Below are 144,179 nucleotides of genomic sequence, written 5' to 3' on the forward strand. Positions count from 1 at the left end.
ATTATCTCTCTCTCAATCGCTTCCTATGGCTGATCCCTTCTCTCTACTCTGCTTCAGTTCAGGGGAACACAGCCACTTTCCCTTGATCTCCCCAAAACATCACTCACACAAGGCAGCTGTGTATAGAGGAATTATTAATATTTTCCTCTCTCCTGATGATTTTTTAAAAAATGTTTACACTCCCAGAAGACCAAACAAGACCTTGCTACTTCTCCCCAATTTCTTTAGCTGATTGCACATATTTTTGACAGGTTCATCATGTTTCCAGCAGTTATAAATATTTTCCCCTCTGGCTTCTCTCTCTGACACCACATTTCTGCTTTGTGACTCACTGAAGTTGTCCCACAGCTGGGGCTTGAATCCAGTCTTTTTTCTTCAGTTTAACATCTCCCTACCCGACCCTAGGTCACCACCAAATCCCAGCCTGAAAACAGGAGACTATAAAATACGATGCCCAGTGGAAAGGTCATAAGCAAATATGACAGCTGCCTGGGCCTCTCACCCACACTCAGCTGAGCAGGCATCCAGGTCTTGCCTCTGGGAGAAGAGATGCAGGGCCTAGACCAGCCACATTCCTCTCCCTAGGCTCTCCTATAACCAAGGCTTGTCCAGAGGCAGCTGACTGGCAATACCGTGGAGAGGAGGGGACAGGACAGAGCCTGCCCCTGCCCCAAGAGGCAAGTGGAGCCCTGAATTTAGCCGGGTACCAAGGCTATACCTCAAACCACCTTCAAAGACATCTGGTCCACAGACACCATGCGTTCCTCTTCTGGGATTTCATTTCCACAACCAGAAGTTTCTAGAATTTTCCTTTTGCATGCACACATATGCATGCAACTCACACCCTATTTTTTTTGTTTGTTTTATTTTAAATAAAGAACTCAAAATCCTTCCAAGTCCCGGGAAATAAATCACCATTTTTGGAGAAGAAAATAGAAGAAAAAAGCAAGCATTTGGTACACATTGGGATAGCTATGTTGACCTTTATTTTCTAAATAAAAATCAGGGTAAGGGGTTTAACAAAAATTTTAGTGCCTCTTCCAGGTGTGAGAGGCAGCCAAGGAAGTCAAATGCTATAATTTGGGATCAGCCCCAAGATGAACAGGACTAGGATTTTTAAGAACAAAGAGTTCAATGATCCTCTCCACTGGGAACTGTAGCTAATATTTCCCCATCATAAAGGCTCTGAAAAGTCCTGCAAAGTCCCATTTAAAAAAAAAATTTTTTTTTTTTTTTCCATGGGTCTGCTGGGTCTTTGGTGCTGTGCAGGCTTTTGCAGTGAGTAGGGGCTACTCTTTAGTTATGCATGGGCTTCTCGTTGTGATGGCTTCTCTTGCTGGGGGCACGGGTTCTAGGGTGTGCAGGCTTCAGTAGTTTTGGCATGTGGGCTCAGTAGTTGTAGCTCCCAGGCTCAGTAGTTGTGGCCCATGGGCTTAGTTGCTCTGTGGCATGTGGGATCTTCCTGGACCGGGGATCAAACACGGGGATCAACATCTCTGTTGGCAGGTGGATTCTTTACCACTGAGCCACCAGGGAGTCCTAAATTTATTTTTGTTGAATGAAATATTCTTTAAATTCTATAGCACATTACAATTCTCAGAAGTTTTACATACATGATTTCATATAATCCCATAAGAACCCTTTTTAAAAATAATTTAATTAAATTTTTATTTAAAAATAAATAAACTAAAATAAAAATTTAAATTTAAAAGGTTTTTAATTTAAAAATTTAATCCCCAACCCCTATATTGCCCTTCCATTTATTTCTTTGTTTTTTTTCTTTTTTGGCCCCTGCATTTAAATTTGAGAATTCAATGTCTCCCAAACTTGTTTGAGCACTCACTACATTAAAGAAAAAAATTTATCGCCATAAAATGTGTATAACATAATATTTATCATTTAAATCATTTGAAGTACCCTAAATAAGATATGATGTTTTGAAACCATAACCACTAACTATATTGCGGATTTTTTCATCATCCCTAAGAAAAACTCTGTACCCATTAAATAATAACTTCCCTCTTCCCCACCTCCTCCAATCCCCACCCCTCTTAACCTCTATCTTACTTTCTATCTCTATAAATTTGCCTATTCCAGTTACCTCATTTAAACAGAATACAATACTTGTCCTTTTCGGTTGGGCTTATTTCAATAAACATAATTTTTCAAAGTCTGTCCATATTGGGACTTCCCTAGTAGTCCAGTGGCTGAGACTCTGTGCGCCCAATGCAGGGGACCAGGGTTTGATCCCTGATTAAGGAATTAGGTCCTGCATGCCACAATGAAGATCAAAGATCCTACATGCTACAACTAAGATCTGGTGCCATCAAATAAATAAATATAAATATTAAAAAACAGATCTATCCATGTTAAGCATGTTCCTATTTATGGCTGTATAAAGTTCCACCGTACATGTATGCTACGTTTCGTTTCTCCATTCATCTGCTGATAGAGTGCATTTATTCTTTATTTCATGCCCCTCTCACAGGACAAGTTTTCCCCCGCTCTGCCCCCGGTGGCTCAGTGGTAAAGAATCTGCCTGCAATGCAGGAGACACAGGAGATGCAGGTTCGATCCCTGGATCAGGAAGATCCCCTGGAAAAGGAAATGGCAACCCACTCCAGTATTCTTGCCTGGGAAATCCCATGGACAGAGGAGCCTGGCAGGCTACTGTCCACAGGTTCACAAAACATTGGACATGACTGAGCACTCACGCATGCATCTCACTGGATACCACTGGCAAGGCAAGGTCCATGGAACACAATTTGGGGACTGCTGGTATCCAGGCCACTAGAACGTTCGGCTTTTGGATAAGCTAGGAGTTGCTTATGCATGTGGTTGCCCCAGGCACTGCCAGAGGGTCTCTGACCAGTTGAGTCTCCAAACTGAAGGCAGAGGCTACAGCTTTGAGAGGACTTAGGAGAGGGGGCTCAGCCGTCAGCACTCAGAGGGGCGCACACTGGAGAGCCTTGTTCTCCAGCCCTCACAGGACAGTGGAGGGGGTGCTGTGGGGACCTGCTGGGATGACTGACAGCTCGGTGCTGGTGACATCTGTCAGGGCGGCCTCCCTTGGCTTTGATGACAGGACTGGATCAGAGCCAAGCTTGAGGGGAGCAGTTGCCTGAGAGGCCCCAGCCCCCTTTTGGCAGCCTCATAGGTGCACCCTGTCCTGCTCCTCAGGGAGGTTGGACGGACTGTTCTGAACCACTGCCCCTCCCGTCAGCACTTCCCACAGCAGACCCACTGGGCTCAACCCCCCTTTCCAGTGGGCCTTCTCCTGCACTCTCCTCTCCCAAGCACAGGGATGTGGGAAAAGCAAGTGAGGAACCACCCAGAACCAAGTGCCCTGTGACTGAGGGAGAACATGGCCCTCTGGGAACCCAGAGACCTGGGGTCCAGCTTGGCCAGACCCTCAGCTCCCCGAGTGACCCATCTTGAGTACAAGTAGACAGTGGCTCTGTGACCTCCAAGGTTGCTCATAGCCCGTTTCCAACCTGGGCCCCAAACTGCCTGCATGCCTGAGTTCAAGGCTCAGATTACAGCCCACACGGGCTTTCTCACCACACGGAGCCTGAGGTCTTGCCTCCTTCTTGCTAGAACAGCTTTATTTCTCCTCTTGAGGGAATTCTTTTGAACCAGGGAATAACTGGAAGGAGCCGATAGCGTCCAGAGTCGTTAAACAAAACAAACACCAACAGAGCATCTTTAGAGATATTACAAATAAATGAGTGGCTGTCCTTCTGATCCGGGTAGAGCTCACCTCCCCTGACTCCTGACCTGCCCCTCCCTCAGTGAAAGGTCCTTTCACCTTTATCCAGATTCCACATGCCTTGCCTTGCGCCTGTTGGGACAGCTCCTGGTCCCCTAGTGGCTCTGTGGCTTGTCTCTCCAACCATCTTGCTGGCTCGACTGTGGGCTCCTGGAGGGCAGAGAATAGGTCTATCTGTCACCACATTGCCGGACAGTCCTAGGCCCTGAGGCCTCCTCAATGTACAGCCTGGGCTGGGAGGGCTCTTGGGGTCTCTTTGCCCTGGTGAGGAGCTACCGGGTGAGCCCCGAGGGCCCTGCCCATTCCACTCCAGCCCAGGATGTCTGGCAGAGCCCCACAGAGATGCAGGCCAGGGAGAAAGTCTTAACATGGTGAGAGTCCTTAGCAGGAAATGAATAATGAGTGGGAGCCGGATGGAACTCACAGGGAAGGGAACTCCGGAAGTAAACTGAGGTTCTGAGTTCAGTTCAGAGGGTTGAAGTGAAGTGGTCACACCCACAGGCGGGCTGCTTGCTCCTCCCAGGGCCTGTGTGCCTCTTCCTCCAGGTCCTGGGCCCACTGAGACCCACCCTCTCAGACCTCAAGACCCCTCTCCATGATCAGGAGCTCATGGAGTCCACTCTGCCGGGAGCCAGGCCTCTCTCTCCTCTGTCGGAGCCCACTGGCTTCCGCTGTCTCCTGCTTTCCCCTCCCCAGCCTGGCTTCCTCAGTCCATGGATTCAGGAGGCAGCACCGTTTCCCAGGCACCCCCTCAGCACGTAGAGGTGCCAGGGGTCCTGATCCTGGTTTTCAGCCCTGCTGCTTACTGGCTGCTCGACCCATGGCAAACACCTCCCACTCTCTGAGCCTCAGTTCCTCCATTTGTAAAATACATGGTTCATGGACATAATGACTATAGGCCTCTTCCAACTAGATAATTTCTCTGTCCAGAAAATGTCACTCAGCCCCAGGGTGAGCTGAAAATCTGTTTCATTTCTATTTGAAATTCACCATTTTTAGCCTGCCCTGTCCCTCCAGGCATCACCCAGAGCAGGAAGGAAGAGGCATTTCATAGCATCTGCTTTTCTCACTCAGGACAGACCTTTGCTGGCCTCTCCCCAGCAACCCCCCGTCACCCCCCCGGCTCCTCACAGGGCTGTGGCCTTCCTCTGGCCCGGCCCTCATCGGGGACTCATTTCCTCCTCCCAGCCTTAGCTTTCCGAGGAGCCAGCACCAGTCCCAGCGTCCTAGAAGCTTCCTCAGAGGCAGGACTGAGATCAGGCCCCACCCGGCAGCTTGGCAAGCACCGACTTGCTGTTGATGGGACTTAATTAACACAGGGATCCGCTTTCCTCCTGGCCGCCCGGCCCTGGGTGAGAGGCGGCCTCCTTGGAGCTCAAGGACACAGGGCCCTCCATTGTTCTCCAGAGACGGCCAGCTGCCCCATGCAACGGCTTGTCGGGCTCATCAGCTGCTGTCCTCCTGGTCCTCCTTGCTCTTGAGGTTCTTTCCACTTCCCTGCCCGAGGGGCTTGTACAAGTGCCCACCCTCCGTGACAGAAGTCCCCTGCCAGACTTGGGCCAGCCCATCTCCTTCAGGATGTTGGTCCTTAGTTCCCGTCAGACTTGATCTGTCAGCCAGCACACTGGACGCAGCCCATCCGTCCCCCCCGTGAAACACAACCCAATCTCTCTGGGTTGCCCCCTCCCTCCCTGGCTACACCTCCTTAGCCTCCTTTGCTGGTTGGGATGCCCTGGGGTCTGGTCCTCAGTTCCTGCTATCTCCCTCCCTCCAACCCTCAAAACTGCATGACCTTTGTAGGCTGTTGACTTCCTAATTCTTGTCTGCATCCCCGAGATGGCGAGATCCCACTCAGAGTGAGCCAGGTCCTTGCAGTGACCTCCAATGGGCCCACCTGCCCTATTACCTCCCTGACTTCACTCTGGTTCTCTGACACAATGGAATCTGTCTGCCCCTTGGCCTTGGCATCAGCTGTTTCCTTACCTGGAATGCTCCACTCCTAAATATCCCCATGACTTGTTTCCTCCCCTTCTTCAGTTCTTTGATCAAATGCCACCTTCTCAGTGAGGCCTTCCCTGATTGTTCTATTAAGTGAACCCCTTCCCCCCACCCCACACTCTGCTTCCCCTGGCACTTTCTCCATCTTTCTTCCCTGTTCTGTTTTTCTCCAAGCTGTGTCATTTAAGTGTACCTGGGGGTCTTTGGTTTCCTTTGTTTTTTATTGATTATCTCGCCCCTCTGAAAGGTAAACTCCATGGAATCAGGGATGTTTTTTATGTTTTTGTCACTGTATTCCTAGTGCCTGGCATATAGTAGTTAATCAACAAATATTCATTGAATAAATGAGTGGGTATTTCATTAGATGTCCTTGTACGTATGTCTTCATGTTCTGTATTTTGTTTTTTTCTTAACTTTTATAGAGGAGGTCCTGGAAGTAGGGTCGTTCTGACAAATGTACCCACAGAGTATTTTTAATTTTCATAAACAACTCTAGATTACTTTCCCAAGAGGCTATAGCAGTTTAAGCCCATTGCCTTGCTTGTGCTGGATGCTCTTACACTTGACTTCATGCCAGTATGCTGCGGGAGGGGAAAATCACCTCATTGTTTTAATGTTCATTTTCCTGACTGATTAGAGAAGAACATGCTTCTTAATTATTTGCTTGCGAATTTTCTTGTTTATAACCTTTGCTCTTGTTTTTTTGTTGTTGTTGGGAGGGGGAAAGATTTACCTTTTCTAATGAGTTTGCAGAGGGAACCCTCATTTCTTAAAAGAAAATCCCATACAATTCTGATACTTATGGAAGTGTTGGAGCAATTGTTCTAAGAGTGACCATCCTCCTGGTTTGCCCTCCCTGACACATAGCACAGTCCCCCTATGCATTTTGGAATTAAAGATGTTTTAAAGTGTTTTTGCTTGTTGATTTCTTGTCTCTTCTGCAATGTACTCATGTTAGTTTAAAAAAAGATATTAAAAAAGGATCATAGGAAAATCCTTGTGATGCCAAATGGAAAAAACATTTACAATTAGGGTGTACTTTTGATGACAGCTACATAAAAAGGATCTCTGTGTATAGAAACTCTAGCAGTGAATCAGCCGAAGTGAAAAGGGTGGGATTATGTATAATTTTTCCCTACTATGGGAGACAGGCAAGTGAGGGGAAAGGGGGTGGTAGTGAGTCCCTAGTGGAGAAGAATAAGCCATTGGAGTCATGGCACTTGGTTTACAGCTCTCTCCCTTGGGCCTTGGGAGACATCACTAATTATTGCTTCAGTGGTTCCTCCCAAGTCCAGACTCAGCCTTAGAACCTTTCTCAACGCAAGAGTACAGGGAAGGACTAGTCATAGCTCAGAGCTTGCAGGCAGATTAAACGCACTTGCCCAATCCCTGTCCAGTGCTGTCAGCATCGGCCCTGCGAAGGCCGCTCTTGCTGGGGCAGTAACATGCTCCCCCGTGTCCTCCTGGCTCCGTCACAGCTGCAGTCTGGTTGACTGTACCTCTTCAAAAGTGCCCTGAATGAGGTTGCTGGGCTCTTTACAACTTGCATTGGTTTTCAACCCATCACTGATCCCAAGCATCACTTTCTGAAATCTCTTTTCCTCCTGTTCCCTTGGACTCGTTGGAACTGTGAACACTGTCCTCAGCATGGACACTTAGATGCTTTGCCCACACCCTGGCACATCCCCTTGGACACCACACCTTGGCTGCTCCCACTTTTGGACTGACTCTCTGTTCTGACTTCTGTTCCAATGGCATGCCCCCCACCCCCTACTCAGCTGCGATTTCAAGCCCTGGTACTATGATTGCTTGCCCATCCTCACTGTCTGACCAGACCCCTGGCCCTGCCCTCTTGCTGCCCTGTGCTTGGCTTGTCTCTGATCTGAGAGATTACCTCACAAGTCTCATTGCAGGACACCCAGGAATTTCTCACCAACATTCTTTCTAGACCAGCTTAGGGAGGTGAGTTGATTAGAAAGGATAGGAAGAAATACTGTGTATGTTTCTTTTCTGTTTGGGGAAAAACAGTAAATGATACAGAAAAATGACAGAAATGGATGAAATGAATGTCAGTAATTCAATCACCTGGAGATACCCACAATGACTGGGCTGGCAAATATCCTTTCAATCACCTCTCAGCCTCCGCGCCCATTAAGATCTGCGTCTATCAACTGTCTTGAATGAATCCACACTGTTATTCGACCTGTGTTTTTCACTCATCCATCTGTCACGAGCATTTTCAAGGATGCCAATGATGAGAAACATGCTTTCCCTTTTCCAAGAATGTAAATTATATTCCACAGCGTTCTTTTATTTTCCCCCACCAGCACATCTGCGCATTTGCTTCTTCGGAGGCAGAAATTTACTTGTGTACCATTTCCCTCCCATAGTAACAGACCACCCATTTTTGGTTGGGTGTCCAGCCACTACAACAGAAATGATACCTCCCAGCTCCCATTGACTGTGTTTGGTCATGTGACTGAGTTCCAGCCAACAGGGGGTGAGCAGAAGAGGAATATGTGCAAATTTTTGGATGTGTCCTGTGGCGGTTTTATATGTGTTCACAAATTCTTTCACACTCATTTCATTAAGGTAAAGCCTAATTCCCATCCCTCCCTTAGATATATGCTATACTTAAGGACTTATGTCTTTTTTTTCCTGAAAAATTTTTAATTGAATGGAAGGTTGTTTAAATTCTATAGTGCTTTACAATTTTCAAAAGTTACACACACATGATTTCATATAATCCCATAATAACCCTCTTTCCCCCTACCCCTATTCTGCCCTTCCCCTCTTCTTTTCCCCCCTGGTAACCACTAATTTGTTCTCTCTCTACATCTATGAGTCTGCCTCTTTTTTGTTATATTCATTAGTTTGTCGTGTTTCTTAGTTTCTGCATATAAGCAATAGCATACAGTATTTATGTCTTTCTGTGTCTGACTTGTTCCACTAAGCAAAATGCCCTCCAAGTCCATCTGTGTTGCTTCAAATGGCAAAATTTCATTCTTTTTTTATGGTTGAGTGTGTGTCCAATGTGTGTGTGTAATATATATATATATATATATATATATATATATTACACACACACATATATACTGCACTTTAGATTTATTTTATTTTTTGTTATTGAAGTACAATAAAGAAATTTCTTTATTGATTTATAATGTCCCAGTCTCTGCAGTACTGCAAATTGACTCAATTATATACTTATAGATGTTCTTTTTTTAATATTCTTTTCCATGTGGTTTATCTCAAAAGACTTTGATATAGCTCCCTGTGACATACGGTAAGGACCTTGTTGTTTATCCATTCTAAATGTAATAGTAAACATCTACCAACCCCAAACTCCCAGTCCCTCCTTCTCCTTTCCCCTCTCCCCCTTGGCAACCACAAATCTGATCTCTGTGTTTGTGAGTTTGTTTCTGTTTTGTAGATAGGTTCACTTGTGCCATAGTTTAGATTCCACATATATGTGATATGATATAGTATTTGTCTTTCTCTTTCTGACTTAATTCACTGAATATGGTAATCTCTGGGTCCATCCACATTGCTGCAAATGGCATTACTTTGCTCTTTTTTTTAATGGCTGAATTCCCTGGTGGCTCAGACAGTAAAGAACCCACATGCAATGCAGGAAACCTGTGTCCAATCCCTGGGTTGGGAGAATTCCCTGGAGAATGGAATGGCAACCCACCCCAGTATTCTTGCCTGGAGAATCCCATGGACAGAGGAGCCTGGTGGGCTACAGAGCCTGGGTGACAAAGAGTCGGACACAACTGAGCAACTAATACTTTCAACAATCGATTGTATACATGTACCACGTCTTCTTTATCCATTCATCTGCTGATGAACACTTGGATTGCTTCTACACCTTGGCAATTGTATTGCTTCTATGAATAATGGGGGGCAGATATCTTTTTGGATTAGTCACTTGCTTCTAAAGGGTAGAATATGGCAGAAGTTGTGTGTGACATGTGAGGTGAGGAGGCAGAGGGTTTCCTCCTTTCTCTCTCTTGTAATAAGTGCAATGGGGAAGCCAACTTCCAAGTCATGAGGATTATCAAGAAGCCCCTTGGGACTCCCCTGGTGGTCCAGTAGTTAAGAATCTGCCTGCCAATGCAAGGGACATGAGTTTGATCCCTGGTCCCCACATGCCTCGGGGCAGCTAAGCCCGCACCCTAGAGTGCTTGCATTGCAACAACTTCTGAGCCTGTGCACCCTTCAGACCCTGCTCTGTAACAAGAGAAACCACCACAACGAGAACCCTGCACGCCACAACTAGAGAGAAGCCCCCGCTTGCTGCAACCAGAGAAAGCCCGTACGCAACGACGAAGACTCAGCATAGCCAAAAGTCAACTAAAAAAGAAAAAGAGAAAGAAAAAGAAAAAGCTTAGAGAGCATGGACAAATGGGGAAGAATGAACAGCTCTTCCCACTCCTCACCTTGTGGCAACTCCAACCTTCTTTTGTGCTACCATTAGGGTCAGTCTGGCGCCCTCAAGAGGCCAGGGTGGGAAAATGGGCTGCATAGCCTTCTGGGAATTGAAGCCTAAAGCCAAGGGGCTCAGAAAATGTGCATCAAATTCTATTATCTAGGTACTTCAGAGAAGAGCTAAAGTGAGGATGCGGGGAAGGCCTGTTCAGGGAAGGCCCCACTGGGTCCTGCTCAAGTACATATCCAGTAGCCAGATGTGCCTAACAAGCAACTTAAACGTGGCCATCCAAATGAAGGGGCTTCCTAGGTGGCGCTAGTGGTAAGGAACCCGCCCAGAAGATGCGGGTTCAATCCCTGGGTTGGCAAGATCCCCTGGAAGAAGGAATGGCCACCCACTCCAGTATTCTTGCCTGGAGAATCACCATAGACAGAGAAGATTTAAAAGTCTTAAACCGTGACTTGATTTTTGTATTTTTAGAGTAAAATATCATTAATGCATTTTTATATGTAAATATTCTTGTTGTCGCTCAGTGAAAACATGCCTAATTTTAATATAGTCAAATTAGAATCTTTTTCTTTATGACTTTGTTTTTGGCATGCTGTTTAAAAAATCCTACCCTATCTAAAAAACAGAGATATTTTCCTATAGCATCTTCTATGATTTAGTTTTGGCACTTATATAAAGGTTTTCTAAAAAAATTTTAATTGGAGGATCATTAACTCATTTTATATTGATTACATGTTGAAGTAATGATATTTTGGATATCTTGGGTTAAATAAAATTGAAAAAGAATAAAGCCATAGGTCTGGAATCCTTCTCCTTACCTGTGTAGCTTGCTTTCCTACAGGAAGTACCAGTAACTGCAACCTTTTTGAAGAATAAATGTTTCATGCTCATGGTTCAAACATGGTGTGATACAAAGAGAATGCAAGGAAAAATTTTTGCTCACTGCTGTCACCAGCACCCAGTTCCTTTCTTAGAGGCATCAGTATTTCCTACTTTTGTATATCTTTTCTGAAAAATGTTTTATATATACTTGCAAATACATATATTCACATATGTGTGCATGCATATATGTGTATATGTATGTATATCTTTGCTTCTTGTTTTATTTCACAAATAATAGCATATTATACATACTGCTCTGTGGCTTGCCCTTCTCCACACTCCCACAATATTTCAGAGTAATCATAATAAACATTTATTAGTGGTTACCATGAACTGGGTACTGTCCTAAGAACTTGATACCTTTTAATTGTCTTAATTTATTTAATCCTCACAATAATCCCATGAGTTAACGTTATTATTTTTTCAACCCTATGCATAATGGAAACCATGCAAACTAAAAAACACAGAGATAGTATTTTTCATTCATCATGCTATTAAAGATCAAAAAGCTTGCTAACATATCATGTGAGAAAGGGTGTGGGGAAATTGCCAGCCCATAGATTGTTGGCAGGCAATTTAGTAACATCATTCAAAATTATAAAGGCTCATGTCTTTGGCAGAGCAATTCCACTTCTAGGAATTTTCCCTGCAGATACACTTCACCAAGGCTGAATGACTTGGGCACAAATTGTTCATATAGCATTGTTTGTAACAGTGAAAGTTTGGAAACAGCTTAAATGCACATCAGTAGGGACTGGCTAAATAATTATGATATATTGCCATCCATTGAGTGAAATACTAAGCTGTGATTTTAAAAGTGAGCAAACTCAGCTCACCTGGTGGCTCAGTGGTAAAGAATCTGCCTGCCAATGCAGGAGACAGGGGTTCCATTCCTGATATAGGAAGATCCCACAAGCCGCAGAGCAGCTAAGCCTGTGCACAGCAACTACTGAACCTGTGTTCTGGAGCCTGGGAGCCTCAGCTACTGAGTCCATGTGCTGCACCTACTGAAGCCTGCACCCCTAAAGCCTGTGCTCTGCAACAAGAGAAGCCACTGCAATGAGAAACCCATGCACTGCAACTAGGGAAAAGCCCTTGGAGCAATGAAGATCCAGCACAGACCAAAAAAAAAAAAAAAAAAGTGTAAAAGGCATCAAAGTAGATTCTACTCATTAAAAAAAAATGAGCAAACTCTTTATGCATAGAGGTCGGTTGCTCCCCAAGAGGGAGAGTGTTTTAGTCTGTTGGGGTTGCTACAACAAGATACCAAGTAGATTGTAAACAACAGAAATTTATTTCTCACAGTTCCAGAGGCTGAAAAGTTCAAGATCAAGAAGCAGGCAGATTCACTATCTAGTGAGAGCCTGCTTACAGTTTGATAGGTACCTGTTTTTCCCCTGTGTTCTCACAAGGCAGAAGGGACTAGAGAGCTCTCTGGGCCCCTTTCATAAGGGCACTAATCCCATTCATGAGGGCTTCACCCTCATGACCTAATCACCTCCCAAAGGCTTCACCTCAAAATACCTTGGCACTGGGGATTGTGTCGACAAGTACATTCACAGAGAGGAGGGACACAAACATTCAGTCTGTAGCAGAGGGACACGGCAGTGCAACGCAATGGTTAAAAATCCAGCTATGAGCCAGGCTCCTAGGTTTTCATTCTGGCTTTGCTGCTTATCAACTGTGCAAACTTAGACTGTCACTTTACCTCTCTTCACCTCTGGTCTGAAAAGTGAAGATTGTAATAACAACATGTGATACCCCCAGCCAACTCAAAGACAAGTGATGAATGAATTGTTGTTCAGTTGCTCAGTTATGTCTGACTCTTTGTGACCCCATGGTCACGCCAGGTTTCCCTATCCTTCACTATTTCCCAGAGTTTGCTCAAACTCAAGTCCATTGAGTTGGTAATGCCATCCAACAATCTCATCCTCTGTCCTCCCCTTCTCTTCCTGCCTTCAATTTTCCCCAGTATCAGGGTCTTTTCAGCTCTTCCTTTCAGGTGGCCAAAGTATTGGAGCTTCAGCTTCAGTATCAGTCCTTCTAATGACTATTTAGGGTTGATTTCCTTTAGGATTGACTGGTTTGATTTCCTTGCTGTCCTAGGGACTCTCAAGAGTCTTCTCCAGCACCATGGTTCAAAGGCATCAATTCTCTTTTTTTTTTTGTCCAACTCTCACATCAGTACATGACTACTGGAAAAACCATAGCTTTGACAACTGACCTTTGTCAGCAGAGTAATGCCTCTGCTTTTTAATACACTGTATAGATTTGTCATAGATGAATAAGTACTTACAGTTATATGCCACTGAGATTTTGTGGGTGTTTGTTACACAGCATGATTGCGGTAACAGCTAACTGATACAAGCACATGGTAGGTGCTCATTAAATATGCTTAGTAGGAAACCAAGAAAGCCCTTTCCTTATAATGGGGTACTTCACAGTTTACCTGAAGAGTGGCTCCATATAAGACCCAAAGAGAAAGCTCACAGTTAATATCCAAAGTATCACCAAAGCACTGGAGTTTTATTTATTCAACAGGCTGTGTTTTGAGTACTAGCCATTCTGGAAGCTAAGGTACATACAAATAGAGTAAGGATTGGCCCTTGTTCTCAGAGCTCTCAATTTCTGGAAGGAAAGGTTTGCAAACAAGTAATTATAAGGGGAAAATCACCTGCTATAACAAAAGTGTGGACAAAGAATGCAAAAGAGAGGAAAAGCATATTAGACCAATGTGGATGGGGGAGGGGTGCGTGGTGGTGGCAAAGGTGGCTTAGGAAGGGCATGGGGGCTGGTAAAGAGGGAAAGGATTTAAAGCTGCAAAGGTAAACTGAATCCAGGGTGGGGAGGACCTTGAGGGCTCTGGAAGAGCATCTGAGTGCCATTCTTAGGGTCCGAGAGAAGGTGGTAGGCTCTGGGGCAGAGTAGTGTCATCTTCAGGTTTGTGTTTTGGGGGTGATAACTCTGGAGTAGATGTGAAGGGGCACCCCTAGAGGTGGGGTGCTTAAATCTTACTTCCTGTTGCAGTAGGAACTGATTGGGAACAACTTCTGGGGACTGGAATGATCTGGAGCCATGTAACCTCAGGTGAGAAAAGGGGAGGAATGCAGGGGTTGATAACCAGAAAAAGTCCTTTCTTCCAACTCCCCTGCTATGAACTGTATCAGTTAGGAAGGTATTTGGCTGCAAGGGGCAGGAAGCCTGGTATAGAGGTTTACACACACAGGGGGTCTTTTTCTCATAATGAGAAATCAGGAGAAAGAAATCAGAAATCAGCTATAACACTGCTGTTGTAGCTCAACAACTCTGAGGTTTCTTCTGGCCTTTTCTTATTTATTTAATTGAGATACAGTTGATTTACAATGCTTCAGGTATACTATGAAGTGATTCAGTTAAATATACGATTACATATTTTTCATATTCTTTTCCAATATAGGTTTTTTTTAATAAGATATTGAATACAGTTCCTTGTGCTATACAGTAGGTCCTTGCTGTTTATCTATTTTATATATAGTAGTGTGTAATTGTTAACTTCATATTCCCAACTACCCCTCCCTGCTCCCTTTTCCCTTTGGTAACCATAAATTTGTTTTCTAAGTCTATGAGTCTGTTTCCATTTTGTTTATAAGTTCATTTGTATCATTTTTTTGAGTCCATATTTAAATGACATCATATGATGTCTTTTTCTGTCTGACTGACTTAGTTCACTTAGTCACATGTCCATCCATGTTGCTGTAAATGTCATTATTTCATTTGTATCATTTGTTCATTTGTATCATTTTTTTGAGTCCATATTTAAATGACATCATATGATGTCTTTCTCTGTCTGACTGACTTAGTTCACTTAGTTCACATGTCCATCCATGTTGCTGTAAATGGCATTATTTCATTCTTTGTTATGGTTGAGTAATATTCTCTTGTATATGTATTCTCATATATACCACATCTTCTTTATCCATTCACCTGTCGATGAACACTTAATTTGCTTCCATATCTTGGCCATTGTAAATAATGCTGCTATGAACATCGGGGTGCATGTATCTTTCCAAGTTAGCCTTTTCATTTTTTCTGTATATGTGCCCAGGAATGGGATTACTGGATCATATGGTAACTCTGTTTTTAGTTTTTTTCAAGGAACCACAACATACTGTTCTCCATAATGGCTGCACCAACTTACTTTCCCACCAACAGTGTAGGAGAGTTTCTTCTGGCCTTTTCTTTGTGGTCTTAGATGACTGGTATAGCACCATTTCCTTCTCCAGGGAATCTTCCTTCTCCAGGGGTCAAACCGGGGTCTCCTCCATTGTAGGTGGATCCCGTTACCAGGGAAGCACCCTGGGTATCATGCCCACATTCAAAACAAAACAGAAACAGAAAGATGAAAAGAGAGAGGCCACACCAGCTGGATCTGTCCCCTTTTATTAGGAAAGCAGAAGCTCCTGGACTTGACACTGTGAAGTCCACTGTGTCTCCCCACTTCTACCCAGAAATTCGCTGCAGTGGGTCCCAGGTTGTCCCTATCTCCCCTTACAGAAGTCCTTAGAAGTAGATCCAGCTGCTGTGTGACTGGTGTTTACCAGCGCGGGGAGGGCTCCCTGGGTCACCTGACATGCATGCTGAATACCCTGTGGGCCTTTTCCAAGCTGAGCTGGTGCAGAGGGCCTGCGGACTGCTGCCACTCAGAGTCCAGTTTCCTAGTAGCAGAGAGTTCTAGTAGCAATATGCTCTAGGGGCTGTGTTGTCCATATAACTCTCTGGCTTACCTCCATTCCTGGCAAGTCCAGTGTGCCCTTATGCTGGAGTGATCGGCCCTCCAAAGTTCAACTTGGTGGCTGCATCAGTCAGGAGAGGATGAGTTAGGTTGTGGTAACAAATGCCCTTAAAAGTGTAATGGCTTAGGGACTGGCCTGGAGGTCTGGGGTGAAAACTGCACTGCCAATGCAGGAGGCATGGGTTCTATCCCTGGTCGGGAACTAAGATCTCACACGCTACAAGGCTCAGCCAAAAACAATTGGAAAAAAAAAAAAAAGATACATTAAAAAAAAAGTGTAATGGCTTATAATGGCTTAAACACAAAGATTTATCTTGTTCATTTTAAATGTCCATCATGAATCCACTCAGAGCTCTGTTCTATTTCTCCCCACTCTGGGATGGAAGGAAATCCAACCAGTCCATCCTAAAGGAGATCAGTCCTGAGTGTTCATTGGAAGGACTGATGTTGAAGCTGAAACTCCAATACTTTGGCCACCTGATGCAAAAACTGACTCATTTGAAAAGACCCTGATGCTGGGAAAAATTGAAGGCAGGAGGAGAAGGGGACAACAGAGGATGAGATGGTTGGATGGCATCACTGACTCAATGGACATGAGTTTGGGTAAACTCCGGGAGTTGGTGATGGACAGGGAGGCCTGGCGTGCTGCAGTCCATAGGGTCAAAAAGAGTTGGACACGACTGAGCAACTGAACTGAACTGAACTGGGATGCAGGCTAATGAATGGCCACCAATTTGAACTTGCTGGTTGCTGGAACAGAGGGAGAGGAAAGATCTGGAGGGTCCTGAATTGGCATTTAAATGCTTTGACTTTGGAGAGACTCATATAATTTTTACTCACAACTCACTGGTCGGGACCAGTCACATAAGTCAGTTCAGTCGCTCAGTCGTGTCCAACTCTTTGCGACCCCATGGACTGCAGCACGCCAGGCTTCCCTGTCCTTCACCAACTCCAGGAGCTTGCTCAAACTCATGTCCATGGAGTCAGTGATGCCATCCCAACCATCTCATCCTCTGTTGTCCCCTTCTCCTCCTGCCTTCAATCTTTCCCACCATCAGGGTCTTTTCCAGTGAGTCAGCCCTTCACATCAGATGGCCATAGTATTGGAGCTTCAGCATCAATCCTTTCAATGAATATTCAGGACTGACTTCCTTTAGGATGGACTGGCTGGATCTTCTCGCAGTCCAAGGGACCCTCAAGAGTCTTTTCCAACACCACAGTTCAAAAGCATCAGTTCTTTGGCATTCAGCTTTCTTTATGGTCCAACTCTCACAATCATACATGACTAATGGAAAAACCATAGCTTTGATTAGATGGACCTTTGTTGGCAAAATAATGTCTCTGCTTTTAATATGCTGTCTAGGTTGGTCATAGTTTTTCCTCCAAGGAGCGTCTTTTAATTTAGTGGTTGCAGTCACCATCTGCAGTGATGGCCCCACCCAACAACAGAGGGGCCCCTGAGGTGTGATCCTACCACATGCCTGGAAGAGAGAGTGGAAATGGCCAGTGAGCAACACTCATGATCAACATAGTGATTTGGGGAAAGTTGTCTAATTCCTCCAAGCTTTCTTTACTTTGCCTAAAAATGGAGCTCCTAAGGCAGAAACTGTGTGTGTGCCCAGCCGCTCAATCATGTCCACCTCTTTGCAACCCCGTGGACTGTAGCCTGCCAAGCTCCCCTGTCCATGTGATGTTCTAGGCAAGAATAGTGGAGTGGGTTGCCATTTCCTTGTCCAGGGCATCTTCCCCACGCAGGGACTGAACCCGTGTCTCCACAGACCAAGATTGTTAAGTGGCAGTTCAAGTCATCAAATGAGTTCTGTTCAGCTCAAATGCAACCCCGAACATCACACATGTGAGAGAGGGAACTGCCGAGCAGAGACTGTGGAGGACAGGCTGAAATCCTCCATGCACAGATACCCATGTGACCGGGGCTGTGTCCACCACAGATCGCTGTGCTCAGGGTGCGAGTGACCCCTGGAAAGCCCCTGACTATGAGGGGTCCTCAGGGATCTCTTTCTGGCCATGAGACACCGCAGCCATCCCCCAGTGTCACAGCCCCCGGGAGAGGGGATCAGACCTCTCTTCCTCAGAGGGGCATCCGGCCTGCAGCCCAGGTAGCTCACAGTCTCCTGGGACCCCAAGATGCCGGGGCTGGGGCTGGTAGGAGCCTGAGATGGAGCCACACCAGCGCCTTTTCACAGGTGAGGGAACCGAGACTCAGTGAGCGTGAGTGAGTTGTACAGACTCACACAGCCAGTTAGGGAAAGAGGCTGAATGATTTCGGACTAAGGTGGAGGTGCTGTGGGCAGGTTTAAAAGCAGGCGTTGGACAAGCCTCCCCCTCCCCCGCCCCCGCCCCGGGGTACAGCCTGGACCAGCCCCTCTGTCACCGGGAGCCCTCCCCACCCCCATGAAATGAGAGAGGTTTCCAGCTCGTAATTTCTTCCTCCAGGCGGCGTGGGAGGGGTGGGGGGGTGAAGCAGTGGGTCACGCAGGCAGTCTGGCCCTCGCCTCCCGCCCTCAGCGCCCCACACCAGGGCGGGGGAGGCGGGGGGGCTGGGGGGGGGGGCTCGGCGGCCGGGGCATGGGCGCCCTCTGCCCCCCAGGGACCCCCGCGGGCGCCCCAGCCCTGTGTGGGCTGCTTTGACTCTGCGCCGGGAGCCGAGCTTAGGCAAACCACGCCGCACTGGACGCCATTCAAGCTTTTACAGGCCCTCAAATTGGGGCTGGAGCCGGAGAGGAAATACTAAAATCCTGTGTACACAACTTCTGTCTGTGCGCGCCGGGCTCCGGGAGAATCAGGCGCGGGACACATTTGCACTGTTTTAAGGGTTCCACGCCTTTCCCCCTGTCCTGCTTTGAACAGGGAGCGGCTGATGTGTAGCCTAAAACCTAGACTGCTAGGCATGGACCTGGGGAGGGGTCTGCAGGGGGCGGAGAGGGGCGGAAGGGAGTGGGGAACTGAACTTTTTCTCCTAATCCCAGGATCTACGAGCCGCAGAGACCATGGCCCACGACCCTTCTCTGGCAGCGGAAAGAGATGGTGGCTTAGAAGGTCCCTAGAACCAGGCAGGTGGGGGAGGGAGGAGGAGAAATGGGCCGGGTGTTCAAGGCAGGGGTGTGGAGCCAGGCTCATTACTTTGCTGCTCTGTGACCATCTTTCCCCATCTGTAAAATGGGTGCAGTCATTGTAAGGTGATAGTACCTCTGAGGTTTCCTGTGAAGGTTAAAGTGATGATGTAGAAGACTGGGAAACAGCTCAGAGTCTGGAGCATCCTATGTGCTGGCCAAATAGCTGTTGCTATTGTTTATATGCTGTAATAGTCAGGCATTTGCTAAGTGCTGCACACAGTTGAATTTCTTTCATACTCACAGTAGCTGTCATACTTGAACAACATTTTAGGTGAGAAACTAGAACACCAAGGAACCCGATGACTCACCCAAGGTCACACAGCTAGTGATTGGCTGGGTTGGGACTTGAACCCAGGCAGTCTGGTTCAGAGTCTTAGGTGCTTTGCTACCCTCCTGAAGTGCTGGTCAGCTGTATGTGCCCGTGGCATCCTCAGCCTGACACGTAGCTCCCCACGCTTGCCCCCTGCCCGCCTTCCCTATTTCATCCCTGACAAACGCCTTCGAACATTCCCCACCACCACACATTCTCCTGATTCTGAACCCGGGCCCCTCCTGCCACCTCTCAGCCTGGGCTCAGCCCCTCTCCTAGCGCAAGGCTCTGTCTGCTGACCATCAGTCAGTGCGTCAGGTCCTCCCGGGCCCTCCCCACCAGACAGGGTACCCCAACACTGAAGGTCCTCACCTTCAGGTCTCCCATCCCCTTGGCCTTGGGCCACCTTGAGCTGTGGATGTGTTCATCTCCTCATTCTGGTCCCTCATCAAAACCCCTGCAGGTTTGACCCAGTCTCTCCTGCAGACATGGGTCCCCATTTGGGGGAATTGAATTTTCACTGATGGTAAATCTGGGCTACTGGGTGACGTCACATTGGTGACCTCCAAGAGGGAAACAGAAAAGGGCCTCAAGCCAGCTTGCTCGGAGGAGCTGGGGGACAAGGTGGGCGTCAAATGCCTGTTGCTGACGTCAGCCGCCAACCCAGGAAACAGGACAGTGAGAGTGTGGCCTGGGCTCCCCTGCCCACCCCTGCCTTTAATTTCCCTAATTGTCCTGTCATCAGGGCCTCCCAGGAGCCCTGCTCAGCCTCAGGGAAGGACAGACACCTCACAGGGTCTGAGCTCCTTCTGATGGGGCTGCCCCAAACAAGCCGCCTACAATGGGCATCTGATCTCCAGGCCTGTCTGTGCTCCACGTGATGCCAACCTCAGCTTGAGCTATGCCAGCCTGTACCTGCACAGTGCACCTTCTAGACCTCTGCTAGGCAACTAGAACCCCCGCCATCCTGCTTCCCCCAAACAGCCCAAACCCCCGGGCCCACGTTCAAGAGACTCAACTCTGTTGTGGAAATCATGCGGCCTTTGGAATCCAAAGAGGTCTGGGTTTCAGTGCAGTTCCATGAGGTCTTGGCAAGTCACTTTGCCTCTCCTGTGTCAGTTTCCCCACAGGGTGATGGTCTCTACCTCATTTCTTTGAGATTAAGTGACATGAGGGGTCTGAGCGGGCCTGGCATACTATGGAAGTGGAATTGATGGTGGAATTAAAGAGGAGTCACATGGTTGTGGTGACCTGGACCCTGCAGAGAGTCTGGAAGCTGGCCCGAGTGGAGACCCAATGACCCAGTCCCAGGGATGAGACAGCTCCTCTGTGTTTTTTTGTTTTTTTTAAATTATTTTATTTATTTTTTTAAATTTATTTTTTCATTTATTTATATTAGTTGGAGGCTAATTACTTTACAATATTGTAGTGGTTTTTGCCATACATTGACATGAATCAGCCATGAATCCACATGTGTTTCCCATCCTGAACCCCCCTCCCACCTCCCTCCCCATCCCATCCCTCTGGGTCATCCCAGTGCACCAGCCCTGAGCACCCAGACAGCTCCTCTGAAAGGGGAGGGGGGGTAGATGCTGGATAGCACATCTGCTCCACACAGCTGAGAGGGCTGGGGGCCTCCTTGAGATGAGCTGCGGGTCCTGCAGGCTGAGGCAGGAACAGGCTACACGGCCTGACAGTGCCCTCTGCTGGCCAGGCTGGGCTGGCATCGGCTGCTCCTCGGTACAGAGTGACTCTGTAACACTTGCCACCTGCAGGGCCTCCACGTCCCTGGACTGGGCAGGCGGGCCAGACCCTGGCTTGGAAGGGACCTGGTAGGTGTGAAACCCATTTCTGCTTTACAAATGAGAAAGCTGAGGGTCGGAGAAGTGAGGTAAATTGCTGTCGAATGGCTGGGCCAGACCTGCCCTGAAGTGGTCTTGTTCTATTGGTGGCTCAGTAATAGAATTCTCACCTCCCACTCTGCAATGCTCTTCCTCCTACTCCAGGAAGAATCATTTTATGTAAATATCATAGGACTCAAACGCTGGAAATAGTGCCCTTTCCTATTTCGTTAAAATGAAATTAGACCTGGGGTGGGGGAAGGATAAATTAGGAGGTTGCGATTAACATATACACATTACTATATGTAAAATAGAGAGTCAACAAGGAGCTACTATATAGCACAGGGAACGATACTCAATATTTTGTAATTACCTATAAACAAAAAGATGGACTCCCTAAGTGGCTCAGTGGTAAAGATCCAGCTGCAGCGCAGGAGGCTCAGGGTTGATCCCTTGGTTCGGAAGATCTCTTGGAGAAAGAAATAGCAACCCACCCCAGTATTCTTGCATGGTGAATGCCATGGACAGAGGAGCCTGGTGGGCTACAATCTATGGAGTCGCAGAGTCAGACACTACTTAGTGACTGAACACACACACACACATAAGCAAAAGGACTCAGGAAAAGAATATATACATAAGAATATATATATATATATATATATATATTGTGACCCCATGGACCATAGCCCCTCAGGCTCCTCTGTCCATGGGATTCTCCAAGTAAGAGTACTGGAGTCGGTGGCCATTTCCTCCTCCAGGGGATCTTCCCAAACCTAGGGATTGAACCCAGGTTTCCTCCACTGCAGGCAGATTCTTTACCATCAGAGACACCAGACTGTACATTAGCTATACTTCAATTAAAAAAAAAAAAATCAACTTAGACCTGGCTTCACCTTGCCAGGGCTGAAGAAGCATTCGCTGTTACTTGTTTTTGGAGGTGGGGTTCCTCCTTCCTAGGCCCGTGCAAGCACCCAGGAGCCTAACGGGATGCCAGAAAAAAGGGGAGGGGGAGGCAAGGGAAATATTCAGTGTGTGGGGGCCACTGTGAGAGCTTCATATTTAAGCCGTCAGGAGTTTCTGCTGCTTCCTCACCAAGATCAGCAGCCCCAGGGCCTGGAACCACACCCACATGCTCCCCGGACATCCCACACAGCTTACCCTTGCCACCTGAGGCTCTGTCCCTTCTGGTGGGCACTGCTACTCTGGACCACCACTCTCCCCAAACCACCTCTTTCTCCTCTCCCCAAACCCCCAGACCACTTCCCTTAAATTGTTCCAGATCCTGAAAATAAAAGCAGGAAAGGTAGGTTGAATACGGGGAGGAAAACAGATTAAGAACAAAGGGTAAATGATTATCTCGGGAAAAGCTCCTGCCCCTCCAAACTCTGCTGGGCAGCAACTTGTGCCTGTGGGAAAATGCTGTGTACTTGAAGTGACCTTTTTGCTGCAGCTGAAGCCAACAAGACGTGGGCCCATCAGTGAGCAGGTTGTGTTGTGTTGTTAGTCCCTCAGTTGTGTCTGACTCTTTGCAACCACATGGAGCCCGCCAGGCTCCTAGGTCCATGGAATTCTCCAGGCAAGAAAACTCGAGTGGGTTGCCATTTCCTTCTCCAGGGGATCTTCCTGACCCAGGACTGAATCCAGGTCTTCAGCACTGCAGGAGAACACTTTTGAGAGTCTCTTAGACTGCAAGGAGATCAAACCAGTCAATCCTAAAGGAAATCAGTCCTGAATATTCATTGGAAGGACTGATGCTGAAGCTGAAGCTCCAATACTTGGGCCACCGGATGCGAAGAACTGACTCATTGGAAAAGACTCTGATGCTGGGGAAGATTGAAGGCAGGAGGAGAAGGGGACAACAGAGGATGAGATGGTTGGATGGTATCACCAACACGATGGACACAAGTTTGAGCAAGCTCCAGGAGTTGGTAAGCTACAGGGAAGCCTGGCATGCTGCAGTCCATGGGGTCGCAAAGAGTCAGACATGATTGAGCGACTGAACTGAACTTCTGCATTGCAGAACTTCTGTGTTTGAGCCACCAAGGAAGTGGGTGAGCAGGTTGACTCAATCCAACTGAAGAAGCCTGGGGGAGGAAGGGACTTCCCTGGTGGACCAGTGGGTAAGACTCTGTGCTCCCAATGCAGGGGGCCTGGGTTCCATCCCTGGTCAGGGAACTAGATCTCATGTGCTGCAATTAAAGAGCCCACATGTGCTACAACTAAGACCTGGCAGAACCAAATAAATACTAAAAAATGAGGGTCATGAGGAATGGAACATGCTAATCCATGTTCCAATTAAGCTGATAAAAGTGAAAAAAGAGGTTATGGAAAACTGGGTAAAGGGTTAAATGCCTAGGCAAAGCCATTTCTATCTGAAAGGGATGAACTTGGGGGCCTCTCCTTGTCATCTCAGGGCTTCCCTTGTGGCTCAGGAGGTAAAGAAGCCACTTGCAATGTGGCTTCAATCCCTCGGTCAGGAAGATCCCCTGGAGAAGGAAATGGCAACCCACTGCAGTTTTCTTGCCTAGAGAATTCCATAGACAGAGGAGCCTGGCAGGCTACAGCTCATGGGGTTGCAAAAAGTTGGACACGACTGAGTGATGACCACTTGCATCTCAAAATATACAAAGGGCCTGGTGGATCCAAACTGCAGCCCTCTGGACTCTGGAGCTTCTAGATCCACAATTCTGTCTTGAAGTTCTGACCAAAAAACATCCACCACTTAGCCATACACTATCAGCCATGTTACCAGTTCCCTGAGGGTGGTGCCCTTGGCCTGCTGGAAACAGTGCATTCAATTCTTCAAGGGTCCTTTTCCAACCTGGGAAAGTTTAGGTTTAAACATGAAGATGAAAAGATAAATTAAGCCCTAAGGATCAAACTATTAAGTTTAGGAGTAACCCTTGTATTTATTGTAGCCCATGAGACTCCTCTGTCCATGGGATTTCCCAGGCAAGAATACTGGAGTAGGTTGCTCTTTCCTTCTCCAGGGGATCTTCCCAACATAGGGATGAAATCCGTGTCTCCTGCATTGCAGACAGATTCCTAACCGCTGAGCCACCAGGGAAGCGCACCTTGGATCGTGGTTTCTTTAAAGTATTATAATAGTTAAGAGATTCTAGCACATTGAAGACTGATAGATTAGCCTGATGCATTTTAAATATGTAATAGTATTTAGGCTTTTGAGTTTCAGTTGGAAAGGGAAAGAAAATTTGATTCCATTTTTGTGAATATTATGAGATTTTAAAGAAAGCTGGTGCTTCACTATATTAATACATCTTATTTCTTAGGTTTATAAGAATTTGTTGCTTGGAGATATTTTGCTTTGTTAGAGAATCAAAGCAGAACTGATTTCTCTAGGCAAGAATACTGGAGCAAGCAGTCATTCTCTTCTCCATGGGATCTTCCAGACCCAGGGATCGAACCCGGGTCTCCCGTACTTCAAGCAGATTCTTTGTCATCTGAATCACTATGGAAGCACCATGAGAATTTATCACTTGGAGATATTTTGCTTTATTAGGCCACCAAAGTGTTTACAAAGAAAATACAATATATTAAATTTATGAATGCAGTTCAAAGTGTTTAGGGGAATTTAATTAAGTTTGTAAATGAATTTTCAAAAGAGCTTAGTGTCCTCAAGTTAATAGATCATTAATCAAATAGAATTGAAAGGCACTAGACTCATGTTGCCATATTTATAAACAGAATAACAAGAGTTATAAACTCTTGTTTATAACATAACATAACAGCTTGAGGATAACTAGGTAATTTCTATGTTATGAAGGGAATATTAATTTAAAATCTAAGTAGTTCTTTGTGGTCTACTCTCAGACTTAAAAAAATTATTCACAGAGATGGCTATTAATGCAAATAGCTAATATTTATGGAGTACTTTACGCAGACGATCTCATTCCATCTTCTATTCCAGATGTTGTTGTTGTTCGTCATTCAGTCCTGTCCAACTCTCCATGATCCTGTGGACTGCAGCACTCCAGGCCTCCCTGTCCTTCCCATCTCCCAGAGTTTACTCAAACTTATGTCCACTGAGTCAGTGATTCTATCTGTCATCCCCTTCTCCTCCTGCCCTCAATCTTTCCTAGCATCAGGGTCTTTCCCATTGAGTTGGCTCTTCACATCAGGTGGCCAAAGTATTGGAGCTTCAGTTATAGCATCAGACCTTCCAATGAATATTTAGGGTTGATTTTCTTTAGGATTGACTGGTTTGATCTCCTTGCTGTTCAAGGGACTCTCGAGTCTTTTCCAGCATCACAGTTCAAAAGCATGAGACCGTGGGAGGTCAGGAACTGGCTCAAAGCCACACACCTAGGACGTTGTACAGGTTGGACTTGAGTTGTTTCTTCCAGAGGTTACACTGTTACCCACAGTGCTGGATGATCTCTGGGGCCTGGGTTTCCAGGGTCTGCACTGAGGTTCCTGGGGAATGGCTCACACTTCGCTAACTTTTATACCAGTGAATGAGAGCTTGTCTGCACCCCCACCTGCCCCACTTCCTTGGTGCTCAGCACAAATAGGGAAGGGGTTTCTTTTTTTTTTAAATATCTATTAATTTTTGTGTACATTTACTTCAAGTCCAATTTTCCCTTCAAATGTATGTCTTCAGGATTCTTTTTTAAAGATATTGAGATATAGTTGATGAATAGCATTCTTGCCTTGAGAACCCCAGTAACAGTAAGAAAAGGCAAAAGATATGACACCAAAAGATGAATCCCCCAGGTCAGCAGGTGTCCAATATGCTATTGGAGAAGAGCAGAGAAGTAGCTCCGGAAGGAATGAAGAGGCTGAGCCAAAGCCTAAATGATACCCAGTTGTAGATGTGTCTGGTGGTTAAAGTAAAGGCCAATGTTATAAAGAACAATATTGCATAGGGACCTGGAATATTAGGTCCATGAATCAAGGCAAATTGGAAATGGTCAAACAGGAGATGGCAAGAGTGAACATCAACATTTTCTGAATTAGTGAACTAAAATGGATGGGAATGGGTGATTTTAATCCAGGTGATCATTGTATCTACTACTGTGGGCAAGAATCCCTTAGAAAAAATGGAGTAGCCATCATAGTCAAGACTCCAAAGTGCAGTACTTGGGTGCAGCCTTAAATGTGACAGAATGATATCAGTTCATCCCCAAGGCAAAACATTCAACATCAGAGTAATCCAAGTCTATGCCCCAACCACTAGTGCTGAAGAAACTGAAGGTGAATGGTTCTACAAAGACCTACAAGACCTTCTAGAACTAACACTGAAAAAAAAAGATATCCTTTGACTGGGATGCAAAAGTAGCAAGTCAAGAAATACCTGGAGTAACAGGCAAATTTGGCCTTCAAGTACAAAATAAGCAGGGCAAAATCTAACACGGTTTTGGGAAGAGAACACGCTGGTCACAGCAAACACCCTCCTCCAACAACACAGAAGAAGATTCTACACATGGACATCACCAGATGGCCAATACTGAAATAAGATTGATTATACTCTTTGCAGCCAAAAATGGAGAAGCTCTATACAGTCAGCAAAAACAAGACGGGGAGCTGACTGTGGCTGAGATCTTGAATTCCTTGTTGAAAAATTCAGACTTAAATTGAAGAAAGTAGGGAAAACTGCTTGGTCAATCAGGTATGACCTAAATCAAATTCCTTATGATAATACAGTGGAAGTGACAGATAAATTCAAGGGATGAGATCTGATAGAGTGCCAGAAGAACTAGGGATGGAGGTTTGTGACATTGTATAGGAAGCTGTGATCAAAACCACCCCTAAGAAAAAGAAAGGTAAAATGATTGTCTGAGGAGCCCTTTCAAATAGCTGAGAAAAGAAGAGAAGTGAAAGGCAAAGGAGAAAAGGAAAGATATACCCATCTGAATGCAGAGTTCCAAAGAATAGCGAAGAGAGGTAAGAAAACCTTAACTGATCAATGCCAAGAAATAGAGGAAAACAACAGAGTGGGAAAGACTAGAGATCACTTCAAGAAAATTAGAGATACCAAGGGAATATTTCATGCAAAGAGGGGCACAATAAAGGACAGAAATGGTATGGATCTAACAGAAGCAGAAGATATAAAGAAGAGGTGGCAATAATACACAGAAGAACTATATAAAAAAGGTCTTAATGACCCAGATAACCATGGTGGTGTGATCACTCACCTAAAGACAGACATCCTGGAGTGTCAAGTCAAGTGGGCCTTAGGAAGCATTACTACAAACAAAGCTAGTGGAGGTGATGGAATTCCAGTTGAGCTATTTCAAATCCTAAAAGATGATGCTGTGAAAGTGCTGCAGTCAGTATGCCAACAAATTTGGAAAACTCAGTAGTGGCCACAGGACTGGAAAAAGCCAGTTTTCATTCCAATTCGAAAGAAGAATAATGCCAAAGAATGTTCAGACTACTGCACAGTTGTACTCATTTCACATGCTAGAAGGTTAATGCTCAAAATCCTTCAAGCTAGGCTTCAACAGTGTGTGAACTGAGAACTTCCAGATGTTCAAGCTGGTTTTAGAAAAGACAGAGGAACCAGAGATCAAACTGCCAACATCCATTGGGTCACAGAAAAAGCAAGAGAACTCCAGAAAAACATCTACTTCTGCTTCATTGACTATGTTAAAGATTTTGACTGTGTAGATCACAACACACTGTGGAAAATTCTTAAGTAGACAGGAATACCAGACCACTTTACCTGCCTCCTGAGAAACCAGGACAAGAAGCAACAGTTAGAACCAGACATGGAATAATGGACTGGTTCAAAATTGGGAAAGGAGTACATCAAGGCTGTATATTGTCACCCTGCTTATTTAACTTATATGCAGAGTACATCATGGGAAATGCCAGGCTGGATGAAACTCAGCTGGAATCAAGATTGCCAGGAGAAATATCAACAACCTCAGATATGCAGATGACACCACCCTTAGGCAGAAAGCAAAGAGGAACTGAAGAGCCTCTTGATGAAGGTGAAAGAGGAGAGTGAAAAAGCTGGCTTAAAACTCAACATTCAAAAAACTAAGATCATGGCATCCAGTCCCATCACTTCACTGCAAATAGATGGGAAAACAATGGCAATAGTGACAGACTTTATTTTCTTGGGCTCCAAACTCATTGTGGACGGTGACTGCAGCCACGAAATTAAAAGATGCTTGCTTCTTGGAAAAAAGCTATGACAAAACTTGACAGCGTATTAAAAAACAGAGATATCACTTGGCCAACAAAGGTCCGTATGGTCAAAGCTATGGTCTTTCCAGCAGTCATGTACAGATGTGAGAGTTGGACCGTAAAGAGGGCTGAGCAACAAAGAACTGATGCTTTTGAACTGTGGTGCTGGAGAAGACTCTGGAGAGTCCCTTGAACAGCAAGGAGATTAAACCAGTCAATCCTAAAGGAAATCAACCCTGAATATTAATTTGAAAGGTTGATGCTGAAGCTGAAGTTCCAATACTTTGGCCACCTGAGGCAAACAGGGACTCATTGGAAAAGACCTTGATGCTGGGAAAGATTGAAGGCAGGAGGAGAAAAGGAAGACAGAGGATGAGATGATTGGATGGCATCGCTGATTGAGTGGACAAGAGTTGGAGCAAACTGCAGCAGACAGTGAAGGACAGGGAAACCTGGTGTGCTGCAGCCCATAGGATCGCAAAGAGTGGGACAGGACTGAGCGACTGAACAACAAGGACAGCACTGAACCCATGCGCCTAGAGCCTGTGGTCTGCAGCGAGAAGCCTGTACGCCACAACCATAGAGGAGCCCACACACAGCAACGAAGATCCAGAGCAACCAAAAAAAATTTTTTTTCTAATAAACACATTAATTTAAAAAATTTGCCTAAAATAAGAAATGATGATATTAACATAACAGTATTGTTTCTTTTTTTCCTTTATAATACAATGAGCATTCATGTACTTTAAATTTTTTAAATTAATTAATGTATTTGACTGTGCTAGGTCTTAGCAGGGGCATGCCAGATAGTCTATCTTCCTTGTGGCATGCTGGATCTTTAGTTGCAGCCTGCAGGCTCTTAGTTGTGGCCTGTGGGATCTAGTTTCCCAAACAAGGATTGAACCCAGGCCCCTGCATTGGGAGTTAGCCACTAGACCACTAGGGAAATCCCTCCAGGATTGTTTCTAGGTAACAGAAAGTTCAGGTGGGATTGGTGATTGAACTATAAGAGAAATTATCATTGCCCAGAGATGGAGGCAGTGACTAGGGGAACCTGGTGTCTAATATTTTGTGGACAGAGTGAGTGTTTCCACAAAAGTATGATGATGGTTGCCTCCTGCTGTCAGGGTGTCGTGATCACTGTCACTCAGATTTAAATATGGGTTGTATTGGGCTTCCCTTATAGCTCAGTTGGTAAACAATCTGCCTGCAATGCAGGAGATCCAGGTTTGATTCCTGGGTCAGGGAGATCCCCTGGAGAAGGAAATGGCAACTGACTCCAGTATTCTTGCCTGGGAAATCCCATGGATAGAAGAGCCTGGCACGCTACAGTCTATGAAGTCTCAAGAGCTGGACATGACTTAGCAACTAAATCAATCAATCATGGATGCTGAGGAGCAAAGACGTGGGCTATGCTGGGTCACGTGCATTGTCTCCTGATCGCTTATCTAGACCATCGTCTCCACTGCAGGGTCTGGAAATCTGAAAACCATGGTCCCTGACTCTCTTGCCCTTCTACCTGTGAGGTTCTGGTGATGACGGGAGGCAATGGAGGGAGACTGGAAGGGGGAGACAGGAAAAGGCTTTTTAGGAGTGGGGGCACTGGAAGCAGCTCTCCAAGGAGCAGTGGTGGTGGTTCTTGTAACGCTGTTGCTCTTTGCTTCCTGCAGGCATGAATCTGTAAGTAGCTTTAACCTCCACTCTGCCCCTATAGCAATCCAACCCCTTTATCACTAATGCTCTGTGTTCAAGCCTCTCTGTTTAAAATATTTACAGTGCTTTCCATTTTGCCCATTGGACAGACAAAGGTCTCATTCTATTGTCTGCTTTTTGTGCTCAACTCTTTGATTTGAAGTCAGATCCGTCTTGTAGCATCTACATCAGGTCTGGTTGCCTCTAACTGCTACGTGGTGCTTCATGGGGTGTACATGGACCACACTGGACCCATCTCCTTATCCAGCATGGACACCTAGATTGCACCCACCAACATGCTATGATACATATTTTAACACATGTTTCCTTTTTAGACCTGTGTGAGAATTTATCAGCAATTAAATTATATAGCCAGGATTGAAATTGCTTTGTCATAGGTCAAAGGTCTCCACTACTTTTGACTAAGCATTATAAGATCATGATCTTGAGTAGCACACTTCCCTCAAAATATTAGATAATGCTACAGATGTTGCTGTTTAGTTGCTAAGTTGTGTCTGATTCTTTTGTGACCCCATGGACTGTAGCCCACCAGGCTCCTCTGTCCATGAAATTTCCCAAGCAAGAATACTGGAATGGATTGCCATTCCCTTCTCCAGGGGCTCTTCCCGATCCAGGGATTGAACCCAGGTTTCCTGCATTGGAGGCAGATTCTTTACCATCAGAGCCACCAGGAATTTGTTACCTGTGAGATGTTGCCTATCAGTTGCCTAAACTGAGTCGTTTAGTGGAAGAGCCCTGGGATTTTCTGCATATGGAGTCTGAGATCCAGGCTAGCTGGGGAGGAGGCAATGTCCTGCAGGAGACAGACATGCTAGGCTGTGGCTCTGAAGACTTAATGGGGAGGCCCCACTGCAGACCTGGGTGTGGGAGAAAAGAGCCAGTGTGACGTGTGAGAGTGGATGATTTCTCAGGAAGAGATTACAATGGAAGGGGGAAAAAGGAGAATATCAAGGGCAGAGACTTGGAAGGGGGAAGGGGAACCCAAGGAGAAGTGATCAGAGATAGTCCAGGAAGGAGGAAAGTAACCCCAGCTGAAGAGGATGCCTGACCTGCACAGGAAAGGGGCCGACTCCCTGCTCTGGAAGCCCGGTGCTCTGAGAGCTGCCATACACCATATAGACACGAGGAGGCGCTGTGGCCCATTCTAACAGCCACTCCTCTTAGTGTCGGGGTTTTCTCCCTATTGGGCTTCCCAGGTGGTGCAGTGGTAAAGAATTCGCCTGCCAGGCAGGACACTCGGGTTCAACTCCTGGGTTGAGAGGATCACCCGGAGAAGGAAAATGGAAACCCACTCCAGTATTCTTACCTGAAAAATTCCATGGACAGAGGAGCCTGGGAGGTTACCATCTATGGTGTCACAAAGAGTTGGATGCAACTGAGCAAGCACGCACAATTTCTTCCAGACTACAGTCCGTGGAGTTGCAAAGCATTGGACACGACTGAGTCACTAACACTTTCAAAGAGAAATTAATGTGTGTTGCCCTCCCCACAACCCTCCCTCCGCATGCCCTCTTTTTTGTTGTTCAGTTGCTCAGTCACGTCCGACTGCAGCACGTCAGGCTTCCCTGTCTGTCACCAGTTCCCGGAGCTTGCTCAAACTCATGTCCATCGAGTCAGTGATGCCATCCAACCATCTCATTCTCTGCTGTCCCCTTCTCCTGCCTTCAATCTTTCCCAGCATCAGGGTCTTTTCCAGTGAGTCAGTTCTTCGCATCAGGTGGCCAAAGTATTGGAGCTTCAGATTCAGCATCAGTACTTCCAATGAATATTCAGGACTGATTTCCTTTAGGATTGTCTGGTTTGATCTTCTTGCAGTACAAGGAACTCTCAAGAGTTTCCTCCAACACCACAGTTCAAAAACATCAATTCTTCGGTGCTCAGCCTTCTTTATGGTCCAACTCTCACATCCACACATGATGACTGGAAAAACCATAGGTTTGACTAGACAGACCTTTGTCAGCAATGTTTCTGCTTTTTAATATGCTGTCTAGGTTGGTCATAGCTTTTCTTCCAAGGAGCAAGTGTCTTTTAATTTCATGGCTGCAGTCACCATCTGCTGTGATTTTCGAGCCCAAGAAAATAAAGTTTGTCACTGTTTCCATTGTTTCCCCATCTATTTGCCATGAAATGATGGGACCAGATGCCATGATTTTAGTTTTTTGAATGTTGAGTTTTAAGCCAGATTTTTCACTCTCCTCTTTCACTCTCATCAAGAGGCTCTTCAGTTCCTCTTTGCTTTCTGCCTAAGGGTGGTGTCATCTGCATATCTGAGGTTATTGATATTTCTCCCAGAAATCTCGATTTCAGCTTGTGCTTCATCCAGACTGACATTTCGCACGATGTACTCTGCATATAAGTTAAATAAGCAGGGTGACAATATACAGCCTTGACGTACTCCTTTCCCAATTTGGAACCAGTCTTGTTCCATGTCTGGTTCTAACTGTTGGTTCTTGACTTGCCTACAGGTTTCTCAGGAGGCAGGTAAAGTGGTCTGGTATTCCCATCTATTTAAGAATTTTCCACAGTGTGTTGTGATCCACACACTCAAAGTCTTTAGCATAGTCAATGAAGCAGATGTTTTTCTGGAGTTCTCTTGCTTTCTCTATGATCCAATGGGTGTTGGCAATTTGATCTCTGGCTCCTCTGCCTTTTCTAAATCCAGCCCATACATCTTTAACAGATGAGAAACCCAGAAAGGGATGTAGTTTGTCCCAAAGCGCACAGGGGTGTCATGGCCGAAGTAGGGCCGAGTTACTCACCAGGCCCAGCTCTCCAGCACCACGCACTTTTCAGTCTTGCCAGCAGTGAAATCACCTTTCTTGGTTATTCCCATCCTTCCTGTTTCAGGGTTCCCCACCCACCCCACCTCCATTATCCTTCCACCTGCAGCCAGCCTCTAAGATACGTTTCAGTATAAACTGAATCAGGTTGAACACACCACGAACACCCTCTGGTGGTTCCATCTTACCCTGATATTCATCTTACTGTAGCCGACAGGGCTTCCTGCCTCTGGAAGCTTGACTCTGAGTCTATCTATGCTTGCCTTGTGGGTTTGCTTTAATAAAGCTGGTGGTGCAGTGCCGCCTCCATCAGTCCGTTTGCTCTGTTTCCGGGCTCTTCCCCTCTCCCCCACCGACCCCTTTGGTCTCAGGCTGACCCCCTGGGCATCCCCTACCTTCTCCACAATGCCCTCTCCTCTGCTCTACTGCCTGCGTGGTCATGTCAGGTCTTTAATGTTTCCTTCCCCTCTAGACTCAGCAGTGGGGTGGGAAGCCAGGGTCCATTCTGTCTGCAGCCTGTCCATCAGGGTCCAGTCATGGTTCTAGGAAGACTGTTCCACTAAGGATGACTGTGCTGGCAGGGCAGCGATGGCCAGCACCAGGTGTCACAGGACAGGGTCGTCGGGGGCCAGGCCACTGAGTACTAAGATACAGCCAAGAACATCTGTTTGGAACCACAAGCAGAGCATCAGCTGTTTTCAGCATTTGAACAAATGGTGTTCAGTACAGAACAGTCTGCCAGAAGGGTTAGCCAGAGCCACAGAACCAAGTCCGCAGAAGGACCCCTCACTGTTGCTCTCACCTTTGTATTCCAGGAGCTGGTATATTTCAGTGTGTGTGTAAAAAAAAAAAACAAAAAACTGAAACTTCGTTTCAATTCCAAGTTTTGGAGAATGTGGGGCTGCATCTGGAGCACGTAGGAGTCAACATGGTCTTTGTTCTGACTTGGTCAGACCCTCTCCCAGAGATGGAGACGGCAGACCCTTGAGCCAGACAATGACAATAATGTGAAAGCATGCCATTGCTTGTGGACATACCAACTTTGGTCTGTTGGCCCATACGATCAACACTTCAAAATATTTCCCTCTTCTTTCTCTCATACGAGGCTGGGAACTTTCCTGGTGGTCCAGTGGTTAAGAATCTGGCTTCCAGTGCAGGGGACGCAGGTTTGATCCCTTGTCAGGGAACTAAGATCCCACATGCCTCAGAGCAAATAAGCCTGAATGCCACAATTAGAGAAATCCCACACACTGCAACCAGGACCCAGTGTAGCATCGTCCCTTCCCCTGCCACCAAAAAAATAAAAGAGCTGTACCAATGGGTGTTAATAGAGGTTTTAGATTTCCTCAGTGCATAAGCCAGACAGCTGCAGGGTTACTGCAACACAAGCTTGTTATGCAAAGGAGGTCATACACAGAGACTTCAAAAAGGCTAAGGAAATGAAAAATGATCTAAATTAGCTTTTCTTCTATTTCATATCTCAGTGCTAAATTATATTTAACATTGGTTTTTATTTTTCCAGAAGTATCCAAAATTGGACAACAGAAATCAGATAGTCTTTTGTTTCTGCAGGAAGTTTTGACATTTGACAAACAGAAACAAGTCTGTGGTTTTTAAATCTGGCTCCCCGCTGCAGGCCAGAAATGCCTCAGTTGTCAGCTCAATTCTGCCAACTTCCTGAAGAGGAAGGATTCTTTCTAGTTGGAGAGACGCTAAATCAATGTTCAGTACAGGATGTGAACAGGGGGTGGGATGGGCAGAGGAAAGGGAAGACAGGAAGAAAATCAGTATTAGCTCTTTATAGAGAGAGGTTTGGGGGAAATTGTGGAAAGACTTTGAAGCAGCTGCAGGCTGAGATGCAAGGGTCAGGAGAACCCTTTCTGAAAGCTACTCCAAATGTCTTGGCATCAATACTTTGTGTGTGTGTGTGTGTATGCTTAGTCGCTCAGTTGTATCCAACTCTTTGTGACCCCATGGACTCTTGCCCACTGGGCTCCTCTGTCCATGGAATTTTCCAGGTAAGCTACTAGAGCCAGTTGCCATTTCCTACTCCAGGGGATCTTCCCAACCCAGGGATCGAACCCGAATCTCTTGCATCTCCTACACTGGCAGGCAGACTCTTAACCACTACACCACCTGGGAAGCCCCATAAATACTTTTTAAGAAACAAAAAATAGGTCACTAGGAATAAGTATATAAAACAATGAGTATGGTGATTATACTGTTTAAAGTCAAAATCAGGATATTTGACCTGCTAATTGGACAGTGTAATTGGAACTGAGACTGACCACCCCTTCCAGATGGGGGCTCCAGGCCGGCATGCATGAACCGGAAATGTTTGGCTGTAGAGCAAAAGGTCGACCAGACGGTTTCCTGTTCCTGATTAGGCTTCCAGATCATGTATGGTGGTGGTATTGAGAGAGCAGGAGAGGTTAGTAACAGGACAGAGGGTCTGTCCTTCTGACTTCTCCTCAGCTCACCCCTCAGGACCACAGTGCACACTGTGTCCCTAAAATTTAGGTCAAATTTGCTAAGAAAAGTGACATAAATGAGCCATAGGCAAGACAGGGAGGAAAAGACCACTGCTGGGACATTACTCTCAATCTTTTGTTTAGGACAAGACTTTTGGTTTACACTGGAATCTACAGTTTTGCTTGTTTGGAGTATGTGTATGCATGTGTAATCTGAATCTCACTCACTCTTTATACTGGAAGAGGAAGCAGCTCCAGAACAAGACCTGAGTCAGAAGGCAGGTTGTTTTTGGCCGCCCCTCATGACTTGTGGGATTTTAGATCCCTGATCAGGGATTGAGCCTGGGCCCCAGCAGTAAAAGTGCTGAGTCCTAACCACTGGACAAACAGGGAATTCCTGTGTCCACTATTATTTTAAAGACTGCCCAGTTCAAAATGCATCGTATCTTTCACAATTTTCTTTTTTGTATATATTTATTCATTTGTCTGCCTCCAGTCTTACTTATGACATGCCGGATCATCATTATGTCATGAAGGATCTTTCACTGCAGTGCAGGGACTCTCTAGTTGTGGTGTGTGGACTCAGTAATTTAAAACTTGTGGTGTGTGGACGCAGTAATTTAAAACTTGCAGATTTAGTTGCCCCACAGCATGTGGGATCTTAGTTCCCCAACCAGGAATCGAACCCAAGTTCCCTGCCTTCCAAGGCAGACTCTGAACCACTGAACCACCAGAAGTCCCCATTATCTTTTTTTTTTTTCTATCATCTTTTAAAAATAATCTTTATCGAGTAAACCATGTATATATATATATATATATATATATATATATATATATATATTAAAGAGAAATGTGTAGGTAAAATAGAGATGTATTATCTTGGTTTTCCAATTTCCATATAATAAACTCACTAAGACTGCCTTAAATGCAAAACATAGAACCTCTGATTCAGGAATTCCTGTTAAGAGTCAGAAACCCCAACCCACACTGCGATACATACCTCTTGGCGGGTCTTTGAAAAGATAAGGTACACAGGTCAAACTTCTATTTTAGAAACTTCTGCAATAAATTGGTTTTCAAAAACATATGGACACGATACAGCCATTAAACAGACCTAATAAGCTTTTACACGTTCTTTAAAATATCATTTAAATCGCTGGGATAATTATATAAAGAAAAAGTGGTATTACAGAACTCATGTCCAGCTGTTCCATGCTCAAAAATCAATATATGAGGACTTCCCTGGTGGTTCAGTAGATAAGAATCATTTGAATCAGTTCTAATGAGATGGATGAAACTGGAGCCCATTATACAGAGTGAAGTAAGCCAGAAAGATAAAGATCATTACAGCATACTAACACATATATATAGAATTTAGAAAGATGGTAATGATAACCCTATGTGCAAAACAGAAAAAGAGACACAGATGTACAGAACAGACTTTTGGACTCTGTGGGAGAAGGCGAGGGTGGGATGTTTCGAGAGAACAGCATGTATATTATCTATGGTGAAACAGACCACCGGCCCAGGTGGGATGCATGAGACAGGTGCTTGGGCCTGGTGCACTGGGAGGACCCAGGGGAATCGGGTGGGGCGGGGAGGTGGGAGGGGGGATCGGGATGGGGAATACATGTAACTCCATGGCTGATTCATGTCAATGTATGACAAAACCCACTGCAATGTTGCGAAGTAATTAGCCTCCAACTAATAAAAATAATTGAAAAAAAAAAAGAATCAGCTTACCAATGCAGGGGACATGGGTTCAATTCCTGATCTGGGAAGATTCCGCATGCCACAGGGTAACTAACCTGTGCTCCACAACTACCGAACCTGTGCTCCAAAACAAGAGCAGCCACCACAGTGAGAAGTCCGAGCACCCCAACAAAGAGCAGCCCTTGCTCACCACAACTAGAGAAAGTTCAAGAACAGCAACAAAGACCCAGCATAGCCAAAAATAGATATTTTAAAAAATCTATAGGCAAGACAGAGACAAGTGTTGGTAGAAAGGAAAGTTACTTTTAATTAGAATGCCAGCCATCTGGGGAGATGTTGGACTCAATGCCACCCCTCAAACCATCTCCAAAGGTTATGCTCGGCCATGAAAGTTTTTGAAGGGAAAAAGGGGAAGTAATCTCAGTTAATCATTGAGACAGGGGGTCAGAGTCCTCGCCATCCCCCTTGTGCAGCCTTGCCGACTTCTTGTGATTTTTCTTTAGGTGCTCTCTTCTTCACACAGTCTGTTCTCAAGATTACTAAGCAGGAAAGGAGGGACACTATCTGGTCATCTGTAAATTATTAGCACTTATTCTTCATTTCTGCTTCTTTGATCAACAGAAAGGCAAGGTATTATTGTGTGATCAAAAGATCTGAAAGGTGTGTGAGGGCTTGAAGTGAGTAGAGCATGGGTGGTGCCTGGTTTAAAGTTAGTAACAAGGGACCTCTGCAGAGAGCTCTTTCCTACCCAAAGTGCTTACTGTGACCGCATTTATTTATTGCATTAACCACCTGTATTTCCCTTCCTCTTAGCATAAAAGACTTCCTTAACCCAGCTTATAGACCCAAGAGTTCACCGTTAATCTTAAACCATCAGCTGACTGTCTTCAAATTCCATCAAAGATATCAAATAAGATCAAACATATTTGGACTTCTCTGTGGCCACCAGACAGTGCAGGGGACATCAGTTCAATTCCTGGTCTGGGAAGAGTCCACATGCCTCAGGACACTAAACTCGTGCCCAGCAACTACTGCGCCTGTGCTCTAGAGCCCTCGTGTTGCAACTGCTGAAGCCCAAGTGCCTAGAACTCCACAAGAGAAGCCACCACAATGAGAAGCCTGAGCACCCCAATAAAGAGTAGCCCTCGCTAGCTGTAGCTAGAGAAAGCCCATGTGCAGCAATGAAGATCCAGTGCAGCCATAAGGAAGAAAGAAAAATCTTAAAACATCAAACATATTTATTTAATGCCTACAATAGGCAAGGTCTTCTTGTGGGTGCTATGGTTTAGTCACTAAGTCATGTCCGACTCTTGCGACCCCATGGACTGTAACCTGCCAGACTCTTCTGCCCATGCGATTCTCCAGGCAAGAATACTGGAGTGGATTGCCATTTCCTTCTCCAGGGAATCTTCCCAACCCAGGAATTGAACCTCGGTCTCTTGCACTGCAGGCAGATTCTTTACTGACTGAGCTATGAGGGAAGCCCATTGAGCTATGTGGGTGCTAGAGATGAAATAAAATATAAAATTCTGTCACTAGAGAGTTTATAGCTTAGTTCCAGATGTACTCTCAAATTCTCATTGCTTTAGGACTGATAGTCAATTTCTTCCCACCCCAAATGAGTTATCCTGAGACGATATCTGGGTATGTTATAGGTAACAAAATGAAACTACTTTTAAGTTTGATTTTAGTCATTAATTGCTCTTATCTGCACATTTTGTCTCTGCTAATTTATTACCATCTGATAATTTAGAGAGGGATTTCATATCAAGGACCTAACCAACATTTTATGGGCTTCCCAGATGGCTCAGTGATAAAAACAATCTGCCTGCCAATGCCGGAGACTCGGGTTCCATACCTGGGTTGGGAAGATCCTCTGGAGAAGGAAATGGCAACCCACTCCAGTATTCTTGCCTGGGAAATTCCATAGACAGAGTAGCCTGGTAGGCTGCAGTCCATGGGGTCGCGAAGAGTCAGACATGACTGAGCGACTTCACTTTCACTTTTCACTTTCATGCATTGGAGAAGGCAATGGCAACCCACTCCAGTGTTCTTGCCTGGAGAATCCCAGGGACAGTGGAGCCTGGTGGGCTGCCGTCTATGGGGTCACACAGAGTCAGACACGACTGAAGTGACTTAGCAGCAGCAGCAGCAGCAAGGCTTGCAGGATCTTAGTTTCTGACCAAGGACTGAACCACCACCCTTGGCAGTGAAAGTTCAGAGTCCTAACCACTGGACCGCCAGGGAATTCCCTCTTTGTCTTTAAAACCGATTTTCTTGAAACTGATTTTCTTCGCTAAATATATATATTTATAAATTATGTGTGTGTGTGTGTGTGTGTTGGTTGTAGGTAAATACAGATAAATTCCCTGTTCTGTGAACACAAAAACAGGCTAGAATGGTCTTGGGATGTAGGAAAGAAGAGAAATAGACTGAGAAATTTGGGTCAGGGTGTCTGGCCCTCCAGGGAAGGGCAGGTAGTGCATTATGTCCTCAGTCCCTTCCCCTGGTGGTCTACTTTAGTTCAAGAGCTGAGCATGTGGTCCATCTTGAGGGTCAGCATCTGGGAAGCGGGTGTCGGTCCCACAGGCAGGTACCCGGGGACCTTCATTTGTTGTTGTTGTTGTTTGGTCACTAAGTCGTGTCTGACTCTTTGCGATACCATATACTGCAGCTTGCCAGGCTTCCCTGTCCTTTACCATCACCCAGAGTTTGCTCAAACTCATGTCCATGGAGACGGTGATGCCATCCAACAATCTCATTCTCTGCTGCCCCCTTCTCCTCCTGCCTTCAATCTTTCCCAGCATCAGGGTCTTTTCCAATGAGTCGGCTCTTTTCATCAGGTGGTCAAAGTATTGGAGCTTCAGCTTCAGCGTTAGTTCTTCTAATGAATATTCAGGATTGATTTCCTGTAGGATTGATCTCCTAGCAGTCCAAGGAACTCTTAAGAAGTCCGTGGCTTGTCAGGACCTGGGCTGCACAGAGGAGGTGAGTGGAGGGCGATTGAGCAAAGCTTCATCTATATTTATGGCTGCTCCCCATCACATGCATCCCCCTGATCCGTAGAAAAATTGCCTTCCACGAAATCAGCCCCTGGTGCCCAAAAGGTTGGGGACCACTGATTTAGATCACGTAATGCCTGCTAGAAATGAAAAGTTGAGCAGCATGGGCCCAGGGCTGACATTCGCTGAAATGAAAGCTGGCAAGTGCTGGACTGATTGCTTCCCAATGCCTGTGCAAGGCAGGGGCACAGGAGACCACACACACCCATGAGGTGGTGCACACAACACTGGGAAAGCTGTCCAGTGTTAGGCCCTAGCTGCTTCTTGTCTTCTTAAACAAACATCTGGGCTTCTCTAGTTTCCCAGGTGGCTCAGAGGTAAAGAATCCACTTGCCATTGCAGGAGACACAGGAGATGTGGGTTCAATCCCTGGGTTGGGAAGATTCCCTGGAGAAATGGCAACCCACTCCAGTCTTCTTGCCTGGAGAATTCCATGGACAGAGGACCCTGGTGGCTACAGTCCATGCGGTCTTCTCTAAGTAGCCCCTGAGCATGAGGGGGTGGAGATGCGTGGTGCAGGCCTGGACTGACCTGAATCACAGGACAGACGCTGACCATCTTCCTGAGTCTCAATATTCAAAGCTAAGTCTCACCATTAAATATATATATATATATATATATATATATATATATATATATATATATGTATTTTTGGCTGTTGCTGGGTCTTTGCAGTATCGCAGGCTTTTCTCTAGCTGAGGCGAGTGGGGGCTACTCCATAGTTGCAGTGCTCAGGCTTCTCACTGCAGTAGCTTCCCTTATGGGCTCTAGGCGTGTGGGTTTCAGTAGCTGCAGTGCTCTGGGCTCTAGAGTGCAGACTCAATAGTTGTGCAACATGGGCTTACTTGCTCCAAGGCATGTGGCATCTTCCTGGACCCAGGATCAAACCTATGTCTCCTTCATTGGCAGCTGCATTCTTAACCATGGAGCCACAGGGAAGCCCTTAAGTCTCACCATTTAACGGGTGAGATGTGTCTTAAAGAGTAGAAAGCAAAATCCATAGAAAAATTTTAAGAAAAGACATAAAATCAGAGAAATGCTATTTAGCTACTCGGGCCCTTCTGAGCTTGGCCCCAGTCCCCTGGAGATCCGAGGGACTTGTTCAGGGCTATGACCCAGCTCTTTGCCCTGCCCAGGCATAGGAGCTGGCAGATGTGGGAGCCACTGGCCTTGTCTGGGGGTCAGAGCTGCACCAGGGCCGTGGGTGACATAAGAATTGCAGGGGGAGGGGGCAGCGGTACCTAGGGAGCTGGAGAAGAGACACAGGGGGAGCGGGAGGTCCCTTCATCCCCCCTCTACTGTCCCTACAGGGAGGTCCTGCCTGGCAGCAGCATCCAAGAAGGACATTTTACTACACTTATAAACTTCTTTTCTTAAAAAAAAAAAAAAAAACACTCAAATTAACTAGCTCGTAAGAGTTCCTCAAAAGCTTTTATTCTTTTTTTTTTGATCGGCACACTGCCTGGTACACACTGCCAAGTAGGCATTCAAAAAAAAAATCTTTTTTTTTTAAATAGGCAATTTATAACACTGGGAAGATTTCATTTCAGTGTTTCCGAAAACATTCCTAGAAAGAGTTTACTCCCCTACAACTCCGGAGAATAGAGGTTTTGTGCTAATTTTTATAAGCCACCTCAGAGAAGACAGTGGAATAAATTGGATAAACACTTAAGTGTTTGTAAGGGCAAGTTAAAAATTCCCAGAAATCTAAGAGTTGTCCCAATTGCGGGGAAGATTGTGGCTTCTGCCACCCAGGGCAGCTTTGCAGCAGTACCCAGAGGACACAGAAAGAGTCTCAGTGTCCCTCCCTGACCAGAGGCCTCCAGGATATTTCTCCTGCTTGCTTCCTCTAAGACTTCCGGTGGAAGGCAGATCAAGAGAGAGGGACCGTGAATTCTCCAAGTGGCCCAGGCCTCACACACTAGCTTGGCCCAACCAGTGGTTTAACTACCGAGCATGTCACCCTGAAAGTGCGTGCGACATTCGTCCCACCTAACAGACTAACAGAGAACCAGAATCAGGCATTCGGGACTGTCATCAAAGGAGTCACCTCCCTTCTTCCACTTAATGACCTGGGATTCTGTGTGCAGTAGACAGGAACAGAGCTTTTACAAATTAAATAACTTCCTTACCATACAATAAAACATCGTGACATACAATTCTCTTTGGGAAATCTTTCCCATTCTCAAAATTAACTTACAAAATTTTGTGCAAAAACACTGGCCTCAAATAAATAGGGGGAAAAAGTGGGAAAAGCAGAACTTTTGTGGTTGCTTTTGTTTTTTAAATTAAAAGTTAAAAAACACTGGCTGCACTTCAAAGTACTTGCAGAACGAGATTCATCAAGAAGGCTGTGAAAAACAGCCCTCTGGGTCAGAGCTGCATTTTTTTCTTTTTTGGCTGTGCCTCACAGTATGTGGGATCTTAGTTCCCAGAATGGGGATTGAACCTGGGCCCCCAGCATTGGAAGCATGGAGTCTTAACCACTGGATGGCCAGGGAAGTCCCCCAGAGCTGCATTTTCAAGTGAGGTTTTTTGGGTTCAAAATTCACTATAGATGCCTCCACTGAGATCTCTCACCACGCCCTCTCGGACCAGCTTCAGGAGGAAACTGGTCTCTGTCGTCACATTGTGCATGGTCTGAAAGTTCATGGCAGCCATGCAGAGATTGTCGAAGTAGTGCAAAGGGGTTCTGGGTTGGTTGAGGGCGTAGCTAAAGCCCGCCAAACTGACTTCATCACACAGATGCGTGGCTAAGACGACGGCAATGACACCAATCGTGGGGACGTTCTGCAAAGGAGAAGAGACAAAGAGAAAAGGTCTTAGCACAGTCACTGCTTTCCAGGTTCGCTACATGCTATGCAAAGTAACGCAAATATGTACTTGGGACTGCAACTTGATACATCACACCATTTTACGTATCACCCAATTCTAAAGTCTGACCTGCCATCCAAGTCAGGAATCTGGACTCTAAAACATGGTCTGTGATGTGAATTCTTTTTTCTTTTCTAAAGTATTTGTTTCTTTATTTGGCTGCACGAGGTCTTAGTTGCAGAATGTAGGATCTAGCTCCCTGACCAGGGATTGAACCTGGATCCCCTGCATTAGGAGCATGGAGTCTTAACCACTGGACCCCCAAGGAAGTCCCGATGTAAATTCTTTGAACATATGAGCAAAAGGCAGCCTGGCGGGTCCTTTAAGCACCAAGCTAAAAGGTATTCTTTCTAAAACCTTCACCCACCAGCCCTACAAAGGATGCCCATAATGGCAAATCAAACTCATGTCCTCTCTCACATGACAAAAGTCCACAAGGGCTGCTCTGGGATAAGTGGCCATAGCCCTTCTTGGGACATGGATTTTGGAGCCCACCCTGTCCTGACTGGCTCCTGGCTCCATACAGCCTCTGCCTGAGAACAGAGGGGACTCAGAACCTGCCCTGTGAAGGTTTTGTTCACCCCTTACCTGCAGGTTAAGGCCCCCATCTGTTTTCCTGGCAAATAACGTCCCTAGGTCATTTTCACATGTCCTGTTGCTCAGTCAATTTCTGCTTACTCTCTGATCAAGCAAGTACATTTTTAACCTCAAATTATGGGCTTTCACATTTGGTTTTTTTCCCCCTCAAATGTACCCTTACTGACTTTGGGCTAGAATGCCAAATGTCCAATTCTGAGTTCTGACTGTATCGCAGTTCCCTCTTCACGTCTGACATCTTGCCGCTAGTACGCCTAGAAGCATGCTCTCTGAATTTCCAATGCAGTTTGTAGATAAAGATAACACACAGGGTGGCCGACAGGAACAGAGAGAGACCTCCTGGAGGCTACTGCCCATCTACTACTTGATATTCTTTTGCATCTACTAACATATTCATCTGAGCTGAGTCTGTGGCTTCTACAAGCAACTGTCCTTTTCTGTCAACTAGGACAACAGGGAACCCTTCAGAGTTCATAAATGAAGGTGGGATTAGGAAACATCCAGGGAGCCCAGCATTCGGTAAAAACTGCTTCCTGATGCCCAGGGTGTCGTGTCTACCTCTCAAGTCAGCCTCCCTTATTATGAAGGAACTCAACAGTCATTTTGCAGGTTTGCAAACAGAAACCAAGGGAAATTGATCCATAGAAAGCCTGTCTCTGGCTTGGGCTTAGGACTCTCAGGTGGTGTCCCTTCTTCTCCAACTGCAGCCAGCTCGGCACCCAGCAGGTCAAGAGTTTGTTATTGTTCAGTCACAGTTGCTAAGTTGCGTCCAACTCTTTTCGACCCCATGGACTGCAGCACAGCAGGCTCCTGGGTTCTCCACTATCTCCTGGAGTTTGCCAAATTCATGTCCATTGAGTCAGTGACGCTATCTTAACTATCTCATTCTCTGCTGTCCCCTTCTCCTCCTGCCTTCAAGCTTTCCCAGCATCAGTGTCTTTTCCAATGAGTCAGCTCTTTGCCATCAGGTGGCGAAAGTATTGGAATTTCAGCATTAGTCCTTCCGATGAATATTCAGTGTTGATTTCCTTTAGGATTGACTGGTTTGATCTCCTTGCAGTCCAAGGGACTCTCAAGAGTCCTCTCTAGCACTACAATTTGAAAGCATCAATTTCAATAAGCTATTTTAATCCTTGGCTATTTGACCTTGGCTGTGATGAACCACCTAGAATAGCCTTGCAGATTATCTCTAATTTCCTTATAATAAAAATTTTAGAGTAATAAAAATTTTAGAGTCCTTCCCAATTTCCCTATTCATATTTTAAATTGATATATACATTGCCAAACTACCCTCCAGAAAAAGTGCCAACTTAAATTCTACCTAACTCCTGCCAAACAAGGACATTATCAAGCTGTTAAATCTCTGCTAAGAAAACATGAAAAAAATGTCACTGTAGCTTTAATTCCCTTTTATTTGATTACTGGTGAAGCTGAACAATTTATCATCTATTCCTTGGCTGAAGTAATTTCTTTTGTGAATGTCTGTTCAAATTCTTTTCCCATTTCTTTTTTGGCTCATTATTTTCTTTTTGATTTAATAAGATCTTCCCTGGTGGCTCAGACAGTAAAGCGTCTGCCTATAATGTGGGAGACCTGGGTTCGATTGCTGGGTCGGGAAGATCCCCTGGAGAAGGAAATGGCAACCCACTCCAGTACTCTTGCCTGGAAAATTCCATGGACGGAGGAGCCTGGTAGGCTACGGCCAATGGGGTCGCAAAGAGTCAGACACGACTGAGCGACTTCACTTTTACTTAATGTTTTGAGAGTATTTGCTCTGTTGTTTCTATGATAATTTCCCCCCCACTAACTTTGTTTCTGATACCCTTTTCTATTTAGCAATTTCATATTTTATGTAATTAAATTTTTAAAGGTTATTTTTAAAATAAAATCGACCTGCAAACAAAGAAATAAGCATTTGCCTGTGCTTAAAAAATACTATGGAGTAAAATAAAGTAAAAATACTCTATTAATACTATCTAATAAAGAAACCAGGCCACTTAAAAGATATAGAAATCTAGGTATATTTATAGTGAAATCTCTTTATAACTTAGTTTAAGAGTCTTGCTGCAGGATGTTATCTCTTTTTAGAAAAACTGTCTTGTTAAAAGTGATGCCAACAGGTTAAAAATTGTAAGCTCACATTCTGGGGGACCGCACATGCTCCACGTAGGGGAGGCCAGCTAGAGCCAGTCAGAGACCTGACTGGTAGGGGACAGGGCCGCTTTCCTCTGAGAGGGAAAAGGCACCCACTACGGATCCTGCACATGTTCCTGCAATGGCAGGAATCACATGGCCCTCCTGGGCTCCCCATGGATGGAGGGCAGAGCCCCAGAGGAAAATGGCGGCCTGTGAAGGGAACCACTTCCACCACGCGAACTGTTTCACCTGAGCTGGGTGCCCAAGCCCGAGGCTGGAGCCAGAGTTAGCTTCGGCTCTTACTGAAGATCTCCCAGACGTGGAAATGGCTACCCACTCCAGTATTTTCTCCTGGGAAATCCCATGGACAGAGGGAGGCTGTTGGGCTACAGACCATGAGGTCACAAAGAGTCAAACACAACTTAGCAACTAAACAACAACATTCAGATACTTACTTTCCTTAACAACCACAGAATTCTTAATTTAAAATTTATACAGCTGTGTTAAATCATCTTTTTATTTAGAATTTGGTTCAAAGGGCAAACAGACAAAGCTGCTCATCTGTCTATTGGATGAGGACTCCCGAGTCCAGTTCAGTGTTACAAATTCCCTCCTGGATCAGTCCCACCTCCTAGGAGGTATCTCAGGCCCCTGGTGTGGGTAGCAGAACCTCACATTTTAAAACTCCTTGCTTTCCCTTATATATAAATGTTTTGCTTAATATTCTGTTTAAAAATGATTTCCACTGGTTTTACAGAAGTTTTATTTAGAGACACAGGAGGTGACCCTAGTGGTAAAGAACACACCTACCAGTACAGGAAACCTAAGAGATGCAGGTTTGATCCCTGGGTTGGGAAGATCCCCTAGACAAGGAAAGGGCAACCCACTCCAGTATTCTTGCCTGGAGAATCCCATGGACAGAGGAGCCTGGTGGGCTATGGTCCCTGGGGTCACAAAGAGTGGGACATGACTGAGGCGACTTAGGACAGACAGTTCTTTAGATCATGAAGAAACAAGTGAAAAAGGCATCTCCGACCAGAGCCACACAAGCAGACTGCAGGTAAAGAATCTACTGCAGTGAACCATCTACAGCACAAAGGTTCTCAGAGTAGGCTGCAAAATAAAACTACCTAGGAACTTTGAAAATCCCAGTGTACAGACCACAGCACAGACAGATGAAATCAGAATGTTTGGGGTGTGGGACTCAGGCATCAACTGAAAAGCCCTGCTCAAGAGCAGGGTTGCCCAAGTTTTTTGGCACCAGGGACCGGTTTTGTGGAAGACAATTTTTCTACGAACCTGGGGGTTGGGGATGGTTTCGGGACAATTCAAGCACATTACATTTATTGTGCACTTTATTTCTATTATTATTATATTGGCTTTACCTCAGATCATCAGGCATTAGATCCTAGAGGTTGTAGACCCCTGATCTACAGAAATTGCCTATTTACCATCACCTATGTATGAGTGCATGTGCGTGCTCAGTCATGTCCAACTCTTGGCAACCCTACAGACTGCAGCTTATAAGGGTCCTCGGGAGTGATGATAAATGTCAATTTTCTCTTAAGTCGCCTGCAGTGCTAAAATGTAGACAACTTTTTTGGAGTCTTGGAGTAACTTTTTATGGATTCCTGGAGTAAGAATACCTTAAATAATATCTCAGTGATCGAAGTGCTAACTATACTAAAGAGATGAGCCATTGGGGGTGAAAGGATTAAACAATGGGGAGCCTCTAAGGTCAAGATGTCGAGAGATAAACACACATGGAACATCTAATCAATGATGAGGTGTCATCGCTGGAAGATGCTCCTGGGTCTACAGCTGAGCCTAACTGAAAGGCAAAGAGACGGCTCCTTTCCAACACAGAGAAGAACAGTTACGTATCAGCAGTGACAAAAATACCTTATCTCGGCCCCAGAACCTTGACTGAGGCTCTGAGTATTGAAGGATATCAAAGGCAGTCTCTTTGATAATAACTGGATTCAAAATCCTGAACTGTTTCGGCTGCAGTGGAATTTTTTCCGCCACCTGCTTCCAAAAGAAGAGCCGCACCCAAAATGGCTAAGGAAAGAAAGCAAGCTATCATTAGGGGGAGTTAATCAAGTTATCAGAGGAGGGGGAGAATGTGGCCCCTGCTAATGAGGGCAAAGCTGTGGGTGTGGCCCCACATGGGTGTGTGTTTTGCATTCTGTGGAGAAGTCCCAGAGCCATGCAACTCTAAGGATCTGATTCAGGAAGGTGGCGCTGGACAAGGAAAGGAACGGCAGAAGCAACTCTTAGCGGTTTGGGGAACGAAATTCTTAAGGTAATGGCCTCAGATGGTAGGTCTTTTCAGGATCCAAAGCCATCATTTTGTCCAGGGAAGATCAAGTAAATAGATTCAGTTTGAGGCCCACTTGTGTTCAGGCCCCACCACGCCCCTGCCCCCATCCACTTACTCCACTTCCTGTCTGGTGATATCTCTTGTCTGACTGTAAATCATTTCATATGTGCTTCATGTTTCAACTAGAAAAAATACCCAGAGGAAATCCAGAGGACCCCAATAAGTTTTGGAGACACAAATTCTCCATCATGTGAAGCTTCTCTAAAGAGTTTGATACGTCCTATTAATTTTACAGTCAGCCAGTTTGTGCAAGTGCATATAAATGTTGACCTCTAAATTTTAAAAGTTGACCTCTAAAATTTATTTCAATATAATGGGGGGCCTCATAAAGTAGGGTGATCAATTACTGTAAAGACAAACAAAAGGAATACCGAATCAGGGCCATCTCATCCACATCTGTCCTTCTGGAACGCTGTGAACTGACTCCAACAAGAGCACCACCAATCAAAGCATTTTTGGAGACGCTCTTTGAAAGGACCCCTCAGAGAATTTATGGATAGTCTTCTGAGCAGCCTTGATAATAATTTATACTCATGCACATAAGTCTAATTTCTGAAAACAGCCAGAAGCCACGTAAATTCAAGTCTGGTAAATCAGCTGGGTGGTCAACCTCAATCATAGCAATTTTGGTCCCATGCTTTTTATTTCCACTAAGTAATGATACCGGTTTCCATGTGTGACTTGGATTCTGAAAGTAATTTCCCAGGGGGAGTTCTGAGGGGCTTCGACAAAAGGAGTGGCTATTTGAAAGACAACACAAAAGCATGAATGTTAACTTAAAAATGAAAAAAAAAAAAACAAAAAACTTATAATTCCAATTAGAGAGTCCTTCACTTTTTACAAAGGCACATATCCGGTGGGTGAATTTCTAGTGCTTACCAGGGTTTCATTTTTGATCATTGCCTGAAGCCAGTTGAAGTCAACACTCTTAAATAAAACAGCAACAAACAAGTCACTGGAATAATATTCAAGGTCAGACAGAGGTGCTCCTTCTGGATAAGTCATCCTTATAGTAGTTTTATTGCCAACATGCTCCGAATATCCTTCAACTGGTGCGTTGTTTAACCTATTTAAGTAAAAAGGACAAAGATAAACTGACATTAACCACTTAATCATGTGAAAAATTCCTGCAGCGTGTTTTCCACATTTTTTAAGGACTGGGAATGAGGGTATGGCTGGGGATAGGGTACCTCCCCTCCAGCAGCCCCATCATCCCTCAGCTCTGCCCTTTCCAGGTGTTGATGAGCGAAGTCTTTAGTCTGCAGACTTGCAACATCTGCCCAGATCCAATCTATGAATGACAAGCAATTCGATCTAGTCCTGCCATGTTAAGCCAACCTAAACACATTACACTGTGTGTGTTCTCTGGGCATTAGTAATGTTTCCTTGAAAGCTTTCCATTGTGCTCGGATATTAGTGGTTCTTGCCAGAATTTCAAAAAGATAATCAGAAAAGAAAACCTAGAAACCATGGCAAAGCAGACACAAACCATAGTTACACAGACAGGGTTGGGCCCGAGGAGGGCACTGGGCCCAAGTGTAAAGTGAAGTGAAAGTCGTTCAGCTGTGTCTAACTCTTCTCAACCCCAAGGACTGTAGCCCCCCAGGCTCCTCTGTCCAGGGTATTCTCCAGGCAAGAATACTGGAGTGGGTTGCCATTCCCTTCTCCAGGGGATCTTCCTGACCGAGGGATTGAACTAGGGTCTCCTGCATGACAGGCAGATTCTTTACCAGCTAAGCTACCAGGGTGCAACCTGGTCTTAAATTAAAGCAGGAATTTGGGGCACTGACCACTGTTAGATCGAAGGAGGCTTTGCCAGTGTGGATGGTCTGGGGGCTAAGAATTCTTCCTAAAGCAGTAACACTTACCCAGGTACATAGTTTTGAAATCTCAAGAAAAGTCTGTTTGGTCTTTACACATCTGTATAAACCTTTCTTTTCCATTCTACTGCCACTTCCTTTTCTAGATCTCAGATACCTAAGTCCTAGATTATTAAAAGATATTATTAGACATGACAACTAAATGCAGAGTATGATCCTGAACCAGTTATATTCTTTTTCTTTTCCTTTATTTATTTTAAAAAAATTTTGGCCGTACAGTGAGGCACGTGGGATCCTAGTTCCCCAACCTGGGACTGAACCCATGTCCCCTGCAGTGGAAGTATAGAGTATTAACCACTGGACTGCCATGGAAGCCCCTCCATTTTTTTTTTTTAAATAATGGACACTACTGGAATAACTGGTGAAATCTGAATGAGGATTGTAAATAAGTCTCTACTGCATCAGTGTTAATTTCCTTATTCTGAATATCATCTTGTAGTTCTATAACAGAATGTCCTTGTTCTTAGGAAATGCACACTGAAGTATTTAGGGGTAAAGAAGGAGCTTGAAATTTGCAACTAACTCTCAAAGGGTTCAGAAAAGAATAATAAAATATAAAGAGAAAATTATAAAGCCAGTGTGATTAAGTGTTATCAGCTGGGGAATCTGGGAAAAGGGGAGCTCTTTGTATGACTCTGGCAACTTTTCTGTTAATTGTAGAATTGCTTTAAACCTGAAAGTTACCCACCAAAAATTTTTCAACTGATTTCAGCTACTCCCTCCTTAGTTCCCGGTGCCTATGCATGACGTTCATGCCTCCCAGTCTGGCCCCATCATCACTGGGCGTCAAGCCAGCCCCTGTTCCCTCTTTCTCTCTCCTCCTGCCATGCAGGGTTCCTCACCCAGATTTCCCTGCCTGCTTTCTTCAAGGTCAAATACCACCTTTCTTTTAGGGGTTGTGAACAATATCGGGGTGAGAGAAGATGAAACCGCTTCCTGTTTCTGGGTGCTTCCTGTAAGCCAGACACTGTCACGTGCTCTGAATATCCTCATTTTTTGTTTCTTTTTAAAAATTTTTAATTAATTAATTTTTACTTCCTTTATCGGCTGCACCAGGTCTTAGCTGTGGCATGCAGGATCTAGTTCCCTGACCAGGGATCAAACCTGGGACCCCTAAATTGGAAGTGCAGAGTCTCAGCCACTGGACCACCAGGGAAGTCCCCGAAGAGTCTCATTCTCTGTTGAAGCTGTCTCATTAGCCAAATCCCACCTTTCCTCAAGGTCAGCTCAAGGCCACCCTTCTCTTCCACTGTATCTCTCCTCTGGCCAGAGTGTGCACCCCAGTTTCTCACTTTGTCTCCTCCCGTATCCCACTTGTGCACCGTTAAGATGGGCACAGGGTCCCGTCTACCTCTTCCAGTGCAGCCTGTGCACAACATCGCTCAGCTGCTCACACAGAGCTGGGGCTGAGGTTCTGGAAGCCTCAACACTCTGCATTTGGAGTGTCAGGGTCTGGTTGGAACTCCAGGCCCTATGGTGCCTCCGTGTCTTCATCTCTGACGCTGGCTAACAGGATGGCTTCACCAAGGTATGAGACTCACCAGAGCCCGTGACAGCGTCTGGCACACAGGAAGCCCCCACAAGAAGGAAGCAGTTATATCCTCCCTCACCTCAACAACTTCCACACCCCTGAAGCCCTGACCCCACTCCCATACTTCACACATTTTGCCTTAAAACTTGCTCCTTGTTTCTTTGCTCTCCTGGCCCTTACAAAAAAGTCTGGTTCTTTCCTAGAAACCTCTTATACCCCCTCCCCTTTCTTCCATAGCTCCTCCTCCTTCCTATATATCTTCCAAACATAGCTCCTAACAGCCACTCTAGTGTTCTTGCCTGGAGAATTCCACAGACAGAGTAGCCTGGCTGACTACCATCCATGTGATCACAAAGAGCCGGACATGATTGTGTAACTAACACTTTCATTTTTCACCGAGCATCTACCATAAGTCTGACACTGTTCCACATGCTTTACACCTGTTAACTCATTTTGTCTTCACAGTAACCCCATGAGCTCTGTACCATCATGGCCTCCATTTACAGATGAGGAAATCAAGGCACAGGACAGTGAGGAAACTTGCCTGAGATCACAGCTACTGGTGACAAAGGCATTATGTAGACATATCACCACTTTCAGGCTCAAAATGTCTGCAATGGATCTTGTCATCCTTCGTCACTAGCCAGAGATTTTCCTCAACTATCGCAGTGGTTCCACTAACATCTTAGACCTCAGACTGGAAATCCTGGTGTTTCCTAACATGACTGTCAAACTATCAGCAAATTCTGTAATTCAGGATGACTGCCTATTGCCTGGAGTGAGCGTGATTAGTCACTTCAGCCATGTCTGACTCTTTGCAACCTTGTGGATTGTTGTCCACCAGGCTCCTCTGGTCATGGGATTCTCCAGGCAAGAATACTGGAGGGGGTTGCCGTGCCCTCCTCCAGGAGATATGGTGTTTAAATGCTTCTGTGTGTTTTCTGGTCCCAGTGAGGGCCACCTTCCAGGTTCACCCACCCAAAGTCCAACTCCTAGAAGCCAGGTGTCCCACTGACTCAAGTATGCCCCCCTTCCCCACATCCTCCTCTGGGCCCTGCCTAGCACAGCCTTCCTCCTTCGCTGGCTTATTTGAATCCATCCATCCTTCCAACCCTCAACTCCACTGAAAAGGTTTTTACCAAAATGAGGGTCAGTACCGCACAGTTTGGAGCATCCAATCATTTCATGTCTTTGTTTCAACTTCTCAAAACGTGAGTCCCTGGAAGGCAGGGACATGTGGGGTTGTTCTGGGTGCTTCCTGTTTCTGGTGCTGCCCTGACCCATGGCAGTGAGCTACAGCCTAGAGGACAGAGGCTGGTCTTCAAGCCACCGTACCGTATCACGACATCAAACTGGTTCAGGGCATGGCCCAGCTCCAGTCCGTGGAGGATCCCGCCGCTTCCAATGACCACACAACGCTTGCAGCTCTTGACTCTCAAGTGTTCAGGAAAGTCATGCTCTGGCAAGAGTTCCAAGAGGGTCTGGACTTTCCCAGAGAACTTGCGGAATCCGAAAGGAGGGTCGTACTTGTACTCAGCCTCGCTCTCTGCGGGGTCCTTCATCACGAACGGTGGCAGGTCCAAGCTGTACCTGCTCCCAAAGAGCTGTGCCATCGACCTCTTGGCAAACTGGGGCCGGCACTCCTTCTGCAGGACTTGCTGGGCGTACTGCTGGGCTCTCTGGAACGAAGCACACAGACCTGCGTGTCAAAGGCTTGCAGGCATTAGACGTACACCCTGCCAGGTGACACTGCGCCCTGCGGTGTCTGACGTAGCTCCCTTGTGGATGACTGACTTGTAACACAAAACAACTGCATTTAAGAGTAAATTTATGGGCCTTTCCTGGTGGCCCAGTGGTTAAGAATCCTCCTGCCAATGCAGGGGATGAGGGTTCAATCCCTGGTCCAGGAAGATTTCACTTGTTGAGGGGTAATGAAGCATGTGAGCCATAACTACTGAGCCCATGCTCTAGAGCCCATGAGCTACAACTACTGGGCCTATCCTCTAGAGCCCGGGAGCCACAACTACTGAGCCTAAGCACTGTCACTACTGAAGCCCCTGGGCCTAGAGCCTGTGCTCTGTAACAAGAGAAACCACCGCAAGGAGAAGCTCTTGCATGGCAACTAGAGAGAAGTCCCCACTCTCTGCAGCTAGAGAAAGCCCATGTGCAGCAACAAAGATCCAGCACAGCCAAAAATAAATAAACTTTTAAAAATACTTTAAAAAGAGCCAATTTATGCTAGACATTTGAGAGAAAAATCTAGGAGAACCACATGAAAAGGAGATAAACTCAACTAAGATGTTTCATCGCATGAATGAAACAGGAAGGCCCTCACCTCCCACCCTTCCGGCCTGGCTCGTGCAAATAAACCCAGGGTTCAAAAAGGTGTTTAAGATTTCATTTTTTTAAATCTTCTCAGAAGATTTCATGGTTCATAAAATCCTGACATATGCTATAACACAGATGAACCTCAAAGACAGACTCATCTAAATAAGCCAGTCACAAAAAGACAAGTACTGTAGAACTCCACTTATAGAGAGTATCTAACATAGTCAAATTCACAGAAATAGAAAGAATGGGGGTTTCTATTCTATTCTAGAATAGACTGGTGATTACTAGGGGCTGGGGGGAGGGGATAGTTTCAGTTTAGCAAGATGGAAATGTTCCAGTGTGAATATATTTAACAGGACTAAACTACATTTAAAAATAATAAATATGGTAAATTTTAAATTAAATTTAAATTTTATGGTGTTTTTTTAAACCATAGTTTAAAAGAAAAAAGACTCCTAGGGACTTCTCTGCTGGTTCAGTGGTTAAGACTCCACACTCCCAGTGCAGGGGGCCCGGGTTTATGCCCTAGTTGGGGAACTAAGATCCCACATGCTGCACAGCGTAGCCAAAAGAGAAGAAAAGAAAAAAAGATTTCCTGTTTCAGGTTCCTATCTAGTGGGATGAAAAACAGGATTATTTATCTGTTAGGGTAACAAGCTTCACAGCCTGGAATGGAAACTAGGTGTAACCTACAACTTTGTCCCGTCAACAAAGAAGTTGCCTTGGTTTTGTATACAATTTTCCCTGCAATGTTAATGTTTTGCATCAACAAGAAATGACTGCTAAAGGCCAAGTACACTAGCCTGGCTGAAGGCAGCTGGACACGGACAAACATGGAATAAATGGCCGCTCACCCCACAGCCTGCCCTTTGGCTCAGTCTGGCCAGACGCTGCCTTGGGACCGTCTGGCAGGAAGTTCTCCTTCTTCCGCTGTGCTCTATGTCCTCATCACTACATGCCGCAGCCTTGGCCTTGCCTTATCCCTCCTCCCATCAAACTGCATGTGCGTGCCCATGCGCGCGCGCGTGAGTGTATGTGTGTGTGGTCCTCTATTTGCTGGGATATTTATTTTTAGTATTGAACATGTCTTTTGAACCGTGTCAGTACTGTGACGAGGATTATTATTGCTGTATACAGTTCTAAATGTTTGCCTCAACTATGTTTCTTTCTCAAAGTTATGTCTGATTTTTGCATGATAAAATTTTTGTAGAAACAACAATTCTCTGAATATAGTAGGACCCCCTCCCTATTTTTAAAATTACAGCTTCAAAAAGTTTTTAGTACTGGAAAAAGCACACTGTTTATATCTTTTATATCTTGAGGATCTGGCCCCGTGCCTGGAGAAGGGAAGTGATGTTTTTGGAACCTCGGACAATGCTGCAGACATAGTCACAGTCTCAGGTCACCAGCATGACACCTAGGACACCTCACAAGACGGTCCTATCTTCACTTTGTGGGTTCAGGGTGGTTCACCCAGAAGGACACAGCTGAGCTGGCAGGTCAGCTAGTCTGATCGCCTCCCAGGCTCCTATGATCCTAGCGTCTGCCCACAGAGAGCAGCTGACAATCACCATTGAGAGCAAGAGTTTGAACTGGCATCTTTGCAAGGAATCAGTGAGAAAGCCAAGCAAGAAGCCAGCTGTGACCCAAGAAGACCCTGAATGGAGGCCTCACCATGATCAGGCCTCCAAGTTCAGTGACACTCTGCAACCACTGGCACTTAACGCCAGACTGTGCGGGCAGGGCAAGCAGAGGGACCACGTGTACTGTACACACTTGTTTCTAGACCCCAGGCCTGAGGGTTATTAATAACAGTTTTTAGAGAACAAAAGGTCTAATTCTTCACGACGGAAGCATATCCCAAGCATCTTGTTTTACAAATCTCCTGGGATGAAAAAGAACATTGGAAAAGTATCAGGAGACAGAAGCCTCATGACTGACTCAGGACCAGAAAGAGAGGTTAGGTGATGGAGTCAGAGACCGGAGCGTGACTCTTCTGGCCGCCGAATTTCCTCTTTAATTTGAAAGGAGTGAAATTTCCATTCTGGCAGAGAGCCCCATCTCAGGCTTCAAAGTGAATTTTCTAGACCATGAGCAGAGCACCTTCTGATGGTGACCCCTCCTGTCCTTCATTCACAGCAGGTGCAATAAATCCATCCCGGAGACAATGTTCTCAGTGCCACTGGAAATGACCAAAACCACAGCAATTCCTTTTCCTCTTTTGTTTCAATTGTTGAAACATGTTGTAACACGCCCCACAAAAGTCTCAGCCTCCCGCCTTCCTCTTTCCCGCTTCAAAGCTCAGAAGAAAAATGCCCAAGGAGGACAGCTCGCCCTGCAGAGCTGTAGTCAAGACCGGAAGTATCACAACCTCCCTCTTCTCTGCTGCAGACAGCGCCAAAGCTGGGAGCTGGAGCAGGCCGGTGAGGAAGGACACGGTGAGTCTGTCTGACATCCATCCTGAGTGAGGACCACTGCCAAGCAGAGGACTGTGGACTCTCTCAAAGACACAGGAAGGCCCCTTTGCTCCCGAACCGACACAGGGACACAGGAGATTCAGTTTCTGAAAGACTTCCAGGCTGAGTTTGCTGACTGCCTATGACTGAGAATAAAAGACATCAGGCAGCTTCAGTTGTCAATGACATAGCCATTTGCCATGGAAAACCACAAAGTGAGAATTCACAGACGGGTATTAAAAAGTGAATTTTCTTCAGGAGAATCTCCATGTTCAGTTCTACCGCATAATTTTTAGGACAGTCCTTCTCAGAAATATAAGTAAATGGCATAATTCTAAGTAAAAGGCAATGTTTTATTTATCGATTTAAACCCAGGACAGGGAGTAGTGTTTGGATTGGAGGGGGGTCTGAGGTCTGGAGCTGACCGCACACATGTAGGAACCCAACTCAGCCACAGACCACATGAACCGAAGGTATGGGTTACGTTATGAAACTTTCACTTCCATGTTTGTAAACTCTGGCTTAACACCCATGGGTTAGCTGTCTATAGCTTTTACCTGGTTAAAGGCAGAAAAATCTGAATAACCAAGTCACAGAGAGAATAGTATGATAAAATCTCAACCAGCCAGTGGTTGCCTGGGGCTGGTAGTTGAGGGTAGGGACTGGCCACAGAAGGGGTGAGAGGGAATTAACATGTGATGAAATGTTCTCAATGGGATTGTGGTGATGGAGGTATAACTATAAACTTACTAGATGCTCCTTCTAGAACTAACACTCAGAAAAGATGCCCTTTTTATCATAGGGGACTAGAATGCAAAAGTAGGAAGTCAAGAGACACCTGGAGTAACAGGCAAATTTGGCCTTGGAGTACAAAATGAAGCAGGGCAAAGGCTAACAGAGTTTTGCCAAGAGAACGCACTGGTAATAGCAAACGCCCTCTTCCAACAACACAAGAGAAGACTCTACACATGTACATCACCAGACAGTCAATACTGAAATCAGATTACATTCTTTGTAGCCAAAGATGGAAAAGCTCTACACAGTCAGCAAAAACAAGACTGGGAGCTGACTCTGGCTCAGATCATGAATTCCTTATTGCAAAATTCAGACCTAAATTGAAGGAAATAGGGAAAACCACTAGACCATTCAGGTATGACCTAATCAAATCCCTTATGATCAAACAGTGACAGTGACAAATAGATTCAAGGGATTAGCTCTGATAGACAGGGTGCCTGAAGAACTATGGACAGAGGTTTGTGACATTGTACAGGACCATTCCCAAGAACAAGAAATGCAAAAAGGCAAAATGGTTGTCTCAGGAGGCCTTACAAATAGCTGAGAAAAGAAGAGAAGTGAAAGGCAAAGGAGAAAAGAAAAGATAGGCCCATTTGAATGCAGAGTTCCAAAGAATAACAAGGAGAGATAAGAAAGCCTTTCTCAGTGATCAGTGCAAAGACATAGAGGAAAACAACAGAACTGGAAAGACTAGAGATCTCTTCAAGAAAATTAGAGATACCAAGGGAACATTTCATGCAAAGATGGCACAATAAAGGACAGAAATGGTACAGAGCTAACAGAAGCAGAAGATATTAAGAAGAGGTACCAAGAATACACAGAAGAACTGTACAAAAAAGACCTTAATGACCCAGATAACTACGACGGTGTGATCACTTACCTAGAGCCAGACATCCTGGAATGCGAAGTCAAGTGGCCTTAGGAAGCATCACTACAAAAAAAGCTAGTGGAGGTGATGGGATTCCAGTTGAGCTATTTCAAATCCTAAGAGATGATGCTGTGAAAGTGCTACACTCAATATGCCAGCAAATTTGGAAAACGGAAGTGGCCACAGGACTGGAAAAGGTCACTTTTCATTCCAGTTCTAAAGAACATCAAACTACCACACAAGTGCACTCATCTCACATGCTAGCAAAGTAATGCTCAAAATTCTCCAAGCTAGGCTTAAACAGTACATGAACTGTTAACTTCCAGATGTTCAAGCTGGATTTAGAAAAGGCAAAGGAACCAGAGATCAAATTGCCAACATCCAATGGATCACAGAAAAAGCAAGAGAATTCCAGAAAAACATATATTTCTGCTTTATTGACTATGCCAAAGCCTTTGTGTGGATCACAACAAACTGTGGAATATTCTTCAAGAGATGGGAATACCAGACCACCTTACCTGCCTCCTGAGAAATCTGTACGCAGGTCAAGAAGCAACAGTTAGAACCAGACATGGAACAATGGACTGGTTCCTAATTGGGAAAGGAGTATGTGAAGGCAGTATATTGTCACCCTGCTTATTTAACTTATATGCAGAGTACATCATGAGAAATGCTGGCCTGGATGAAGCACAAGCTGGAATCAAGATTGCCGGGAGAAATATCCAATATCAACAACACTCCTCCAACTGGGTGCTTAAAAGGAGGAGTAAGTCTTATGGCATGTATATTTTATCAAAAGACACTTTTAAGAAGAAAACAATCAGACGATCTGGATCTAGACCCAGTTCCAGATCTCTTTACCATAGTGTTATTGTTTAGTCTCTGAGTTGTGTCCGATTCTTTGCAGCATCTCCCTGAATTTGCTCAAACTCATGTCAGTGATGCCATCCAACCATCTCATCCTCTGTCGCCCCCTTCTCTTGATCTCAATCTTCCCCAGCATCAGGGTCTTTTCCAGTGAGTCAGCTCTTCACATCAGGTGGCCAAAGTACTGGAGCATCAGCTTAAGCATCGGTCCTTCCAATGAACATTCAGGACTGATTTCCTTTAGGATTGACTGGTTTGATCTCCCTGTTATCGTAGCGTAAACTTGGTTAAAGCATGAACCCGAGGTCTAGGCTTCAGTTTCCTCACCTCTATGAGACCACTGAAGGATGGTCGGGGGAAAGTAAGGACACCAGGGAGAGAAGGATCAGTTTGGAAGTGTGAATGCCTGGACTGATTTAAAACTCAGCCCAGGGTTACTCTGCTTAGTTCATTTTTTATTTATTTATTTTTTGGCTGCACTGTGTGGCATTTAGGATCTTAGTTTCCTGACCAGGGATTGAACCCAGGCCTTCTGCAGTGGGATCATGGAGTCCTAAGCACTGGACCACCAGGGAATACTCTGCTTACTTTAGATATGTCAGTGTGGGTCTATGGAGTCAGAGAAAAGACATAAACTTGGCCTTGATGAACAGCCCAGAATGCAGTCCCCAGGGTGATGATGTGTGGTCTTTAGATCCCGAGAGAAGGTCAAGTTCAAAATGGTGCTACCAAGCAGCCCCAACCTAAATTGATGTGACTATGACCTTGTCTCTCTTCAAATATCTCTTAAATGCAACTTGGTACCTGCACCACACTCAAACTGTCCTAGCAACCCTGCAGAGACCACCGTCAGTCTTTTTGCACACGTTGCATATTAAGAGACATTTTAAATAGAAAATACAAAACCCACGGCAAACACTTGGCCACAGCCACACTTCCGCTGTACTCATACTGGCAGAATGTAATCAGATGTTCAGAGTCCAACGGGGTTATTGCCCTTGCAAGCTGCTGAATGTTGTCAATAAAGCTAACAGGGCCCCACCCACATGACTCTTGAGATCTTCTGCTGATATACAACCACAATCATCAGATTCATCTAAGCACTCTTGGTAGGACGGGTCAGTCTCCACCAAAGCCTGGACACAGAGATTTCTCTATAGGGAGCTCATACTGAACACCACCTCCCAGCCATTCACACCAGCCAGTTTCCCGTCCACTTCCTTTATAACGGGGACTTAGACAACAGTTTCTCTTCCTGTTTAGTGATGTGGGACCAGATATCAAATTTAGGAGCTGCTCAGAGTCTAGTCAAAGCTATGGTTTTTCCCATAGTCATGTATGGATGTGAGAGTTGGACCATAAAGAAGGCTGAGGGTTGAAGAATGGATGTTTTCGAACTGTGGTGCTGGAGAAGACTCTTGAGAGTACCTTGGACAGAAAGTAGATCAAACCAGTCAATCCTAAAGGAAATCAACCTGAATGTTCATTGGAAAGACTGATGGCTGAAGCTGAAGCTCTAATACTTTGGCCACCTGAGGAGGAGAGCCAGCTCATTGGAAAAGACCCTGATGTTGGGAAAGACTGAGGGCAGGAGAAGAAGGGGGCAACAGAGGATGAGATAGTTGGATGGCATCATCAATGCAATGGACATGAGTTTGAGCAAACACTGGGAAATAGTGAAGGTCAGGGAAGCCTGGCACACGGAAGTCCATGGGGTCACAAAGAGTCGGACAGGACTGAGCGACTGAACAACAGGGTGGAATTCAAGGTTTTTCATGCTCTGGTCTTGTCTCCTTTCAGTCTCATATCCTGCTATTCCCCTCCCGACATCCTTAGCAGCATCTAACTCTTACTGTTTCTCTCCTTGGCCATGCTCGCTGAGACAGGTGCTTTTTGGCACAGTCATGACCTCTGTGAGAAGTAGGGCATTTTGACAGAGTCAACAGTGCTAACATTTAAAAGTGTCAAGTAATAGAATAAAAGATGCCCCTCATTTCACCATGATTAGAGCAGGTTTTCACTTTCTACTTTATTAATTTCCAGACTGAGACTTGAACAAACCTGTTTGACTTACACAACCACATCCCCATTCCTCCTCCTTTCCACACAATTATGGGGCACTTTCTAATTGGAAAAGATAATGATCTTTTAGAAGTCTTTCAGAACTGGGTTGATGTGGCTGGTCCCTTGGGCTGCCTCCTCGGTCTCCATTTCCTGTCCTTTCCTCTTCGGGAACCGCAGTGTCATCATCCCTTCTCCAGCAGGCAGTGGGGCTTGGGAGGCTGACCCTGCCCATTAGGTACCCTGCCCCCTCCACCCCTGCTCAAGGACTAGCTAGGAATCCTTACTGAAGCCAACTGGGACAGGGCACTAGCACCCATGAGAGGCTGTTACTGGTTCAACAGTGAACTTAAGTTTAAAACTGGCCCCACCAGCCTAAAGGGGGAATTCACGTTGCATGGCTTAGGGGGAGGAGGAGGGAGAGCTTTTTTTCTGTCTACTGGGAATTATGAAGAGTCAAAGAGGAGGTATCAGTCTTATTCCTCAAAGGAATATTAAATGTAATGTATATTACTGTAGGGACTTCCCAGGTGGCGCTAGTGGCAAACGACCCGCCTGCCAATGCATGAGATGTTAAAGATGCGGGTTCGATTCCTGGGTTGGGAAGATCCCCTGGAGGAGAACATGGCAATCCACTCCAGTATCCTTGCCTGGATAATCCCATGGACAGAGGAACCTGGCGGGCTACAGTCCATGGGGTCGTAGAGTCGGACACGAATGAAGAGATTTAGCACGCACACACGCATATTACTGTTAAATTGCCTGTTAAAACTTAACCATGGGTTATCTGTGCAATCTGGATTTCAAAGAGGAGACATCACGCTGTGGTTCATGTAACCTCTCACCTTCCTCTGGAGTTTAATACAGCTCAGTAATAAAAAGACAAATAACCCAGTTAAAAATCGGGTGGAGAATGTGAATAGACATTTCACATGTAGGTGAAGAGCTACACCTTAATTGTAGATTAAGGGGTTTTTTCCTGCCTGATACAGGCAGGGCTGGGGTGGTGGGGTGACACAGGGGCTGAAGAGACTGGCAGGAGCCAAGTGATGCTCCTGACATGAACTGAGTCGGCAAACGTCTGAGGACAGAAACAGCAGGAAAGAAAGGCCCCATGATCAGCAAGACTCCTGAGACACAAGGGTTCTGCACAAGCCACATGTGCATTTATTATCTATGCTCTTTTCATGTACATGTTTATACCTCTTTGTCCCACAAAAAAATCTGAGGCACTTCCAAGCATATACAGATTAGAAACACATGAGTAAAAACCAGAACTAGAAAAAGGGCTCTGTGCCTGTTATCTTACTGGACTCTGATGACCACTCCATTGCACACATGATGTTATCTGCTCCCCACAGCTGAGAAAATGGGGACTCCGAGGTTCAATGTCTGGGTCAGGAAGATCCCCTGGAGGAGGGCATGACAACCCATTCCAGTATTCTTGCCTGGAGAATCCCATGGACAGAGAAGCCTGGAGGGCTGCAATGGTCCAATGGGTCACAAAGACTCGGACACAACTGAAGCAACTTAGCAGGCACGCACATCAAACAATTAAGTCACTTGCCCAAGGTCTCACTGTAACTGACTGGCATTTAGATTTGAAACCAGGTCAAAGTTGAAGCTCTCTGCTCTCTGCATCACACTACCTATAACTTCTGGCTTCTTCTTTGTGAACACTTTCTACCCAGGTTGGAGCAGAGTCATCAGGAGCCTGCACTCTGAAACCACACTGCTGGGTCCAAGCCCTGACTCAAGCACTCAGGTAACCTTAGACAGGTTATTTAATCTTGCTGTTCCTACATATCCTCATCTATCAGGTAGGGGTAATAACAATAGCTTTATCTCCAGGACTATAATCAGGGTCAAATGAACTTCTATTGCGAAATCATTTTTAGAACAGCTCCACAGTATATGCACTTCCCAGGTGATGCAGTGGTAAAGAATCCACCTGGTAACACGAGATACGCAAGAGACATAGGTTCAATCTATGGGTTAGGAGGATCCCCTGGAAAAGGAAATGGCAACCCACTCCAGCATTCTCACTTGGAAAATTCCATGGACAGAGGAGCCCAGTGAGCTACAATCCATTGGGTCACAAAGAGTCACTGACATGACTAAGCGTGCGCACGTGCGTGCACACACACACACACACACACACACACACACACACACACACAATATACTAGGTTAACTAAACTAGCTAACTAAACTAAACATAATGCGAAATGCTGGGCTGGATGAAGCTCAAGCTGAAATCAAGATTGCCAGGAGAAATATCAATAATCTCAGATATGCAGATGACAGCACCCTTTTGGCAGAAAGCGAAGAGGAACTAAAGGGCCTTTTGATGAAGGTGAAAAGAGGACAGTGAAAAAGCTGGCTTAAAACTCAACATTCACAAAAACAAAGATCATGGATCCAGTCCCATCATTTCACAGCAAATAAGACAGGAAACAATGGAAACAGTGCCAGACTTTATTTTCTTGGGCTCCAAAATCACTGCAGATGGTGACTGCAGCCATAAAATTAAAAGATGCCTGTCCTTGGAAGAAAAGCTATGATCAACCTAGACAGCATATTAAAAAACCAGACATTACTTTGCCAATAAAGGTTGGCATAGTCAAAGTTATGGTCTTTCCAGTAGTCATGTATGGATGTGAAAGGTGGGCCATAAAGAAAGCTGAGTGCCAAAGAATTGATGCTTTTGAACTGTGGTGTTGGAGAAGACTCTTGAGAGTTCCTTGAACTGCATGGAGATCCAACCAGTCAATCCTAAAGGAGATCAGTCCTGAATATTCATTGGAAGGACTGAAGCTGAAGCTGATGCTCCAATACTTTGGCCACCTGATGAGAAGAACTGACTCACTGGAAAAGACCCTGATGCTGGGAAAGATTGAAGGCAAGAGGAGAAGGGGATGACAGAGGATGAGATGGTTGGATGGCATCACTGACTCGATGGACATGAATTTGAGCAAGTTCTGGGAGTTGGTGATGGACAGGGAAGCCTGGCATGCTGCAGACCTTGGGGTCACAAAGAGATGGACACGGCTGACTGACTGAACTGAAACTAAGTGTGAACTTGGGCCAGCAGCTTAACCTCTCAGGGCTTCATCTGTATGATGCAGAGAACACTGCATGACAATTAAATATAATTTAATTTATAAAGATAATATATGTAAAGCACCGATATGTGTCAGTCATCATTAATACCATGATACTTTACTTAAAATCATCTCATCTTTTGTCCAGGGCTGAACATTATCAGATAATTTGTAACTCCATCAGTGGAATTAGCATTTAATATGTCAATTGATTTAAAAAAATAAATACACATTGAAGGAAAAATCCTGAAATACAATGTGAAATCATTAAAACAAAAAAATTAAACACAGAAATGACACACAATAGGAAAAGAATTTCTTCCTGATCTGCTTTAAGAACATGTACATTGATAGCATCACAGCATATTAACTTCACGAACCCCCAGGCCATAGGCCAACCAATCCATGATCTGTTAGAACTGGGCCACACAGCCAGAGGTGAGCAGCTGGCAAGCAAACAAAGTTTCATTTCTATTTACAGACGCTCCCCACTGCCCGCCTTACTGCTTGAGCTCCGCCTCTGTCAGATCAGCAATGATATTATAAATGTAATATGCTTGAATCATCCCAAAACTATCCCCATTCCCACCCCAGTCCATGGAAAAACTGTCTTCCACAAAACCCATCCCTGGTGCTCAAAAAGTTGAGGACCACTGCCCTATAGGATCAAATAGAACTCACGTTACCCCATGACTTCAGTGAATGAAGGAAGAACAAGGAGGGTGAGGTGGGTGCTTTGAAGTGCAAGGTTAAATGATTTCCCTTCTGCTTATAACTTTCATGAACATTTACTTATAACACTTTAGAGATGATATTACTATTTAAGTATACACTTGGAAATATTCTAATTTAAACCACACTGATGGAATAGCTAACCTTTATGCGATCAGGATCCACGAAAGGCATTCGTTTCATGTCACATTCTTCAGTAGTATGATTTAACTTGAGGATATAAAAAAGGATCCACACTCCAAATACAAGCAGTGTACACCTAGAAAAAAAATTAATGAGGCACAATGACACTGTCATGGAATAATCAAGAGAGAACGCGTAAAATAACTGAAAACCTAATCCAAATTGAGTTTGTCTGACATGCAGCAAGAAAGTACAGCCTTTAAGATGACCTCGTAGGGTGGCATTTCTTATTTTCCTAACAAGATAAATGAGTCACTTATGACTGTCTTTGTTATAAACAAGAAAAAATTTTCTTCTGCAAAGGCACTACAGTAAAATCTGAATCACAATAAAGATTACTGGACTTCAAAAAAAACTAATAAATTTTGAGCTACAGAACCTCATCTTTAATCATTTGCTACTTTAAAATAGCCCTTCAAATTCTGTAAGATTCCACTTACATGAGATGCGCCTAGTCAAAATTACAGAGACAGAACCTAGAATGTTGGTTGCCAGGGGCTAGAGGAAGCGGAGGATGGGGTAGTGTTTAATGGGTACAAAGGATCAAGCTTTTCAAGATGAAAAGAGTTCTGGAGGTGGATGATGTGATGTTGTATAACAGTGTGAATGTACTTAATGCCGATGAAACTGTACACTTAGAAATGGTTAGGACAGTAAATCTAAGATATTTTACCATAATTAAAAAAAACTGGGAGAAAATACTGTGAGCTCTTCCATTAAAAAAGAAAACAAAATAAAAAATCTACTTATTAGTCTTCTAAAAAATTATACCCAGAAATGAGATAGAATGAACTAAGACAGTACCACTAGTCACCTTGAAGACTACCTGTGAAAACAATTTTTAAAACTCTGATAAATTTTTTTAAAAAGCCTAATAAATTCAAACTATTCTACAGTTAAATACACACACACACATAGACACACACACTGGGAGAAAAGAACTGAGTTTAGTCCTGGTTCTGGAAATCTCATTCTTTCTGGCCAGGCCATGAGGCTTATGAGATCTTAGTTCCCCAGCCAAGGACTGAATTTGGGGTCAGGCAGTGAAATGCCGAGTACTAACTGCTGGACTGCCAGGGAATTCCTAAGAAATCTCGTTTTACTAAGCTACCCAAGGGTTACTGACAAAGTAAAGGTTAAAAAAATTTAAATCAAGTTTAAGAAGCACTCCTTTAAATAATTTGTGTTATTGAAAAAACAAAGTGAAGGAATAACCTTAAGGGGAAAATAATCTATTTTTTAAAGAAAGGGACAGTTTAAAAAATACAGCATCTAGAATAGTATACTGTACACAATAGATGCGAAATATTTCCTAGTATCTGAGGATTATGACACAAGAAAGTATCACTAGGAAGTGGGAGGTGATATATGTATAATTATGGCTGATTTGCACTATTGTTTTTTTTTTCATTTATTTTTATTGGTTGGAGGCTAATTACTTTACAATATTGTAGTGGTTTTTGCCATACCCTGACATGAATTAGCCATGGATTTACATGTATTCCCCATCCCGATCCCCCCTCCCACCTCCCTCCCCACCCCATCCCTCTGGGTCTTCCCAGTACTCAGCCATTAAAAAGAATTCATTTGAATCAGTTCTAATGAGATGGATGAAACTGGAGCCCATTATACAGAGTGAAGTAAGCCAGAAAGATAAACACCAATATAGTATACTAACGCATATACATGGAATTTAGAAAGATGGTAACGATAACCCTATATGCAAAACAGAAAAAGAGACACAGATGTACAGAACAGACTTTTGGACTCTGTGGGGGAAGGCGAGGGTGGGATGTTTTGAGAGAAGAGCATCGAAACATGTATATTATCAAGGGTGAAACAGATCACCAGCCCAGGTTGGATGCGTGAGACAAGTGCTCGGGGCTGGTGCACTGATTTGCACTATTGTACGGCAGAAACCAACATGACATTGTAAAGCAATTTCCCTCCAATTTAAAAACAAATTTACAAAAAGACTTCTTGATTCTCATTTCAATAGAGTCCACCATGAAACCTGAACAAGTATCTTTATTCTTCTGTGGGATCAAATATGGAAGTGAGTGGGATGCAATTATTTGTGTAAAAGTGAGTGGGATGCACTCATTTGGGTAAAAATAGGTGAGTGGGATGCACCCATTTGTGTAAAAATGGGTAAGTGAGTGGGATACAACCATTTGTGTAAAAAACTGAAGGTGTGGGGAGGGAAATACACACACAGAGTATTTGTTACATACACAAGACTGGTAACACTAGTCATCTTTAAGTGGAAAGAGGAAGTGTGGGGAGCAGAGATGATGAGTATCTTTAATCTGTTTTGAATCTTGTGAAGGCAGTTATTACCTATTCCTTTCTTCAGCCCTCAGTAAAGGTATTATATTCAGTGTATTAATAATTCCCTTATTTTGATTAGAAAAGAAAAAAAGGGGGGAATTTCCTGGCAGTCCAATGGTTAGGACTTCAAGCTTCCAATGCAGGGGATCAGGGGAACTAAGATCCCATAAGTCATGCAGCATGGACGAAGGAAAAAAGAGGAAGGAAGAAAAGATTAATAGCAGGTTCAGTGTCTACAGCACTGATTTTGCTGCACTGTAATTCCTGACTGTGAGTCTGTCCCATCCACATGGTATGGAGTTGGGGTCCTGGGTCTATATCCCACCTGGCCAGTACCCCACACAAGGTCAGGCATGTGGAAGCCTTGATAATTACTGGTTGATGATAAAAGGAGATGTTTATTAATATACACTTTCTTTTCTACCCATCTCCTTCCCAAATTAGTAAAATGAGGTGAGAGACTAGATTTCAGGGTTGGCTTTCTAACCAGAGACATGAAAAAAAAAGGGTAATTTACCACCTGGTTTTGCTGGTACCAAATAAAACCGAAAACATCCCCCCTTTAACAATTCTTTCTCTTATTAATGACTTCCCAGGTGGCTCAGTGGTAAAGTATCTTCCTGTAGGCAGAAGCCCCGGGTTCAATTCCTGGGTTGGGAAGATCCCCTGGAAAAGGGAATGGCAACCCACTCTAGTACTCTTGCCAGGAAAATCCCAAGGACAGAGGAGTCTGGAGGGCTACAGTCCATGGGTTTGCAAAGAGTCAGATACATGACTGAACACACATGCTCACACTCACACTTCTTATTAGGATGGAAGGGTGACCTGGGTGGAATACTTGTCACGCTTTTTAGTGTTTAATGTTAAATGTTATTCAAATGCCTGCAGGGCATTTTAATTAACCGCATTTTTAGACTCACTGGAAATAGCGAAGGGGAAGCCCTCTTTTGTTGGACAGCAGTGGGAAGGGCTGTGACCTGGAAGTTGCAGGGCCTGGCGGCCCCCTAGGCCAACACTGCCACCAAGCATGACCTGATGCAGGCAGCTGGGGCACATGTGCTCTGAACCCCGACTCAGACGTGTCTTTAAACGACTGTGACCAAGTGTGACCAAGGGGCTCTCACTGAATTTTTCTCCCAGTTCTGCCCAAATCAGAGACCTCTTGTGGCCCGAGGGCCCCGTCTTACTTGAGGACGTCTTTTAGCAACAAGTTGGGTCTTCGCATCTTGTTCTGAGCTCTGGTGTACCATTGCAGGGAGGGCCGTGAGCAATCGCTTCTCAGCTTCACGCGGCTGTGGTCACTTGGCATTGCTATGAAGAGAGGGGAGGGAGGAGGAGGGGAAGAGGCAAGTAAGTTTGGTAGATGAAGCTTTTAAAGAAACTTTTTTCGCAGGGGTGGGGTTGGGAGGCATATTGTGTGGCTTGCAGAATCTTAGTTCCCTGACCAGGGATTGAACCTGGGGCCTCAGCAGTGAAAGCACAGAGTCCTAACCACTGGACCACCAGGAATTCCCTAAGGAGCCTTGATGTTGCACAGCCGTACCGTGTAATACTACTCAGCCAGAAAGAGGAGTGACGGATTGAGAGACACAGTAACTGGATCAATTTCGAGCTGAGCCAATACTAAAAGGTTACACACTGTAGGATTCGATTTACATAATGTTCTTGAAATGACAAAATTACAGAAATGTAAACGGATTAATAGTGGTCAGGAGTAAGGGAAGGAATGATGGAAGTGGCTGTGGAAACGCAACATGAGGGCTCCATATGGGGATGGGAATATTCTGTTTCTTGATTGTATGCCTGTCAATATCCCAGCTTCAATAATCTACAGTTTTGCTACCATTAGGGGGAAGGGCTTCCCAGATGGTTCTCTGGTAAAGAATACACCTGCCAATGCAGGGGATGCAGGAGACTTGGGCTTGATTCCTGGATTGGGAAGATCTCCAGGAGTAGCAAGTGGTAACACACTCCAATCCATTCTTGCTTGGGAAATCCCATGGACAGAGGAGCCTGGAGGGCTTCCAGTCCATAGGGTCACAAATAACTGGACAAAATTGAGCACACACAGACACACACCACTGGGGAGAAAAGGAGTAATCTGTGTTATATCTTACAACTGCCTGTGACTCTACAACTATCCCAAAATTAAGTCTAATGTTTTTTTGAGCCTTTACCTTTTAGAGATACATATGAAACTATTTACAGACAAAACAGGAGACGTGAAAACTGCTTCAAAAAACAGGAAGGGTATAAGTGTGTGTGGGAATAGCTCAAACAGGATGAACCTTAAACTGCTATTGAACCTAGGCAACGGGTACACAGGGCTCACTATACAATTCTCAATGATCTTTGAAATTTTGTACCATAAAAGTTTAAAAAGAAAATGTACGTTAAAAAGGAATGTACACAGAGGAGGAGGGTTACACTAAGGAAAAAAGAAAACATGGTAATTTTAAAAGAAGTTTTTCTTTAAAAAATATGCATGTTCTGGGGTATGCTGCCTACTTCATCTTTTCAATTAATTTTATTCTCAGATTCTCAATTTTTAAGTAATATTCCAATGGATATTGTAGTAGACATAAAAACATCTCCCCCCATATCAGTTTCCCCTCTCCTCTCAGTTGAACAGAACTCTGGGTTTTTAGCTGGGCACATGGCCTCCCAGAATAAAGACTACATTTCCCAGCCTCCCTTGTGGCTAAGTATAGTCTCATGGCTAAGTTCTCGTCAGTGGAAAACAAGCAAAAGTGACTTGTATGACTTGAGGGTGCATCTCTTGGTGAACTTCCCTTTCTCCTTTCTCCCTCTTCTTGATGGCTGAAATACTGACACCAGATGAGCCACTCTGGCCCACACACAGCACATCACCCAAGGGATGGAGGAGCAACAAGAGAGAAGAGACCTGGGTCTTTGGGCCACCTCTATGGACAGAGCCACCAATCCACCTTGGACCACCTGTCTCTGGACTCTTGATGACAGAAATAAACTTCTGTCTTATTTAAGCAACTGTTACTTAAATCTCAGCTAGTATACGCACCAATAGCATCATGGTACATTTATATATCCTTAAAATACTTAATCTTGTAGCCAGGAGGAAGTTATATCTCATTATTCACTTCATTTCCCCCATTAGCATTGTGACATTTTTTTTGAAAAAAAAAAAAAACAAAAAACCTTTCTCCAACTGACATTCAAGTATTTGATGTTTTGCTATCATTAACACTCTCCCTCAACTCCAATTCTAACCGTACAGCACTAGAATGTAAGAATTTTCATAGACCTGTGTCACTCTATTTGAATATTAAAAAAAAAAAAAAAAAAAAACCATGCCAAGCGCCTCATGAGCAAATTTCTGCTGAGGAATCTACTGAATTCTTAAAGGAGAAATGAGATCAACTGAGACCCTGGAGGTTTTCAACCACCGTAACTCTGTGGTTACTTGAACACAGTCAGCCACATGGAGGGTCCCAAGGGGCTGCTTATTACCAAGACACTTATAAAGTGGACGTTTCTATGATGCCTGTGTTTTTATGAACAGAATGACACTTCACGCCCGAGTGGACCTCCCGAGAACAAAGCAGACGGTGCTATTGGAACCTGGATTCTGCCCTTGCCTACGGCTTGCACCCTGGACAGCGCTGTGGGCTGTGGCCTCTACTCTCTCTCTCCTCTTTGCCACTGCAGACTGCAAACTGCATTCCCAGACTCTCCATTGTGCCACCTGGCTTCCTGCTGAGTCGTGACTGTGGACCATCGGGGTGGAAGCCTGGAAGGCAAGGGCAGGGGACGGCAGCCTTTCTTTTCCCTGGCTCCACGACATGGAAGCAGAGGTGATGGGGTTGCCCGCAGGTAACTCCAGCAGCAGCTGGGGCTGCCAGCATCCTAGGTTTCTAGCCGATAGAGAGGATAGCACCTCCAGCAGTTCTGTGACAAGTACGAGCTTCGGCCCAGGGTGACAGTAGCTCCCTGGTTGCTGGCCCCTGCCCTTGCCTTCCAGGCTTGCACCCCAATGGTTCAGGGCTTAAGTAACCTGCATCCTTTAGGCACTCTGGTTTCTGGCCACAGTTTTCCAATCCAGCTCCATCAGAGGCCTTTCTTCAATCCTGTCCACGTTCCTTCCTGGTGTCTCTGGACAGGAAGCATCTTCTGGAAGCTCCTTCTGTGCTCACCCTGTCAGTTTCTGGTCAGGTTCTCTCTCCCCAGCCCCTTTCTAAATGCCCAGCTTCCTTCATGGGTCTCTCCTCCCCACCATGACGGCCCAGCTGCTCCTTCATTCAGTCTGCAAGTCACGCTGGGTGCCTTAGAACCACACCTCCACTCCCACCTCTGCAATCATCAACTCCCCCATGCATGGCACAGGACTCCAGGGTCCCGGCCCCCACTCTCTGCACCATTTTCTCCTTGCAGAAGTGGAAGTGCTAGTCACTCAGTCATGTCCGATTCTGCAACCTCATGGACTGCTGCCCATCAGGCTCTTCTGTCCATGGATTCTCCAGGCAAGAATACTGGAGTGGGTTGCCATTCCCTTCTCCAGTGGATCTTCCTGAACCAGAGATCAAACCTGGATCTTCCACACTTCAGGCAGATTCTTTATTGTCTGAGCCACCAGGAAACTCCTTTATCCTTAAACCCTCTCCTTCTCTGTGAAGCTCATTTTAAACACCATGATCACCCCTGGGCACTTCCCTATCTCTGTTTACCATTATGAACTGAAATTTCCTGTGTACATTTTAGGTTTCCTCTACCCTTTTGCTTGGATGACTGAGCTGCAGGGGTAGGACCTGGCACAGAGCAGGACCTTAAGAAACATCCCAGGGATATCCCTGGAGGTCCAGTGGTCAAGAATCTGCCTTCCATCAGAGGGGATTCGGGTTTGATCCTTGGTTTGGGAAGTGATATCCCACATGATGTGGAGCAACTAGGCCCATGTGCTACAACTAGAGAACATGCATGCTGAAACTTGAAAAGCCTGCATGCCACAACAAAGATCCAGCACAGCCAAAAAAGAAAGAAAGAAAGAAACATCCCACATGGAATGAATAAGTGTTATGTGCCTGTAGTCTGTCATCAAACAAGATAAACTCCCCACCACCAAAATGTACTTTCCCAATGATATTTAAGATTCAAACTAAAACTGAATGTGAACAGCAATTATAAGAGCAAACAGTAAAATGTAAACTATCTAACACGCCTGCATGCATGCATCCAAGTCACTTCAATAGTGTCCGACTCTTTGCGACCCCATGGACTGTAGCCCACCAGGCTCCTCTGTCCATGGGATTTTCCAGGCAAGAATACTGGAGTGGGTTGCCATTTCCTTCTCCAGGGGATCTTCCCAACCCAGGGATTGAACCTGTGTCTTTTAGGTCTCCTGCACTGGGAAGCAGGTTCTTTACCACTAGCACCACCTGGGAAGCCCTTCTAACATGCCTGCTGCTGCTAAGTCATTTCAGTCGTGTCTGACTCTGTGCAACCCCATAGATGGCAGCTCAACAGGCTCCTCTGTCCCTGGGATTCTCCAGGCAAGAACACTGGAGTGGGTTGCCATTTCCTTCTCCAATGCATGAAAGTGAAAAGTGAAAGTGAAGTCGCTCAGTCATGTCCTACTCTTAGCAACCCCATGGACTGCAGCCTACCAGGCTCCTCCATCCATGGGATTCTCCAGGCAAGAGTACTGGAGTGGGTTGCCATTGTCTTCTTGGCCTAGCAACAGGTAATTTGTTGGTAACTTGTGGTGAAATCATAAGGAACATTCCCCTTGGCTGTTAAAGCCTTGATATACGAAGTGGAATCTGTGACCACAGCCTCAGCTGAGAACAGGTTAGACACGTGAAATCTCAGCACTGCTCACCACCCCTCACTCCTGCTGAATCAAGGGATTCATATAAACAATTAGTTTGAGAAGCTCTCAATTAAAGTATTCAGTGCCTACATTTATTGACACGGAAAGATACTGTAAGGAAAAAAGCTGGTTTGTAAAATCATATGTATGCCGCCGCTGCTGCTGCTAAGTCGCTTCAGTCGTGTCCAACTCTGTGCAACCCCAAAGACAGCAGCCCACCAGGCTCCTCTGTCTCTGGGATTCTCCAGGCAAGAACACTGGAGTAGGTTGCCATTTCCTTCTCCAATGCATAAATATATGTAATCATGTTCTGGGGTGTATCCATTCAAACCAGGAGAATTTGATTTCCCATGAAGTTTCACTTGGGCTCGAACATCTTCTTTCAACTTAGAAGGGACCATTTGGAGTCTATGTCCCTCAACACAACAAAAGGAGGGCCAACCTGAGTTGTCTTCACAGACTTACAGCTGACATACAGCTAAGTGGCATTAAGGTGCTCCTTCGGAGAACCCGGGGGTTTATAATCATGCTCATCTCTACACCATCTGCACTGTGTCCACACAATTCCTTCGTCTTTAATGTTCTGTTTGAGACTTTCCTGTGATCCAGTGGGTTAATAATTCCACATGTCATGGGGCAACTAAGTTGTGTGCACCACAACTACTGAAGCCTGTGCACCCTAGAGTGTGTGCAACAAGAAAAGCCCACTGCAATGAGAAGCTCATGAACTGCAAGTGGAGAGTAGCCTCTGCTCTCCACAACTAGAGAAAAGCCTGGGCATGGCAACAAAGACATATAAATCAATTTCTAAAAATGTTCTCTTTGGTGGAGGATGGCATGCAATTGAAGGTTCCATTAGAACACTTAGCATGAGACAAGCTACTCATAATTTTTTCTTTTGAATAGACATTTCTCTCTTATCTTCCCCACTAGAATATAGATTCCAAGAGAGTAGGTGTCTTTGCTCACCACTGAGTTCACAGTGCCTAGGATGGTAAGAGGGACATAATAGGCAACTAATACCTATTTACTGAACAGATACTCCGTTTCTTACAAGGTTTCAGAGGTGATGGTGGTTTCAGGCATTCCTCCAGGACGTGTGTTGGCAGGCCATCACCGTCTGCCCTGTGGCACTTTCCTGGTTCCCAACTTGTCCATCTCCTTCACGGGCAGCTCCTCCCACTCCTTCCAAGTGCTAAGATCCCAGGGCTGAATATCTCCCACCTTTCATTCAGACTGCCAGGGTAAGAGCCTCCACTAATCCCTTCTGTGCAGAAAAGACCTGGCTTTCAAAATTACATATTTCCACTCACATATAAAAATGTAACAGCTGCTTCTCAAATGTTTATATATCTAATGAGCAAGTCACTCTTATTAAGGACCTGATGAAGAAACATTAGGGCAAGGTCCAGGCTTTCAGTCCACTTGTAGATCTGGCACTAATGGTTTCAAATTAAGAATTAACCATCCAAGATAAGAGTACAATATATGCTGCAAAGCAGTATGTGAAAAATTGTTAGATAAACTACACAGGCAATTACTGGTGCAACAAAGAGTAGGGCACTAACATTTACTGGGGGGAATAATACAACACACGATATCACTAAGTCCTAAATCACTAAAACACCTACTTCATTGGCCTGCTATCTGCATTTAGCCTGATAAATTTAATCTGTTGAAAGTCACACATGGAGAAGTAGGGGGCTGAGAATTCCAACCATCTTTATCCATGCCCTTCCATGTAGGGGTTGCTTAGGGAGGGTAGGTATTGGAATAGGTGGGTAGACCTGTATGTGAAGGGTTTTGGGGGTTTTTGTTTATTTTTTTAACAGTAAAGGCAGGCCTCCCGGGTGGCTCAGTGGTAAAGAATCTGCCTGCAAGTAGGACATCCAGGAGACACCAGTTTGACGCATGGATTGGGAAGATCTCCTGGAGAAGGGCATGGCAACCCACTTCAGTATTCTTGCCTGGAGAATCCCACGGACAGAGGAGCCTGGCAAGCTACAGCCCATGGGGTCGCAAGGAGTCGGACATGACTGGAGTGACTGAACACGGGCACACGTGCAAGATTATTAAAAGCAAAAACTCAAAGCGATGAAGCAGTAAATAAAAATGATATGGTTGGTCTGGGAAGATGAGCAGGTACAGCCTAGATATTAACATGGCAGCCAAAAGAGCACGCCCTTCTAGGCGCGAGGTGTCTGAGAAGGACTGCACAGCAGGACAGAAGGAAGCCTCACCAGGCTGCCCGTGGACAGTGGGGCAGGATGCTGGGTGCTTGAGGGGAAGGGTAGCCTGAGGCACATCCAGCTGAGAAAGAAGACAGGATGAGGACAGACATGGATCGAGAAATCATGAAGACTTGCACTGAAAGATGCAGGCCAAGACCAATTTGGGTCCCGGTTACGGAAAGAAACAGGAATGGAAGTCAACTTTTGTAGTTTAGTGATGATGGCCACAGGACTAGAAAAGGTCGGTTTTCATTCCAATCCCAAATAAAGGCAATGCCAAAGAATGCTCAAACTACTGCACAATTGCACTCATTTCACATGCTAGCAAAGTAATGCTCAAACTTCTTCAAGCCAGGCTTCAACAGTACGTAAACCATGAGCTTTCAGATGTTCAAGATGGATTTAGAAAAGGCAGAGGAACCAGAGATCAAATTGCCAACATCCGTTGGATCACCAAAAAAGCAAGAGAGTCCCAGAAAAATATCTATTTCTGCTTTATTGATTATGCCAAAGTCTTTGAATGTGTGGATCACAACAAACTGTGAAAAATTCTTAAAGAGATGGGAATACCAGACCACCTGACCTGACTCCTGAGAAATCGGTATGCAGGTCAATAAGCAACAGTTAGAACTGGACATGGAAAAAGAGACTGGTTTCAAATCAGGAAAGGAGTACGTCAAAGCTGTATATTGTCAGCCTGCTTATTTAACTTATATGCAGAATACATTATGAGAAATGCTGGGCTGGATGAAGCAAAAGCTGGAATCAAGATTGCCGGGAGAAATATCAATAACCTCAAATATGCAGATGACACCACACTTAAGGCAGAAAGCAAAGAACTAAAGAGCCTCTTGATGAAAGTGAAAGAGGAGAGTGAAAAAGTTGGCTTAAAACTCAACATGCAGAAAACTAAGATCATGGCATCTGATCCCATCACTTCATGGCAAATAGATGGGGAAACGGTGGAAACAGTGATAGACTTTATTCTGGGGGGCTCCAAAATCACTGCAAATGGTGACTGCAGCCATGAAATTACACTTGATCTTAGCCAAAAGGCCGAGAAGCGATAGCCATGAAATTAAAATACACTTGCTCCTTGGAAGAAAAGTTATGACCAACCTAGACAGTATATTAAAAAGCAGAGACATTACTTTGCCAATAAAGGTCCGTCTAGTTAAAGCTATGGCTTTTCCAGTAGTCATGTATGGATGTGAGAGTTGGGCTATAAAGAAAGCTGAGTGCCACAGAAGTGATGTTTTTGAACTGTAGTGTTGAAGAAGACTCTTGAGAGTCCCTTGGACAGCAAGGAGATCCATCCAACCAGTCCATCTTAAAGGAAATCAGTCTTGAATATTCATCGGAAGGACTGATGCTGAAGCTGAAACTCCAATACTTTGGCCACCTGATGTGAAGAACTGACTCATTTGAAAAGACCCTGATGCTGGGAAAGATTGAAGGCGGGAGGAAGAGATGACAGAGGATAAGATGGGTGGATGTTATCACTGACTCGATGGACTTGAGTAAACTCCAGGAGTTTGTGATGGACAGGGAGGCCTGGCGTGCTGCAGTCCATGGGGTTGCAAAGAGTCAGACACAACTGAGCGACTGAACTGAACTGAACTGACGATGATATGAGGAACTTGAGATGATAAATAACTAGACAAAGACACCCCAGAAGCAGCTGGAAATGCTCCCCCTGGGCTCCACAGAATACCCATCCTTCCAGCCAGCCTTTCTCAGCAGGTCTGAGAGTGACATCCTGAGCCAGTCAACAAGATGAAGTCAATTCACGTCTCTCCTGTGAACCTCAACTGGTACAAGTCACACCCAACCACAGGAAAACAGAGAAGATAATTACTTGAATTGTGCTTGGGGTTTGTGTTTTAGATGAAGAGCTCTACCTGATAAAAGAGGACAGGAGGAAAGATAGAAAGCCTGCCCCAGAAGGAGACGGCTCTGAAGTGTGCAGTTATTAAACATCCCTCTGGTGCCAAGCAGGAGCAGGGGCAGCTGGGTGAGGAGGGGAGACCCACCCTGTGGGCAGAAGGAGCAAAGCAGAGGTCTGGGGAGTTTGGGAAGCAAGTGAGCTAGGTGCAGCTGAGAAAGTATGGCCTGGGTGGGGGCACAGGCAGGAGTTAAGGGCAATACTGTGGGTTCGTTGGACATCCCAGGGCTGGCTCCACATCTCGGCTGTGAATGTTGACACAGCACACAACTACCTGCTTCTCCACGGGTGTGCCTTCTGTCCCCAGGCAATGACTAACGGGGTACAGAAGGCTTGGGATCACTCTGAGCAAGCAATGCAAGCTCCTTGGGGGACAGCAGAGACCACGATTCCTATTTCAGGCTCTGCTTCTAGGGAACCGTGACTCATACAGTAAAGAATCTGCCTGCAGCACAGGGTACCAAGGTTTGATCCCTGGGTGGAGAAGATCCCCTGGAGGAAGACACGGCAACCCACTCCAGTATTCCTGCCTGGAGAATCCCCATGGACAGAGAAGCCTGGAGGGCTATACAGTCCATGGGGTTGCAAAGAGTCAGACACGACTGAGCAACTAACAGTTTCACTTTCTAGAGAACCTGACCTAAGATACGCCATTATGTCTGCAGGGTCAATGTATGGATGACGGCAGAAGGTCATGGACAATCACAAGAAGAAACCTTGAAGATTTTATTCGGTGTGGTGGTAGGGGTCATGATATGTGCACAAGCATCACTGGGGAGGCAGCAGGGATGTGATGGAGGTGGCGAGCTTGAGACAGGGCTGGCCTCAGCAGCAGACCTTGTGCCCTGGCTGCCATGCTGGTGGCCAGATGGACAGGAAGGGCTTCCAGCTGCAGAAGAGATGGGCTTGAGGTAGGTCAGATGTGGTGAGCAGGCAGGATGGAGGAGAACTCAAGTGTCAGGGACATCACAAGAAGGACATGTGAGTCCCCAGGGCCTGTGGGCCATCAGGCTGATAGACCCCATGCTTGGAGCCCCGGGGAGGGATCTGAGCTGGAGTTTCAACCAAGGGTTTCAGCTAAAAGAGCGTATCTTTTCTTTTCTTTTTTTAGTTGCACCTTGAGGCATATGGGATCTTAGTTCCCTGACTTGGGATCGAACCTGTGCCTCTGCAGTGGAAGCCCAGAATCCTAACCACTGACCCCCCAGGAAGTCCCCGGGGGTGTCTCCTTCTCACAGAACGGGAAGTCCAGGGACAAACAGTGGGTCTGGCGCAGGGGCTCTCAAAGCCGTTGGTGTTCCGGCTCCCACCAGTATCTGCTCCAAACTCCAGGCTGGAAGGAGGTGAGGGATGAACCGGAGAGAAAGGGGAGCACCTCCAACAGGGGAGGAAAAACCCCTGGAAATCCCTGACAGTCTGCCAGTTCTGTGCCTTTGGCCAGAACTGCATCACGTGACCACCCCCAGCTGCCAGGAAGGTTTCACATGCTGCACAGGCTGCTTCCTGCATGGAATGAGAATCCTGCCAGTGAGGAGGGTGGAGACAAGGAATATTTCAGAGTCAGCAGTAGGGCCATCGATGCCTTGATAAGGGCACGGAGCTGTTTGGATAAAGGGACAATTAAGGCTGCTCTACAGAGATTAGATCCCCAAGAAGAAGAAGAAAGAGCAGAGCCTTCCAGGGATTGGAGAGAAGAGGAAAATGCTGCTGGAAATCAGACAAGGATACCTTCAGTAAAATCTGTGACTCTGCATGACAATTCAAGCCCATAACACTCGGGGCATTCAAGCATTTAAAAAAGGAGTACATAGTTCCTAAACAAAATGCAGTTTGAATCACTTTAACCTAAAAAAGTAACACAGGTGTCCCCACTAAGCTGACTTAAAATTCAACATTCAAAAAACGAAGATCACGGCATCCAGTCCCATCACTTCATCACAGATAGATGGGGAAAAAATGGAAACAGTGACAGACTTTATTTTCTTGAGCTCCAAAATCATTTCATATAGTGACTGCAACCATGAAACTAAAAGACCCTTGCTCCATGGAAGAAAAGCCATGACAAATCTAGACAGTGTATTTAAAAGCAGGGACATCGCTTTGCTGTCAAAGTTCCATAAAGTCAAACCTATGGTTTTTCCAGTAGTCATGTATGGATGTGAGAGTTGGAACATAAAGAAGGCTGAGCGCCGAAGAATTGATGCTTTTGAACTGTGGTGTTGGAGAAGACTCTGGAAAGTCCCTTGGACATCAAGGAGATCAAACCAGTCAATCTTAAGGGAAATCAACCCTGAATATTCATTGCATGGACTGCTGCTGAAGCTGAAGCTCCAATACTTTGGCTACCTGATGTGAAGAGTCGACTCACTGGAAAAGATCATGATGCTGAGAAAGATTGAAGGCAGGAGGAGAAGGGGATGACAGAGGATGAGATAGTTGGATGGCATCACCAACTCAATGGACATGAGTTTGAGCAAGCTCCGGGAGATGGTGAAAGACAAAGGAAGCCTGGCATGCTGCAGCCCATGGAGGTCACAAAGAGTCGGACATGACTGGGTGACTGAACAACGACAACCACCACTGTACACACAAAAAGGATGACTTCTACTTTTGTCAGTTCCTCCAGTGTGCTCTGTGGGGAGACTGAGATGAAATAAAGGATTGAGGGACTTCCCTGGTGGTCCGGTGGTTAAGACTCTGCTTTCCACTGCAGGGTGCACAGCCTCCATCTCTAACCTGAGAACTAAGATTCCATATTCTGTGCAGTTTGGCCAAAAAAAAAAAGAGAGAGAGAGAGAGAAGTGAAGGACTGAGACCCCGCTTTGTAGAAACCTAAGCTCCAGGGAAATGACAAGAATGTGACTAAATGGTGTTGGGGAAAGTGGCGGGGAAGGAGGCTGTTCAGAGGTGTGGTGCCTGACACACAGCACAGACACAGACACGGTGTGGTCTTACCAAGGCCCATCCAAGGGCACTGTCACAAAAGCCACGGGGCTAGGATCCAGAAGCTGAGAAGCAGTAGGTGAGAACGAAGGTCTAAACTAAACTTTCTTCTACCCTGACCCGACCGGGAGGGGAAGCTGTGGGAGGAGGGGTGTAGTTACGTTGGAAAAGCTCAAGAGCACACCAGTCAGTATCTTCCCTGGGGCGCATGGAGTCTTGGGGACTTGTGCCCCTTGCCTGACCAAGCAGAACGTCATCCTCATACAAGCTAGGAGGCTAATTCCAAACCAGTTTCAGCTGTGGAACTCTTTTTTTTTTTTTCAACAGGAATGCTCATTTTGAACCCTAACATATAACACAGATAAGAGGCACTGAGTTGATCTTTTGCAGGGTTTCTCTGTCTCGGCACTGCTGACATTTGGGGCTGGGTAATACTTCGCTGTTGGCTCCCCTGGTAGCTCAGTCAGTAAAGAATCTGCTGGCAATGTAGGAGACACAGGTTCAATCTCTGGATTGGAAAGATCCCCTGGAAAAGGAAATGGCAACCCACTCCAATATTCTTGCCCAGGAAATTATGGACAGAGGACAGAGGAGTTTGGTGGGACCGTCCATGGGGTTGCAAGAATCAGACACAACTTAGCAACTAAACCACCAATTCTTTGCTGTAGTTGGCAGGAGGTTGCCTTGTGCACTGTGGGCTGTTTCATAGCATCCCTGGCCTCTACCCCCCAGATGCTGCTAGCATCTCTGGTCCTCCCTTCTCTCCCAGCTGTGACAATCAAAAATGTCTCCACTGTCTCTTGACTTAACCCATTGGGATAAAGTCTCTCTATATATTAAAACCTCAACACTGCTGTATTTTTTGTTGTTGTTGTTTGTACTTCTTTATTTTTTTGGCTGCACTGGGTCTTCATTGCTGCACTCCGGCTTTATCTAGTTGTGGCGAGCAAGGGCTACTCTTCAGTGCCCTGCTCAAGCTTTTCATTGAGGTGGCTTCTCTCGTTGTGGAGCACAGGCTCTAGGCGCACGGGCTTCAGTAGTTTCCACATGAGGGCTCAGTAGTTGCAGCTCGCAGACTCTAGAGCATGGGCCCAGCAGTTGTGGAGCACGGGCTTAGCTGCTTCACGGCATGTGGGATCTTCCTGGACCAGGGATTGAAACTGTGTCCCTTGCATTGGCAGGCAGATTCCTATCCACTGTACCATCAGGGAAGTCCCAACACTGCTATATTTCTAAAGTATTTCAGGTAATGAAGCAATGCAAAAACTGAAGACTGCGGGCTAAAAACTGCTATTGCTTGAACTTTATCTAATCATTTTCTAGATTTGGTTTGGGTTGCATAATCTCAAGAAATGTTAACTCATCAAGGTATGGGGTGCTGTTCTCACCTGTCTCATGGGACAGGAACCAACTGGCAGGCACAGACAGGCCTGCGTTCAGATACCATCCTGCAGAGATGGGGTTCACAGGTGTGCAGGAGTTGGTGGGGAGAAGGACTGCTTTCACTCCTGGATCCACACAACTTAATCATCTCATTGCACTCCCACCAACAAAGGTGGGAAACCTCTGTTCTATGGGACCTTCCTATTTCTGTTGGGTAGGCAGTGGCTCAGTTCTATTTTAGGAATGTGAAATTTCATTCATGAAGTCAAAACCACAGCAAAACTGCTGGTGAGAGGATGGATGCTGAGATCACGCTCAATCATCATCCCGTATCTTCTAGTCTTCGTTCAATTTAAATGTTTAGGGCCTCCACCCATCTCGGCCCGCGATCCTGCAACCTGACCAGTGCAGGAGAACCACTCACTGCTGTAACACACACAGATCCCCAGACCTCATCTCCAGACCTTTCTGCCTGGCAGGACCAGGAGAGGATACCAAATCTGCTTTTTAAGCAAGATCCCTCCAAGGTATGAGGGTGGGTGCGGCTGTTTGGGAAACTGCTCACCAGCAAGTTTGCACAGCTGTGAATAACAATAGAGTTTAGCCTAAAGAATTTTCAATCTGCCTGCAAACTGTGTAAAAATTATGAGGACCTATCTTCTAAATAGAAAATTAAAGTGTTGCTCTGTGAATAAGTAGTCTGTGTGCATGTATGCTCAGTCGCTTCAGTCATGTCCAACTCTTTGCAACCCTTTGCAACTCTTTGCAATCCACGGGATTCTCCATGCAAAAATACTGGAGTGGGTTGCCATGCCATCCTCCAGGGGGATCTTCCCGGACCCAAGGATCAAACCTGAGTCTCTTATGTCTCCTGCATTGGCAGGTGGATTCTTTATCACTAGCGCCACCTGGAAAGCCCGAATATGTAGTCTACACTCTAATTCTGACCACCTACCAAGATGCAAACACTCGCAAGACGACTGAGGTATGCTTTGTAATCTACTTCTAATTAACTGGTATACTTCAATGTTGAGAATACATGATGACTATCATTCAATTGCCTGCTTTTTATAGGTTTAAAAGCATTAAAGGAAGTTAGGTCTGAGCCCTTGAACTACATAAACATTTTCCAAAATGAGAACATGCCTGGAAACTTCAGATGTTGTTCCTTCAAGGTTTCACTGAGGTTACAAAGATGTTAGTTAAGAAGACAGCAACTCAAAACACTCTCCGACATAAATCACAGCAAGATCCTCTTTGACCCACCTCCCAGAATATTGGAAATAAGAGCAAAAATAAACAAATGGGACCTAATGAAACTTAAAAGCTTTTGCACAACAAAGGAAACTATAAGCAAGGTGAAAAGACAGCCTTCAGAATGGGAGAAAATAATAGCAAATGAAGAAACAGACAAAGGATTAATCTCAAAAATATACAAGCAACTCCTGAAGCTCAATTCCAGAAAAATAAATGACCCAATCAAAAAATGGGCCAAAGAGCTAAACTGACATTTCTCCAAAGAAGACATACAGATGGCTAACAAACACATGAAAAGATGCTCAACATCACTCATTATCAAAGAAATGAAAATCAAAACCACAATGAGGTACCATTACACGTCAGTCAGGATGGCTGCTATCCAAAAGTCTACAAGCAATAAATGCTGGAGAGGGTGTGGAGAAAAGGGAACCCTCTTATACTGTTGGTGGGAATGCAAACTAGTACAGCCACTATGGAGAACAGTGTGGAGATTCCTTAAAAAACTGGAAATAGAACTGCCATATGACCCAGCAATCCCTCTCCTGGGCATACACACCAAGGAAACCAGAACTGAAAGAGACACATGTACCCCAATGTTCATCGCAGCACTGTTTATAATAGCCAGGACATGGAAGCAACCTAGATGTCCATCAGCAGACGACTGGATAAGAAAGCTATGGTACATATACACAATGGAATGTTACTCAGCCATTAAAAAGAATACATTTGAATCAGTTCTAATGAGATGGATGAAACTGGAGCCCATTATACAGAGTGAAGTAAGCCAGAAAGATAAACACCAATACAGTATACTAACGCCTATATATGGAATTTAGAAAGATGGTAACGATAACCCTATATGGAAGACAAAAAAAGAGACACAGATGTATAGAACAGACTTTTGGACTCTGTGGGAGAAGGCAAGGGTGTGATGATCTGAGAGAACAGCATCGAAACATGTATATTATCAAGTGTGAAACAGATCACCAGCCCAGGCTGGATGCATGAGACAAGTGCTCGGGGCTGGTGCACTGGGAAGACCCAGAGGGATGGGATGGGGCGGGAGGTGGGAGGGGGGTTCAGGATGGGGAACACATGTAAATCCATGGCTGATTCATGTCAATGTATGACAAAAACCACTACAATACTGTAAAGTAATTAGCCTCCAACTAATAAAAATAAATGAAAAAAAAAAAAAAAAAAGAAAGAAAACAGATACTGATTACCAAAAGGAAAAAAAAAAAAAGAAGAAGAGAGAGCAAGTCTTGCAGGGACAAATCCATGGCCCTCCTGCACCATCTTTATCCTGGCTTTTATTCAAAAGTTGCCTCCTTGATCACCCTCTGTAGCACTGCATTCCCATCCTAAGCCCAATGATTCACTTTTCCGCTTCATACACTCATCACAACTCATCCATCCATATTTGTCTACTTTCTGCTTTCCCCACTAAAACATAAGATTGCTAGAGAAGGGACTGTCGTTGTTGTTCATTGCTGTAACCTCAGATTCTAAAACAATGCATAGCATGTAAAAGGCACTTAAATACTTGTTGAATCAATGAATACTTCATACACTTATCAGGATTCATCCATATTTGCCTACTTTCTGCTTTCCCCACTAAAGCACAAGATTCCTAGAGAAGGGACTGTCAATGTTGTTCACTGCAGTTACCTCAAATCCTAAAACAGTGCCTAGCGTGTAAAAGGCCCTTAAATATTTGTTGAACCAATGAGCCAATGAATACATGAATGCGCTGATCAGCGGCCTGCAGCCAGATCCACATAGAAAAACTAACCCAAACTCAACAAGATCCTAACAAGAGGCAGATGCGAAGACTAGATCCTTCCATGAGTCCACATATCACATTCATTGGTTGGTTGTGCAGCGTCCAGAGCACACAGACAGCACTGATGGGAATTCTTTTTCCATCAAGAATCTCTGTGTATGGTGACGAAGAGGGATAAACATAATCCAATGACTGTCCCACCCACCAACATGGAAATGAAAGAGCAACTGGAATACCATATACAGGTGAACTCTAAAAAAGCAGGACTCACAGAAACAGAAAATAGAGTGGATGTTACCAGGGGCTGGGGAGTGGGAGCAATGTGGAGGTGTCAGCCCCCAGTTGTAAGTTCTGGGGCTCTACTGCACAGCATGATGGTTATAGTTAATAACAGTGTATTGCACGCTTGAAAGCTGCTAAGAGAATAAATTTTAAATGTTCTAACCACACACACACACAAAAGATGATAATTATGTGATGTAATGAAGGTTTAAGCTAAGGCTATGGCGGTAATTATTTTGCAGCAAGTAAGTGTATCAAGTCAACATGTTGTACACCTTCGATTTACACAAGTTACATGTCAATTATATCCCAATAAAGCTGAGGGGGAGAAACAACTTACAAAAAAAAAGCAACTGGTTCTGTTTTTCAAGAAAAAAGAGAGAAAATACTTAACTGTTTGGCTGTTGCCTGTTACATGGTGGCCAAGTCACCTCTCTGAAGATGTGTGCTAGTACGTTCAGAGCAGGTTGAGTGATAATGTGAAGTTACACTCTGCCTAGGAAGTCTCCTTGGCAGCTGTAGGTCTAGTCAGACAAATGTGTGGATTGGAGCTGGCTGACCAGATACCCAGGGGAGAACAGCAGGCATGATGCCTTCTGGGACAGAGTGGTGATGACAGCAACAGGCAGTTGGGGAAAGAACTTCCTCTCAGGTGTAGCCACACTGAGTGGTCTCCAACCCATTCTCTACAAAACCAGTTCTGAAAAGAGCTGTGTTGTCGGAAATGATTTCAGTAGTGACCCTGGAAAGGACAGCCACCGAGAGCCCTGGCCTCTGATGCTACACTGGCTGCAACACCACGACCCAGAGGTTTTCGCGCTTTTAAACTTTATTTTTGGACGTAACCTCAAATACACAGAGAGACTGCCAAAAGAGTACAAAGAATTCGCCTTGCTCAGACAACCTGCTTGTTACCATTCTACCACATTTGCTTGGTGATTCTATTTTATGATATCCATACTACTTTTTTTAACCACTTGAAAGTAAGCTGAGGACACAATGACATGCAACCCTAAATGTTTTAGTATTTCCTAAAAAGGACACTCCCAGACACACCAAAGTATGATGATAAAAATCAGGAAATTATTATTGTTTTAATACTATTCTCTACTCTAAAGACGTCAGACAAATCTCTTTAGCAGTCCCAATAATGGCCTCAGAGCAAAAACAGGAACACACATCCAGAACTGCATGTGACATTCAGCTGTCATATCTTTTTAGCCTCCTTTAAGCAGAAACAGTTCCTTTATCTTTCATGACCTTGGCATTTTTTGAAAAGTACAGCCTAGTTGTTTTGAAGAATGTCCCTCAGTGGAGATCTGTCCATTTCCTCATGATTAGATTCAAGATACACATTTCAGGCAGGAATTTCCCAGAAGTGGTGCTGGTCTGTCCCGATGTGTTTTCTCCAGAGGCCCCTGACATTGTTTTTGTCCCAATACCGTTGATGAAAAATCAATTGGTCAAAGTTGTGTAAGGCAAATTTATCCACTATCAAGTTACTCTTTTCCCTTTGTAGTTAATAAGTAACTTGATGGGAGATACTTAGAGACTAAGTAACTATCCTGTTCCTCATCTGATCTACTGGTTTCAACAGCCAGCATATGGACAAAATTCTGTGTGAGGTCAAGTAAAGTCAAACTTCAGAAAGGAAAAAAACCCCAGAGCTGGCTGAAGCAATAGCTGATGAGCAAGAACAAGCATTGAGACTTCTGTCTCAGACTTAATTTTAATAACCACAGGATATGTTCAGTCCTAAAGGAAATCAACCCTGAATATTCATTGGAAGGACTGAAGCTGAAGCTCCAATACTTTGGCCATCTGATTCGAAGAGATGACTCATTGAAAAAGACCCTGATTATGGGAAAGACTGAAGGCAAAAGGAGAAAGGGGTAGTAAAGGATAAGATGGTTAGATAGCATCACCAACTCAATGGACATGAATCTGAACAAACTTCGGGAGGTACTGAAGGACAGAGGAGCCTGGCGTGCTATATAGTCCATGAGGTCATGAAGAGTCAGACACAGCTTAGCGACTGAACAACAACTAATGTTTACTCTTAGCTGTTAAGAAAAAATATCTCTAGATTTGCTTTTGAAAGTATTCTGTAAGTACTCATTACTATGCTAAGTTCTCTTATGGTGAGTCATGCCTGCTGGACAGGGCCCTTCATTTACAAAGAACAGTGGCAACACCCAAGTTCAGAGGTCTGACAGCTAGTCATCCTCACATGGAGGCCTGGTTCTCCAAGGCCATTGCTGAAGGGTCAGCTCAGTGATTTCTGGTCCACTATTGGTGCACGTGAAGCTAAGTCACTTCAGTTGGGTCTGACTCTGCAATGCTTATTGGCTGTAGTCTGCCAGGCTCCTCTGTCCATGGGGATTCTCCAGGCAAGAATGCTGGAGTGGCTTGTGAATAAGCCAAACTGGAGTTCCTAAACCTGGCTGTGCCTTACTAGAAAGCAATGCAAACTTGGGATTTTGTTTTTAAATATAGTTCCCATAGTGGACCTATATTTAAAAACAAAACACTAACTCTTCATTAAGCTGAAGCTCCAATACTTTGACCACCTGATGTGAAGAACTGACTCATTGGAATAGATGCTGGGAAAGACTGAAGGCAGGAGAAGGGGACGACAGAGGATTAGATGGTTGGATGGCATCACCGACTCAATGGACATGAGTTTGAATAAGCTCCAGGAGTTGACGATGGACAGGGAAGCCTGGTGTGCTACAGTCCATGGGGTCGCAAAGAGTGGGACATGACTGAGCGACTGAACTGAACTCTCCATTGTCTTATAGTAAGGAACAGCCAGGTTTAGTACCTCCAATTTGGCTTATTCAAAAAAAACTTTTTTAAAACTCTGTTATCACAAAGTTAAAAACTTCAGAAAGAACATGTTGAAATCACACACTGGTTGTTACACTACAACACAGTGATGTCCACCCCTAACACTATGCTCTATATTGCATCTGCCTTTCCTCTTGGCATATGTATATTTTATCAGGATTGGGATCATATTACTTATACTAGACACCTTCAGGCTGGGTTCCACTAGAGATTGAGCCCTACAGAAAAGGATTTATGTATCTATTTTCTTTTTTTTTAACTTTTAATAGTAGGGCCGATTAACAATGCTTCTATAGTTTCAGGTGAAAAGCAAAGGGACTCAGTCACACATACACATGTATTCATTCTCCCTCAAACTCCTCTTCCGTTCAGGCTGCCACAAGTTCTCCATGCTATACAATAGGATTGAGTGTCTATTTTAATTTTCTCAAGGATGGTCTATAACTCGAATCACTCCAGAAGCATGGGAGAGAAGTTAATTCATAATATATTGTGGTTGGCCAAAAAGTTCGTTTGGGCTTTTCTGTAAGATGTTATGGGAAATCCCAAATGGACTTTTTGGTCAACCCAATATGATGATGGCCTTAGAGCATTCAGCCTTTATCCTCTTGTAGAGCCCCAGCTGGGGAGGGCTGGTCTGAACTGTTATATAATTTGCTTTGTTCACCTAATGATCCTTTAAAGAGACATGTAATAAGCATATACCAGGCACTGGGAATACAAAGAAAACTAAGACATAGCCTTTCTCTTGAAACGAAAAATCCATCCAGGGAAAACAAAAATACCTAAATACCCAAAATGCCAAAAAGCGGCGGCATGGCAGTACGCCTGGGGTGCCCCAGGCAACGGAACACTAGTGCCATCAGATGAAATCAGGGAAGCCTCCCTGAGGAGATGAACTGTAAATGGGTCCTTTAAGCATAGACTAGACCTCAGAGACAGAAAGGAGAGAGAGAGCAGGTATTCCGGATGGGAGGACGGGCATGCCAAGATGCCCAGGGATGGCTGCTCCGGCCAGATCACAGGGGGTCTGGGGGAAAGTGGGAGAAGACGTAGCAAAGAAGGAATCATTAGACTTCCATGGTGGTCCAGGGGCTAAGACTCTGTGCTCCCAATGCAGGAGGCCCAGGTTCAATCCCTGGTCAGGGAACTAGATCCCACGTGCTGCAACTAAGAGTTCGCATGCCAACTAAAGATCCTTCATGCTGCAACTGAGACCTGGCACAGTCAAATAAATGAATAAATAAACATCAAAAATTTTAGAAAAGAAGGAATGAGGGCCTCCAAATTGGCCTCAGAGGAGGAGGTGACCCTAAGTGATCCTTAAGCAGGAGGGCAGAGGGCTCACACAGGGATGTAAGAGGCCACAGGAGGGATGGTCAAGGGGTTCTGATGACCATCGGCCATCAGGGCTGATGGAGCAGCTGAGCCAGAGCAGGGATGGAGAGATGGGGGCTGACAAGAGTAGTGAAAGAAGAGGCCACAGAACTTGGTGACTGAGCTGGCAGCGGCTGTTCTTTTAGCACCCAGCCTGCTGAGATCCAGCCTGCATAACAAATTCAGGCTGCTAATAGAAAAAAAAAAAAAAGCAAAGAATGCAAGAAGGCCCCACCAGCTGCCACCATTCCACCATGCACTGAGACGATTTCACGACCGAGGTGGGGGTACCAGAGGGGGATGCAAGGAGGAGGCCAGAAGGGATAAGACAGGACACTGGAGTAAACTGAGGTAACTGCCTGGAGAACTGCCCAGGTCCCTCCAAGCTCTAACAAAACATCTTAAGTAATATCTCTTGGGCGGTGGGCCCCCATGTGACAGCAAATTAGACATGCAGAAGATGCTACAGCAGAACACATCTGTGGCAACCTCCTGAATGCCACAAATAAAGCAAAATCTAAAAGCAACCTTTTCAGTGGAAGATCTCCCTCTTCATCTAAAGGGAATACAAGTAGTCAGGCCGAATAAATAATACTTAATAGGAAAAAGTAAAAGTCAGTAGAATGAACACTTAACAACAGTAACTCTGGGATCTAATATGAACAAGCTTCAATATGGGGACCTTTCCCTAAACTTTCCCTTTTCCCTAAATGGGTGAGTGTGTAAATTCTAAAATAACCAAGATCCCTCCTCCCAAAACAAAGGGTCAGGGTATGGGTTCTTATGCTTTGAGATTATGAAGAGACATCACCAAATAGGACCTTAGCAATATTCCTCAGTGAGCAGATAGCTGGTAAGTGGGGAAGGCAAGGTGGAGGATTCAGTAGGCAGTTTATGCAGTAATCTGGTATAGTGGTCCCTTGGTATCTATAGGAAATTGGTTCCAGGACCACCTCCACTGCTTGGACACCAAAATCCATGGATGCTCAAGTCTTTTATATTAAATGATGCAGTATTTGCATATAATCTATGTACACCTTCCCATATACATTTTAAATCAGCTCTAGATTACTTATAATACCTAATACAATATGAATGCTATGTACATAGCTGCTGGCACACAGCAAACTCAAGTTTTGTTCTCTGGAACTTCAGGAAATGTTCCTTTTTGAATATTTTTGATCTGCACTTGGTCAACATGGAGGGCTGACTATATTCAATAACACTTGTGTCTTTAGGAACAGAAGAACCAAAGTAGTCATATAAAACGACAAATCAGAAAGTGATAATGACCCCAGAAAAGGAACTGGAGGAACAGTGACTGTGAACAACCCGAAGGTTGACAGGCCCTGGCCATTGAGAGCCTGAAAGAGAGGGAACAACCACAGAAGACAAAGGAAAGTTTTGTTTGAGTCGTTTTAAGCTCAAAACAAGTTAAGCGTGTTTGAATTCCTAAAACCGACAACATGTATTCAGGTCTGTGAGAAGCAACACTAAAACATACAATTTCCTTTTATGTCTAAATCACACATCCCTTTTACTCTCTGCTCCAAAAATTTGGAAAACCAGCTCTTGGGCAGGATCCCAAACAGGCATACTGTCATTCACGTAACCTCGTTTTTAATCAGGCAGGGAGTATGTGCCTGGGGGTATAGCAAGAAGCAACACAGATACAGCCTGTTTTTCAAAGAGCTCTCATCTCATTTTTAAAATTAGACAAGTAGATCCACCACCAATGTTATTATTTTCCTCAATTTTCTTGTTAACTTATTCTACATTGGATATGAAGGCAGTGTTAGGAGATATTTGACATTTGGGGGACATGGGTGTGTTGTGTGTTTGGGAGGGAGCTAAGAAAAGGCTCCCCCCACTTCTGGAAGGAATAATGGGTAGGACTTGGTGGGGGTTGGGGAAGCAGGTGCCCCTGAGCAGGGATAGCTGGCACTACGGTGAGTGTTTGAAGGTCCAGCCCTGGAGGGAACAACATACTGAGAGGCTGCAAAATGAAGCAGCGCATGCCATGGTGGCTGGAATTTTATCCTAAGATAAAAGAAGCAACTGTGGAATGGGGATTTCAACTGCAACTGGATTTTGGAGAGACTTCTCTTGAGGCAGGACTGGAGATGTGGAAGTCCTATCGTGAGGCAGGACCAGTGAGGAAGTTGCCATGGAGACCTGGCAGAGTGAGGATGCTGTGCCTGGAAACGCAGGAACCTCGACTAGGGACCACCTCAGATCATCCTCTCAGGAATTTTGATGGGAGCTCTTCTGATGGGTGGGGTATGAATGTGCTGAGTGCTGCAAAGACAGAGATGCATTTGCCTCATCCACCACCTCCAGGTCAGTTTGCCTGAGTCTGAATCCCTGCTCTGCCCCGTACAGTTTCTTGACCTCCCTGAGCCTCAGTGCCTTCATTTGTAAAATGAGGATAATAACAGTGCCAAACTTGTATGGCTTCTGTGAACACTAAAAGAACATACATACATATATTTCTGTATACACATAATATAACATATATGTGCCTGGGGGCATAGCAAGCAGCAACACGCAGCCTATACATATACATATATAACATGCATGTAACATGACCTATACACATACATATATAATATGTCTAATACAGGTAAGGATATAGTGAGTCAGTACAGCATTTATCTTTATTTCTGTCCTATATTTTATAGCATGTGGGTTTGTTGTAGAGAGCAGTATATAAGATTTTCAAAAAGAGTCACCCTCTGTGAACCATAAAACACTCATAGATTCTCATGAATCTCCATTCACTTGGCAGATAATTGAACCCCTCTACTGTTAGCTCTGACTGCCCTCTTTATCACCATAAATATCTTCAATGTTTATAGGAGGCGAAGATACCATGAGCCACATGTGGCTGCTGAGTAATTCAAATACAGCCCATTCAAACTGAGATGTGTTCTCATGTAAGATACACACAAGGCTTTGAAGACTTAAGTTTGACCAGAAGAATGTAAAATAGCTCAATAACAACTTTTATATTGATTTAATAATATTTTATACATATTGGTTTAATGAAAATAAATTATTAAAATTAATTCACCTGTCTTAAAAAAAATCCTTCTAATCTCTTGGGTTTAATCTCTAATCTCTTGGCTATGTTCCTAACTTAATTTAGTCGACTGGGTTATTAATTTTTGCCTATTTTCTTACTAATATGAGTCATTAAGACTGCATATTTCCCTTACTTTATTTAGTTGCAACCCACAAGCTTTAGGTGTACAATTTATTCTACAAATTTTGACATATCTTTTTCCATTGCTGTTACTTCTTGATCATTCAAATCGAAATACTTTCAAATTTAAATATTCAAATATGTTTTTAAATTATATTTTAAAACTGATACATAATTTAGTTTTGTTGAATTCAGAAAACTTGGTCAATATGATATTAATTATTTTAAATATGTTAGAACTTACTTTATGACCTGGTGTAAGTTCAATTTTTGTAAAAGTATACTCTTCACTTGCTGGAACTGTGTTTTCTATTTAATTGGTTTGATCAAGCTTATTAATTGCTTTGCTTCTTAAATCAATTCCTTGTTGGTTTTTAGTTAGCTTGTTCCATCAGTTACTGAAATAGATATGCTAAAATCTCTCATTATGTTGTCACATTTGTCAACTTTTTTTGTCATTCTGTCACTTTTTACTTTGTATAGTTTGGAGCTGTATTATTAGGTGCATACAAGTTTAGTTGTTCTTTTTTTTCTTTTAATCTTCCTGGGAAACCAAAACTTTGATCCACTGGTTTCCTTTTAATTTTTTAAATGTAGCTATTAGAAAAATTTTAATTATATATATATATATGGCTTGGGTTATATTTCTACTAGACAGAGCCACTCCAAAGGAAGAATAAACAAGAAAATCAGATGCCAAATCCTGGTAAGGACTTGATTGCAGAAAATGACAAGCAAAACACAGAGAGTATTGGCAGCCCTATTTGAAAAAAAAAAAGAAGTACCACAACTCTGTCTTCCTCTTTTGTTGCTGGAGTCTAGATTGGAAATGAAAACAAGATGTTTGTGAAAAGCAGAAATGAGGTATAGAACAAGATAGAAGAGGATATAAAAGTAGAAGCTGAGGGGAGAGAAAAGACTAGAGAAGAAGAAACACTACATGAATAACAGAAAAACAGCTTCTGTTTTGAACTCAACACATGTAAGCCTTTAATTATGAAAATGACACCTCATCTTAAAGGCAGACTTCATGTTCAAAACACAACATCCTATTCCATCAAAACAGACTTTTCAAATGTGTTATTTGTATCCATTTTCCCCTCTTTAATCATATCACATCACATAAAACAGAATCATTAATTACAGATATTTAAAACTTGAAAAGGGGAAAAATTCATGGGTATAAGAAGTTGATGAACCATCCAATATTACTTAATTCTGGATATTTTTCTGCACTCTAAAGGGGAACAAAAATGTCTTGCATGGCCTCAAAAGACCAAACAAGAACTAGGCTTTTCCTCTAAGACGTGGGGGAATTCTTCAGTAGAAACCCAGAGGTACAGGGAACACAAGTCACATAACTAAAAACAGGGAAGAGAAGTTCCCTGGGGTGTCTGTGCCAGTCTGGCCAGAGACAACCACTTCCTGACCACAGAGGCTCATGGAGCTAAAGGGCTCCCCAGGGCTCAGCCTGTCCTGCCGCCTGACCCAGGGTCCTGCTGCCTGACCCAGGGCGGCCTGTGGCCTGGAGGTGATTGCACTAGCCGAGAATCTATAGCGCACAGCCACGTGGTAACTGATCATGGCTCCTGGCACAAGTCCTTCCTCGGTCTCCCTGGTTCAAAGTCAATGTTGAGCTAATCAGTTAGTAGTGAGGAACTACCCAGGCAAAGCTAAGTATACACACACCCATGACCCAGGAATCACACCCCTACATAGACCCTCATCAGAAATGCACATACAGGGGCTTCCCAGGTGGCACTGGTGATAAAGAATCTGCCTGTCAATGCAGCGGACACAAGAGACACAGGTTCGATCTCTGGGTCTGGAAGATACCCTGCAGTAGGAAGCAGCAACCCACTCTAGTATTCCTGCCTGGAGAATTCTACGGACAGAGGAGCCTGGTGGGCTACAGTCCATGGGGCCATAAAGAGCTGGACACGACTGAGTGACTGAGCACACTTATGGTCCAGTGGTCAAAACTCCATGCTCCCAATGCAAGGGCCCCGGGTTCAATCTCTGGCCAGGGAACCAGAACCCGCATGCCACAATAAATTAAAAAATTAAATAAATGTAATATTTTAAAAAGCTGTTAAAAAGAGAAATATGTACACACACACACACACACACACAAAGCCAGGTATGAAAACAGTCACAGCAGCACTAACTGTAATAGCCAAAGCAGCCAACTGCCCAAGTGTCCATCAACAGTGCAAAGACAAAGATATAGTATATTATTCACCCATAGGCCCAATCAGCAATGAGAGTGAGCACCCTACAGCGAGAGGCAGCATCTGTTGTGAGTCTCAGAAACCCAAGTCCGAAGGAAAGAAGACAGACGCTGTAGAATTCCAGGGATACAAGTTCTAGAGTCAGCAGGGGTTCTCTTCCAGGACGTAGTGACTCAAAGGGGACCCGCGGGGTGTTCCTGCTTCTTGATCTCAGAGCATGGTATGCTGAATCTTTAAAATCTGTTGGACAGTAATCCACTTAGGCCTACTTTTCTAGCATGTATGCTATACTTAGAAAAACAAGATAACACTCTTCTAAGTAAGACAAGCCTGGCAATGTCCTTGTACCTCTCTAACCTCGTTTTTCTTCTGCTCGCCACATCTTCCTTGCTCCCCCTCTGCACGTATGCTCAAGCTGGATCTCTCTCCCTGATGGCCTACATGTCACCATCCACAGTGATGGTTTCCTCCCACACTAAGCCAGTGATTTACCCACTTCTGGATGCCTTTGCTAACTTACACCTCTCCCACTGATCCAGCCCCTTGCTGCTGCTTCTCGGCAGACAGGGAGTGCGTACCATTGTTAATGTGTGTATACTTCCAGTTGCTTTCATTCTGCCAAGGCTTCCCAGATGAACCAAAACACAGAGCATGCCCTCTGGGAGTATCTCCACAGGCAATTCAGATTAAATCGATTAAACTGCTTCTCAGGAACTAGAAGGGTGTGCAAAGGGAGCTGTGACCCTTCTTCCAAGACTCTCCCTTCTGCCCCCAGCACCTGGATGGACTCCCATAGAGGACCTGAAACCTCTTCTATTGTCTCTTTCACCTCCCAAGAGCCAACCTGCTAGACAAACTCCTGCCAAACAGGCCAGCAGGGCAAACAGGGGAGGACTGGAGGAGGCACATCAAAGAACAAAGGGTTTTTTTCTTATCCTGCCTTGAACATAGTCTTAAAATTCAACACTATTACCCAGCCAAAAAAAAAGAACAAAATTGCTGGGAAAGATTGACAGCAGGAGGAGAAGGGGACGACAGAGGATGAGATGGTTGGACTGCATCACCGACTCAATGGACATGGGTTTGGGTGGACTCCGGGAGTTGGCGATGGACAGGGAGGCCTGGTGTGTTGTGGTTCATGGGGTCGCAAAGAGTTGGACACGACTGAGCAACTGAACTGAACTGAACTGAATGCCATTTGCAGCCACACGAATGGACCTACAGACTGTAATACTGAGTGAAGCAAGTCAGACAAAGACAAATATCAGAGGATATCGCTTATATGTGGAATCTAAAAAAATAGTACAAATGAACTTATTTACAAAACAGAAATAGAATCACAGATGTAGAAAATAAACTTATGGTTACCAAAGGGGAAAGAAGAGGGGAGGGTTACTTGGGAGACTGGGATTGACATATATACACTACTATATATAAGACAGATAAACAAGAACAACCTACTGTATAGCACAGGGAACTCTATTCTGTACTGTATAATGAATGGCCTATATTAAAATATATATATATATATATATATATATATATATATATATATATGGCTTCCTCAGTGGCTCCATGGTAAAGAATCTACCTGCAATGCAGGAGATACAAGTTCAATCCCTCGGTTGGGAAGATTCCCTGGAGAAGGAAATGGCAACCCACTCCAGTATTCTTGCCTGGGAAATCCCATGGACAGAGGAGCCTGGTGGGCTACAGTCTAGCATGTATGCAAAAAGTCAAACACGATATAGTGACTAAACAACAACAGATACATATTTATATATAACTGATTCACTTGGCTGTACAGCAGAAACTAACACAACATTGTAAACCAACTATATTCCAATAAGAACTAACAAATTAATTCCAAAAAATTCAATACTAACCTATCGTGGTAATACGAAACAATCTGGCAGTTTAAGCCAAAATTATAAGCATTTTCAAAACAGGCAGTCATTAATGTGCATGTTTATCATTAACGCCTGTCAGCCCTCTACCTCTCTCTTCCACAAACACCTTCATGCCTTCCCACTCACCCATTTTTTCCTGCCTAGAGGAACACCCAACAACTAATCATAACCAAGATTCATTTCATCTCACAGAAACAGCGTTCCTCAGACAACAGACAGACCTATGAAGAGGTTCACTATACTCTGGTCACAGGGCTCTGCCTGTTCACATCAGTCTCTCCTCTTTCAAGCCCTGGCTGGAATTCAGGTGATTCCTGGCTCTACGACCAGAAATGTAAGACATTCTCCTAACCTGTCAAGCTTTCAGGATTAGGAGAGTGAAACCACAACCCATCCTGACAGTTTCTGACTCTGTGCCCCTTCACTCAGCAGACAGGATTCCTCCCCAAGGTTTCTCTCTTCTGCGGAAGCAGATTATCAAGAGGAGGGCTCAGTTTAACACCAGAGGGCAGGAGCCACTTCTCCTTCCTCTTTGTAATCTCAAAGTCAGATCCATGCTTGGCCTGATGAGCAGCTAAACCAAAGGGGCAGATGTAGGCTAGCAGGTAACCATTTTCCCTTTTAAACAGACTGATACCTAATGAAGCAAAGGCCACAGACATGAACTAAGACATGAGGACATAAAATCTGTCTTTCCAGTGAGCTAGTGATTCTGCAGGACCCTCTTCACTGGTGAACACATTTGCCATCAGAACCAGAGAACCAGGGGCCTGAAAGGGACCTTGGCCATCCGCAGGTCAAGGCTCCCACTACAGATCAGGAGATGGAGTCTTACAGGGGGATCAGCGTTGGCCAAGGTCACCCACCTCTTGTGGGGTTGGGCAGGACCTATCTTCTTACTATTCGAAGACGCTCTCAGAAAATCTTGTATTACTTAACAGACTAAAGGGGCATATGAATGCATGTCCACGTCAAGCCACTCCTTACAATTCAGGAAACACCAATGGTCACCAAAATGTGTCTCTTCCGCAGGGCTGGCCGCACAGAGTGGGCACGAAAGGTCACTGGCGAATTTCTACCTGCAGACACTGCACATCACGCCTTCCCGATGGATGCGAAAGACAGCCGCCGGAGCTGCTAGCCACCGAGGGTCCCCCAGTCATGTCCCGGGGAAATGAGTTAACTGGGCTCTCCTGGTTCGGAAGCTTCGAGCAATGAATTAAACCCCAAGTCGCTGCGGAACACAGAGGGGAAAGGGACACCGCGCATGGAGCGCACATCCCGGCCGTTCACCCCTCCGTCTCCACCGCGTCCACACTTGCGCGGGCCGCGGCGTACCCAGCCGGTCCGCTCCGCGCGAGGCCACGACTCCCAGCCCGTGACCCCGCCAGGCGCATTTGGGGGAGCCGTGCCCTGGGCGCTGCCCGTAGGAGGCTGGGGCGGAGCCGCCGGGCCCAGCCACGCGGGGGCAGGGACCGATCGCCGCCGCCGCCCCCGGCCAGCGGGCCCCGCTACGCCGAGGAGGGGTCTGCGCCACGTACCTCGGCCGGCAGGTGCCGCCGCCGCCGCCTCGGTTCGCGGCTGCAGAGGACGCCGCTCCGCGCCGCCCGCCGCCTTCTTTCGCATATTAGGGAGCGGGCGCCAGCCTGCCTTTAGTCCCGGGCCCCGCGCCCCGGCCCGCCCCCAGCGCCGCGCTAGCGCCCATTCAGTACCGGACAGAGCGCTCCCCGGCTCGGATGCGGAGGAGGGGCGTGGGGCGGGGCCGGGAGTCACGAGGATACGAGAACCAATCACAGCGCGCGAGGGCTCCCGAGCCTGCCTCGCTCCCTGGACTCGCAACCCTCCACCCTGCGGGGCTAGGGGAGCCGGGCGCCCCCAGCTGGACGGACGTCGGGCTGTGTGCTGGCGCTGGAGGGGTTCCCGGGCACCCACCGCCCTCTAGATCTCTGCGCGCGGTTAGATGGTGAAGGGACAAAAGGTGTTTGGACTGACTGTAGGCTTTTACTGCGCAGAGGACTCGTAGACGCGGAGACGCTGAATGAAGGGGCTTTATGGAGTCACGTGCTTTATTCTCTAGGATGGACCAGCAGACAACACTGGATTGGAGTTCCTCGGGCCCTGGAGACAACGAGAGCTGCCTGAATGTATCTGGGGATTTGCTGAACAGTTTTATGTTGTTCCAAGTATTGGAGAAAAGTGAGAGAGCACTAGTTTCGCGGATGGGTTATTGAGACTCAGCAGAAGTGAGTCACACTAAATCATTTAGTGGCAGAGTATGAATGCGAACCTGCGTTTGGAGTGCTCATTTCCGTATCTCTGGAGTCCCCCTTGAATCTGGAGAGGAACTGTCATACAGTTTTTAAAAGCGTGAATATTCGTGAATCCCCAAGTCCAGGGATTAAAAGACTTGAAAGCACGGATATGTTGTTTCTTTAATACAGCCAGGTGTGTATAATACGCCTTGCGACATTTCTGTGCTGTAGGACTCGTTGACTCTTCAGTAAGGTCGGTGAAGTTGTTCTGCTTTCAGAATTTACTTTGGGTTTGGCGAACACAGGGCATCCCAGTCATGTGCCTGTGATGTAGATTCCGGTTCCAGTTTGAAAAGCAGGATCCTAGACACGGAGCCAAATATATTTGCATAAACGGAGAGTCTTGTCACTCTTTTTTTGCAACAGTTTGCACACGGTTTGCACAGTTCTAAACAGGACTTGGAGTTGTCTGTGCTCTTCCCCCGCTGGGGGCAGAGGGACTGGGGGGAAAATGTGGGATCTTGGGTAACAAAGATCAGGAGGGAAAACTTGGAAAGGAAATGATGGAAGGACTGCCTTCACACCTTTCAAAAGGATTTTGTCCTAAAAATGTTTCTCGATTGATTATTCAAAGGTGAGGACATGTGAGCATTTTTAAAATATTGGAGGAAAAGTTGTCACTAGGAGATCTGAATCCTGAGTGTTGGCCAAGGCTGTCTAGCAGAGCCGAGGCCTAGCTCTCAGGGATCAGTGACAGCTGCAAGGAGAATGCTAAGCACCTCAGCCCCTCTCTCTTGGAGATAAGCAGAGGCCTGCCTTATCAGACACTCTTTACTTTTATCTGCCTCAGCTGCTCTTCTGCTTTTCTCCCAGATATTCTTTATTCATAAAGCCAGACCTCATTTGAAAGTATTTTTTAGAGTGGGTACAGCTGATGTTCCAGTCAATCCACCACTAGCAGAACCATTGTTGTTGTTTAGTCATTCAGTCACTCAGTTGTATCAGACTGTTTGTGACCCCATGGACTGTAGACCAGACTCCTCTGTCCATGGGATTTCCCAGGCAAGAATACTGGAGTGGGTTGCCATTTCTGTATCCTGCACTGGTTGGCAGATTCTCTATCACTGAGCCATCAGGGAGCCCAGCAGAACCATGGTGAGGCCTTACCCCCATTCTCCTCTCCTATGCAGAGACCTCATCCACCCACCTTCACATTTCAGCTGCTCTGAGGCAGGCAAGAACCAGATACCCTTTATGGCTGGCATGAGGCTCAGCAGTACCCTGGCTTGGAAGGTTGTGAGAGAGACTGACTTTCTGTGCAACAAGATAAGCCGTGGTTTAATACTCCTTCCACTAAGCTGCAGGGCCACCTTTAGTTACTTCTGGCCACAATGCAGAGCATGCAAGATCATAGTTCCCCAAGGAAATCAACTCCAAGTACTCTAAAGTGGAAGCGTGAATGGCCACTGAATGGCCAAGGAAGTCCCCACCACCCTTAGTTACTGTTCAGGGTTACGACAGAGATCCCCAAACAATAGATGAGAATCAGCCACTGGATCTCAAAGCCTCATAGATGTGTGTGTGCTCAATCATGTCTGACTCTTTGCACCCCAATGTACTATGGCCCACCAGGCTCCTCTGTCCGTGGGATTTCCCCAGGCAAGAATACCAGAGCAGGTTGCCATTTCCTACTGAGGGGGATCTTCCAGGCCTAGGCATCGAACTCATGTCTCTTGAGTCTCATGCATTGGCAGGTGGACTGTTTACATTTGCTCCACCTGGGAAGACCTCAAGACAGATACTGGTCTCAGAAAAACCTTTGGACCCTGGTTAGCAAAATGGTGGGGCTGCTTGTGAATTTGGGACAGCATCCACGATTTTGTAGTTTGTTCATTACTTTATGCTCATTACTTTGGTCATTCTCATAGCAGATACTGTGATTGTTTCCAACATCCATCTCATATTCCCCCCCTTCTGTGATGCAACATAGAGTTAAAGTAAGCCTGCTCCACTCTTAGCTATATGACTGGGCTCTGATTGGTCCAAGTCAGTGGTTCTCAAAGTATGGTCCACAGACCTCTGGTCAGGGGTGTCCTTTTCAGACGACCTTTCAGGGGTGACCTTTCAAAGAATCTCTGAAGTCAAAATTATTTCATAATAATCTAAGACGTTATTTTCCTTTGTTTCTGATGGTGCAAAAGCAAAGGTGTGCAAAAGGTGTTCTGGTGCTTTCCCAAAGGAAGGGCACCCAACTATAGTAGTGTTTTCATCACCACACACTCATGGTGGGAAAAAAGAAAGGCGGTTTCATTTGAGAATTTTCTGGATGGAGCAGCAAAAATGTGATTAACTCATTAAAAGCTCAGTCTCTCTTGAGTACACCCCTTGTAAATATTTTACATGGAAACTGCACATAAAACACTTGCTGCAAATTGACGTGATGGTTATGCAAGAAAAAGCACTCATACAGTCATTTGAGTTGCAAGCTGAAATAGCTGGTGGGTTTTATGTTTTGTTTTTTCATGGAACTCCATTCTTACTTGAGAAAACAACTGACAAATTATGGTTTTCTCAACTTGGGTGTTTGGTAGACTTTTTCTTGCAAATGAACTAAGCAAGCCTGTCTCTTCAAGGAAAACAATTGACTACTTGTTGCCAATCTTAAAAAAATTTTGGATTTCAAAAGAAATTTGGAATTTTGGAAAACTTGTGTCACCGTCAACTTGATAGCTTTTCAGTATTTAGGGACGTTTCTGATGAGATCAATGGTAATATAAGTGAATGTAAGTTTTAGTTATTGGGTAATGTATTGTGTGCCAATATTTGGAAGACCTACATTTACTTAGTGAATCGATGTTTTTCAAATGACTAATGCATGATGTTGCAAAATCATATATGGGTAAAAGATCCATTTTCAATGCAAGGCAAACTAAATTTTATTTTCTTAATATAAAGCAGATTATATTTATTGTCCATGCCATGCGGCATTGGGACTCTTAGTCCCCAGCTAGAGATTGAACCCATGACCCCTGTATGGAAGCTTGGAGTCCTAACCACTGGACTGCCAGGGAATTCCCCAGGGGATTTTAATTTGGCAACATGGCAATGGCACCCCACTCCAGTATTCTTGCCTGGAAAATCCCACGGACGGAGGAGCCTGGTAGGCTGCAGTCCATGGGGTCGCTGGGAGTCGGACACGAGTGAGCGACTTCACTTTCACTTTTCACTTCCATGCATTGGATTGGAGAAGGAAATGGCAACCCACTCTGGTATTCTTGCCTGGAGAATCCCAGGGACGGGAAAGCCTGGTGGGCTGCCGTCTGTGGGGCGCACAGAGTCGGACACGACTGAAGCAACTTAGCAGCAGCAGCAGCAAAGTTTATAGATAAGAGTTCAGATTCCACAGTGCAACAAACCATTAAGAAATTACTGTCATGCCCGATATCCGAATCCCCGAGCGGGAAGAGAGAAGGCCTCCAAGACAATGCAACTCGCAAAAAGGGAAGTTTATTGCTGACTCGAGTCAGGGCTCCTGCCGCATCCAACAGTGGTGCGGGGTCACAAATTTATAGGGTGAGCACATGCCGTTGGTATTTGGTTTAAGTGGATAAAGCAATTTCATTGGTCAAAACTTTCACTTCCACGGGACTTTCCCGAGGGTTTCCGCCCTGTTCCTAATTGGCAAACAGCGGTCAGTGTTAAGCGAAAGCTGATCCAGGTGGCCTGATAATCTTACCACCCAGAAGTAGGAAGGCCTACTCCTAATCTAAGCTGCCTGCCATGGCATTACTTCTGCTTGCCTCACATTACCTCTTGGACTTCCCTGGTGATCCAGTGATTTGGAGCCTGCCTACCAAAGCAAGGGAGACAGGTTTGATCCCTGGTCTGGGAAGATTCCACATGCCTTGGAAAAGCTAAGCCTGTGTGCTACAGCTACCAAAGTCCAAATACCTAAACCCTATGCTCCACAAAAAGAGAAGTCACCGTAATGAGAAGCCTGAGCAACGCAACTACAGAGTAGCCCCCATCCACAGCAATGAAGACCCAGTGCAGCCAAAAATAAATAAATCAGTAAATAAATAAAATTATATAAATAAAGAAATAACCTCTTGTAGAGTTTTGGTGTGCTATCAAAGAAGAATATCCGTAATATTCCTGAAAGACTATTTAAGTACTCTTTGCTTTTGCAATTTTGTATCAATGTGAAGCACGTTTTCTTCACATAATTTAACCAAAACAACTTGTAACAGATTGAATGCAAAAGCAGATATGAAAATCCAGCTGTATTCTATTAAGCCATACTTAAAGAGACTTGCAAATGTGTTTTTTTTAAAAAAAGCATTCTTCTCACCATCTTTTTGTTTTTGAAAACATCAGCCTTTTTGTCAACATGTTAACGTGCAATTTTATTATTTATATGAATTATTTTATTATTTTTAAAGAATTTAGTTTTTTCTTTCAGTTTTATTGAGATATAATTGACAAACAGCACTGTAGAAATTTAAGATGTACAATGTGATTTGACTTACATACATCACGAAATGATTATCATAAGTTTATAAAGTAATTAGCCCCCAACTAATAAAAATAAATGAAAAAAATTTTTAAAAAGAAAAAAAGAAATGATTATCATAAGTTTAGTAAACACCCATCATTTCATCTAGATACAAAATTAAAGAAATAGAAAAAAATTATTCCCTCATGTAAGAACTCTTAGGATTTACTCCCTTAGCAATGTTCATGTGTAATATACAGTAGTGTTGACTATACTTATCATGTTGTACATTATATCCCTCATATTTATTTATTTCATAACCAGAAGTTTGTACTTTTTTTTTTTTCCCCAGCAGTTTGTACTTTTTGACTGCCCTCATCTAATTCCCCTCCTGCCATTCTCTGCCTTTGGTTACCACAAATCTCATCTCTTTTTCTGTGCTCCTTCTTGTTTGCTTGTTTTTAAAGTATAATTGACCAACAACACTATTAGCTCCTGTTACACGATATAGTGGCTCAATATTTTATAAATTTCAAAATGATCGCCATGATGAGTCCGGTTACAATCTGTCACCATACAAAGGTATTACATAATTACTGACTTAAAACTCAACATGCAAAAAAACTAAGATCATGGCATCCAGTCCCATCACTTCATGGTAAATGAATAGGGAAACAATGGAAACAGTGACAGACTTTATTTTCTTGGGCTCTAAAATCACTACATGGTGATGATAGCCATGAAATTAAAAGACCCTTGCTCCTTGGAAAAAAAGCTATGACCAACCTAGACAGCATATTAAAAAGCAGAGACATTACTTTGCCAACAAAGGTCCATATAGTCAAAGCTATGGTTTTTCTGGTAGTTATGTATGGATGTGAGAGTTGGACCATAAGGAAGGCTGAGCGCTGAAGAACTAACTGATGCTTTCAAACTGTGGTGCTGGAGAAGACTCTTGAGAGTCCCTTGGACTGCAAGGAGATCAACCAATCAATCCTAACAAAATCAACCCTGAATATTCATTGGAAGGACTGATGCTGAAGCTGAAGCACCAATACCTTGGCCACTTGATGCTAACAGCCAACCCCACTGGAAAAGACCCTGATTCTGAGAAAGACTGAAGACAGGAGGAAAAGGGGGGTGACAGAGGATGAGATGGTTGGGTGGCATCATTGACTCAATGGACATGAGTTTGAGCAAACTCTGGGAAATTGTGAAATTAGGGAAGCCTGGCGTGCTGCAGTCCGTGGGGGTCACAAAGAATTGGGCAGGACTGAGTGACTGAACAACAATATTCCCCACACGATACCTTATATAATGATTGCTCATTTATTTTGCAAATGAAAATTTGTATCTCTTAATCACCCTCACCTATTTCTTTCCCCCTTCACTTCTCTCCCCTCTGGCAAAAACTTGTTTGTTCCCTGTATCCATAACTCTGTTTCTGTTTTGTTATGTTTATTTGTTTTGTCTTTTAGATACCACATGTAGGTTAAAGGTTAAATCATACAGTATTTGTCTTTTCCTATCTGACTTATTTCACTTAGCATAGTACCCTCTAACTCCATATATGCTGTTACAAATGGCAAACTTTCATTCTTCTTTACAGTTGAGCAGTATTCCATTTTATATATACATATATATATATGTATATATAAAACATCTTTACCCATTTATCTATTGATGGATACTAAGGTTGCTTCCCTATCTTGGCTATTGTAAATAATGCTGCAGTGAACATAGGGGTGCATGTATCTTTTTGAGTTAATATTTTCATTTTCTTTAGATGAATACTCAGGAGTGGAATTGCTAGATCATATGGTAGGTCTATTTTTAATTTTTGGAGGAATCTCCATACTGTTTTCCATAGTGGCCGCCACAGTGCACAAGGGTTCCCTTTTTTTCAACATCCTTGCCAACACGTTATTCGTTGTCTTTTGATGATAGCCATTCTAGCAGGTTTGAGGTGATATCTCTTTGTGATTTTGATTTGCATTTCCCTGATGATTAGTAATGTGGAACTTCTTTTCATGTTCCTGTTGGCTACCTGTATGTCTTCTTTGGAAAAATGTCTATTCAGATTCTCTGCCCATTTTTTAATACATTGTTTGTTTTCTTGTTGTTGAGTTGTCTGAATTCTTTGTATATTTTGCATATTGAACCTTTATTGAATATATTGTTTACAAATGGGAGAAGATTTCTTCTCCCATTCAGTAGGTGGCCTGTTCATTTTGTTGGTAGTTTCATTTGCCACGCAAAAGCTTTAATTCAATGTAGTTCCCTTTGTTAATTTTTGCTTTCAGTTTCCTTGCTTAAGGAGACATATCCCAAAAATATTACCTATGAGGTCAAAGAGCATACTACCTATACTTTCAGGTCTTACATTTAAGACTCTAATCCATTTTTACTTTATTTTTGTGCATGGTGTGAGAGAATAGTTCAGTATGGCTCTTTTGCATGTAGCTGTCCAGTTTTCCCAACATCATTTACTAAAGAGCTTCTTTCCCCCATTGTATATTCTTGCCTCCTTTGTCATCAGTTAATTTCTCATGTAAATATGAGTTTATTTCTGAGCTCTCTGTTCTGTTTCATTGATCCACGTGTCTGTATTTGTGCCAGTACAATACTGGTTTGACTACTGAAGGTTTGTAGTTTGGAATCCTTCAGCTTTGTTTTTCTTTTTCAAGATTGTTTTGGATACTTAGGGTCTTTTGTGTTACCATATAAATTTTGTAATTATTTGTTCTAGTTCTGTGAAAAATGCCATTGGCATTTTGTTGGGGATTGTGTTGAATCTGCAGATTGCCCTGCATAGCATGGTGAGTTTAACAATATTAGTTCTAGGCCGTGAATATATCTTTCCATTTGTTTGTGTCATCTTCAGTTTCAAAAGAATCTTAAGAGTTTTCCAAGTATAGGTCTTTAATCTCTTGTTAGATTTATTCCTAGGTATTTTATTCTTTTTAATGTGACTGTAAATGGGATTGTTTTCCTAATTTCTCTTTCTGATAATTCACCAGTAGTGTAAAGAAATGAAATCGATTTCTGTGTATTAATTTTGTATCCTACAATTTTACTGAATTCATTGATGAGTTCTAGTAGCTTTGGGCGGCATCTTTAGGACTTTCTGGGTATAGTATCATGTCATCTGCAAACAGTGACCATTTTACTTCTTCCTTTCCAATTTGGATTCTATTTCTTTCTAAAAAAAAAAAATGTATATATATATATATATATATATATATGTATATATTATTGACATATAGTTGACTTAAAATGTTTCAGGTTCACAGAAAGGTGATTCAGTTATACAAATACACATATATTATTTTTAAAATTATTTTCCATCTTAAGTTATTGACTGTAGTTCTGTATGCTACACAGTAAACCTTTGTTGCTTGTTGCATATCTATTTTATAATTAGAAATATAGCATTCTATTCATACTAAGTCAAACAAATGGAATCAAAGTGTCATAAAATTTTAGTTAGGCAAAAATTCATGTTTTCTAAAATATATATATTATACATATTTATATATACACGTATACAAAAGCTTTTCTATTACACTTGATAAAGACTTGAGAAAGAACATAAAAATAAGTAGAGATGGAGAAATTGGAGAACATAAACTGGATGAAATGGGAACACTGAATATGAAATAGAAAAAGTGAAACAAACTAAATAAAAGTAAAATATCATCATATAGTCCAGTTGTTTTTAAACATGACTGCTCATTAGAGGAGCTCTGGAGAAAAAAAGCAATATCTGAGCATTTGTATTTTTCAAAAAATTTCAAGAGAATTCTGATATGCATCTGGATTTTAAAAAGTGATTACAGGTTTTTCTGTTAGATCCTAGTTTTGGTGATATATAGTTCTATTATTTTTCTGTTGACCAATTGTGCTACAATGGTATTAAGTGAGTAATAATAGTTACATAATCACAATAGTAAAAGATGTTTATCAGTTTTCACTGATAAAATAGCCAGACAAAAAAATAAAAGATATTTACAATTACAAGCCATAATGGGAACATGATTAACTTAACAATATAAAATAATTACATACAATTTTGGAGGGGTGACAAGTAGAGTGATGTTGTAAGTGGAAGTACATATATGCACATGTTTTCATCCATCCAGCCAGTCTATGTCTTTGGTCGGTGCATTTAATCTATTTACATTTAAGGTAATTATTGCTATGAATGATACTATTTGGAGAAGGAAATGGCAACCTACTCCAGTATTCTTGCCTGGAGAATCCCATGGACAGAGGAGCCTGGCAGGCCAATGTCTGTAGGGTCGCAAAGAGTTGGACACAACTGAAGTGACTTAGCATGCTCACATGATCCTATTACCATTTTCTTAATTGTTTTGGGTTTATTTTCTGTAGGTCATTTCCTTTTCTTGTGTTTCCTGCCTAGAGAAGTTCCTTTAGCATTCATTGTAAAGCTGGTTTGGTGGTGCTGAATTGTCTTAACTTTTGCTTGTCTGGAAAGCTTTTGATTTCTCCATCAAATCTGAAGGAGAGTCTTGCTGGGGTGGAGTATTCTTGGTTGTAGTTTCTTCTCTTTTATCACTTTAAATATATCATGCCATTCCCTTTTGGCTTGTAAAGTTTCTGTTGAGAAATCGGCTGATAGCCTGATGGGAGTTCCTGTGTATGTTATTTGTTGTTTTTCCCTTGTTGCTTTTAATATTTTATCTCTGTCTTTAATTTTTGTCAGTTTGAGGACTATATGTCTCCGTGTGTTCCTCCTTGAGTTTATTCTTCCTAGTCTTCTGTGCTTCCTGGACTTGATTGACTATTTTCTTTCCCATGTTCAGAAAGTTTTCAGCTATTATCTCTTCAAATATTTTCTCAGGTCCTTTGTCTCTCTCTCTTCTCCTTCTGGGACCCCTATAATGCAAGTGTTGGTGCATTTAATGTTGTCCCAGAGGTCTCCTAGGCTGTCTTCATTTCTTTTCATTCTTTTTTCTATATTCTGCTCTGTGGCAGTGATTCCCATCTCTTTCTGTCTTCCAGGTCATTTATCTGTCCTTCTGCCTCAGTTATTCTGCTATTAATTCCTTGTAGTGTATTATTCACCTCTGTTTGCTTGTTCTCTAGTTCTTCTAGGCCATTGCTAAATATTTCTTGGATCTTCTCAATCTTTGCCTCCATTCTTTTCCTGAGATCCTGGATCATCTTCACTATCTTATTCTGAATTCTTTTTCTGGGACATTGCTTATCTCCATTTCATTTAGCTGTTTTTCTGGGACTTTATCTTGTCCCTTCATCTGGGACATAACTTCCTGCTTTTTCATCATGATTAACTTTCTGTTATATGTTTTTGTATTAGCTGCTGCGAGACTGTACTTCTTGCTTCTTCTGTCTGCCCTCTGATGAATGAGGCTAAAAGACTTGTGTAAGCTTCTTGATGGGAGGGACTGGCAATGGGAAAAACTGGGTCTTGCTCTGGTGGGCAGGGCCTTTCTCAGTAAAACTTTAATCCAATTGTCTGCTGATGGATGGGGTTGTACTCCCTCCCTGGTAGTTGTTTGGCCTGAGGCGACCTAGCCCTAGGCTCTATGGTAGGGTTAATGGCGAACTCCAAGAGGGTTTATACCAAGGAGGAACTTCCAGTGCCACCATCCCTGTGGTGAGGCCCTGCCAAGCCACACCTCCACAGGAGGCCCTCCAACACCAGCAAGTGTTTTGGTTCAGTCTCTTGTGGGGTCACTGCTCCTCTTCTCTACGTCTTGGTGCATGCAAAATTTTGTTTGTGCCCTGGAGTTTCTGTTGCCTCAGTCCTCTGGAAGGCCTATAATCAAATCCCACTGGCCCTCAGATTCCCCGGGGACTCCCAGTCCCTTTGTTGGATCCCCAGGCTGGGGAGCCTGATGTGGGATTCAGAACCTTCACAATAGTGTGAGAACTTCTTTGTATTATTGTTCTCCCACCTAGTGGGTATGGGATTTGATTTTTATCATGATTGCATCCCTCCTACCATTTCGCTGCAGCTTCTTCTTTGTCTTTGAATGTGGGGTATCTTTTTTTTTGGTGGGTTCCAGCATGCTCTGGCTGATGGTTGTTCAACAGCTAGTTGCAATTTTGGTGCTGTCACAGGAGGAGATAAGCACATGTCCTTCCACTCTGCTATCTTGAACTGGAAGCCTGGATTCTAAACATAATTCTTTTTCTTATGTGATTGCCATGGCTAGGAATTCCAATACTATATTGAATAAAAATGGTTAGAATGAGCAGCCTTGTTTTATTCCTCATCTTAGAGGAAATGCTTTTAGCTTTCACCAGTGAGTGTAGTGTTAGCTGTGGGCTTGTCATACATGGTCTTTATTATGTTCAAGTATGGTCCCTCTATACCATCTTTATTGACAGTTTTATCATAAGTCAATGTTGAATATCAACAAAAGATTGTCCTGCATCTATTGACATGATTGTATGATTTTTATTTTTCAATTTGTAAATGTGGTGTATCACACTGAGTGATTTGTGGATACTGAACCATCCTTGCATCTTTGGGATAAATCTCGCCTGATCATAATGTATGATCCTTTTAATGTATTATTGAATTCAGTTTGCTAATATCTTACTAAGGATTTTTGCATCTATGTTTATCAGTGATATTGGCCTGTAATTTTCTTTATTGTGTGATACTCTGGTAGTAGTATCAGGGTGATGTTGGCCTCATAGAATGAGTTTGGAACTATTCCTTCTCTGTAATTTTTTGGCATAATTTGAGAAGGATAGGTGTTAACTCTTCTCTAAATGTTTGGTAGAATTCATACATGAAGTTTTTTCTGGTCCTAGACTTTTGCTTGTTGGTAGCTTTTGATTACTGATTCAGTTTTATTGCTGGAAATTGGGCTGTTCATATTTTCTGTTTCTTCCTGGTTTGGCCTTGGGAGATTGTACATTTCTAGGAACTTGTCTATTCCTTCTAGGCTATCTATTTTATTGGCATAAAATTATTTGTTGTAATCTCTCATGATCCTTTGTATTTCTTCAATGTTGATGAATTTACTTTCTAATTTGGTGAGTATTGATAAATAAAATCTCCATTTAAAGGATTCTTTGGGCTCCTCATTAATTTTTGTGAGTGTAAAGGAGTCCTGAGACTAGAGTTTAAGACTTACTGGTTTCAACCACACATATTTTTCTCATTCTCCTTGCCAGTAGATTGGTTCATGGATGGCCATAGGAACCAGGCTGTTCCAATCACAGAAGACTGTGGGAATTTATCAGATCATATAAGAGAGATGTTCTCATACCCTGCTAGACAAGGGCCAGGCAATGTGTAGTCCTAGAGATTACTGATAAGGCCTTGAAGTAAGAACTTACCTTAGGAATACAATAATGTTGTGGAGAAAATACAGAGAGAGATTAGAAAGAAACTATTCTTTTTTGACATTTTGAGCCACTTGATCAAACCAGACCTGCAGCCCATCCTACCTCTACATATTGCAGTTTTATAATCCAATGAATTCCACTGTGGTTAAACTAGCCAACCTTACATGCCCCCAGTTACTGCATTATGTACCTTTTTGTGTTATTTTTTTTTCCCCTCAACAGCTGCCTAAGGTCTCTGGATAATATGCTTTCTAGGGTTTACTCACTCAGCTGTAATCACTACAACACAAATTAGCTTGTAAGGTGAATTTGGAATGCCTAGGAGGTTCTGGGAGGTAAAAAACCTAACACAGATGAGTGGCGTCAAAAGTGCCAACAACATTTTTGAAAGGAACAAAGAACCATGGCATCTGATCTTGACTAGCAAGATTACAACAGGTTTTTATTTTCTTTTGTTTTCATGTATTCTCAAATTGGATGACATGAGCATGTATCACTTTTACATTGAGAAAAAGTAGAACTATATTCTTATTTTTTTAATAGCTCAGTGAATGGGGGCACAGACTCAGAGCAGGTTGGAAATGGAGTGCAGATTGCTCCCTTGGTGAGAGAACTCTTGAGGTAAAATTGCTGACAGGGAAGAAAGAAGATCTGTAAGGAATGCAAATGGGCTTAGAAAACAAACTTCCTTTCATTTCCAATGTTGCCCAGAACCAGCTTCAAAGATTCAAGGGAATGAATAACATCCTAAAGGGGTAAGAAATCATTAATCATGCTTCAATCAAATTGACTGGAATAGTTTCAGTTAAAAAACAGAGAGAGATCAATGTGAAGATTATTCCAACAATGAAAAATGTTCAAGACATAACATTAAATGAAAACAAACAAACAAACAAAAGGATAGATTGTATGCAAATTTTTCCATGTGGCCAATAACTGGAAGATAACTTGGAAAAAGAAACCAGTTATGGGATAAGGGTGATGGGGTCATGAGTAATCTTTTTTCCTTTTTTAAGAAATGTACTTCCATGTTGCTAAATGTTATTTTTCACAATAAATAAAAACAGAGAATTCATTGGTTCAAATTACCGAGGTCTCAGGGGTATGGTTTTTCCAGTAGTTATGTACGGATGTGAGAACTGGACCATAAAGAAGTCTGAGTACCAAAGAATTGATGCTTTCGAACTGTGCTTTGGAAAAGACTCTTGAGAGTTCCTTGGACTGCAAGGAGATCAAACTAGTCAATCCTAAAGGAAATCAACCCTGAATATTCATGGGAAGGACTGATGCTGAAGCTGAAGCTCCAGTACTTTGGCTACCTTATGCGAAGAGCTGACCCACTGGAAAAGACCCTGATGCTGGGGATGATTGAGGGCAGGAGCAGAAGGGGGCAAAAGAGGATAAGATGATTAGATAGCATCACTGTCCCAATAGACATGAATCTGAGAAAACTCCGGGAGATAGTGGAGAAAGGAGCCTGGTGTGCTATAGTCTGTGAAGCTGCAGAGAGTCAGAAGCGACTTAGCGACTGAACAACAATAACAGAGGCCTCTCCAGATGCTCTGTTTTCACCTGCCAAATGCCTATCGTCCGACACCAAGACAGAAGCTGCACCTTCCCCAGGGACTGGCATCCTTGAAGCTGCTAGGGATGATGCTGATGTGACTATTTTGTAAGTGGCCAGAAAGGAAGGAAGGAAGGAAGTTGTAGCAACCAAGACTGAGAATGTGTGTGAGTTGGGGGCTCAGGAATCCCTCCCCCTCCACCACTGCCTCGTGGGGGTTCTGGCCCAGGGATTGTCTTCATCTTTTACCCCTGGTGGGTTTCACCTTCTGTTAGACTCCCATTCGAGTTCTTTGGGGACTCTGTGCTTCCCTCAGTCCCCAGAGGCTGGAGCACAGCTGCAGTCAACAGAACACAGACTCTGTCTGCTGACCTGAAGCACAAAGGAAGTTGGTCCCTTGAGGTTTTTCTAGGAATGTTCCCTGTGAACAATCAAGGGAGAAGCAGGAGTAAAACAAACAAGGGAGGGAAAGAGTACAAAAGCATCAGGGGAGACTGTCTGTTGGCAGAGGGCAGTTTATTGAGGAAAGAGTTCTGCAGAGACTGAATCCTTTTGGAAGCTGTGGGACGTGTCTTCACACACAGATTCAAGCAGGCCTTCATTCCATCCATCCTCCACCTGTATATTCATTGCACAAACATTTGCCAAGTGCCTGTTATGTGCCATAATTATTATTAGCATAAGGTATTATGCTAATCAAGATGTTGAGCTGCATTTTATCTTCACAACTTCCCTTCGAGGGAGGGATATCTTGTCTAAGGAGAAACTTAGGGAAAGGAAATAAACTATCCAAGATCATATGGAAAGAAAATAACCCACCAAGATCACATGGCTAAGAAGTAGCAGAATCAGGGTTCAAACCCAAGCCATCAGACTCCAGAGTCCACCTAAGACACTGGTCCTTGCTTTAGGACCTTTAAGACCTTCTGGACCAAATGGTCTAGTGGAAGAGAAAGACACTTGAGACTAAATAAACAAACAACATTGGTCACACAGTGAGATATAAGAGAAAGACAGTGAACAAAGCACCAAGGGAGCCCCAAGGAGACATGGCTGGATCTACCTGAGGGCTCAAGGACACCTCTTAGAGGGGTGAAACTTGAATGTGGCATTGAAAGTTAAGGTAAATATACAGGTAGCTACATTAATTTGGGGTTGTATTAGTTTTACTGTACAACAAATTACCATAAACTTAGATTAAAACAACACAAATTTACTATCTCCCAGATTTTGGGGGGAGGGGTGGGGAGAACACATTATGCACCATATGGCATGCAGAATCTTTGTTGACCAAACAGGGATCAACCCCATGCCCCCTGCATTGGCAGCACAGAGGCTTAACCACTGGATCACCAGGGAAGTTCGTACTATCTCACAGTTTAAGTTCAGGTACAGTGTGACTGGATTCTCTTCTTAGGGTCTCATGTGATTGAAATCAACGTGTTGGCCTTGGCTGCAGTCCTCATGTGGGCTTGGGATCCTCACTCAAGCTCACTGGTTTTGGGGCACAGTTTATTTCCTCATAGTTATGGGCTTGCAGTCCATGTGTTGTTTGCTCACTGTTGGCCAAGGAACCACCTCCAGCTCCTAGGGGCTGCCCATGGTTCCTTGCTTTATGGCCCTTTAGGAGGTTCACAATACAGATGTTTGCTTCCTTCCAGGCCAGCCAGAGCAGAGCTCCATGACTTTCTCTTTTGTTACCAGTCGAATAAAACTTTCTGCTTTTAAAAACCTCATACGATTAATTCAAGTCTACTCAGAAGAATCTCCTTATTTTAAGATCAACTGACTTGCGACATTAATTACACTTGGAAAATCTGTTCATAGTAACCTAGATTAATGTTCGATTGAAGAACCAGGAGAAAGTATGTGTCCACCAGAGGCTTGGGATTTGGGAGCTGTTTTAGAATTTTCTGCCCATTACCATTGTTGTTCTTATTCAGTTGCTCAGTCCTGTTTGACTCTTTGCAGCCTCATGGACTGCAACACGGCAGGCTTCCCTGTCCTTCACTATCTCCCAGAGATTCCTCAAACTCATGTTCACTGAGTTGATGATGCCATTCAACCATCTCATCCTCTGTGGCCCCCTTGTCCTCCTGTCCTCAATCCTTCCCAGCATTGGGGTATTTTCCAATAAATTGGCTCTTTGCATCAGTTGGCAAAAATATTGGAGCTTCAGCTTCAGCATTAGTCCCTCCAATGAATATTAAGGGTTGATTTCCTTTAGGATTGACTGGCTTGATCTTCTTGCTCTCCAGTAGGATTTAGCAAATGGAGAAACTGAAGAAGATCAATCCAGGATGAGAAAAAAGGAGGAGCAACGGATTCCAAGGGACTGTCAGAAAATGAAGATAAATAAATGAATGCCACGCTCCAGCAATACAGCAGGCTAGCTGCTGGAGAAATCTGTCAAAAATCCCTAAGTTGCTGAGGAAACTATCAAAAGCATATTTTTACAGGAAGGCTGAGTTGCCCCTCTGAGGCAGAAACAATGAAAAAATGTGACTACAGAGAGATGAGCAGGAGTCAGAGTTGCCTTGGATCCATCTGTTAATTCTGGCCAGGTAGATCAGAAACGGAGACAAAACTGTTAATTTAGATTGGAGATCCTTATGGGTACCCAGAACCCTCAAAGGGTGGAAATTTCAACAGATGTAGTCAGATCTCACTCCCCAAGGGAAACAGGGGGATACTCACCATAGATAATTACTAGCCTCAAGATACCTTCTTTTGGGCTTCCCTGTGGCTCAGCGGAAGTCCAGCGATAAAAGAATAAGCCTGCGATGCAAGAGACACAGGAGACCCGGGTCTGATCTCTGAGTCTGGAAGATCCCCTGCAGGAGGGCATGGCAACCCACTCCAGTATTCTTGCCTGGAGAATCCCAATGGACAGAGGAGCCTGGCGAGCTACAGTCCATGGGGTTGCAAAGAGTCGGACATGACTGAAGTGACTGAGCACACACACACCTACTTTTATTTCAGAGTGGAACCAAAATAAAGAGGTTTCCTCAGAGAATTCCAACCAAAAGCCAGCACTCATGCAGGTTTGGGGCTGGAAATCATATCACTTTTGGAACCAAAATCCTTTTTCTTATTTATTTTTAAATATTTATTTATTTATTTAGCTGCGATTGGTCTTAGTTGCAGCACAGATCTTTGATCTTCGTTGTTTTAATGGCGTCATGTGAGATCTAGTTCCCTGACCAGGGATGAGGCTTGGGGATCTCCTGCGTAGATGCCACTGAGTCTTAGCCACTGGACCACAGGGAAGTTCCCCAAAAACCTTTGAAAATGGTCCCAGGTTGATGGTTTTCTCAGATGCCTGTAAGAAGCAGATCACCTCTAGGGACATGCTTCATAGCCCCAAGCCGAAGACCATTCCCACAAAGTTCCTTTGATCATTAGCGGCACACCATCCAGAGAGACAATTCATCCTTTGTGGCCATTTTACTAAGATCAACAAGGGAAACATCACAACTTTTCTATTTTCTATACACAAATTAAAATTTTTTACTGTAGTATGAGACCAACCAAGAAGATCAAAAATCACAAATGTACATCTCAATAAATTCTGTCTCAGTGAAGACACCATGTCAAGAAAGAGTGTTGGAGAAGGAAATGGCAGCCCACTCCAGTATTCTTGCCTGGGAAATCCCATAGACAGAGGAGCTTGGTGGGCTGCAGTCCATGAGGTCACAAAGATTCAGACATGACTTAGAGCCTAAACAACAACAACAATGTGTACACAGCCTGGTACATAGTAAATGCTCAATAAACAGTAGTCTTTGTGATGGTGGAACATGGACATGAACATGCTGACCCTGGCAGATAGTAACTCTGCCTCCATGTCCTCATTAATGGAACAGAAATCCAATGTCAGCTCTGTAGGCTTGTTGGAGGATTGTAATGTGTAAAGAGCCTGGTATATAGTAAGTGCTCAATAAACAGTAGTCATTGTGGCGGGGTGGAGAGGTAGGCAGGGGGAAGAGTGTTGCCTACATTCCCAAAGCAAGCCTCATGCTCTTTGTGGTCACCACCCTCACTCACCCTCCTCCCTGTGATGGTAGCCACTCTTCTGGTTTCTACCTCACAGATTTGTCTAGCCTGTGTTTTAACTGTTTACAAAAGAAATCCCACTGTGTCTGGCTCCTTTCATTCAGTGTTGGGTTGGTGGGTTTCGTCTATGTAGCCACATGCAGCTTACATGTGTTCATTTTCATTGCTGCCTAGTATGGATATATAACAATTTTTTATCCCCTTGATTGATATTTAGATTGCTTCCAGTTGGAGACTATAACAAGTAATGATGCTGTAAATGTTCTTGTTCATGTATTTTGGTTTGTATTTTTTTTCTTTATTTTTTCCTCCTGATTCCTTTATAATTATTTCTGAAGCAATCGGGCAATACTCTTAAAATATGCTTGGGGACACATAAATAGACACAACTTTTCTTTTAAGACATTCTAATTACAACAATAATAACAATTTAAAAAATAATAGTAACAATTTAAAAAACAGTAATGGGTAATGTTATGATTCTCATGATAACCCTAGTCAGTGAGTACTATTATTATCCCCATTTTATTTTTTTATTGATTTTTACTGGTGTATAATTGCTTTACAATGTTGTATTCGTTTCTGCTGTTCAGCAGAGTGAGTCAGCTATATGTTTACATGTACCTGCTATTTTTTGGATTTCTTTCCCAGAGCACCAAGTAGAGTTCCCTGTACTATACAGTAGGTTCTCATTAGCTATCTATTTTATACATAGTATCAATGGTGCATATATGTCAGTCCCAATCTCCCAATTCATCCCACCCCTTACCTTTCCTCCTTGGTATTCATAGTTTGTTCTCTACCTCTGTGTCTTATGCTTTTTTAACCTTCAAGAAGAGGAATAATGGACTTCCCTGGTGGTCTGGTGGTTAAGAGTCTGTCTTCCAATGCAGGGGACACAGGTTTGATCCCTGGTCTGAAAAGGTTCCACATGCCACTGGGCAACTAAGCCCATGGACAACTACTCATTCCACCCTCTGGAGCCTGGGAGACTCAACTACTGAAGCCCTTACATCATAGAGCCCATGCTCCGCAATAAGAGAAGCCACAGTAATGAGAAGCCCTTGCAGTGAGAAGCCTGTGTACCACGAGGAAGAGTAGCCCCTGCTTGCCACACCTAGAGAAAGCCCATGAGCAACAAAAACCAGTGCAGCCAAAAACAAATAAAAAAATTTTTTTAAATCTTCCAACTTGAAAAAAGAGAAGAGGAGCAAGAACAGTCTTAAAAGAGTATTGAAGTCACTAGAAGTCCCAGTGTCATCCCACCCTGTTAAATGATCATAACATTTAACTGAACCTACGTAGTTCTTGCACTCAGTTACAGCTACATGGAGACACTTAGAAATTTAGAGTCAGAGAGGGAAGAAATCTTATATATCATCCAGCCCAGAATTCCCCAAACTTCGGTTGTAGAAATGCCAGCTCTGTGATTTTTGCCATATTTTTGTACTACCTTCAGTTCAGTTCAGTTCAGTGGCTCAGTCGTGTCCGACTCTCTGTGACCCCATGAATCGCAGCACGCCAGGCCTCCCTGTCTATCACCAACTCCCAGAGTTTATTCAAACTCATGCCCATCGAGTCAGTGATGCCATCCAGCCATCTCATCCTCTTTCGTCCCCTTCTCCTCCTGCCCCCAATCCCTCCCAGCATCATGGTCTTTTCCAATGAGTCAACTCTTCACATGAGGTGGCCAAAGTACTGGAGTTTCAGCTTCAGCATCAGTCCTTCCAGTGAACACCCGGGACTGATCTCATTTAGGATGGACTGGTTGGATCTCCTTGCAGTCCAAGGGACTCTCAGGAGTCTTCTCCAACACCACAGTTCAAAAGCATCAATTCTTCGGCACTCAGCTTTCTTCACAGTCCAACTCTCACATCCGTACATGACTACTGGAAAAACCATAGCCTTGACCTTACCATCACTTCATATTTTTCTCTCAACCATCTAATGTTTTATCCCTGAAAGATCTGCTCCAGCCTTTCCCTACTCAATGACAGCTGTGAATGGATGGATGGCTTTGATGTGCTAGCTATATTCTCTCTATTACACATGAAAATAAACACATAGCTATTTAATTTGTCAGTCTGCTACCTGTGTGAGACATTCTCCACACCTCCTTCAGGTCCACCTCCACCTTGCTCTGTCTGAGAAGTTGAGCCTTGCAGACCGCCTCCAGCTGCTCCCTTGCTCTCTGGCTTTTGCGTGTGTTTGGCTGAGAGCCACGGAGGGTAATTGCAGATCAGGGTGTTCACACCTCTGGCCTCTGACCTATTCTTCCCAAGTTGTCAGTGGCCATATTCTCTACTGAAGGCTACAGGTTTGGTCCTGCAGACCCTCTCTCACAGCTAATAGTTTCATGTTGTCACCCCTTGTGATCAGAAAAGCAATTTTTGTTTTTTTCTGAGTTGCTGCCTAGGTATTTTACAGTATGATAGTCCTGCTCACACTCAGAGTCTGGACATTTTAGTATTGTTCAGCCACTCAGTCATATCTGACTCTTTGCCACCCCATGGACTGCAGCACGCCAAGCTTTCCTGTCCTTCACTATCTCCCAGAGTTTGCTCAAATTCATGTCCATTAAGTCAATGATGTCATCCAACCATCTCATCCTTTATCACCCCCTTTTCCTCCTGCCCTCAATCTTTCCCAGCATCAGTATCTTTTCCAATGAATTGGCTCTTGGCATCAGGTAGTCAAAGCAACAGTCCTTCCAATGAATATTCAGGGTTGGTTTCCTTCAGGATTGACTGGTTGGATCTCCTTGCAGTCCAAGGGACTCTCAAGGGTCTTCAGCACCATAGTTTGAAAGCATCAATTCTTCAGCACTCAGCCTTCTTTATGGTCCAACTCTCATGCGGACTTGAATTTAGGATTCCTGCCCTCAGGATTCCTGCTTTATGAGGTAGCTTTATTTATTTATTTACTTGTGTGCTTACTGATTTTGTCTGCATGGCATGTGGGATCAAACTCAGACCCACAGCAGTAAAAGCGCGGAGTCCTAACCACTGCACCACCAGGGAATTCCCAGAGGCAGCTTTAAAATGACCATTTAGGACTTCCCTGGTGGTCCAGTGGTTCAGAATTCACTTGCCAGTGTAGGAGACATAGGTTTGATCCTTGATACGGAAAGTTCCCACTTGCCACAGAGCAACTAAGCCCCTGCCCCACAACTTCTAAAGCCGTCGCACCCTAGAGCCAGTTTTCTGCCAACAAGAGAATCACCGCACTGAGAAGCTTGGCGCACAGAAACCAGAGAGTACCCCCTGCTTGCTGCAACTAGAGAAAAGCCTGCACACAGCACAGCCAAAAAAATAAATAAATAAATATATTTTTTTTAAATACCCATTCAGAGTTAAGTGCTGGAAAACATAGTAACCTCCACATTCACTATCTTATAAGTATTAGGTGCTTGCTGACCTGCTCTGTCTCTCCTGCCCACTCATGACCTTTCGATGGATGACTGGCCTTCCCCCACCCCCTTCCCGCAGCTCTTAGAATCTTGACAGTAATAAATCTTATGACTCTACTTACTTTGTGTAGGTGTATTAAAACTGTGCCTTCAATCAACATGACCCCATGGGTTTCACTTGCTCAAAGTGGAAGTTCGGATGCTGAGGGAGCTCCATCCTGGCAACCGCCCCCCACCCACCCCCAAGGGAGTGGCTCTGCCTCTGCACTCTGCAGGTCCTAATCGGCATATTCTTAATTAAGAACACCAGCTTCTGGTTTCTCAGCATATCCCTTCAGGTCAAGGAGTGATAATGGCTTCCAGATGTTGCAAGTCTCTGGCATTTTACCTTCTCCTTTTGGCTCCCTTAATTGGGCTTCTGAGGTGGTATTAGTGGTAAAGAACCTACCTGCCAACGCATAAGACTTAAGAGACGTGGGTTTGATCCCTGGGTCAGGAAGATCCCTTGGAGGAGGGCATGGCAATCCACTCCAGTATTCTTGCCCAGAGAATCCCATGGACAGAAAAGCCTGGTGGACTACAGTTCATAGCATTGCAGCAAGTCCAACCTGACTGAAAGACTTAGCATGCATGCACTTGGTCAGCAATTTCTTCACTGAGCTGTTCTCAGCTTCCCCCTTTCATGGGCCATCTGCTTTCTGCTAGGAGGGATGTGATGTCAAGCATCACCAATGGAAAGTGTTCATTCCTTCCACCTATACAGGAGCTAGCTAATACCCAGGAGGGAACCCACTCATCCAAGGTCCCTTGGCTATGAGTGCCAGAGTTAGGAATGGCCTTCTTGGTTCAATGCACTTCTTCTTCTTCTTTTTAAATCTTTCTTTCTTTTGCTGCGCTGGGTTTTACTTGCAGCATTTGGAATCTTTGGTCTTCATTATGGCATTTAGTTGCAGCATTGCGGCATGTGGGATTTAGCTCCCCAGTCAGGGATCGAACCCAGGCCCCCTGCATTGGGAGCCCAGAGTCTTAGCCACTGGATGACCAAGGAAGTCCCTGATTCAATGCCCTTCTCACCATAGATGTTATTTCTCAGGGGAAAACCCGGTCTGTTCTGATAACAGTGCCCAAGTGTTCCATGTTGCTTACAAATCTCGCTCTTACACTCCCTTCCCTGTTCTGCTCCACTTGCTGCTGGGCCTTGGATCTACCTGGGCCACAGCTGGCTCATTCCTTCTCTCCCCTAACTCAACAGTCACATCTGTCCTATATCGCCCTTCCAGAGTCCTCACCTTTTCTCAAACACACGTGTACTTCACCTCTCTGCTTTGATCACAAGCCTTTCCCAGCAGAGGCCCAAAGTTCTAAGCAAATACCTCTTCTTTTCTCAGCCCACTGCCCAACTTTTCTCCTCCATCCAGAAAGAATGGTTGCCTCTCCTGTTCTTCCAAAACTTTAACTTAACACTGGCCTGGATGGCCACTAGTGTGTATGTGTTTTCCTGATGACGCTGCGATTGCTGCTTGGAATGCTCATGCTGTATTCCTCTTTCTGACTCAAATAGTCCCTCCACTGTGCTATGTTGAATTAAATTGCATTCATTGGGCCATCAAGAGCATTCAGATGTGAAAGATACTCTGATGAGTCACAGATGAATGCCTATCATGGTCATTTTTTAAAACTTTTTATTTATTCATTTATTCATTCATTCATTTATATTTGGCTGTGCAGGGTCTTCATTGCTGTGGGTGTGCTTTCTCTCTAGCTTGTAGCGAGCAGGGGCTACTCTTTGTTGCAGTGCACGGGCTTCTCATTCTGGTGGTTTTTGTTGTACACAAGGACTCTAGGGCTTCAGGAGTTGTGGCTCCCAGGCTCTGGAGTACAGGCTCAATAGTTGTGGCACATGGGCCACATAGTTTTACCTTGGCATGTGGGATCTTCCCAGATCAGGGATTGAACCTGTGTCTCCAGGACTGGCAGGTGGACTCTTTACCACCGAGCCATCAGAGAGCCCCCATTCTGGGCATTTTTAATGATTATTTATTTTCAAATGATACATTGATGAGATGGTCTGAGTCAAGGGTGGGGTCCCAGGTAGGGGACCGGGCTCTTGCCAGTCTCTAATTCTCCCCCTGAGGTCTGAGGTAAAGGGGCAAGGAAGCAATCATCCAGTTTTATTATGGGTCCTGGGTCCTTTAGCCAAGGTCCTTAGATGGGCAGCATTGGCCCTATAAACCCCAGTGGTCCCTTGCAAACTGTCGAGTGAGGGTGCACCTTGGGGAAGTGGGGATAGGGGGAGGGACAGGGAGAAGCCTCAGAGCTCTCCTTGAATTCCCAGAGGGGCTCAGCTCCAAAGAACACTTTCGAGTCCTTCCTTCCTTCCTTCCTGTGGCCTTGACAATGAAGGCAGGCTTGCTGAGCTCCACATCTGAGATTGGGTCAAAGTTTCTGCAAATTATCAGCTGAACAGCTGGGTTTTTCCTCTCTGCAAGGATCTGCCATGGGGATCCTGAGGAAGAGTAGCACTGGCCTCGTTGCTATTGTTCAGTCGTAAGTCTTGTCCAAGTCTTTGCAATTCCATGGACTGCAGCACACCAGGCTTCCCTGTCCTTCATTATCTGCAGAGTTTGCTTAAACTGATGTCCACTGAGTCGATGATGCCATCTAACCATCTCATACTCTCGCTCCCTTCTCCCCTTGCCCTCAGTCTTTCCCAGCACCAATGTCTTTTCCAATGAATTGGCTCTTTGAATCAGGTGGCCAAAGTATTGGAGCTTCAGCTTCAGCAACAGTCCTTCCAATGAATATTCATGGTTGATTTCCTTTAGGATTGACTGGTTTGATCTCCTTGAAGTCCAAGGGACTCTCAAGAGTCATACAGCAACACCGTTCAAAACCATCAGTTCTTTGGCACTAAGCCCTCTTTATGGTCCAACTCTCACACCCATACATGACTACTGGAAAAACCATAGCTTTGACTAGATAGACCTTTGTCTGCAAAGTGATGTCTCCGCTTTTCACTATGCTGTCTATGTTTGACATGTGTGTGTGGGCTAAGTCCTTTCAATCATGTCCAACTCTTTGCAACCCTACAGACTATCGCCCACCAGTCTCCTCTGTCCATGGAATTCTCCAGGCAAGAATACTGGAGTGGGTTGCCATGCCAAGAGATCTTCTAGACCCAGGGATCGAAAGCATGTCTTTTACATTTCCTGCATTGGCAGGCAGGTTTTTTTTTTTTTTTACCACTAGTGCCATTTGGGAAGCCTGGGAAGGTTTGTCATAGTGGCAACTTATTTGGGATTATTTGAATCCAGAGTCATGGCCATGTTTTTGCCTCCTTCAGATGTAGCTATGAACGTCCATCCAGGACCTGAGCTTAGGGGGCAAAGTCCCTTCTGAAGAAGGTCTGGAGCCACCTCTGTGTTTACCCATCTTGGTGGGCTGACCTACCGGCAGTCAACTCCCAGCTCTGAGCACCTCAGGGACCTTGGACTGTGAACTAAAGTGATCACATGTCAGGAGGATAGAATTCCCAGAAAGGGCCAGGTTCTTAGGCAGAAATCTTGGCTCTTGGAGGGAGATCTGGAGCAGGTAGTGACTGTAGGGCTGGCTCTCCAGAACCTTCTCCCACAGAGGAACAAAGAACTGGAATGGAGATGTGGGTTTCAGGATTGATGGGTGGTCTGGGGTTTACTGCCCATGATTCTCTTCTTTCCTTTTTTCTATTTCACTCAGAAGGAAGAGGCCTTGGCAATGAGTGAAATTTATGGGAGCCTAATGTGGCTTCAGGACTTCCCTGGTGGCTCAGTGGTAAAGAACCCACCTGCTAATGCAGGAGACACAGGTTCAATCCCTGGATCAGGATGATCCCCTGGAGAAGGAAATGGAAATCCACTCCAGTATTTTTGCCTGGGAAATCTCATGGACAGAGCAGTCTGGAGGGCTGCAATCCATGGAGTCACAAAGAGTCAGACATGAATTAGGGACTAAACAAACAAACAATGTGGCTTCAACCCTAGAAGGTGGTGTTGTGCCCAAGGTCCTCTGGATGTCCTGCCACCTCACAGATCCCTGGGCGGGTGCCCCAGACTGTCCACCTCCACACCTGTTCTGCCAGTGCCAGCTCCCTGTGTGTTCTTGGGCAAGTCACTGAACTTCTCAGGGTCTTGACTCCCTCAGCTGTCAGAGGGAGATGATACTCCTACAAGACCCCCATTGTTACTTTGAGGATCAAGATGATGAGTGTGGAAGTCTTTAATTTACTCTCAAGTGTGATCAGTATGAATTACTTTTTATCCTGGGACACCTTCCTTCCTTTGGGCCCTGCTACATGAACCAAGGTGTAAATGGTGAGTAATGAACTTTTTGTTTCCCTTTTCAAACCACTATTTGCCCTTGTAACCAAGACCTCCATGCCTTTATTCAGAGAAAAAAGAAGGGGATCAACTTCAAGTTTGCAGGCAGGTGGGAGAACCCAACTTCCGAGTTGGAGGGGAGGATCCTGTTTCCTTCATGGGCTACTTTGCTGGCATTGCCACTTCTCATCACAAAAGGATGGACCTAGTAATTAATTACCTACGTAGCCAGGGAAGCCCCGTGCAGAATGCTGAGGGGAAAAGAATTTCCAAAGACAAAACACTTGCTAGGAAAGTCAACTTTCCAAACTTCCTCCATTTGTAAGCTGCTTCAAACAAGTTAATGCTTCCATGAGGCTGTTTTCAGTTGGAAAGCTGAAAAGAGACCACATCAGTGAAAAACGGAAATGAGTCTTTCCTGGCATTCCTTGTTAGGCTGGTTAAAGGGGAGACAACTGCCAAAAAAGTTTAGTAACACTTGAAGTCGCCTGTCGAGTTCAAGGTGTTTGTTTTCATCGGATGGGTTGGCAGCTGCTTTCTTTCTCTCTTGCTTAATCCTTTCTCCTGCATTCCATCAGAGTTCTTGTTTCCTGTCCAAGGGGCTCAATTCCTTTTTGAGCAATTTCTGTTTTGTAGTCTCTGATCTCTTCTTCATCCTCTAAATATGGACACTGCTTCATCCAAGAGTTTCCCAGTTAACCTTGGTGTAGCTACACATCACCTTGCTCAGCATCTGGTTCATAAATTAATTCATCTTTCAAGTCTAATTCAATTCTGCACATCACTTTCCTGTTTGCAAACTTTTCATCAGGCTCTTTATTATCTACTGAAATAGCTTTCATCTCCTAAGCTTGGTCTTAAGGGCCTTCTTCCCTCTGGTCCCCAGGGCAACAACCAGCACAGATTTGCAGATGAATCCGGTTGCTCCTGCTCACTCATCCCTTTATCAGACACCTGCTGATCCCAGACACCCTTTCCAACCTCATCTCCCATTTCTCCCTACTCCTGCCCTGCTCCCTGGCCCAGTTCCCATTCACCCCCTTTCTCCAAGGCCTCACCTATCTTCACCTATCCTCACCTATATTTGTTATACTATTCCTTCCACCCCAACTCTTTAGCTTCCCTCTTAAAACCTCCCAAGAGCCATCTCAGATGGCACTTCCTCATCAGTCCAGCCTGTGTGGATGGAGCCTGAGCATATTGTAGGCGATCTGGGGGGGCAGTTTTCCCAGAGTTGCCCAGACTCCTAGAGGAAAATCTTCCAGATTCCTTCCTGAAAGGTGGGTCAGGCTGCCAGCATATTCTGAACCCTGAGCAGCAAGAAGAGTTGAAAGTCCTTGAATTTAGAAATTAATGGCATGAGTCCTCCATCCTTCTGTTCTACACGCCACATTATCTAGTCTTTTGGCCCTCAATCCAGAGACCCACTCTGTTACCCTCTGCAGAGAGTGAAGCTCCAGATTTCTACTTCAGCAAGAGGCGGGTATGTGCCCAGTGGAATCAAAAGGGTTTTAAGGGACCTAAGAAAGACAGTAACAGTAGATACTCATAGATTGCTTACCAAGTGCAAACATTGCTTTTGATAAGCTCAAGGTAATTTACATATCCTAGCTTGGTTTGCATCTATAAACATGTATTTACACTTATTGTTTCTTCTTCTTGTTCTCATCACGAGGTTATGACCTACTCTTCGCGACCCCATGGCCTGTGCACCTCTGTGGGATTTCCCAGGCAAGAATACTGGAGTGGGTTGCCATTTCCTTCTCCAGGGGATCGTCCCAATCCAGAGATCTAACCTGTGTCTCCTGCATTGGCAGGCGGGTTCTTTACCACTGAGCTATCTGGGAAGCCCACTCACATATTCTGACTACTCCTCAGACCATGCTTCTCCTAGTCCTCACCCAATTAACCACATAACTCCTGCCTGCTGGACCCAGAAGTTCCTGTGGCTCCAGTTTCCTCCCTCTGAGGAGTCTGTGGTGTGATGCATTTGCTCTATCTCTTTCCAAGTCTTACTTGGGATTGGGTTCGAAAGGCTGCCTAGCCAGTTATTCTACCTTGGTTTGCTTTCCTACTTCCAAAATGTTATTGCTATTATTTCTTCCTCAGATTCTTCCACACAAAGCATCTCTGTAAGTACACTAGTGGGCCGAGAGATGTTTATCTCTATGGAGAGGGTTGCCCACGCATCTGACTTGCCACTGCCAACTCCCCACACCTGCATCCTGCCCAAGGCCATACCATAAGTTAAGTGCAGGGGACAGGCCTGTGTGCACTCAGGGCACCTACTTGGCCGTGCTCTTGAAACAGCAAATAAGCCATGCAAAAGGTAATGGGAAGTGGATGGACTCACCTCCTCCTCCTACCTCACATGGGCAGGCACAAAACTCGGTGGTCTCAGCCGCCTGAGTGGAAGAGCCAAGAGCATCAGGCGCTCTGCCTTGGATACCCCCAGCCACGTCAGCAGTCTAAAGCTATTTACACTCTTATATGTGACCGTAGCTCTGCCATTCAGGAAGCAACACTGCTCAGCTCCACGTGTGTTCCAAGCCTTGACCTTGTGGCTGAACTGGACCATCTCTCCTCTTCTGCAACTGGGTGACCCGGCTTTAGAGTTTCCATTTATGTCCATTTCTGGGCTTCCCATACACAGGGCTCCCCACAACCTGCCACTCCTTAGGACTCTGAAGAAAGGTAAATGCAGCGAGGGTTTTTTGGTTGCTGTAGTTGTTTTTAATTTTTTTTATTTATTTTTGGTGGTGCTGGGTTTTCCTTGATGCATGCAGACTTCCTCTAGTGTCGGCCAGAGGGGGCTACGCTCTAGTTGTGGTGCACTGGCTTCTCATCTCTGTGGCTTCTCTTGTTGTGGAGCACGGGCTTTAGAGCATAGACTCAGTAGTTGTGGCACACAGGCCCAGTTGCCTGGGGCATATGGAATCTTCTCACACCAGGGATCAAACCCACATCCCCTGCATTGGCAGGCAAATTCTTAACCACTGCACTACCAGGGAAGTTCAGGGTTCATTCTTTGTGCTGTACAGTCTATGGGCTTTGACAAATGTATAATAATATGGATTCACCATTAGAGTGTCATACAGAATATTTTCACTGCCCTAAAAAAAAAATTCCTCTGGCTATGTTTAGTTTGGGGGTGGGGGGGTGCTGGGCTTCCCAGGTAGCACTAGTGGTAAAGAGCCAATGCTTGCCAATGCAGGAGATTTAAGTGACACAGGTTTGATCCCTGGGTTGGGAAGATCCCCTGGAGGAGGAAACGGCAACCTACTCCAGTATTCTTGCCTGGAGAATCCCATGGATGCAGAAGCCTGGCAAGTATAGTCTGTAAAGTCACAAAGAGTTGAACATGACTGAAGTAACTTAACATAACATGTTTAGTTTTTAAATCTTGAACACTCTACTGAAAAGTTGATGTACCAGAATCGAACTAAGATGGCGGAGGAATAGGACAGGGAGACCACTTTCTCCCCTACAAATTCATTGAAAGAACATTTGAATGCTGAGCAAACTCCACAAAACAACTTCTGATCGCTAGCAGAGGACATCAGACACCTAGAAAAGCAGCCCATTGTCTTAGAAAGGAGGTAGGACAAAATATAAAAGATAAAAAGAGAGACAATAGAGTTAGGGACGGAGACCCGTCCCAGGATGGGAGTCTTAATAGAGGAAGTTTCCAAACACCAGGAAACCCTCTCACTGGCGGGTCTGGGGGAAGTTTTTGAATCTCGGAGGGCAACCTAACTGGGAGGAAAAATAAATAAAACCCACAGATTACATGCCTAAAAGCAACTCCCAGCAGAAAAGTACCCCTGATGCCCGCATCCGCCACTAGCAAGTGGGGATGGAAGGAGAGGAGCGGGCACAGTGCTTAGAACTGGGCCTGAGTGCCCTGAGGGCAATCGGAGGGAGCTAACCTGAGATAGCAACTTCAACTGTGGGATAGCAAGAGAGAGAGAATTAAGTTGGGAAAAGCCCTAAACTTAGGCACTACCCACCAGTTCCCAGAACGAAGGACTGAGCAAATACCAGAAGAGCTACCCGGCGGCGGACCGGCCCATCCCCCAGTGGAGGCAGGAGGCAGGGGGGAGGGGAAAGGGGTAAACTCGGCCCCAGAGACGGCACCCCCTACCAAACTGCAAACAGGCTTCCAGCTTCTAACCAAAGACTTCCTTGAGATTCTGGATGGTAGACATCCACCGGGAGGGTTGCAGCTAGAGGCCAGCTCCCCAGAACTGATACAAGGTGCACCCGACTGGCATGCACGGAAATTGAGGCTGGGACCGCAGAGGGGAGAAGGCACACCGCACCTGGGGAGAGTGTGCTCGTCAGGCTCCTGGCTGCCTGAGCGGCTCTGACCGGGGAAGGCACAAAATGCAGGCCCAACTGAGTCTGTTCTTTTGTGGAATACCTGAAAACCTGAATTTGAGTGACTTAGGCCTGGGAAGTCCACACAACGCAGGGCCCACTCCCTGGAGAGCAGCCTGGAGCCTGAGCAGTGTAGATGGGGAAAGCACACACACCTGCCCCAAGCAGGGGCAAACCCAGCGTGGCCAAAACACCGCAGGTGCTCTCCACACAGGCCAGTGACACTTGTCTGCAGCACCCCTCCCTCCCCACAGCACGACTGAACAAGCGAACCTGAACAAGAGACCACCTCCGCCCGCGTGTGTCAGGGCGGAAATTAGACACTGAAGAGACCTGCAAACAGAAGCCAAAGAAACAAAGGGAACCGCTTCAGAAGTGACCGGTGCAACAGATTAAAATCCCTGTAGTTAACACCGACTACACTGGAAGGGGCCTATAGATAGCGAGAAGTGTAAGCTTGAACAAGGAGCTATCTGAAACTGAGCCAAACCCACATTGCCCACAACAGCTCCAGAGAAATTCCTAGATATATTTTTACTACTCAATTTTTATGTTTAATTAAAAAAATTTTTTTTCTCTTTCTTTTTTTAAAAAAAGTCCTCTATTACTCCTCTATTACTCCTTAATTTTCATTTTTATAACCCACTATAACCTGGCAAAAAAAAAAAAAAAAAAGGGACCCTATTTTTAAAGTGAACTCCATATACATTTCTTAAATTTTTTTGTGTTTTTGTGGTTTTTTACTATTGTATTTTTAAGAGTCTAACCTCACTCTAGATTTTTAATCTTTGTTTTTCAGTTGGACATTTAAGACTCCAACCTTCAGTACCCGTTTTTACTCAGGAGTGTGATTACTGGTTTGATCACTCTCTCCCCCTTTTGATTCTCCTTTTTCTCCCCCAGATCACCTCTATTTCCTCCCTCCCCCTTCTCTTCTCAATCCAATTCTGTGAATCTCTGTGGGTATTCTGGGCTGTGGAGAACACGTGGGGAATAGAGTACAACCTAGATCTGTCTCTCCTCTCTTGAATCCCCCTTTTTCTCCTCCTGCTCACCTCTATCTCCTTCCTCCCTCTCCTCTTCTTCATATAACTCTGTGAACCTCTCTGGGTGTCCCTCACTGTGGAGAATCCTTTCACTATTAACCTAGAAGTTTTATTATCAGTGCTGTATGGAGGGAGAAGTCTTGAGGCTACTGAGAGAATAAGACTGAAACCCAGAGGCAAGAGGCTTAAGCCCAAAACCTGAGAACACCAGAGAACTCCTGACTACAGGGAACATTAATTAATAAGAGATCATCCAAAAGCCTCCATACCTACACTGAAACCAACCACCACCCAAGAGCCAATAAATTCCAGAGCAAGACATACCACGCAAATTCTCCAGCAACGTGAATATAGCCCTGAGTGTCAATATACAGGCTGCCCAAAGTCACACCAAACCCATAGACCCACCTCAAAATTCACTACTGGACACTCCAGTGCACTCCAGAGAGAAGAAATCCAGCTTCACCCACCAGAACACCGACACAAGCTTCTCTAACCAGCAAACCTCGACAAGCCAAACACCCAGCCCCACCCACAGGGAGAAACCTCCACAATAAAAAGGAACCACAGACTACCAGAATACCAAAAGGCCACCCCAAACCCAGCAATCTAAATAAGATGAAAAGGCAGAGAATTACCCAGCAGGTAAAGGAACATGAAAAATGCCCACCAAGCCAAACAAAAGAGGAGGAGATAGGGAATCTACCTGAAAAAGAATTTAGAATAATGATAATAAAAAATGATCCAAAATCTTGAAAACAAAATGGAGTTACAGATAAATAACCTGGAGACAAGGATTGAGAAGATGCAAGAAATGTTTAACAAGGACCTAGAAGAAATAGTCAATTAAAAATGAATAATGCAATAAATGAGATCAAAAACACTCTGGAGGGAACCAACAGTAGAATAACGGAGGCAGAAGATAAGATAAGTGAGGTAGAAGATAAAATGGTGGAAATAAATGAAGCAGAGAGGAACAAAGAAAAAAGAATCCAAAGAAACGAGGACAACCTCAGGGACCTCTGGGACAATGTGAAACGCCCCAACATTCGAATCATAGGAGTCCCAGAAGAAGAAGACAAAAAGAAAGGCCATGAGAAGATACTCAAGGAGATAATAGCTGAAAACTTCCCCAAAATGGGGAAGGAAATAGCCACCCAAGTCCAAGAAACCCAGAGAGTCCCAAACAGGATAAACCCAAGGCGAAACACCCTAAGACACATATTAGTCAAATTAACAAAGATCAAACACAAAGAACAAATATTAAAAGCAGCAAGGGAGAAACAACAAATAACACACAAGGGGATTCCCATGAGGATAACAGCTGATCTTTCAATAGAAACTCTTCAGGCCAGAAGGGAATGGCAGGATATACTGAAAGTTATGAAAGAGAATAACCTACAACCCAGATTACTGTACCCAGCAAGGATCTCATTCAGATATGAAGGAGAATTTAAAAGCTTTACAGACAAGCAAAAGCTGAGAGAATTCAGCACCACCAAACCAGCTCTTCAACAAATGCTAAAGGATCTTCTCTAGACAGGAAACACAGAAAGGTTGTATGAACGTGAACCCAAAACAACAAAGCAAATGGCAACGGGACCATTCTTATCAATAATTACCTTAAATGTAAATGGGTTGAATGCTCCAACCAAAAGACAAAGACTGGCTGAATGGATACAAAAACAAGACCCCGATATAAGCTGTCTACAAGAGACCCACCTCAAAGCAAGGGACACATACAGACTGAAAGTGAAGGGCTGGAAAAAAATATTCCACACAAATGGAGACCAAAAGAAAGCAGGAGTTGCAATACTTATATCAGATAAAATAGACTTCAAAATAAAGGCTGTGAAAAAAGACAAAGAAGGACACTACATAATGATCAAAGGATCAATCCAAGAAGAAGATATAACAATTATAAATATATATGCACCCAACATAGGAGCACCACAATATGTAAGGCAAATGCTAACAAGAATGAAGGGGGAAATTAACAATAACACAATAATAGTGGGAGACTTTAATACTCCACTCACACGTATGGACAGATCAACTAAACAGAAAATTAACAAAGAAACACAAACTTTAAATGACACAATGGTCCAGCTAGACCTAATTGATATCTATAGGACATTTCACCCCAAAACAATCAACTTCACCTTTTTCTCAAGTGCACACGGAACCTTCTCCAGAATAGATCACATCCTGGGCCATAAATCTAGCCTTGGTAAATTCAAAAAAATTGAAATCATTCCAGTCATCTTTTCTGACCACAATGCAGTAAGATTAGATCTCAATTACAGGGAAAAAATTTTTTTAAAATTCCAACATATGGAGGCTAAATAACATGCTTCTGAATAATGAACAAATCATAGAAGAAATCAAAAAAGAAATCAAAATATGCATAGAAACGAATGAAAATGAAAACACAACAACCCAAAACCTATGGGACACTGTAAAAGCAGTGCTAAGGGGAAGGTTCATAGCAATACAGGCTTACCTCAAGAAACAAGAAAAAAGTCAAATAAATAACCTAACTCTACACCTAAAGCAACTAGAGAAGGAAGAAATGAAGAACTCCAGGGTTAGTAGAAGGAAAGAAATCTTAAAAATTAGGGCAGAAATAAATGCAAAAGAAACAACAGAGACCATAGCAAAAATCAAAAAAGCTAAAAGTTGTTTTTTTGAAAAGGTAAATAAAATTGACAAGCCGTTAGCCAGACTCATCAAGAAACAAAGTGAGAAGAACCAAATCAACAAAATTAGAAATGAAAATGGAGAGATCACAACAGACAGCTCTGAAATACAAAGGATCATAAGAGACTAATACCAGCAGCTCTATGCCAATAAAATGGACAACTTGGAAGAAATGGACAAATTCTTAGAAAAGTATAACTTTCCAAAACTGAACAAGGAAAAAATAGAAGATCTTAACAGACCCATCACAAGCACGGAAATTGAAACTGTAATCAGAAATCTTCCACCAAACAACAGCCCAGGACCAGATGGCTTCACAGCTGAATTCTACCAAAAATTTAGAGAAGAGCTAACACCTATATTATTCAAACTCTTCCGGAAAATTGCAGAAGAAGGCAAACTTCCAAACTCATTCTATGAGGCCACCATCACCCTAATACCAAAACCAGACAAGGATTCCACAAAAAAAGAAAACTACAGGCCAATATCACTGATGAACATAGATGCAAAAATCCTTAACAAAATTCTAGCAAACAGAATCCAACAACATATTTAAAAGATCATACATCATGACCAAGTGGGCTTTATCCTAGGAATGCAAGGATTCTTTAATATCTGCAAATCAATCAATGTAATACACCACATTAACAAATTGAAAGATAAAAAACATATGATTATCTCAATAGATGCAGAAAAAGCCTTTGACAAAATTCAACATCCATTTATGATAAAAACTCTCCAGAAAGCAGGCATAGAAGGAACATACCTCAACATAATAAAAGCTATATATGACAAACCCACAGCAAACATTATCCTCAATGGTGAAAAATTGAAAGCATTTCCCTTAAAGTCAGGAACAAGACAAGGGTGCCCACTCTCACCACTACTATTCAACATAGTTTTGGAAGTTTTGGCCACAGCAATCAGAGCAGAAAAAGAAGTAAAAGGAATCCAGATAGGAAAAGAAGAAGTGAAACTCTCGCTGTTTGCAGACGACATGATCCTCTACATAGAAAACCCTAAAGACTCTACCAGAAAATTACTACAGCTAATCAATGAATACAGTAATGTTGCAGGATATAAAATTAACACACAGTAATCCCTTGCATTCCTATACGCTAACAATGAGAAAACAGAAAGAGAAATTAAGGAAACAATACCATTCACCATTGCAACAAAAAGAATAAAATACTTAGGAGTATATCTACCGAAAGAAACGAAAGACCTATATGTAGAAAACTATAAAACACTGATGAAAGAAATCAAAGAGGGCACAAATAGATGGAGAAATATACCGTGTTCATGGATTGGAAGACTCAATATTGTGAAAATGGCTATACTACCCAAAGCAATCTATAGATTCAACGCAATCCCTATCAAGCTACCAACGGTATTCTTCACAGAACTAGAACAAATAATTTCACAATTTGTATGGAAATACAAAAAACCTCAAATAGCCAAAGCAATCTTGAGAAAGAAGAATGGAACTGGAGGAATCAACCTGCCTGACTTCAGACAATACTACAAAGCCACAGTCATCAAGACTGTATGGTACTGGCACAAAGACAGAAATATAGATCAATGGAACAGAATTGAAAGCCCAGAGACAAATCCACATACCTATGGACACCTTATCTTTGACAAAGGAGGCAAGGATATACAATGGAAAAAAGACAACCTCTTTAACAAGTGGTGCTGGGAAAACTGGTCAACCACTTGTAAAAGAATGAAACTAGAACACCTTCTAACACCATACACAAAAATAAACTCAAAATGGATTAAAGATCTAAATGTAAGGCCAGAAACTATAAAACTCCTAGAGGAGAACATAGGCAAAACACTCTCTGACATAAATCACAGCAAGATCCTCTATGACCCACCTCCCAGAATATTGGAAATAAAAGCAAAAATACACAAATGGGACCTAATTAATCTTAAAAGCTTTTGCACAACAAAGGAAACTATAAGCAACGTGAAAAGACAGCCCTCAGAATGGGATAAAACAATAGCAAATGAAGTAACAGACAGAGGATTAATCTCAAAAATATACAAGCAGCTCCTGCAGCTCAATTCCAGAAAAATAAATGACCCAATCAAAAAATGGGCCAAAGAACTAAACAGACATTTCTCCAAAGAAGACATACAGATGGCTAACAAACACATGAAAAGATGCTCAACATCACTCATTATCAGAGAAATGCAAATCAAAACCACAATGAGGTACCATTACACGCCAGTCAGGATGGCTGCTATCCAAAAGTCTACAAGCAATAAATGCTGGAGAGGGTGTGGAGAAAAGGGAACCCTCTTACACTGTTGGTGGGAATGCAAACTAGTACAGCCACTATGAAGAACAGTGTGGAGATTCCTTAAAAAACTGGAAATAGAACTGCCATTTGACCCAGCAATACCACTCCTGGGCATATACACCGAGGAAACCAGATCTGAAAGAGACACGTGTTCCCCAATGTTCATCACAGCACTGTTTATAACAGCCAGGACATGGAAGCAACCTAGATGCCCATGAGCAGACGAATGGATAAGGAAGCTATGGTACATATACACAATGGAATGTTACTCAGCCATTAAAAAGAATACATTTGAATCAGTTCTAATGAGATGGATGAAACTGGAGCCCATTATACAGAGTGAAGTAAGCCAGAAAGATAAAGACCATTACAGTATACTAACACATACATATGGAATTTAAAAAGATGGTAACAATAACCCAATATGCAAAACAGAAAAAGAGACACAGATATACAGAACAAACTTTGGGACTCTGTGGGAGAAGGCGAGGGTGGGATGTTCAGAGAGAACAGAATTGAAACAAGTATACTATCAAGGGTGAAACAGGTCACCAGCCCAGGTTGGATGCATGAGACAAGTGCTCAGGGCTGGTGCACTGGGAAGACCCAGAGGGATGGCATGGGGAGGGAAGCAGGAGGGGGGATAGGGATGGGGAACACATGTAAATCCATGGCTGATTCATGTCAATGTATGGCAAAAACCACTACAATATTTTAAAGTAATTAGCCTCCAACTAATAAAAATAAATGAAAAAAAAGAAAAAAAAAAGTTGATGTACCCATCATATCTGCCTCTGTGCTCTTCTTCACTGGAATGGAGTGGGGAGGGGGTGAAGGGGCTGGGAGCTTCCAGAGGAGGCTGCATTTCTCAGTGCTTTGTTCTTTTCTTCTGCTCACACAATACCTCTCCGGAAGGAGGTAATTGCCACAAATCAGTAAAAGTTGAACCTTTGTATTTTCCTTCCCTCCCTCTTTCTTCAGCTGCATCACCCCAGATCCAGCAGTGAGAGGCAGTTAACACTCACTTAAGAAAGCCATCCAATGAAAACATAAGTCCTTTTATTTTGTGGTGATCTATATGATGAGTTTATAAATGTACATTTTACTCTTTTGTCAGAACGTTGGTAGAAAGTACCTGTCTTGGTTTTCTGGAAAAGTTCACATGTTAAAAATGGCATTGGGTGATATAGTTGTGCCTTGTGTAATTTGGAGTTTCTGATAATAGAGTCAAGTCATGTTCCTTCAAGGAAAACAACCCGGCTTGTCCTGTCTGGGCATCAAGGAGATACCCACATGGGCCGGATGACTGTCAAAATATGTAAGAATTTATAGAATATCGATACATATTGGTCTTCCCAGGTAGTTCAGTGGTACAGAATCTGCCTGCCAATGCAGGAAACACATGAGACTCAGGTTTGATCCCTGAGTTGGGAATTTCACAGAGGAGCCTGGTGAGCCACAGTCCATACGGTTGCAAAGAGTTGGACGTGATTAGACTGAACACCCAGGATTGGTATGTATTTGTCAGGATGCACCAGGTTGCGGGCTTCCCTGGTGGTCCAGTGGTTAAGAATTCATCTTGCAATACATGGGACACCGATTCGAACCCTGGTCCAGGAAGATTCCACATGCCTCGGGGCAACTGAGCCCCTGCTCCACAACTACTGAGCCCTTGCTCTAGAGATCAGTAACTATTGAGCCCATGTCAGCAACTACTGAAGCCCACACACTCTGGGGCCCATGCTCCACAAGAGAAGACACCATAATGAGAAGCCCATGCACTGCAACTAGAGAGTAGCGCCCCTCTCCGCAACTGGGAAAAGCCTATGCAACAATGAAGACCCAGCACAGCCAGAATTTTTAAAAAAAGAAAGAAAGAAAAAGATGCACCATTTTATGCTATAGTAACAATCAACCTTCCACCAGCATCTTAAAACAGATTTATTTCTTGCTCACACTCCCTGCTCCTCCTGCATTGGTGGCAAGGTGGGAGGTAGCAGATGTATTCTGCCAATTACAGTTCATCAGAAGGATGCTGGCTGTGGAGCTGGACAAGATCCTGGAGGTGCCAGGTGTGCCAGGATCAATTCTTTCCTGAGATTGTGAGGCGGTGTGGAGGGGTCCCAGACAGGGCTGGTTTCGTGGTCATGTGACTTGTGCAGCCGCATAGACCCAAATGTGCTCAGAAGAGTCCTGCGCTTGCTTTAATGCTCAGCTCACTCTGTCTTGAAACCCTCAATAATTTTTAAACAAGGAGCCTTGCATTTTTATTTTGCACAGAGATCTGGAAATTATTGTAGGTAGCCTTCCTGGTCCAGTGGAGGGGCTATGAAAGAATAGTAGAAGTGCATTCTAGAAATAGGAAGCAGCAATTTTTTAACCAACCTGTATGAAATGTTTGGGGCTTTTCCCAGGTGGTGCTAATGGTAAAGAACCCACTTGCCAGTGCAGCAGATGGATGTAAGAGACACAGGTTTGATCCCAGGGTCGGGAAGATCCCCTGGAGGAGGAAATGGCAACCCACTCCAGTATTCTTGACTGGAGAATCCCATGGATCTAGGAGCCTAGAGGGCTATGGGCCATAGAGTCACAAAGAGTCAGACATGACTGAAGTGATTTAGTCCTAGTACTATGAAGTGTTTGATTCTTTAACAATTTGTATGTCAACTAGTGCACATCAGCCCAGAGTAGGTTGACATGATATTCCTTAAGAGGACCCACATCCACTAGGACAGCTGTTTGGTTGTAGAAGTGATTCCTTAGCTTGGAAACCAGAATGTGTTGGGCAGGAGAGGCACTCCCATCTCTCTCTGAGTCTCTCTCTCATAAGGACAGATTTTAAGGAGGAGAAATTAAAAGATATGACCTCCTATGTGGTACAAGTTAAACATGGTTCCCACTGCTTGTAGGATGGGAGCCAAAGTGGGATTGGATTTGTGTGTTCTAATAAGCAGTCTTTGCAAACAGTATTATCATTTTTATTACTCTGAGGTTATTCCCTTTTAAAAATTTTATCCCTTTATCCCTAGTAAGTACCTGTATGATCTTGCCTTCCCCTTTCAATCCTCTTCTATGCCAAAGTTGGCATGCATGCATGCGTGCTCAGTCGCTAAGTTGACTCTCTGTGACCCCATGGACCATAGCCTGCCAGGCTCCTCTTCCCATGGTATTTCCCAGGCAAGAATACTGGAGTGGGTTGCCATTTCCTTCTCCAGAGGATCTTCCATTATGCAGGGATCAAACCCAGGTCTCCTGCATCTCCTGCACTGGCAGGAGGATTCTTTACCACTGAGCCACCTGGGAATTCCTCAAGACTGGTATGGCTGGTTAATCATATCACTCCTTCCAGTTGATCCTGCATGTGGCTTCAGAATATCCTCCCCAAACCCTGCATAGCACTCTGTCATCACTGAACTCATGGTAGGTAGGGACCCGAGGAAAATCCTAACCATCCTGCTGCTCACCTTTAGTCAGGCCCAAAGTAAATGTTTCAGCCTGTGACAACCATGTTATGGGATATCGTTGTATAATAATTTATCTGGTCTTTGTCCTGGACTCCTGGGATGCTGTTTCTAAACTCCTGGCATTTCCTGACTGTTAGGAGTATCTTTGTTATTTGCAGGGGGCACAGGGGCCACACCTGAGTTCATGCTGATGAGGTGACTTCTGATTGGCCCTAGAGAGCTTCAGGCTGGCCCAGAGCTTCAGCTTCTGGCCAAGCCAGAAAGACCAATTGTGTGATTACACAGTTGGGGCTTGAGTCAGGTGATATTGGTCCAGAGGGATTGGGGGGCTGAAGATTGAGTTCAGTTATGTAGCTCGTGATTCCATTAATCAAGCCTGTGTAATGAAACCTCAAGAAAAACTCAGGACCCTGAGGCTCAGCTGAAGTCCTGGCTAGTGAACATGTACACGTGCTGGGTGGGCTATGTGCTCTGGATTCCACCTGGAAAGGAAACAGGAGCTCCGAGTTTGGGACCCTCCCAGACATTTCCCTATGTGCCTCTTCAGTTGGCTGGTCCTGATTTTTGCGTGCGTGCGTGCTAAGTCACTTCAGTCCTGTCTGACTCTTTGCAACCCCATGGACTGTAGCCAGCCAGGCTCCTCTGTCCATGGGATTCTCCAGGCAAGAATACTAGAGTGGGTTGCCATGCCCTCCTCCAGGGAATCTTCCAAACCCAAGAATTGAACCTGCATCTCTTATGTCTCCTACATTGGCAGGTGGGTTCTTTACCACTAATGCCACCTGATTTGTATCCTTTATAATAAAATTGAAATTTTAAGTCTAGTACTTGCCTGAGTTCTGAGTCACTCTAGTGAATTATCAACCTGAGGGGGTAGTGGGATCCCCCAAATGTCTAGCTGGTTATTCAGAAATCTGGGTGGCTTGAGGACCACCCCCCCCCCAACCCAAATCTGTGGCTTGCTTGTGGTACAAAGGCAGTCTCATCGGAGACTGTGCCCTTAGCCTGTGGAGTCTGAGCTAACCTAGATCCCATATTGTGGGATGGGAGTTACATTGCAGGAATGCAGATGTGAAAAGCAAAGAGGAAGACACAGTCCCCTGAGGCTGCCATGGTAGCAAGTGCTGGAGATGAGGAAATCTCCAAGGGCAAAATGCACCTTTACAGACTTCACCTGAACTTGCAAGCAGGGCCTGTTCCTCCACTGCCAACGTGAGAGGAGCTGGGCTTCAGCAATGAAGTATGCGAACTTCCCCAGGCCTTGTAGGTACAAATGAGGTCACATTCATGACCTTGTTTCCCAAGTTCTTGCCAGCATCCTCCCCTGCAAAGTGCCTGTGCCCCATGAGAATTTCTGGGAGCCCCTGGGGGGTGTGCTCATGAACACGCAAAGGTCTACTGGACCCTGTGCTTCCACCAGACCACACTGTGGTAGGTGTCTTCCCCTTGCCCCTCCAGACCACCTCCCCACTCTCCAGCCATGCTCGGGGTCCTGCAATGCTGACCTTTGTGAATGGTCTCATCCAAGGCTACTTTGCCCTGGCATCTGGTCAGGTTCAGCCAATGGAAGGCACTGGGGGCAGGAAGTTATTGCTTACTCAAACTTGCAGTGAGTTGTCTAATTCTCCTAACAAAGGCTGCAGCTCTGACCAGGTAGCCATATTCTAACCACTTCAGCGCTTGTGCCTTCAGGTCTAGGAGAGATGAAGCCTGCTCACCCTGGGATTCCTCACCCCTTGGAAGTTTCCCTTCATACTGCCTGTGTGTGCTTAGTCACTCAGTCGGGTCTGACTTTTTGCGACCCCATGGACTGTGGCCGGCCAGACTCCTCCATCCAGGGGATTTCCCAGGCAAGAATACTGAAGTGGATTGCCATTTCCTCCTCCAGGGGATCTTCCCGACCCAGGGGTCAAACTCACATCTCCTGCATTGGCAGACAGATTCTTTACCACTGGGCCACTTGGGAAGCCCCTCACACTGCCCACATCTTTGTACATGGTCCTTCTTCAAATTCTCCTCAGTTTGAGATGCCATTTGCTTCCTGTTAGAACCGTGACCACTGCTGTTTCCACTGGATATACATCCTCAGGACCACCCCACCTCCCTTTGGGCATCACCAATAATTCTACCCAGTCCTGCCCAGTCTAGTGCCTACCTCAGCGTGGGAGAGAGGCTGTGTCCCACTCTGTGTCCCTCTGTTAGAGGGGCTCTCAGCAATGTACTGCTTGTGCTCCACTGTCTTCTAGAATTTATAAGTTGAAATAGCTTTTTTTTGACCTGCATAAGGCTGGAGGAGGAGTCCTGAGCAGCCTGGGTCTGGGAGCTGTCTCTGCTACTAAATGGCTCTGTGTCCTTACGTAAGTCACTCTCATATTTAGGTATCAGTTTCCTCATCTGTAATACAAGAGTTGGACTTAGTGCTTTTTTTTTTTTTTTTTTTTGCATTGTTCATCTTCTCTCTTTTTAAAAAATTTTATTTATTAATTTTAAAATTTATTTTGGGCTGTGTTGGGTCTTTGTTGCTGTGTAGAGGCTTTCTCTAGTTGCAGAGGATGGGCTGTAGAGCACAAGGGCTTCAGTAGTTGCAGGACGCAGGCTCTGCAGTTGTGGCACATGATTTCAGTTGCTCTGAGGCATGTGGGATCTTAATTTGATCTCACATGATGGTGTGAGGGACTGGGGCCAGGAAGAGAAGGGGCGACAGAGGATGAGATGACTGGATGGCATCACCGATTCGATGGGCATGAGTTTGAGTAAACTCCGGGAGTTGGTGATGGACAGGGAGGCCTGGCATGCTGCGATTCATGGGGTCGCAAAGAGTCAGACACGACTGAGCGACTGAACTGAACTGAACTGATCTTGAGCAGGGATCAAATCTGTGCCCCTTGCGTTGGTAGGCAGATTCTTAACTATGGGACCACCAGGGAAGCCCCTGGTCATGGTCATTTGCATTTATTGTTTTTTTGGTTTTTAAATGAAATGAAGTTGTGTTCATTTCTGATGTATAGCAAAGAATTCATATATGAATGTGAACATATATATTTTTTTTCATTATATTCTATTATAAGATATTGAATACAGTTCCCTGTGCTATACAGTAGGAACTTGTTGCTTATCTATTTTATATATAATAGTTTATATCTAATGAGATTAAAAGATGCTTGCTCCTTGGAAGAAAAGCTATGACCAACCTAGACAGCATATTAAAAAGCAGAAACATCACTTTGCCAACAAAGGTCTGTCTAGTCAAAGCTATGGTTTTTCCAGTAGCCATGTATGGATGTGAGAGTTGGACCATGAAGAAAGCTGAGCTCTGAAGAATTGATGCTTTTGAACTGTGGTGCTGGAGAAGACTCTTGAGAGTCCCTTGGACTCCAAGGAGATCAAAGCAGTCAATCCTAATGGAAATCAATCCTGAATGTTCATTGGAAAGACTGATGCTGAAGCTGAAGCTCCAATACTTTGGCCACCTGATGGGAAGAACTGACTCACTGGAAAAGACCTTGACGCTGGGAAAGATTGAAGCCAGGAGGAAAGGGGATGACAGAGGATGAGACAGTTGGATGGCATCACCGACTCAACAGACATGAGTTTGAGCAGGTTCCGGGAGTTGGTGATGGGCAGGGAAGCCTGACGTGCTGCAGTCCATGGGGTCGCAAAGAGTTGGACATGACTGAGCAACTGAATTGACTGATATCTGATGATCCCAAACTGTTGATTTATTCCCTACTGTAACTGTTTTCCTCTTTGGTAATCACATATTTGTTTTCTGTGTCTGTGTGGACTCAGTGATTCTTTAGCTGCCCTGGGCATTCAATATCACTTTAGCCAGAGTGCTTCCTGTTTGATCCATTTTTAGAATTTGGGCTTTCATGAAGATTTCCTTTAAAGCGGGTGTCCCCAACCTCCAGGCTTCAGACCGCTACCTCCAATCAGATCAGCAGCAGCTTTAGATTAGAAATAAAGTACACAATAAATGGTTGAATCATCCCCAAACTGTCCCCCCCCCCCCCAAGCCCTGGTCCATGGAAAAACTGTCTTTCATGAAATCTGTCCCTGGCGCCAAAAAGGCTGGGGACCACTGCTTTAAAGCATGAATTCCAAGGCTTTAAAAATGCTTGACAAAAAAAAAAAGGTGGGCTAGATAATTCTAAGGTCCCTTCCAGTCCTGACATTTTTTTTTTTTTTTTCAGTCATGTCATGCAGCTAGTGGGATCTTAGTTTTCCAACCAGGGATTGAACGCTTCCCTCAGTAGTGAAAGCACAGAGTTCTAACCACTTGACTGCCAGGGAATTCCCAGTCCCAACATTTTTGAGCATAAAAATCAACCTTGCCTTCCTCACCACTGTGCCACAGAGGGTCTGGTTCCAAGAATTAATGGAAAACTGATGGTTAAAGGCCCATCTCCTGCCAGGCTGTGTCATGGCAAATCGACCATGACCCTGTAAATGGTTTTGCTCTCATCCCATCCATCTTTGGCATCTTCTCACTTACTTCTTGTTTACTTCTGCCAATATTCCTAGGCAAAGGAGAAAACTGATTTAAAACCAATTGCATAAAATGCAAGCGAGCCTAGCAAACACAAATGTGGAAAAGATGGCAGCTTTAAATGAACTGGCTGCTGAGGTTTGCAAAGGCATGGCCCACAGCAGTGGAAGCTGGCAGTCCCTCAGTGGTTTGTCCCAGACGTGTGGTGCTGGAGAGGATTATAGAGTGGTGATTAATAGTTTGTGTAGCATCTGAGCCTGCTTCCTGATTGTGGGGAATCTGCCCTTGTGTGAGGGTCTGCCTCTGGAGCCCGAAGGGGTGAAAAATCTCCCCTTGAACTCTGATAGGAGGAGCAAAGACACATGAACTAAGTATAACCCATCAGAACCTCACTTGATATTTTCAATCCAGGCTGAACAATGTAATGGAAATTCCTTCTGATGGGACTGATGGCTGAGGCATTCAGTGTCTGGTGGCATCCATAGTACCCAGGCTAGCAGCGGCCACAGAGCAAGCAGAGGGTCTAGCATCCAGTTACTTACAATCCAGTTTGAAAGAGGCCAGATGTTACAGATGATGTGATAGGATGTTAGTTTTACCAGAGTTTCTGCATTTTGCCAGCCTGTGCCTTTTCCAACATTCCCTTTCTTTCTGTGGTTTCTGAGTTTCCTTGACATTCAATCTCCTTCAAACTCTCCCAAGGGATTCCTCGCTCAGGCTCCTATCTCCATCTTCTCAGCAGATGTTTAAGCAACTCTTGCTGCCTCTCAGAAGAGCAAGCAACACCTTTTGTGCCTTTCTCCCCACCTGCATCTTTCTACTGCCCATTTTATGTCCCCAACTGTGCCCATGCAGGGCAGTGGGTACTCTTCTCTTGCAAATGAATCTCCCATAGTGAGTCTTCTTGTCACACATGTGTATGCTGGTGATGAAGACAGATTCATCTTACATGAAGGAAAAAAGCCTGGGACATCCCTGGTGGTCCAGAGGTTAAAAGCTGCCTGGCAATGTAGGGGACATGGGTTTGATCCCTGGTCCGGGAAGATTCCACAGGCCGCAGGACAACAAAGCTCTTGTACCACAACTACTGAGCCTGTGCTCTAGAGCCCAGGAGCCACAACTACTGAAGCTTGCATGCTTTTGAGCCCATGCTCCACAACAAGAGAAGCCACTGCAATGAGAAGCCCTAGTTCTACAACTGGAGAGTAGCCCCCATTCTCCACAACTAGAGAAAACCCTGATGCAGCTATGAAGAGCCCTGTGTGTCGCAACAAAGACCCAGCACAACCAAAAATAAATTAAATTAATAAATGATAAAGTGGAAAAAACTTTTAAAGAAAACAAGACCTTTGAGCAACCTGGCAAAGATAAGCTTTCATTCAGTTCCTTTTTACCCCCTTTCTGAACATCTCCACTGCTCCAGGTCTGCGGTAGACCCCATGGGGATACTGAGAAACAAATGGGTGTGCAAAATAAGGAAAAGGATGCGGGACTTTGAATTGGGAGACCTGGGCTGGGACCCTGGCTAGGTCACTCACACTCTGTAATTGGGTAGGTTCCCTAACCTCACTGAGCTTCGGTTTCCTTATCTATAAAATGGGCTCATCAGTGCACGTATTCTATGGATTGTGGGGAAATTTGTTAGATGCATTTCAGAATTCATCAAGTTTACCAGTTTGTAGGAAAATGCCCATAAATGTGTGTTGCTGTCAACTGAGAGCCCCGCAGATGATGGAGGGGCTTTCCACCTCTCATCACCCTTAGTGGTGGGGGAGGCACACTTGGGAGTTGGGTACCTGGCAATGTGGGGAAAACTACTTGCAATTATGTCATATGTTAATTTATATCAGTCAAATATCTTCTTATATTTCTGACAAGAATGCTTGCAAAATA

General features: G+C 44.4%; 1 protein-coding gene and 1 non-coding gene across 4 annotated transcripts; both read right to left on the minus strand.

Moving 5' to 3' along the window:
* Positions 1 to 41,452: 41,452 nt before the first annotated feature.
* Positions 41,453 to 98,131, minus strand: ST3GAL5 (ST3 beta-galactoside alpha-2,3-sialyltransferase 5). Of its 3 annotated transcripts, none has more exons than XM_061155267.1 (7): positions 97,959 to 98,129; positions 68,357 to 68,480; positions 64,800 to 64,914; positions 52,777 to 53,120; positions 48,910 to 49,096; positions 47,550 to 47,708; positions 41,453 to 42,830 (listed from the first exon to the last, which is right to left on the minus strand). In XM_061155267.1, the coding sequence occupies exons 1-7, from the start codon at positions 98,041 to 98,043 to the stop codon at positions 42,582 to 42,584; spliced, it is 1,263 nt and encodes a 420-aa protein (XP_061011250.1). In that variant the 5' UTR covers positions 98,044 to 98,129; the 3' UTR covers positions 41,453 to 42,581. The 3 variants fall into 3 exon arrangements, with proteins under 3 accessions (XP_061011250.1, XP_061011251.1, XP_061011252.1); XM_061155268.1 differs by lacking the exon at positions 97,959 to 98,129 and adding an exon at positions 97,497 to 97,634; XM_061155269.1 differs by lacking the exon at positions 47,550 to 47,708 and having other exon boundaries at positions 97,959 to 98,131.
* On the minus strand, positions 68,606 to 68,678 carry TRNAE-UUC (transfer RNA glutamic acid (anticodon UUC)). Its single transcript has one exon. It is a non-coding gene; the product is annotated as a tRNA-Glu (tRNA).
* Positions 98,132 to 144,179: the final 46,048 nt, after the last annotated feature.

This window comes from Dama dama, chromosome 11 (genome assembly GCF_033118175.1).
Source record: "Dama dama isolate Ldn47 chromosome 11, ASM3311817v1, whole genome shotgun sequence".
NCBI lineage: Eukaryota > Metazoa > Chordata > Mammalia > Artiodactyla > Cervidae > Dama > Dama dama.

Coding starts and splice junctions, on each gene's coding strand:
- ST3GAL5 (XM_061155267.1), bottom strand. CDS start 98,043: ATGCGAAAGAAGGCGGCGGGCGGCGCGGAGCGGCGTCCTCTGCAGCCG. Junction 64,915..68,356: donor TTGCTAAAAGACGTCCTCAA/GTAAGACGGGGC, acceptor TTTTTTTTCTAG/GTGTACACTGCTTGTATTTG. Junction 49,097..52,776: donor CAGTTTGATGTCGTGATACG/GTACGGTGGCTT, acceptor TTACTTAAATAG/GTTAAACAACGCACCAGTTG.